Source organism: Thamnophis elegans, chromosome 1 (genome assembly GCF_009769535.1).
Source record: "Thamnophis elegans isolate rThaEle1 chromosome 1, rThaEle1.pri, whole genome shotgun sequence".
Lineage (NCBI taxonomy): Eukaryota > Metazoa > Chordata > Lepidosauria > Squamata > Colubridae > Thamnophis > Thamnophis elegans.
The window spans coordinates 169,389,156-169,533,334 of NC_045541.1; the positions used below are offsets into that span (position 1 = coordinate 169,389,156).

The 144,179-nt window shown below is 43.6% G+C and overlaps 2 protein-coding genes across 2 annotated transcripts; both read left to right on the plus strand.

Annotated features, from left to right (window-relative positions):
- The first annotated feature begins 26,471 nt into the window (after positions 1-26,471).
- On the plus strand, positions 26,472-47,467 carry KLF16 (Kruppel like factor 16). Its single transcript, XM_032233788.1, has 2 exons — positions 26,472-27,030; positions 45,138-47,467. The coding sequence occupies exons 1-2, from the start codon at positions 26,649-26,651 to the stop codon at positions 45,434-45,436; spliced, it is 681 nt and encodes a 226-aa protein (XP_032089679.1). The 5' UTR covers positions 26,472-26,648; the 3' UTR covers positions 45,437-47,467.
- A 4,566-nt stretch (positions 47,468-52,033) lies between these two features.
- On the plus strand, positions 52,034-97,396 carry REXO1 (RNA exonuclease 1 homolog). The gene is given in 18 exon segments (XM_032234893.1): positions 52,034-52,349; positions 62,442-64,174; positions 68,783-68,887; positions 71,692-71,941; positions 74,362-74,519; positions 75,661-75,798; positions 76,669-76,792; positions 77,358-77,471; positions 78,846-78,983; positions 84,196-84,309; positions 85,810-85,883; positions 88,986-89,000; positions 89,002-89,097; positions 90,111-90,226; positions 91,695-91,800; positions 91,802-91,834; positions 92,075-92,195; positions 94,352-97,396. Coding segments are annotated over 18 exon segments (3,792 nt in total). The 5' UTR covers positions 52,034-52,171; the 3' UTR covers positions 94,531-97,396.
- Positions 97,397-144,179: the final 46,783 nt, after the last annotated feature.

Consider the following 144,179-nt stretch of genomic DNA (forward strand, 5'->3'; position numbering starts at 1 on the left):
CACACGCGAGAGCAAATCACATGCGCGGAAGGCCGGGTGCATGCACGGAAGGTGCGCATGCACGCAAAGCAAGCGTCTGCACGCGGGGCGAACCGGTGGTCAAAATAAGTGAAACCCACCACTGGTTCTAACCCATATGCAGAATTATTATTCTGATGGTGATTATTCTTTCTTTTGTTTCTGGACAGGATATGAACCTAGGGAGTTCTATTTTTATTATTTAATTAATTGGAGGGGGGCAGGGCTCCTGTGGGAAGGATAAGTAGAGAGAGGGGAGCGCTCTGCCACAAAGAAAAGAGTCTTTGAGCATTACAGCTGCATACTTGAGTCATGGGACCCCTTGTAGGCTGATCATGGGATCTGTAAAAAAAAAAAAACACCCAAAAAAACCTCAGCACCAAACCCACCATGAATTAAATCCTCTTAAGTGGAATTAAAAAAACAAAACTTCTCCCCAACTGCTACTCCTTCCATCACTTGGGATTTTCACGTGCTCATCATATGAAGGGCAATGGTATAAAAGGATCACGCACGAATCCATCTTCCACTGTCCCGAAGGAAGAAGAGCAGAGAGGAAGAGGGGAAGGGGGCTCCAAGCATCCAAGGCGGACAAGAAGTGCCCAGGTGTTGCCAGGAGGAACTTTCCTTGAATTCAGAGGCTTGATAAAAGTGGTAAGCTGTTCCTGATCAGAGACCCTTCCCCACCTCACCCTTAGTTTTAGAATGAGGAAGCAGAATGGAGCCACTCACTGAAAAGCCCAACATTTTCTGTGGTGTGTAAACAAGAAATTGTAGCGCCTTCTTTATTTGTGCTCCTGGGTGGATTACTTATTAATTTATCTGCTAGATTAACAGCCTGCCTTTCCTCCAGTGTGGCTTACATGGAAATTATCTTCTATTTTTTATCTCTCTAACCCAGCTAGAACATAGAATAATAGTTGGAAGGGACCTCGGAGGTCTTCTAACCCAACCCTTGCTTGAGCAGGAGACCCTATAATACCATTTCAGATAAATGGTGGTGCAGTCTCTTTTTGCTTCAGTGATGGAGCACCCACAGCTTCTGAAGGCAAGCTGTTCCATTGGTTAATTGCTCTCACGGTTAGGAAATTTCTCCTTAGTTCTAGCTTGCTTCTCTCCTCGATTAGTTTCCAACCATTGTTTCTTGTTTTGCCTTTTGGTGCTTTGAAAAATAGTTTGACACCCACCCCCCCCGGTCTTTGTAGGAGCCCCTCAAATATTGAAACCGTGCTATCATGTCTCCCCTGGTCTTTCTTTTCATCAGACTAGAAAGCCTTAAGTAGGCTAAATTGCTAGGTAGGCTAAACTGTGAATAGCAGGCCCAAAGTCTCCCAGGGTTGAAGGGCAAGGATCTTTCTTATTCTTAGACCTGATCCTTCGCCACCCTGGCTCTTGGGCTGAGAGAGAGGGGCTGACCCAAGTCCTCCAGGGAACGTCAGTAATTGAGGAGGGTTCACCGACAAATGCACACTCGACAAAAGTGCGCCAACGAAACCGCAGTGAGAAAACCCTGAGTTCGAAATCGCGCCGCCGAATGAGAGCAGAAGCGTGCCGACAACAGCGCACTCTAAACCTAACCCTGAACCTAACCCTAACCCTAACCCTAACCCTAACCCTTACCCTTACCCTTACCTTAACCCTAATCGCGCTTCTGTCGGTGCTCTTTTGTTGGCGCGCCTTTGCGGGCGCGCTGTCGACGTTGCGGTTTTATCACCGCGGTTTTGTTGGCGCGCTGTTGTCGGGCGCGCATTTGTTGGGTCACGATTGAGGAGGGATTCACTTGGGTCTCCCGACTGCTGAACATTAATCAGCTCAGCACACTTGCTTTGCCTCCTTACTAAATGGACACATCCATCTTGTTTTCCTTGACTGCCATTGCCTTTTTGGAGAGAATAAGGAAGACAAAATGGATGGAACTATGCAAGCTCCATTGCCAAAGCAAGAGAAGGCAAAACATGTCCCTAACAGCCAGGTAACATTCAGAAGCAGCTCTCTAGTCAAATACCTCTCCAATTCACTCTAACAAGGAGGAGAAAATATAGTACAATCAGACTTGCAAGATTCGGTTTCTTAGAGCCAATCGCAATCAAAGTAATGGTAGCCTTCTTGTGGTGTTGATTTCCTGGTCTGGTCTACCTAATGGGGCTGACAATTTTCCCAAAATGTTCTTTTGATTTCCCAATCCAGCTTAGTTCCTGGCATTTCCTTAATACAATCCAGAAATCTAGCATCCAGGTTTTATGTCCAACCCTGCTTATCTTTTTCAAGGTAGTCCGGTAGGCGAAATGCTGCCACCCTCTGTGATGATTAAGGCACTAGAGAAGACCTTTGAATTGCAAAGTCCCCTCTAGTCACATGTTCAGGCACCTGAAAATCAGGGCAAGTGCTGTGAGAGGTAGAGAGACATTTGCATCATTCTAATCCAATCCCCAAGTTTCCTTCCACTTTTAGAATGGCAAAGAAGAGGCAGGAAACAAAAGATCTAGAATGGGGAGACTATTCCGAATAACAGAGTTGGAAGGGACCTTAGAAGTCTTCTAATCCAACCCCCTGCTCAGGCAGGAAACCCTATACTGTTTCAGACAAATGGTTGTCCAATCTCTTCTTAGGACCTATCGAGCAGCATTCCTTCCATCTCTTGAAATCAATCTGTATCTGGCTGCATTTTTCCAGCCCTCTTTTCTATTTATGTTCAGTCTCAATTATATTAATTATATTAGAAGAATAAGATAACAGAGTTGGAAGGGATCTTGGAGGTCTTCTAGTCCAACTCCTTGCGTAGGCAGGAAACCCTATACCATTTCAGACAAAGGGCTATCCAACATCTTCTTAAAGACTTCCAGTGTTGAGGCATTCACAACTTCTGGAGGCAAGTTGTTCCACTGATTAATTGTTCTAACAGTCAGGAAATTTCTCCTCATTTCTAAGTTGTTTCTCTCCTTGATTAGTTTCCACCCATTGCTTCTTGTCCTACCCTCAGGTGCTTTGGAGAATAGCTTGACTCCCTCTTCTTTGTGGAAACTCCTGAGATATTGGAAGACTGCTATCATGTCTCCCCTAGTCCTTCTTTTCATTGAACTAGACATACCCAGTTCCTGCAACAGTTCTTCATATGTTTTAACCTCCAGTCCTCTAATCGTCTTTGTTGTTCTTCTCTGCATTCTTTATCTAGAGTCTCCATATGTTTTATTACATCATATTGTCTATTAACATCTCGGGCGGACTAGATAGAGAAAGAGAGAGGCTCTTTCATAGATAAAACACTGTTTACGGTCTCCCTACAAACTGAGCCACCAATTAACCAAGTGCAAATCTTATGATCAGTTAATGTGTTATGTAAATCCAGAAAAGTGGGTTAGTTTCATCAATCATGGTTAAACAATTCACAGGGAGGCATGTTAGGAAAATATATCCACAGAACATCTACAAACACAAGATATTGCTTTAGTTAAAAAGGGGCTGGGGAAAAGAGGCTAAAATTCTACATGCTAGAAAAATTAAAGTTCTGAGCACCCAGACAATCTGCAGCTGGTCCTCAACTTACAACCACAATTGAGCCCAAAATGTATGTTGCTAAATGAGAAATGTGTTAAGCGAGGTTTGCCCCATTTTACGACTTTTCTCACCGCGTTTAAGTGGATCACAGCAGTTCTTAAATTAGTAACATGGTTGTTACGAGAATCTGATTTCCCCATTGACTTTGCTCGTCAGAAGGTTGCAAAAGGGAATCATGTGATCCTGAGACGCTGCAACCATCACAATTGTGAGTCAGTTGCCAACCATCTGAATGTAAACCACATGACTACGGGGATGGTGCAATGTGAAAATTGGTTGTAAGTCACTTTCCCCAGTGCCATTGTAATTTTGAACGGTCACTAAATGAACTGTTGTAAGTTGAGGACTACTTGTGGTTCCTTATCAAAAATTCTGTAGTGGATTGAAATGGCAGCATAATGTATTCTGCAACAATCTATGAATATATTTAACATCTTTTTCTACATTTGGCAGGCACAAAAGATATGAAACCACGGATATGGAACTCACTCACATTTTATTCCGATGGCCCTTTGGGTTTTAAAGGAGTGGTCACCAATTGGTGGTCCGTGGACCACTGGTGGTCTACGAGAAAATTTTGGTGGTCTGCAGAAAAATCTTTGAATTTTTTATATTGCACTAAATCAAGGATCTTCAAACTACAGCCCCTGAGCCCAACGAAGCAATTAATCCCGCTCGCTGATGGGATGGGGTCCTTTAGGCACTTAGCTTGGCTGCCTGTTTAGTAGCTCCAGACCCCCCCTCCCTGGGAGTCCAGGCGCTTCAGTGAGCAGCGTGGGAAACTTGGGCTGGGCTCCTTGAAAGACAGAGTTTGCAGGGGGCCAATCTAGCACCCGGGCTGGCTACAAGACAAACATTAATTCTTGGCCGTATTTGAGATTCCTAGCTGCGATGGACAGCAAAGCTAGGGTTGACCCCGGGCGCTTCTCTCCGCCAACAGACAGCCAAGCTAAGTGCCTGAAGGACTCCATCCAGAGGTGGTATTTTGCCGATTCACCCCAGTTCGGGCGAACTGGTAGCAGCAGCGGCGGGAGGTTCACCCAGACATCATCACGGACGCTCTGTGCATGTGTAGAAGGTTCTGCGCATGTGCAGAAGCGCCCCGCGTGCGCTCCCAGTTCCGAACCGGTAGCGATGGTAAAAGGAAACCATTACTGATCCCATCTCCTTACTAATTCATATTAGTGGTCTAGGCCAGTGGTAGTCAACCTGGTCCCTACCGCCCACTAGTTGGTGTTCCAGCTTTCATGGTAGGTGGTAGGGGCACTTTCCTTTTTTTAAAAAATTAATTGACTTTAAAAAAAAAATTTCATAGCATTATTTAAAAACATTTTCATGAGGTTTTCATGAAATCACCATTACTGTGGAACTGGTGGGCGGTTAGAAAATCTTACTACAAGGAGGGAAGGAAGGGGAGAAGGAGAAAAGGAAGGAGGGAAGGAAGGAGGGAAGGAAGGAGAGAAGGAGAGAAGAAAGGAGAGAAGGAAGGAGGGAATGTAGGAGAGAAGGAAGGGGGGAAGGAAGGAGGAAAGGAAGGGGGAAAGGAAGGAGAGAAGGAGAGAAGAAAGGAGGGAGGGAAGGGGGAAGGAGGGAGGGAAGGAAGGAGGGAAGGAAGGAGAGTAGGAGAGAAGAAACGAGGGAAGGAAAGAGGAAGGGAGGGAAGAAGAAGTAGGACCGTTGTAAGATAAGATGGATCTATGGGATGGTAAGAAAGCAATTTTCAAGTATATTGTCAACTGTAGGGAAAAAAATGTTATAAAAAAAAAGAAAAAAGAAAATCTTACTACTAACAGAGATACAAAAGTGGGCAGTATGTATAAAAAGGTTGACTACCCCTGGTCTAGGCAGTGGTGAAATTCAATTTTTTTTTTACTACTGGTTCTGTGAGCGTGGCTTAGTAGGCATGGGGTGGCTTGGTGCATGTGGCTTGGTGAGCGTGGCAGGGGAAGGATACTGCAAAGTCTCCATTCCCACTCCACTCCAGGGGAAGGATTCTGCAACATCCCCATTCCCACCCCACTCTGGGGCCAGCCAGAGGTGGTATTTGCCGGTTCTCCAAACTACTCAAAATTTCTGCTACCGGTTCTCCAGAACCTGTCAGAACCTGCTGGATTTCACCCCTGGGTCCAGGGGATTTAAAATTATGAATTTAGTGGTCCCTGGGGTCCAAAAGGTTGGTGACCCCTGCTTTAAAGGCTTCAGGCACCGTTGGTCACCTTGAAGCAAATGCTTTCAGCCAAATGTGGACTAGCAGCTTAATGAACAGGGGAATAAAAAGGAAAGCTCTAGGATCTCCGGCCCTCTCAGGTCACATGTTTGTAAAACAGTATTAGCATCACCTACCACTGGCTGAAATCCCTTTATCTTTCCTTTCCTTTGCAAGGCACTGAATTCTCACCGACATTATTATCGTAGCTCAGGATGAAAGCCGAGCACGAGGGGGGCAGCTCCTAGGAGAGAGAAGCCACAGAAGGACCTTTGATCCGCAGAAGAAGAAGAAGAAAGAGATGCCACAAAGCGCTTGGGGAGATTAAAGGGGGCACCGCAAAAATTTAAAAGACTCTTTTTTTATAAAATGGGTCTGGAAGGCCTGCGAGGAGCATTCCTGAGGTAAATGTAGTTCAGTCTATGGAACAAAATGCAAACGGAGTAAGCTGCTACAGCTGGGGCCGAAAATCCGTTGCTATGCTTTACTAATTGTTTTATTGATTATTTATTTTATGAAACAAATTTATACGGCCTCTGTATGCTGACTCTGGGCAGCCTTATCTGGGAGGCTGAGATTGCATTACTATCCCTGTAATAAGCCAATGAATTAAGTTGGGTTGATGGATAGTAATTGATCCAAAATCATTGGACGCGCTTAGTGGAGGAAGAGAGATATGAGACTTTCCATTCTGAGCTGTTTTTTTCCCATCCTGGACATAAGTGGATGTAACTGGGAAAGAGATTGAGTGAAAGTGGAGAATAATTACATGAAAAAGTAATTTCAGCCTGTAGCAGTTGTGAAAAAGGCCAATTCCACTCGGGGAATTCTTAGAAAGGGCATAAATTAGTTATGAAATTTAAGAAATCAATCTAACAATACTGTAATATATTTGTCAGTGGGACTAATATTGCTCATACTCGACTTACAACCACAATTGGTACCGGAGTTTCCGTTGCTAAATGGTGTGTTTGATAAACAAGTCACCCTATGGCTGGAATTAGAGTTTATTTACCACTTTTTATTATCTTCCTTAAGCAAATTACAGCATTTGTTAAATGAATCCTATGGCCATTAAATGAATCTGGCTTCCCCAATTCACTTTGCTTTTCGGAAGTCGGAATGTCTCAGATCACAATCGTGTGTAAAGGTCATGAATGTAAGCTAAGATCAAGGTCATAAAATCATGTAAGATTAAGGTCATAAAGTTGGACATAACTCAGGGATGGAGGTTCAGGTCCCAATTGTGGTCGTAAATCAAGGATTACCTATAAGAAGATATTTGATTTTCTCTGGCCCAGATCTATTCTAATGCTCTTACACAGGAGAAAGGTACCATTTGCAATGCATCAAAGTTCCTACAATTAGAGTTTGTTGTTCTTTAGCAAACCTTGTTTGAAAAAGTCACAGTGTTACACTGTAAGTGTCCTTGGCCACTTTCAACAAAATGAAGATTTATATTCATCAAGATCAGACAGGTGTTAGAATAGAATAGAATAACAGAGTTGGAAGGGATCTTGGAGGCCTTCTAGTCCAACCCCTTGCTTAAGCAGGAAACCCTACACCACTGTCGAATGCAGGATGTCAAACCCTGCAGACTTTGCTCAGCCATGCCAAGTTCTTGTCTGCATCTCTTGTTTATTTAGAAAAGTTGCTGCCCATCTTAAATACATAATATTGGCTAGCTAACTGCAAGAAAACCAATACAAAAACAGCTATCATAACCAAACATGGGGGGGGGGGAACCAATGGAAAATAAGAGCAAGGCATCATAGAACTAACTCACAAAACAGACCTACAGGCAGTTCTTGACTTACAACTACAATTGAATCCAAAATTTCTGTCGCTAAGCGAGACAGTTGTTAAGTGAGCTTTGGCCCATTTTATGACCTTTTTTGGCATAGTTGTTAAGTGAATCATTGCAGGTGTTACATTAGGGCAGTGGTGGCTGGAGAATTCTGGAAGTTGAAGTCCACAAGTCTTAAAGTTGCCAAGTTTGGGAACCACTGAGTTAGGGTGTTATATAAGTACTCCTGGTCTTACAACAATTCACTTGGGGACTGTTCAAAGTTACAATGGTACTAAAAAAAAGCAACCTACAACCATTTTTCACACTTACGACCGTGGCCACATCCCCATGATCACGATCAAAATTGAGGTGCTTGGTAATTGGTTCACATTTATGACGGTTGCATTGTCCCTGGGTCATGTGATCGCCTTTTTTGACCTTCGGACAAAGTCAATGGGGTAGCCAGATTCACCTTACAACCGTGTTACTAACTTATCAATTGCAGTGATTCGCTTAGCGGCTGTGGGGAAAAAAGGTTGTAAAATGGGGCAAAACTCACTTAATAAACGTCTTGCTCAGCAACAGAAATTTTGGGCTCAATTGTGGTCATAAGTCGAGGACTACCTGTAATTGTATGGATTAAATGTTATGATTTTTCTCCTTTTCTCCTCCCCGCCCAATACATGGGATCCTGAAAACTCTCTTTCCTTATCTTCTACGTCCTTCATTAAAGCCAAAGTTTCACTTTGCACATATGTGCTAGTCGTTCCTGACTGTAGGTGGCGGTGGTCACCTCTGTTTCAAAGCTGAAGAGCCAGCGCTGTCCGAAGACGTCTCTGTGATCATGTAGCTGGCATGACTAAATGCCAAAGGCACAAGGAACCCCTTCCCACCAAAGGTGGTCCCTATTTTTCTGCTTGCATTTTTGCATGCTTTCAAACTTCTAGGTTGGCAGAAGTTGGGACAAGTAACGGGAGCTCATTCCATTACATGGGATTCAAACCGCCAAACTGCCAACCTTTCTGATCAACAAGCTCAGCATCTTAGCCACTGAGCCACTGCGTCCGTAATTACCCCACTGCTTTTCCCACTCTCTTTTCGGTGAGCAGTCATTCCCCGTTTCTCTTCCCTTCTCGACACAGATCTTCCAGGGAGATCCGGTTCCTGTGAATTATGTCCCTGAAGGACGCCCACCCACTACCCTGCTTGGCTCTGTAGCTTTCCCTTTGTCATCCTATGCCTGGGAAATTCAGGGAGGCTGGGACGGTGAAGGGAAGCCCACAGCGCTATAGTTCCAGCTGGAGGAGCACAATGGCGGAGCCAGCCCTGCATCTGATCGACACGCCGTGCTATGAAAAGCCGCCATCTTGTCTTGCACAGTGTTGGGGGCATGCCCAAACAATCGAACTTTCTCAGTTTGCACTAGCTTCTTACTTACTTACTGACAGGGTTGACTCAGCCTTCCATCCTTCTGAGGTGGGTAAAATGAGAACCCAGATTGTTGGGGGCAATAGGCTGACTTTGTAAACCGCTTAGAGAGGGCTGTAAAAGCATAGGTCTAATGCTATTGCTACTTGTAAAAAGTTACACATATTATCAATGCCATACCAATTAACACCTGAGCCTTCAGCAGCCAGTAACCAGTACTTCATCGTATTTCATCATACTACGTAATGTGACTGGGTATATAAGTGTGTGTGTGTGTTTGATATTCATCTGATTCACTTTCTATTTTGGTTTTTTTTATTGAATTTGTATATGTTCCAGTTCCTCCTTGGATTGGGGTGAGTCATAAGAAGGCTAGATAAACAAACAAACAAATATAAGCCAGTCTCACTAGAGCTGAGAAAAAGACAAAATTAAACTGATAAACATGACAGTGATTGTGAACATTTACAATCACCTCGGAGAGATCCAGATAATGTGGAAAGGCCATGTCTGTGATTGAGTTTGTACAACTTCTAGGCCATAATGAAGTTTCCTTACTTATGGTTTACTACGCGGCGGTTCAGTGACTAAGATGCTGAGATTGTCAATCAGAAAGGTTGGCGGTTCGGCGGCTCGAATCCCTAGCACCACGTAACGGAGTGAGCTCCTGTTACTTGTCCCAGCTTCTGCCAACCTAGCAGTTTGAAAGCATGTAAACATGCAAGTAGAAAAATAGGGACCACCTTTGGTGGGAAGGAAACAGCGTTCCGTGCATCTTTGGCGTTTAGTCGTGCCAGCCACATGACCACAGAGACGTCTTCGGACAGTGCTGGCTCTTCAGCTTTGAAATGGAGATGAGCACTGCCCCCTAGAGTCGGGAACGACTAGCACATATGTGTGAAGGGAACCTTTACAATGGTTCGCAACCCTTTCTTCATACAGGCCCCCTTTTTAATGCATTTTGTGGCCATGGATCATGGCCACGGACACCCAAGACTTAATTCAAGATTTAATAACATTTCTTTGAGCCGGGGTGACAGGGATTCGTGGACCACAAGTTGAGAACCACTGGTTTAGTGTGTTGTGTGAATTTGCCATTATGGTTTGTAAACCATGCTTTCTGGTTTAAACTTGTCTTGTTTAAACTTTCCAATTGTGGTTTATTAAATAAAGCCTGTTTAATTATACTATGACTTAGCCCATCAGAGTTCCTTTGGACAGTAAAATGGACAGCATGTAAATTTAATAAATAGTGTGAAGCCAGCCAACGTACTTCTCCAATCCTTTGGGTTATTGGACATATTGGAATTCTGAATACGTATTGTTGACACTCTCAAAAAACAGTTGTCCTGCGAAGTGTGGCTAATCACAAAAATGCATAGTAAAAGATAAGCAAGCACTGGATATAGCAATAGCAATAGCAATAGCAGTTAGACTTATATACCGCTTCATAGGGCTTTCAGCCCTCTCTAAGCGGTTTACAGAGTCAGCATATTGCCCCCAACAACAATCCGGGTCCTCATTTTACCCACCTCGGAAGGATGGAAGGCTGAGTCAACCCTGAGCTGGTGAGATTTGAACAGCCGAACTGCAGAACTACAGTCAGCTGAAGTAGCCTGCAGTGCTGCATTTAACCACTGCGCCACCTCGGCTCTTATAGATACCCTCCACGTTTCATGTTCTCAAAATGGCTACATCTTCTTGCTCTTTTTGTTTGTTTGTTTTTGAGACTTTATATTATCTGCATCAGGGGTGGGTTCCGGATTCTTCTACTGCTGTTTCACTCAGGGACACGCTGGGCTATGCGCGCATGTGCACTAGGTAAAAAATGCTTCTGTGCATAAGCAAAAAACAAGATGGTGCCGCTGATAGAATTGGTTGGGGGGGCATGGTCGGCCGAGTTACTACCTACTTGGCCAAACTGGTTGTGGGTGGGGGTGGGAATCAGATACTGGAGTAGTATGTGCCCTCAACTTACAGCTGGTCACAATGTGATCGACAATTTGATGTGGGACTCCACAATCACACTGAGGAAAGGATACAATCCCCCATTTTTACATGGAGTCCTGGCAGATGCTGGGCTGACGTGTAAATCCTATTCAGGATTTACCATTACCAGTGTGGTGGTTCAAAGCCGGTAGTTCATCTTTTCATGGGGTCATTTTTATGTCTTCCTATGCCTGTTAATCTTTGGTGTGTTGGAAGAAACGTCCATCTCCAAGTGGGGAGAAAGACACTGGAAACATGGTGGCTGTTTGGAAAGATGGTTTAATGGTGGACAGGATCACACGGTTTGAGGTCCTGGGCAAAAATAAAAGCACATAGGTGATATCTTTTGGGTGATCACACACACACACACACGGGGAGAGAGAGAGAGAGAGAGAGAGAGAGAGAGAGAGACAGACAGACAGACACACACACACACACACACACACACACTCACACACCTTTCTTGGGCTCCGCCATGGAGCTTCCTGTTCCTGTGTAAGAAATGTATTCTGATTGGTTGTCAGACTCCCATGGGGCCATGCAGGGGAAACTTTATAGTGTCTTGAGTCCCAAGTTTGGTTAAATCTTGCTGGGTGATACAATCTTCCCAGGTGCCATATGGTGAGTTCTGTTGCTAGATGGGCAGAGGGCTAATCCTACCTTTGTTGGAACTTGGGTGAGGGCATTTGCTTATGAATAGACCTAGCTATCTCTTTATCTCTTAAGTGCTGATAACTGCTGTGGGTTATTGAGTGGGGTGGAGGCCATTAAGAGTAAGTCTGCTTCCTGCCTGAAAAAAAAACACATTTCTCCATTTCTCATTCAGGGAAATATAATGTTCTGCATTTTTAATATTTCCTAGAATCTTTCATTCTTCTAGGAGAGCCAAGGTGGCGCAGTGGTTAAATGCAGCACTGCAGGCTACTGCTAGCTCAGCAGGTCAGCGGTTCAAATCTCACTGGCTCAGGGTTGACTCAGCCTTCCATCCTTCCGAGGTGGGTAAAATGAGGACCCAGATTGTTGGGGGCAATATGCTGACTCTCTGTAAACCGCTTAGAGAGGCCTGAAAGGCCTATGAAGCAGTATATAAGTCTACTGCTATTGCTAGGAGAGGGGTGGGTGGTAACTTCCTACAGGCAAAAGTGTATTTCCTTCTTCTCCAGCCAGGGTCCCCTTCTCCACTCGAGGGTGGGGCATTTTATGTTGCCTAAAACGGTGGGAAACTATTTCATTGGTTTATACAGGAGAGTTCCAGCTTTTCTTTTCACAAGAGATGAGCAAAGCGGGGGAGACATTTGTTTGGCTTGCATAAGGTTTCCACCACCACCTAGTGGAAAAACTGTTCAGCTCTTCGGTTTTAAAGAAGCGTGGAGCAATTTCCTGTCTGTCTACACACACACACACACACACACACACACACGTTTCATACTAGCAAGGACAAACAGCAGGGGAACGAGAAGTATGGGCCACCCGTTATTTTATTTATCAGGTTCAGACTTCAGTGAGATTCTGTCTCTTTAGCCATTTATATTCCAGACATATTTATCAAATTTTTACACCGTTTCTCCCCTGAAGTGTCTCTGGATGGTTTACAAAGAAAGCTCATACAGGGGACATAGTTAAAAACAATATTAAAAACAATTTGGTTAGTGAAGGAGAAACCAGCCATTTCTTCTTAAAGCAGAAGTACAGATAGTCCTTGACTTAAAATCAGGTGGGATTCAGCCGGTTAGGGTTAGGCTTGTTTCTGGCCTCCGGAGGGGCTCCGGAGCCTTGGGGAGGCCGTTTTCGCCCTCCCAGAGGCTTCAGGAAAGCCTTTAGAGCCTGGAGAGGTCGAAAACACCGCCCCCCCCTCCATGGTGCAGGAGGCAGAGTAGCCCCCCCCCCGGCCACGCCCACCCAGCAACCGAGCAGAGAACCGGTTGATAAAAGTTTTTCAATCCCACCCCTACTTACAACGATAAGTAATCATTCAGTGAAACAGCACGGGAAAAAGTGACTTATGATTGGTTCTCACACTTACGACCATTGCAGCATCTCCATGGTTACAAGCAGCAGGAATTTATGATGGCTGTAACATCCTGGATGATGATGTAATCGCCATTTGTGATCTTCTTAGCCAGTTTCGAACAAGCAAAGACAGATTCACTTAATGACTGTGATTTATTTAACAATGGCAGTGGTTTACTTAACAGTGACAAAAAAAGGCCACAAAATTGAGCATGACTCACTTAACAATTGCTATGCTTAGCACTAGAAATTCTGATGGTGATTGTAATTCAAGGACTACTTATATCTACTTTTCCTAGGCTGGAAATCATGTTTAGTCATTGAATGCCATGATAGAGATTACACTCCAGAAGTAGTAGACAATTCTAAGACAAAAACTAAATTCAGTTTTATTTCATTTTATTTAATTAAAATCAAAAGAGCTACAAGTAATAGGCTTCTTTACCATGTATTTTCTTCTATCACATTAAAAATGACAACTTGGTAAGAACTTTGGAAGTATTTTGTGGCTATACCCGAAGCTTTCACAGCTTACAATAACGAATATCTTCCCAACTCCATTTCATGTTTTCTTTCTCAGTCTGACAGCCAAACTACCAATTAATCTGATTCACTCAATATGGTAGATTCACCTATAATAGTTAGGTTACAATTCATAGAAGTTACAATTAATAGAAGAGAATATTTGTAGCTCAGGGTTGAAGTATGGGGTCCTTGGTGCTCTCTGAGCTGGGTTATTTGGGGTTTTTGCCGGCATTTCATTAACCCAACTAGGTAATATCACCAATGCTAGGAGGAGTAGGGTTAGAGCAAACCCCACTTCCTTCTAGCATTGACGATGTTACCTACCCTGTTTCCCTGAAAATACGACCTACCCCGAAAGTAAGTCCTAGCTTGATTTTCATATGTGCACCCAATGTAAGCCCTATGTCAGTGTTCCAAGTATCATGCAGAATTAAATCAGAGTCCAAGGCAAAACGATCCTTAAAGTTCCAATTTAATAAATCAGACATCTTAGCACATCTGTGGAATCCCAATTCTGGAAGTTACATCGGATTCCCACCCAGTTGAAAGTTCATGATATTGTTCCCACATCCACAAATCCATCACATGGTCCAATCTTCTTCTTCCACGCTGGCATCTTCACCCAGCTGGTTCCGGTCAGGTGCAGAAGTGCGGAGGCAAAAGACGGGCTTCTAGAAAAGAATGACAACAACACATTCCACAATTCTACTCCTTTCTATTCCCGCCTCCCAACTACTACACTAATGAAACAGCATAATGAAATAAGAGAGACTGTGGCAGGCCAAAGATCCTAAAAGGGATATAACTGCAGGCCTGACACCCTACCCCAAAATAAGCCCTAATTAAGACCCCATCTGCTCCAGGGTGTATGGGTAAAAATTAAGATAGGGTGGGGGTAGGGTGGCGGAGCTGCCCTAATACTTACTTTCCAGCAGTTGCAGTCAGGCGTCGCACATCCAGGCACCTGCCTTGCCGGCCATTTCTTTTGCAGCCAGCAAGGCCGACAAGCAGGTTCTGAAGGTTCTGGAGAATCGGTAGCGGAAAATTTGTGAGCCGAGGTGGCACAGTGGTTAGAGTGCAGCACTGCAGGCTACTTCAGCTGACTGCAGTTCTGCAGTTCGGCTGTTCAAATCTCACCGGCTCAAGGTTGACTCAGCCTTCCATCCTTCCGAGGTGGGTGAAATGAGGACCCGGATTGTTGGGGGCGATATGCTGACTCTGTAAACCGCTTAGAGAGGGCTGAAAGCCCTATGAAGCGGTATATAAGTCTAACTGCTATTGCTATAAAATTTGAGTAGTTCGAAGAACTGGCAAATACCACCTCTGGCTGGCCCCAGAGTGGGGTGGGAATGGAGATTTTGCAGTATCCTTCCCCTGCCATGCTCACGAAGCCACGCCCACCAAGCCCCGCCCACAGAACCAGTAGTAAAAAAAATTGCATTTCACCACTGCCGGCAAGGGTTTTTAAAAGGTCTCTGTAGCCGATAACAGAGCTCTGGATCTATCAGGAAATCCTTTCCGGCTGCAGAAGAAGTTCCCGAAGGCCTCTGACAGCAAAAAGGAGGCCAGGGGTGACGCACACAAGTGAGGTGAGTCAGTGAGTGACATCCCTCCACACACCCTCCCAAATAAGACTTGGTGCCTTTCTTGGTGGCAAAAATATATATAAGACAGGGTCTTATTTTTGGAGAACCACAGTAGTTGAGTAATACAATGCCTGCAAGAAAACAACCAAGCCCGAAGAGCACCAAAGTCCCCAACATAAACCCAACTGTTATCTCAGTATGTTGTGCGACACGGGCCAACATCCAGTGGGGTTTTAACATCACACACTGCCCTGTTTCCCCTGAAAATAAGACCTCCCTGGATAATAAGCCCAATCGGGATTTTGAGCGCATTCGCTAAAATAAACCCTCCTCTGAAAATGTTGCAACACAGCAGCAGCCATGAGGTGACCACACTCGCCGCCTCCTGCACCTCAAAAATAATAAGACCTCCCTGCAAATAAGGCCGAGTGCTTATTGGGGGGGTGGTGTTATCGGGGAAACACAGTATGTGTACATGGAAATAGTTAACTCACTTTTATAGCTACAAGCAGGCGGTACAAACCCACTCTTACCACTGGGAGTGGTTTTGACAAAGTGGGCAGGATGTAGCAAGTCCTCCTGTCCCACAACTGATATCGCTTTGCAAGCCCCTCCCTTGTTTGCCAACCTTATGAAGCCACTGCAGGTGGGGTGAGCACAGTGACATCACTGAACATTCTCGGTCACTGTGAAAGCATCTTTGTTTTCTTGCCTGCTGGCAAAAACCAGGCCAGCTTGTTTTCTGCTGGCAATCAGCAATTTCCAACTAAGAAAGCAATGCAACCAGCTGTCTTCTGCCTGGGTTTTGCTAGCAAGGAATAACTAACATGTCAATTTGCGTGAGGGTTTTTTTGTTTGTTTGTTTGTTTGCAGTTTTCTGCTTGGATTATTTAGATTTTTCTAGGAATCCGGTTTTGTCAACTGATTTAATGGCCTATAGAAGTGATGGTGAACCTTTTAGACACCCGAGTGCCCAAACTGCGCATGCATAGGCCCAAACTGAAAGCCGTGTGTCCGTGCATGAACACGGGCATGCATGAACATGAGTGAATATGTGCATGCACAGCAGAGGTGGGTTCCTACCAGTTCACACCTATTTGGTAGAACCGGTTCATCAAATCTACCGAACCGGTTAGAAAAGGTTCTACCAGTGGACCCGGAAAACAGGCCACACCTACAGAAGAGGTTCCAAAATTTTTTGAAACCCACCACTGATGCACAGACATGCGCGCATGCACAGCAGAGATCCGAAGACCAGCTGGCTGAAGGGAGGTGGGGGGGTCCCAATACCGGCAGACTGGCTTTCTTTTGTGAGCTTCTGTTTCGTCATTTGTAGGGAAACAGAAGCTCACAAAAGAAACACCGCGGAGATCTGACCTGGGGTGACGGCACATGTGCCAGCAGAGAGGGCTCTGCGTGCCACCTCTGGCACGCGTGCCATAGGTTCACCATCACGGGCCTATAGTATAGATTCCTCTGCTTTTCATAGAACAGAACAGGACAGAATGGGCTTAGGGTAAAGCAGGGGTGTCCAACTTTAAGACTTATGGACTTCAACTCCTAGAATTCTCCAGCAAGCGTGACTGGCTGAGGAATCCTGGGAGTTGAAGTCCACAGGTCTTAATGTTGCCAAGGTTGGACACCCCTATGGTAAAGCATCCATGAATCTAGGTGGATTTTGCGCAAGGTTCTTCATCTCTGATAGGATCACAGCCCACTGTCAGCTCCAACAGCACAAGCAGCAAGGAACTCAATAGAGCTAGACCCCATGTATGACTCTACGTCCTTTTATCCTATTTGCAAATATGATTTTGAAGACTAGATAAAGGTAAAGGTTCCCCTCGCACATATATGCTAGTCATTCCCGACTCTAGGAGGCGGTGCTCATCTCCGTTTCAAAGCCGAAGAGTCAGCGCTGTGTCAAAAATGTCTCCTTGGTCACGTGGCCAGCATGACTAACTGCCGAAGGCGCATGGAACGCTGTTTCCTTCCCACCAAAGGTGGTCCCTATTTTTCTACTTGCAGTTTTACATGCTTTCGAATTGCTAGGTTGGCAGAAGCTGGGACAAGTAACAGGAGCTCACTCTGTTACGCCGTGCTAGGGATTCGAACCGCCGAACTGCCAACCTTTCTGATCAACAAGCTCAGCGTCTTAGCCACTGAGCCACTGCGTCCCTTTTTTTGAAGCCTAGCATATCCAAAATTGACAACAACAGGGATTATGTATAGTCTCCTCAATAAGAGGGTCTTTCTGAAGAGGCACATGAGCCTCTAGGTACAAGGTTTCAAACCCCCCTCCCCATACTTGGAGGGCACATTTTTTTTTTTCTTGTCAAGGAACCCAAATCAGAGAAGGTGAGCACCTAAAGACTTTAAAATATTCCACTCACCAATCAGGGAGCAATGGGGACGTACTGATCTTTCTCTTACCTGCAGACCAGATGAACAGGGTTCCCTTAGGGTCAACAGCTGATGGGAGGCCAATGGGATGCTTGGGACCTGCAGCAACAGGAAAAAAGTCCACCCACCATCTGCCAAATCCCGAGAATCAACATGCAGATTCTACTTAAGAGAAGTTTCCTTTATTGTTCTTCGTCTACAGACAGAATCTTGACAGACTAAAGCAAACATTTGCATAACTACAGCTGTACTCAAACTACTTTCCAAAGAACCAGAAGGCAAGGCAAGACAAGAAACAGTGGTTGGAAATTAATCAAGGAGAGAACCAATCTAGAACTAAGGAGAAATGTTCTAATGGTGACAGCAATCAACCAATGGAATAGTTTGCCTTTAGACGTCGTGGGTGCTCCATCACTGGAAGCTTTTAAGAAGAGACTGGATAACCATTTGTCTGAAATGGTATAGGGTCTCCTGCTCGAGCAGGGGGTTGGACTAGAAGACCTCCAAGGTACCTTCCAACTCTATTATTCTGTGTTCTACTCTGGGAAAAGCTAGGGAGGAGCCGTTTAACTCTCTTTCTGCCAATCAAACTTTCCAAGCTCCGCTACCTCTTTGCTCTGGAAAGTAGCCCCTCCCCTCTGGGAATCCAGACTACATTCCACCACATCACCGTAGTCGCTTCCCAATCAGACTACTGCAATATGCTCTACATGAGGCTATCCTTGAGGACTACCATGTAGCCACAATTGACCTGGATAATGAAGGGCATTTCTTCATATGCAATGTGACGCCACACTCTTGTGAGCTTCATTGGCTCCCAGTTTCAGCCTCCAAGTGCAATTTAAGATTATCACCTTTATAGAAAGCTAGCACACATCCCTCTTAGGAGAATGAAATATTTTAGGAAATATTAAAAAGGCAGAATATTATATTTTTCCTAAAGGAGAAACATGTTTCCAAAGACAGAAACTCAGAGCTTCAGCTTCCTGCCCCCAACAGGTATTTGGTGCCCATTGAGAAGGACTGGGCCAGTCTATCTACAAAACAAAAGTTCTAAAGATGGCATCAACCACCACCTAGATTAGCAAAAATGTTTCCAAACAGATCACCAGAATGCTGGAAATGCAAACAGACACAGGGAACATATTATCACATGTAGTGGACCTGTCCTTTGGCAAAAATATATTGGATAAGGACAGAAAATGATTAGAAGAAATGATAAAACAGCAAATAGAGTTAAAACTGGAGCTATTTCTACTAGCCATATTAACAGGGAAATATAACAAAAAAAACACCCCAATACTTAATGCTACATGTAATAGTGGCGGCTAGAATAGTATACACCCAAAATGAGAAAAATGGAAATATCCCCTCTGAGGAAATGGTAATAAAGAAAATATTAGACTGTGCTGAGATGGATAGGTTGACAATGGAAATCAAAGACAAAGGAGAGACACAATGCTACTTAATTTGGGATATATGGTATAATTGGATTGATAGTAGATGCAAAGATTAGAAAACTAATAATGAAAGATGATTAATGCATTATAAATTATAAATAAGTGTAAATATAATAAAAGACAAAGAATTATTATATATAATAGTATATAATGATAAGATGTTAGAAAAATGTAAAATATAAATATTTAAAATGATAACTATATAATGTATACAGAATAGTATATATAAATATAAAAAAAAACTGTGGATATAAACCGGTATAGAATTGTTGCAAAACTAGAACTGTGATGTAAAAAGAAGAAAATTGTATTAAAAAAAGAGGAAAAAAACATACAAACCTAAAGACCTTCAGCTCTAGGATGATGGGATTATCCTTCAGGACAAAGCCATTTAGCCACAATAGAAACTGCACAACAAATCCTTTACACTGCATCAGCTCAAGCTTCAACCAAGCCTGGGACTCAGACAGACTACAAAGTTAGCAGTGATTCTTACAACAACCAAAAAAACACATTTCTTGCAAAGGAACAGGAAGCTCAAGGGCAAGACCCAAGAGAGGGTATAACTTGTACTTGTACTTGACGCCTCTTCACCCATCATGGGTATAGGCGACTTCCATGGAAATTTGACGCCACTGTTTACGGCGATCCATGGAAGCTGTTTCGGCTGGATATACCCAAGGGGACGCCAGTCCCAAGGGTCGCCAGAGCCCAATTGGTGGAAACGGGGGGCACCACGTGAAGGCCGGGTTGTCATTTGATAGTTGAGAGGCTTTGCAATAAGCGTTGCAATGTATATTTTGCGCATCAACTATCCTTGCCCGACCAATAATAACCCTAAGTCTCCACTCCATGTGGCCAGCTACCCAGAATCACATGTGCTTGGTGGTTCTGCTTCACCATTAAACCATTTTTCCAATCAGCCTCCATGTTTCCAGTGTCTTTCCCCCCACTTGGAACTGAACCAGATGGATAATTCTTCCAACAAGCGCATAGAAGGAGGGTGGGGGGAGAATGCAGGATGTTGCCTGCTCCAAATATTCTGAGAGGGAAAGAGTCCTCTGGGTCCCTTCATTGAAAACAATGGCATTTTGTAGGACCCAAGAGCCCTGCCTTTTTGGTGGTGGCCCCTATTATACAGAATGACCTTGGCTGACCTTGGCCTTGCTAGTCTTTAGAAAGTCAGTCAAGATCTGGCTCTTTTTTCAGGCCTTTGGGGAAAAGTTCACACCTTGATTGGATTATGTTGTTATTTATTCATTTAATTTTTATCCAGCCTTTATTTTTTTTATACAAATAACAAGGTGGCAAACACCTAATATAGGTAGTCCTCAACTTGCAACTATTCCTTTAGTGACTCGTCAAAGTTACTACCGCACTGAAAAAAGTGACATGACTATTTCCCCCACTTACGACTGTCCCTATGATCATGTGACCAAAATTTGGACGCTTGGCAATTGGCATGTATTTATGAGAGTTGCAGTATCCCAAGGGCAATTTTTTAAGAGATCTTCTGAAAAGCAAAGTCAACTAACAACCAAGTTACTAACAACAGTTGCAGTGATTTAACTTAACACTGGCAAAAATGATGGGACAAAATTCACTGAAAAATGGTCTTCAACAGAAATCTCGGGCTCATTTGCGGTTGTAACTGTACTTCTTCCCTCTATTTTCTGCACAACAGCCACTTAAGTTTCGATTCTTGCACTATTGTTTGGAGGTTTTTTGTATTGTGGTTTTATATTCCCCTCCTTTGCTTTTGTTGAATGTATCTTGTAAACTGCTCAAATCAAATCAATTCTCTTGCTTAGCTTTTTAAAAAATATGTCTTGTAAGCTGCTCAAGATCGATTTGGTTTGAGTTGGGTGGCCATATACATATTTTAAGGGACGCCATGGCTCAGTGGTTAAGACACTGAGCTTGTCGATCAGAAAGGTCAGCAGTTTGGCGGTTCGAATCCCTAGCACCGTGTAATGGAGTGAGCTCCTGTTACTTGCCCCAGCTTCTGCCAACCTAGCAGTTCGAAAGCTTGTAAAAATGCAAATAGAAAAAATATGAACCAACTTTGGTGGAAAGATAACAGCGTTCCATGCGCCTTCGGCGTTTAGTCCTGCCGGCTACATGACCATGGGTACATCGGTTCCACCACAAAACCGCGTTTGACTAAAGGGCGCTCGACGAAACCGCGTAGCTGACATCATCACAGCGTGACAACAGCGCAGAGAAAAAAGCACACTGTAAACGCTAAACCTAAAATTAACCCCTAAACCTAAACCTAACCCCCCTAAACCTAATCCTAAACCTAACCCTTAACCTAACCCTTAACCTAACCCTAAACCTAACCCTAACCCTTAACCTAACCCTAACCCTAACCCTAATAGCAATAGCAATAGCAATAGCAATAGCAGTAGACTTATATACCGCTTCATAGGCCTTTCAGGCCTCTCTAAGCGGTTTACAGAGAGTCAGCATATTGCCCCCAACAATCCGGGTCCTCATTTTACCCACCTCGGAAGGATGGAAGGCTGAGTCAACCCTGAGCCGGTGAGATTTGAACCGCTGACCTGCTGATCTAGCAGTAGCCTGCAGTGCTGCATTTAACCACTGCGCCACCTTGGCTCTAACCCTAACCCTAACCCTAACCCTAACCCTAACCCTTAACCTAACCCTAAACCTAACCCTAACCCTAACCCTAACCCTTACCTTAAGTTGAATCGGCTTGCTTTCAAAGCGCTATTTAAAGCACCCTTCTTTCTCCGCGCTGGCTGTTGCCGCCCTGTTGATGATGTCAGCGACGCGGTTTAATCGGGCGCGCTTTAGTCGAGCGCGGTTTTGTCGTGCCACGGGGTACATCTCCGGACAGTGCTGGCTCTTTGGCTTTGAAATGGAGATGAGCACCGCCCCCTAGAGTTGGGAACGACTAGCACGTATGTGCGAAGGGAACCGTTACAATGATTCACAACCCTTTCTTCATCCAGGCTCCCTTTTAATGCATTTTGTGGAAGTGGATCATACATGCTAGCTAGGGGAACCTTTACCTTTACCTATACATACTTTAAGTAAATAAATAACCCAGAGAAATCATTGGGGAGGATTCTCAGAATCTACAAATGAATGGGTGTTACTGAGTTCTCTAGTTCCAGAAATATTGTGCTCTTATTTCATTACTTACAGTACACACCTTGTTTTCTCAGAAAGGAATTCAACCTTTCCATCTTCTGTAAGCACCTTACTTCAAAACAAACAGCTAAGTTGAACACCCAACTGCAACAGCATGTTTAGAATTGCAACTAATATTGCCAGGTTCTATCAAATAAGAGATAATCCTCTAGGTCAGTGTTTCTCAACCTTGGCAACTTGAAGATGTCCGGACTTCAACTCCCAGAATTCCCCAGCCAGCTGGGGAATTCTGGGAGTTGAAGTCCGGACATCTTCAAGTTGCCAAGGTTGAGGAACACTGCTCTAGGTCATGCAATATTTTTCAAACCTGGCAACTTTAAGATGGGTGACCTTCAACTCCCAAAATTCCCAGCCAAGCATGCTGGCTGGAGAATTCTGAGAGTTTAAAATCCACCCATCTGAAAGTTGTCAAGGTGAACAAATACACTTGTACTGTAGTTCATTTCTAATTAATTTCTCTCTCTCAGGTGATCTCCGAAGTACCTCCCAACTCACTTTTTGATAACCCCACACCGAGATAGGCAACAAACAAATTTAATAAATGCATTCTATGACATTCGCCCAGAGGTGGTATTCAGCAGGTTCTGACCGGTTCTGGAGAACCGGTAGCAGAAATTTTGAGTAGTTGGGAGAACCAGTAAATACCACCTCTTCCTGGTCCTGCCCCCATCTATTCTCTGCCTCCCGAGTCCCAGCTGATTGGGAGGAAAAGGGGATTTTGCAGTATCCTTCCCCTGGAGTGAGGAGAGAATGGAGATTTTGCAGTATACTTTCCCTGGAGTGGGGAGGGAATGGGGATTTTGCAGTATCCTTCCCCTGGAGTGGGGAGGGAATGGGGATTTTGCAGTATCCTTCCCCTGGAGTGGGGAGGGAATGGGGATTTTGCAGTATCCTTCCCCTGGAGTGGGGAGGAAATGGGGATTTTGCAGTATCCTTCCCCTGGAGTGGGGAGGGAATGGGGATTTTGCAGTATCCTTCCCCTGGAGTAAGGAGGGAATGGAGATTTTGCAGTAACCTTCCCCTGGAGTGGGGAGGGAATGGAGATTTTGCAGTAACCTTCCCCTGGAGTAAGGAGGGAATGGAGATTTTGCAGTATCCTTTCCCTGGAGTGGGGAGGGAATGGGGATTTTGAAGTATCCTTTCCCTGGAGTGGGGAGGGAATGGGGATTTTGCAGCAACCTTCCCCTGGAGTGGGGAGGGAATGGGGGTTTTGCAGTATCCTTCCCCTGGAGTGGGGAGGGAATGGGGTTTTTGCAGTATCCTTCCCCTGGAGTGGGGAGGGAATGGGGATTTTGCAGTATCCTTTCCCTGGAGTGGGGAGGGAATGGGGTTTTTGCAGTATCCTTCCCCTGGAGTGGGGAGGGAATGGGGTTTTTGCAGTATCCTTCCCCTGGAGTGGGGAGGGAATGGGGATTTTGCAGTATCCTTCCCCTGGAGTAAGGAGGGAATGGAGATTTTGCAGTATCCTTTCACTGGAGTGGGGAAGAAATGGAGATTTTGCAGTATCCTTTCCCTGGAGTGGGGTGAGAATGGAGATTTTGCAGTATCCTTTCCCTGGAGTGGGGCGAGAATGGAGATTTTGCAGTATCCTTCCCCTGGAGTGGGGCGGGAATGGGGATTTTGCAGTATCCTTCCCCTGGAGTGGGGAGGGAATGGGAATTTTGCAGTATCCTTTCCCTGGAGTGGGGAGGGAATGGGAATTTTGCAGTATCCTTGGAGTGGGGAGGGAATGGGAATTTTGCAGTATCCTTCCCCTGGAGTGGGGAGGGAATGGGGATTTTGCAGTATCCTTCCCCTGGAGTGGGGAGGGAATGGGGATTTTGCAGTATCCTTCCCCTGGAGTGGGGCGGGAATGGGGATTTTGCAGTATCCTTCCCCTGGAGTGGGGAGGGAATGGGAATTTTGCAGTATCCTTTCCCTGGAGTGGGGAGGGAATGGGAATTTTGCAGTATCCTTGGAGTGGGGAGGGAATGGGGATTTTGCAGTATCCTTCCCCTGGAGTGGGGAGGGAATGGGGATTTTGCAGTATCCTTCCCCTGGAGTGGGGAGGGAATGGGGATTTTGCAGTATCCTTCCCCTGGAGTGGGGCGGGAATGGAGATTTTGCAGTAACCTTCCCCTGGAGTAAGGAGGGAATGGAGATTTTGCAGTAACCTTCCCCTGGAGTGGGGAGGGAATGGAGATTTTGCAGTAACCTTCCCCTGGAGTAAGGAGGGAATGGAGATTTTGCAGTATCCTTTCCCTGGAGTGGGGAGGGAATGGGGATTTTGCAGTATCCTTCCCCTGGAGTGGGGAGGGAATGGGGATTTTGAAGTATCCTTTCCCTGGAGTGGGGAGGGAATGGGGATTTTGCAGCAACCTTCCCCTGGAGTGGGGAGGGAATGGGGGTTTTGCAGTATCCTTCCCCTGGAGTGGGGAGGGAATGGGGTTTTTGCAGTATCCTTCCCCTGGAGTGGGGAGGGAATGGGGATTTTGCAGTATCCTTTCCCTGGAGTGGGGAGGGAATGGGGTTTTTGCAGTATCCTTCCCCTGGAGTGGGGAGGGAATGGGGTTTTTGCAGTATCCTTCCCCTGGAGTGGGGAGGGAATGGGGATTTTGCAGTATCCTTCCCCTGGAGTAAGGAGGGAATGGAGATTTTGCAGTATCCTTTCACTGGAGTGGGGAAGAAATGGAGATTTTGCAGTATCCTTTCCCTGGAGTGGGGGAGAAATGGAGATTTTGCAGTATCCTTTCCCTGGAGTGGGGTGAGAATGGAGATTTTGCAGTATCCTTTCCCTGGAGTGGGGCGAGAATGGAGATTTTGCAGTATCCTTCCCCTGGAGTGGGGCGGGAATGGGGATTTTGCAGTATCCTTCCCCTGGAGTGGGGAGGGAATGGGAATTTTGCAGTATCCTTTCCCTGGAGTGGGGAGGGAATGGGGATTTTGCAGTATCCTTCCCCTGGAGTGGGGCGGGAATGGGGATTTTGCAGTATCCTTCCCCTGGAGTGGGGAGGGAATGGGAATTTTGCAGTATCCTTTCCCTGGAGTGGGGAGGGAATGGGAATTTTGCAGTATCCTTGGAGTGGGGAGGGAATGGGGATTTTGCAGTATCCTTCCCCTGGAGTGGGGAGGGAATGGGAATTTTGCAGTATCCTTTCCCTGGAGTGGGGAGGGAATGGGAATTTTGCAGTATCCTTGGAGTGGGGAGGGAATGGGGATTTTGCAGTATCCTTCCCCTGGAGTGGGGAGGGAATGGGGATTTTGCAGTATCCTTCCCCTGGAGTGGGGAGGGAATGGGGATTTTGCAGTATCCTTCCCCTGGAGTGGGGCGGGAATGGGGATTTTGCAGTATCCTTCCCCTGGAGTGGGGAGGGAATGGGAATTTTGCAGTATCCTTTCCCTGGAGTGGGGAGGGAATGGGAATTTTGCAGTATCCTTGGAGTGGGTAGGGAATGGGGATTTTGCAGTATCCTTCCCCTGGAGTGGGGAGGGAATGGGAATTTTGCAGTATCCTTTCCCTGGAGTGGGGAGGGAATGGGAATTTTGCAGTATCCTTGGAGTGGGGAGGGAATGGGGATTTTGCAGTATCCTTCCCCTGGAGTGGGGAGGGAATGGGAATTTTGCAGTATCCTTTCCCTGGAGTGGGGAGGGAATGGGAATTTTGCAGTATCCTTGGAGTGGGGAGGGAATGGGGATTTTGCAGTATCCTTCCCCTGGAGTGGGGAGGGAATGGGAATTTTGCAGTATCCTTTCCCTGGAGTGGGGAGGGAATGGGAATTTTGCAGTATCCTTGGAGTGGGGAGGGAATGGGGATTTTGCAGTATCCTTGGAGTGGGGAGGGAATGGGGATTTTGCAGTATCCTTCCCCTCCCAAGCCACGCTCACAGAACCGGTAGTAAAAAATTCAATTTCCCCACTGCTCCAAGGTCCCTTCTGGGCGGCTCTGCAGTATTCTATTCTAATCTCAGGCTGGCTGGAGCCCTTAATATGTTTCGTAACAACGCCACCAGTCGCATTTTGAAAACCACCTGCAGCTTTCAAGAGGAATTATTTTAGCTAATTGGGTAAATAGAACAGCCTTGACTCCGATGGGGGACTTTCGCATCCGCCAAGCAACCAGGGCGCATCCCCAGCAGCGCCCTCCTGCGCTCGTCCGGATTTATTTATTTTTGCAGTTCAAGCTGGGTAGCTCTAAACCGGCGTTCTCCTCCCCCGAAGCCACCCGCCCTGCTCTTTCCCCCTCGCCTGGGAAGGTGGAGACTGGGCGGGGAGGAGGGTCACAGCCTCGGCTGCCCTCCAACCTGACGCTCCCTGGCTGGGCGGAGACCAGGCAGGCGTCTCTTCCCCCCACCCTTCCTTCCGTCTCCACGTTGCGCCAGGGCGAGGCAGTCGCGTCCGTGTAGCCAGCCGCGGTATCGGGAGGCCGGGCGTCCGATCTTGGCTTAGGGAAGCCGGGCGAGCCGTTTTTGCCAAGCAGGCGCCTCCGACAGACGACGGCTCCCGGCTCTCTGGAGAGAGGCGTCATGTCAGGCTTGGATTATCTGGCCGCCGAGTGCCTGATGTCCATCTCCAGCGGGGCCTTGATCCACCCGGCCTCCAGCCTCATCAGCGCCAAAGAGGACCGAGGCGGGCGTCCTCCTTCCCTCCCCGGCGCCCGGCGCCCCGGCTCTGCCCTTTCGGACTGCAGCGGGAGCTGCTCCTCTTCGCCCGGTGGAGAGAGCGAGCTGAGAAGCAGCGTCCCGGTCCTGCCGCAGGCGGGGGAGCTGCCCCGAAGAGCCGGCGCTGACAGCCCCGCCAGCCTCTCCGCCATCTCCCCGGCCAAAAGGCACCCGTGCCCTTTCCAAGGCTGCGTTAAGGTCTACGGCAAATCCTCGCATCTGAAGGCGCATCTCAGGACGCACACCGGTAAGAGCCCCTGGCCAAGCCAACCCGCGACCCTCCCCTGTTGCTCCCGGCTGAGACCCCCAACAAGGGTGCCCTGAAGCCCTGCAGGACCTACTCCACCCCCTCCCTCCGCATCCTTCGGTCCCCGCTTCCTCCCCCACTTCGGTCTCCACCCACGTGGAGACCGCGCCTCTCTCGGCTTTGGCGCACGGATTTCCTCTCGGTCAGGGAGGGAGGCGTTTCGGAGGGCTGGTCTCTTTCCTACCCACCCTTGTTTCTCAGGCTCGGGAGGGTGTGTGTGTGTGTCTGTGTGTGTTTGAGGGGGGGGAACCTGCAAGGCTTAATCTCCTCCCACCCTCTCTTGATCCCCCCCACCCCCATCCCTAAGGAAAGAAAGATGCCTCTCCCCGCCCCATGGGATCCTCCTGGCCCCACGTGCTTGGCCGGGCAGCTCGAAAGCGAAAGTGGATTGGAGGAGGGAGGCGCGGGGGGGGGGCGGAGAGGGAAGACTTTGGCGATCCCTCCTAATCGGTGCGGGTCTTTAGCCTTTAGGGTGGTACTCGCAAGTGAGACGGCTCTGCCCATGGCTCAGGAGAGCCTCTGCTTTCCAAAAGCAGGCTACCGTAGAAGGAACTTACAGGCGAGCCAGGGGTGTGTGTGTGTGTGTGTGTGTTGCCTCTCAATGGAGCGCTTCCAATTGCAGACTCTGCCTTTCTGGCGCGTGGGGTCTCGTTCCCCTCCCCATAAGAAAAAAAGGGGGGAGGTCTTTCTGCCTCGCTTAGAGCCCCCCCCCGCCCCTTCCGAAAGGTTCCCTTGGAGATGGCTGCGCGTTTCAAATCTCGCCCACTCTTGTTGGCAGAGCCTGGTCTCTGCTGCCTACGCCGGACGGTCGGGGAGAGAGGTGTGGCCATCCGGGGTGGCCTGATGGGATGTGGGGGCCTCCCCGTTGGAACTTAATCCCAGGGCGGGGAGGGAGAGATCTAGCCCTGGATTGTTCCCCATGGATCCAGAGCCTCTTCTCCGTGCACGGCTCCCCCCCCACCTCCCAATTTAAGCCGGGGGGACAAGACGGGACACAAAAGGTGGCACAATAAAAATAAAAATAAAAAAGAGGGGCGTGCATAAGTGCACCAGCGTGCCTAATGTACCCATTTATTTGTACCCATTTCCTGTGTACTTATTCATGTTTTATTCTTATTCCTGTTATTTCATCCATGAGTGGCACACTAAAATAAATAAATAAAACAATTGTCGCTGCACCCTGTGTGGGTGCGTGGGTGGAGCAAGGCATGGGCACAGAAGCCGCGTGGGTGTGTCTGCAAAAGGATCCCCCTCTCCTCCTTGCCAACAGGGACGCAAAGCAGATAGCAGATTTTTAAAAAGCACACGCAAAAAAAGAGCTGAATTGTACCAAGAAGAGCCAGGGGTCTAATCAGCTAGATTATTACATGGAGCCGCCTCTTCTTGGCAACTCCACTCCCAAGAAAAATATTCATCTGGGCTAGCCCCGGCCTTGAATGAGATTCCTTGGAAAAAAAAGGACCATTTCTAATCTGAAGTGTGGATTTGGGACTGGGAAGAGGAGGAAGTGGGTTCAAATTACCCCTCAAGGTGGAAATCCACCGATGACCTTCAGAAGTCCTTGCTCAAAGTTGCCTTACTTTTGCAGGGGGGGAGGGAGCGGTGGGAGGGCCAGCCAATGAATGATTGCCATCTTGTGGAGGATGCTAACTCGGTGGGGATGGCTTCTCGGGGGCCACACCTTCCAAAACTGGGTACTGAGTCAGTGCAGAAGCGTTAAAGGTAGTGTGGCTTGGGTGAGTTCATGAGAGGCTATTTACTTGCTGCTTTGTTTTTCTCCACACCCACACTCCTGGGTTTGGCATAGGTCTACAAACTTGGCAATTTTAAGACTTGTGGACTTCAACTCCCAGAATTCTCTGGGATTAGAGTATTCTAAGAGTTGAAGTCCATAAGTCTTAAAGCTGGCTGGAGAATTCTGGGAGTTGAAGTCCATAAGTCTTAAAACTGGCTGGAGAATTCTGGGAGTTGAAGTCCATAAGTCTTAAAGCTGGTTGAAGAATTCTGGGAGTTGAAGTCCATAAGTCTTAAAGCTGGCTGGAGAATTCTGGGAGTTGAAGTCCACAAGTCTTAAAGCTGGCTGGAGAATTCTGGGAGTTGAAGTCCATAAGTCTTAAAGCTGGTTGAAGAATTCTGGGAGTTGAAGTCCATAAGTCTTAAAGCTGGCTGGAGAATTCTGGGAGTTGAAGTCCACAAGTCTTAAAGTTGCCAAGTTTGGAGACCCCTGCTCTAGGGCAATTCTTCCCAACCTGGCTTTGTTTGCCACCCTGCAACTACAACTCCCAAGATGCCTCACTGCGATCTTCCTCTATTTCTAATGCGGGCAGTGTTTATCCATCCATCTGTGTATGTAAAAGGAGATTGGGCTGGCGAGGGGGGGGGGGGGGAAGGATGAATTTTGATAGCAGGGATCCTTTGCGTGTGCCAGGGAGAAATCTACGCTGCTTGTTTTGTGTCAGCTATGTTTGGTGCCCTTAATCCTCTGGTGGGCGGATAGCTGGGTTAAGCAGCTGGCAGGTTTGTGTAGGCATAAAAGCTTGATTTAAAAAAAAAAAAAACCAGTGTGGGAGAGGCTTTCTTTGCCCAGATGCTATCGTGTTTTTAAAAGTTGGTGGTTTCTCTGAACTTGCTGAAGCTGGCACATGAATGCATTTACAAGCTGTTAAGCCCATAGAGTCTTGCAGGAGTCTGCCACTTGTGCAAACCTGTTCCGCATACAAAGATTTGGACATGAATTTTTTCCCCCTAGCTTTTAGAAGAAAGCCAAAGGACAATATTGCAGGGACATGAAGACCCTGGGCAGTGGGATACTGGATATATTATAAATGATAAGTGGGCAAAGTCAAATGCTCTGAGGATTGCAGTGGGCAGTAAATCCAGAAAAAAAATGTATTATTCCAGTTATTTCAAGGTTGCAGGCATGCAGTAGAACCATACTGTGTGCACATCTATCTATCTATCTATCTATCTATCTATCTATCTATCTATCTATCTCTATCCATCCATCCATCCATCCATCCATCCATCCATCAGTGCACCTGTCACACCTACATTGATTTGATTATTATCCCGCCTTTATTACCACAGAAGTAACTCAAGGCAGTGAACATACCTAACACTCCTTCCTCCTCTTATTTTCCCTTCAACAAGCCTGTGAAATGGATTGGGCTGAGAGGGATTGTCTGACTCAAAGTACCCATCCAGATGTCCATGCCTAAGGCAGGACTAGAACTCACAGACTCCTGGGTGATTGTCCCAAAGTCACCCAGCCAGCTTTTGTGGGCTAAGGTGAGCCTAGAACTAGAGAGCCAATTTGGGGGGGGGGACATGATAGCAGTTTTTCGGTATTTGAGGGGCTGCCATGAAGAAGAGGGGGGCAACCTATTCCCCAAAGCACCTGAAGGCAAAACAAGAAACAACAGATGGAAACTAATCAAGGAGAGAAACAACCTGAAATGAAGGAGAAACTTCCTAACAGTGATGACCATTTACCAGTGGAACAGCTTGCCACCAGAAGTTGTGGGTGCCTCATCACTGGAGATTTTCAAGAAGAAAATGAAAAGCCACTTGTCGGAAATAGTATAGGTTTTCCTGCTTGAGCAGGGGGCTGGACTAGACGACCTCCAAGTCCCTTCCAGCTCTATTCTGATTGATTGATCGATTGATTGGTATAATGGTTAAGGCACCATGCTAGAAAGTGAGACACTGAGAGTCATTTTAGGCATAAAAGCCAGCTGCGTGACTTTCGGCCTGTCAATCTCTCTCACAGGGTTGCCATTGTGGGAAAAATAGGAGGAGGAAGATGTGTGGGACATGCTTGCTGCCTTCGGTTGCTTGTAAAAAAATAATAAAGGTAGGATACAAATAAAAAAATAAATCAAATCAAATCACAGTCTACTGGGCCTAAAGTCACCCAGCCGTCTGTCTTTCATGGCTAAAACAGGACTAGAACTCTCAATCCTTACATCCAGCTGGTTTCTCATGTGACATAATTGAAGGCTGTGAAGTCATTCGGTGCTTTGGTCTTTGTAACTATATCCTGTTCTTCACATTTAAAACTGATCTTGTCCCCTAGTGAAATTGTCCTCAGTTGGAGATTGAAACGAGGTTCTTTGCAGATGTAATTTGGGCAGAAGGCAAAGGAGCAGGAACAAAATGTACTCCTTGTGATTTAATAACAGCAATCAGGAACAGGCAAAGAACTTTCTTACGTTAAAACTGCTGAGTTGCAGAAAGTTTGGTGGGAAAGTGGATTCGTGTGCATAAGAAATGGAAGTTTAGTTCCAGGACTGAAAGAATGCCAATTTCGTCTAGTGATTAAGGAACCAGGCTGGAAAACAGGAGACTCTGAGTTCAAGTCCTGCCTTAGCCATTAAAGCTGGCTGGGTGACTTTGAGCCAGTCACTGTCACACTCTCTCTCTTTCAGTCCAACCCACCTCATAGGGATTGTTGTTGTGGGGAAAATAGCATGAGGAACAGTGGTGGGTTTCAAAAATTGTTCGAACCTACTCTGTGGGTGTGGCCTCCTTTGTGGGAGTGGCTTGCTGCCCATGTGACCGGATGGGAGTGGCTTGCTGCCCATGTGACCGGATATGAAGATGCTGACAACACTTGTCAGAACCACCTTAAATTACCTCACACACAGCACTGGCATGCATAAGAATAGGATGTCAACTTGTTTTTTAAAAGGCATCTTTGGTTTGCGTTAAAACAACTTCAACACACGCAATGTTCTGATTGCACCACAAACGCAGTAGTCATCCTTACCTTTCACAGAGGCACTGAGTTTTATAAATATGAGCATGATAGGGTAGAATAATCATATCCAAGGACCAGTGGTGGGTTTCAAAAAGATTTGGAACCTCTTCTGTAGGTGTGGCCTGCTTTCCGGGTCCACTGGTGGAACCTCTTCTAACTGGTTCGGTAGATTTGACGAACCGGTTCTACCGAATAGGTGCGAACTGGTAGGAACCCACCTCTGATGAGGAAGATGTGTTGGATATGTTCAGGGCTTTGAGTTGTTTGTACAAAACAATAAGGGTGGGATAGAAACAAACAAACAAACAATAATAAAAAACTATTGGGGCCAAATGTGGGCTTCCTCCTTCATCCTCTGCTACTGATTTCCACAGCGTTTGTTTGCATCTGTAAAGTTAAAAAGCAGAATTTTCATGCTCTACCCACCAAAATCCTCTTCTCCTTCAAAAGAAAACTTCAAAAAGCAATTTTCTTTCGGTGGGTTGTACAATAAATGAAGGTTAACTTTTCTTCATGGTGCTGGCCTTTTTCTTAATCGTCCTAAAAACGACTTGCAATCCTACTTCTCAACTTTTTCCACATTGTGTTACATTATGAAACATGTTTTTGTTTTCCCAACTTACTTCCTTGTGCCAGGAAATTTCTATCTGATTGATGATAATCTGGGAGGTCCCCTCACTTTTTAAATTCATTATTTTATAAGAGGACATAATATAAGCAAAATAGCAACATACACCAGAATAACAAAGTTTCATTAAACAATTCTTTACAAATAAAAAACCAGAAAAAGAAAAGGGAGAGAGAAAGAAACAAAAAAGGTATGTCTTATATATTAAGCTTACAGTTACTGGTTTACTAAAGTACCACCTAATATTACAGTACTCAGATACAAAACATTACTTTAAAATCATCCCAAAATCTGTACCACAGAAGAATTTACTTAACCTTTTGATTAGTGGCAAATGCTACCTTCTTCAGAATGGATAAATTACGTATTTCCAAAAGCCAGTCTTTTAACATCTGGAATAATATTGGAATTTTCCCAACTTCTTAATATTATTATTTCAGCTCCACGCTGTGTGGTAAACCTTGATTTCTCACAGTTGAACTCCAGAGTTTTGTTATACCCTTCAACATCATTCTAACATCTTTAATCTTTAAAGATTTCTTCATAAATCTAGTTAGAGATGGATACTCCTTAACTTATGACCACAATTGGGACCAGAACTTCTATTGCTAAGCAAGGTGGTTGTTAAGTGAGTAACACCTATTTTATGATCTTATTTGCCACAGTTGTTAAGTGAATCACTTCAATTGTTAAGTGAATCATGTAGTTGTTAAGCAAATCCAGTTTCAGCCATTGAATTTGTCTGAAGCCGGCTGGGGATGGTTGCAAATAATGATAATTTGACACTGGAAATCTGCAACCATTGTGAGTACGTGCTGGTTACCAAGCACCTGAATTTTGATCAAATGATCATGGGGATGCTGCAAAGGTTATAAATGTGAGGACAAATCACTTTTTTCAATGCCGTTGTGCAGTGCCATAGTCCATTGTGCAGAGTGCAGAGAAGAGCAACAAAGATGATTAGGAGACTAGAGACTAAAACATATGAAGAACGGTTGCAGGAACTGGGTATGTCTAGTTTAATGAAAAGAAGGACCAGGGGAGACATGATAACAGTGATCCAATATCTCAGGGGTTGCCACAAAGAAGAGGGAGTCAAACTATTCTCCAAGGCACCTGAGGGTAGAACAAGAAGCAATGGGTGGAAACTAATCAAGGAGAGAAGCAACTTAGAACTGAGGAGAAATTTCCTGACAGTTAGAACAATTAATCAGTGGAACAGCTTGCCTCCAGAAGTTGTGAATGCCCCAACACTGGAAGTCTTGAAGAAGAGATTGGATAACCATTTGTCTGAAGAGGTGTAGGGTTTCCTGCCTAGGCAGGGGGTTGGACTAGAAGACCTCCAAGGTCCCTTCTGTTATTCTGTTATATTGTAATTTCAAATGGTTGTAAATTGAGGGATTACCTGCTATGCCTAAAAAGTGTCAGGTGTTTACTGGACGGGTCAATAAACCCTCTCTATATCTGAGAGCTTGTAATTTTATGCAATGCATGCTTTCTCCAATTGCCACTTATTAATATCTAGGCAAGGCAAACTGGTTGACTAGATTAATGGTGCCAACTGATGTTGAATATCTATACCCTTTGGCAAGTCAAACTCAACTAGAATTGCATTGTAGGCAACTTCTGATGTTGCAGCAACATTCAGAAGGTATGATAAGCCAGGAGAAACCATTGGTATAAAGCCAGTTTGGTGTAATGGCTAAGGCACCAAGATGGAAACCAAAAGATAGCAATTCCAAAGGTGCTTTTTCCAGGAGGCAACTGGACATTCTTGTTTTTTTTTCTTTTGAAGACTTTTCACTTCTCATCCAAGAAGCTTCTTCAGTTCTTGGATGAGAAGTGAAACGTCTTCAAAAGAAAAAAAAAAAAGAAAATCCAGTTGCGGCCTGAAAAAAGCACCTTTGGGACAATCATGATCTGGATGACTGAAAATCTCTACAGACAGAAGATAGCAAGTTTTAGTTTCTTAGACATAAAAGCCAGTTGGGTGACTTTGGACCAAACACCAGGAGACTGTGAGTTCTAGTCCCGCCTTAGGCATGAAAGCCAGCTGGTGACTTTAGGACAATCATTCTCTCGGTCCATATCGCCTCAACAGAGCTGCTATGAAGAAAATAGGACAAGGAAGGAGTGTTATGTACGTCTGCTGCCGAGGTATTTATAAAAATAATACAGGCTGTATAAAAAAAAATCTAAAATAGATAAATGATAGGCCAAAGAACTTCCACTTTCTTTCCATTTTTTTTCCTTGAAGCACAAGGACCATCAAACACGAATAACTATTAAAATTTTTAAAAACCCAAAGCTAGGAAGAGTCATTTTGATGGATGGGTGGCATATACATTTAATAAATAAATAAAAATAAACAAATATGGAAATGGAAGCCAGGAACTGCTTTTTGAAAGTGAAACTAAGGCATGTAATCAAAGGAATTCTAATCCCTAGTACAGGTCTCCTGCGTGAGCAGGGGGCAGGACTAGATGACCTCCAAGGCCCCTTCGAACCCTGTTACTACGGAGGGATCTCCTTGTTTAAGAACCCTTTTTTTTCCCTGAGAAAATTTTACTTACATTGCAATTCTACATTAGCAGACTTGGTTTTAAGCACATGCTTCTTTTTCCTCTTATCCTGGTCCTCCTCCTCCCTCTGTTATTCTTTTTCTTTTCTTTTTTGATGCTCAGATTAAAAAAAAAAGTCCTGTCTAGTCACATAAGATCCACCATCTGCTGCCTGAGGCCAGCCTTCTCCCATAGGGACCCCCTGCAAAAACTCCCACAAGCATAATTAAAGGGAACTGTGTCTCTTTATGTTCTCTTTATGTCCCTGCTTTTGGTGCCCATCAAATCTTTCATTAAAAGCTAGCATTAAGCCTTTAACAAGCACAGTGTTTCAAGCTACCCCCTATTTTTCTTAGGTTTGACTATTGACTACCACTACTTAACAAATCTAAAAGGAATAATAACCAGTTACTCAATCCGCTAAATCTTCCTGGGAGGGCTCCCTGGCTTCTCCTTGGATATCTTGAAGTCAGGAGTCTCCATTTTTCGGTGGTTTACAGCAGTGGTGGGATTCAATTTTTTTTTACTACCGGTTTGGTGGGCGTGGTTTGGTGGGCGTGGCTTGGTGGGCGTGGCAGGGGAAGGTTACTGCAAAATCCCCATTCCCCCCCCCCACTCCAGGGAAAGGTTACTGCAAAATCCCCATTTCCCTTCTCGATCATCTGGGACTCGGGAGGCAGAGAATAGATGGGGGCAGGGCCAGCCAAAGGTGATATTTACTAGTTCTTCAAACTACTCAAAATTTCCGCCACCAGTTCTCCAGAACTGGTCAGAACCTGCTGAATACCATCTCTGGTTTACAGTCTTTCTCAACCTTGGAAACTTTAAGAGATAGAGTTGTGGCCCAGCAGGAGCTGTTGGAGCTGCCACCAGACTCCGACAGCGAGGGGCCCTATGAGTCAGCTCTGGAGGATGTGGAAGACCCTGGACAGGGTTCCAACTCCGGGCAGGGTGCAGAGAAGCTGGTTGGCCACCAGGAGGCACCTGAGCCTTGGACCAGTGGGGAGGAGACAAGGGAGAGTGAGCTGGACACCAGCAGTGAGTTGTTCCTGGATGCCCGGCACCGAAGAGCTAATAGGCGTAAGGAACAGTTGCGCAGTTACAGGAGGTAATTGCACTCAACTGGTGGTCATTAGGCTCCTCTCCAGACTATAAAAAGACTGCTTGTGCACACACCCGTCTTGCAGAAGTCAACACAGGAACGAATGTCGGAGAACATTTCTGCCAAGCCTTATCTGTGCTGGATTGGTGCCTGAGCTTGTCTGTGCCGGTTTGCTGCCAAGGACCTGTCTGTCTGTTAATTAAATGCCGTAACTTATCTTTGGCTCAGAGTGTGTGTTGGTGTGGGACGAGGGGGGTCAGAACTGGTATGGACTTCAACTCAGGGCTGGGTTGCTACTCCTGAGTTACTGCCGGTTTGGCGCGCAAAAAAAATTGTGCGCATGCGCACAACGATAGACAAAGTAAAACACTTTTTTTGTGCACGCGCAGAACTGAAAGTGAAGATGGCACCGCGCCGATAGAACCGGCTTGGGGGCGTGGCAGGCCGAGTTATTACCTATTCAGCTGAACCGGTAGGAATCCACCTCTGCTTCAACTCCTCAAATCTCCAGGTATTACTATCAGGGGGTCCCCAATCCCCGGTCCGTGGACTATCACCAGTCCCCAGCATGCCAGCAACCGGCCCACAGAAACAAGCGAAGCCCCATCAGCAGGATGCAGGCAGCACCCGAAACCATGCCCCCTCCAGTCCATGGAAAAACCTTTTCTTGGTGCCCAAAAGATTGGGGGGCCACTGTATTCCATAGCATTGGTACATCATTTTATAAAAGTTCTCTTTTAAATTGTAGCACAACATAAATTTAATCCCAGTTCCCCATATTTTTTTTTGCCGCAGATCCATATTTATATTGAACCAAAATTTGCAGCCCATTTCATCATACAGCATTTCATATGTTCATCTGTTGTTGACAGTTTGTACACTGGCCATTATATAATCATCGTTCGTACATAAGCTCTATTTCAGATACAGTTCTTCTGTTCTCAAGTCTGATTTTTCCTTTATCCATAATATTCATTTTTGCAACAGTGGTGAATATCTGTTGCTCGGTTATAGCATGAGGGCAAAGGTTTGTTCCCCGAGCTTGTGGGTTGGTTTCCGAATGTTTCATTACCAGGCAGGCTAACGTCTTCAGCGGAGTTTAAGGGATGTTTATATTTATTTATTTTATTAAACTTGTTTGCTCTCCATCTTACCATAAGATAGCTTCATTTGATGTCAGCTTTACCAGCTTGACTGGCAGAGGTGGTATTCAGCAGGTTCTGACCAGTTCTGGAGAACCGGTAGCGGAAATTTTGAGTTGTCCAGAGAACCGGTAAATACCACCTGTGGCTGGCCCCGCCCCCATCTATTCTCTGCCTCCTGGGTCACAGCTGATTGGGAGGGAATGGAGATTTTGCAGTAACCTTCCCCTGCCACGCCCACCAAGCCACGCCCACAGAACTGGTAGTAAATTTTTTTGAATATCACCACTGATGACCATATAAGTTACCATGTTTCCCCGAAAATAAGACAGGGTCTTATTTTCTTTCGCCCCCCAAAATAAGCGCTTGGCCTTATTTTCGGGAAGGTCTTATTATTTTTGAGGAGCAGGAGGCGGCGAGTGTGGTCAGCTCATGGCTGCTGCTGTGTTGCAATATTTTCGGGGAGGGATTATTTTCAGGGGAGGGATTATTTTAGCGCATGCGTTCAAAAGCCCGATTGGGTTTATTATCCGGGGAGAGCTTATTTTCGGGGAAACAGGGTAATTCTACTTTATTGTAAGGCTATATTAATGGAATCTTTTAAATCTGAAGGTACATACCTTTCCCATCTTCTTTACACCCTGAGAAACTAGGGCGGGATTCTTCTTAGTTCTTTTTCCACCCATTATGCGGCTGTGGGCTATTCCATCTCTTATCTCACTATTCTCTAAGCAGCTTCTATTCCTGCCTCCCAGAGTCTGCCATATACTATTACATCTGATTATAAGAAAACCATTGAAGAGTGTCCATCTGTTGCTAACAGTTCCCTTGTTTTTATCTTAATTTCTTCCTTATCTTGTATTAATAAATCCCCATATGTTAGCCATAGTTCTTCATCTGCTGTTTCTCTTCTGTGGAGAGCTTCTTGGATGTCAGCAATGTTATCTCTGGACAAAGTCTAGCTTAAATAGGTAGTCCTCGACTTACAGCAGTTTGTTTTAGTGACCGTTCAAAGTAACAATGAAAAAAGTGACTTATGACCATTTTTACACTTAAGGACCGTTCAGCATCCCCTTGGACACGTGATCAAAATTCAGATGCTTGGCTACTGACTCACATTTATGACGGTTGCAGTGTCCCTGGATCATGTGATCCTCTTTTTCCGACCTTCTGACAAGCAAATTCAATGGGGAAGCCAGATTCACTTTACAGCTGTACTACTAATTTAATAACTGCAGTGATTCACTTAACAAATGTGTTAAAGTCCTAAAATGGGGCAAAACTCACTCAACAAATTTCTCACTTAACAACATACCATGTTTTTCGGAGTATAAGACGCACTTCCCCCACACCCCTAAAAGGCTGAAAATTGGAGTGTGTCTTATACTCTGAATGTAGCTTTTTTGAACCTTTTTTCCAGCCCTAATAAGGTGCTAATAATGAGTTAAGCTATTTGCTTTAGAAGCTGTTTTTTATCCCCAACCAGGGAATAAAAAGCATGCACGCTTGTGCTCAAAACCAGCAAAATTATGTGCTGATGAAGTTGACCAGACTAAGGACGCTAGCAAGATGAGTACCTGGTAGGCAAAAAGTTTTTTTTCCCTATTTTCCTCCCCTAAAAACTAAGGTTTTTACACTACAAAAAATAAGGTACATTTTGGCTCAATTGTAGTCATAATTTGAGGGCCCCCTGTACTTGCTCCATATTTTTAATAATAGATAATAATTATTCAAACCTAAATTTGCTTTTATTTTAGCAGTCCGTTTAAAAAAAAACACAACTCAAAGCTGTTTTCTTCTTTCAAAGTTCAGATCTCTGCCATTAAAATAGAAATCATTCTCATTTAGTTCAGTGCAGTTTCCAGTGATCCTGGCATTGTTAATTCATTGCATGCGTGATCTACATTCTTAACCATATTGTGTGATTGCTTTCTTGTCTTTGGTATGTGTAATAATACTGGGAATAATATGTCTGTATGTATATGCTACTGAATTCTTATGATAATATACGAATAAAGGGGTCATTATCAGCCTGACGACATGGAAGAGCATCTTAATGGAAATTGTAGCTTGATTTGATGGATTTGGGAGCACTTTAGTTTCTTGGGCCTTTGATTATAAATAATCATTCTGAGTCTGTTGATTAGCATCAGAAATAATTTTCCTTTTTGGTCCCTCTCCCTTGCATCCAATGGCAACAAAAAGAAATATTTATCTCAGGAAGGAAACTCCCTATAAGTATGCATCTTGTGTCTCATCCATGGAGCCTAAAATTGATTTAGAGCAGGAGTGGAGAACTCTGCCCCCCTTATGACCTGTGGACTTCAACTCCCAGAATTCCTGAGCCAGGTCATAAAGGGGCCATAGAGTCCCACCCCTGGTTTAGAGGAAGAAGAAAATTTAGCATCGCTACCATCAAAATCATATCCAGTATTCCAGGTATCTGTTTGCCTTTGGGGCTGTGGCCCATGAATTGTGCAAACTTCTCTCTACCAGTATGGATCCCTATAAATAGAGATTTCAAATCCATTGAAAATCCATGGTGAATTTCACTCTATGAACATTGAATGTAGAATATCAGAGTTGGAAGGGATGTTGGAGGTCATCTGGTCCAGCCTATATCTCTGATGGCAAACCTGTGGCATGCGTGCCACAGGTGGCACGTGGAGCCATTTATCAGAGCATGCAAAGTGTTGCCCTATTAGCCGGCCAACACACATGTGCACGCTGGCCAGCTGACTTCAGCCTTCTTTTGAGGCTGTTTTTCACCCTCCGGAGGTTTTCCTGAAGCCTCCAGAGCGTGAAAAACCAGCCCTACTGGCAAACCAGAAGTTCAGGAATGGACTTCTGGTTTGCTCATAGGACCGTTTTTTGCCCTCCGGAGCATTCAGGGAAGCCTCCTGAAGGCTTCAGAGGTCAAAAATCGGCCCTATGGACAAACCAGAAGTCACCATTCCTGAACTTCCGGGTTCTCCGTAGGTCCGTTTTTTGCCCTCTGGATGCTTCAGGGACGCCCCTAAGGCCTCCGGAGGGCACCCATGGAGGGGGAGACTGTTTTCACCCTCCTCAGGCTCCTAGAAAGCCTCTGGAGCCTGGGAAAGGCGAAAAACTGTGGCAAAAGCGGGGTATGTGTGTGTCGCACACATAGCATGGGTGTGGCACACCGCCGCATGACCACCCCCCCCGGTACTCCCCCCGCTTTTGACACGGGAGCCAAAAAAGGTTCGCCATCACTGCCCTGTATCATTTCAAACAGGTGGCTGCCAAACCAGAAAGGCTGTGGATCTAGCAAAGCTGCAATCAATGTCTTCCAAACTGAACCAACCATATACAGTAGAAGGAAACCTGTAGAAATATTTTGGGTATCTCATTAAAGATGGGAACCAGAAGTGGAAGACTAGATGGCCTCAAGCAAGACACTGTTGTGGACATTCTGAAAGAACATTTCACTAGACAAGCCAGATGCAATCAGATTCCATTTTCTATAAAGTTCAACCCCCCCCACCCCTCCCTGGAGATTTTATTAAATGCCTAAAATGACAAAATTATGTATATATGAAATTAAAGGATCCATGGCTCTGTGTCAAGTTTTGCTTACAGCTTTAAAAATATTTATTATGGCTCGTCGCCTAGCTAACTAGATGTTCAAACTGGATTTGGCATTTTTGTCCACCTAACAAGGCCTTTCCCAAGGACGTGGGATAGGCACAGAGGTGGATTCCTATCGTTTCAGTCCAGTTCGACTAAATAGGTAGTAACTTGGCGGCCTGGGTCACTGGAACCGGTAGTGACCCAGGCCTGCTACGCCACCCAAATTTTTGCCAAAATTCATCTGCTCCAGTTGCAAAAACATAAATTGCCAATTCACATTGTCAAAGGCTTTCTGCGCATCGAGGAACATCAGTGCCATTTGCTTTTCAGGATGGGTCTCATAGTATTCCAAAGTATTCAAAATCATTCTCATATTGTCTTTAATTTGTCTTTTAGGTAAGAAGCCACTTTGATCTGAGTGGATGAAGCCATTTAAATATTTTTTAAGTCTCTCAGCTAGTATAGATGCAAATAGCTTGTAGTCTGAATTTAATAAGGAGATTGGTCTATAATTCTTGATTTGTGTTAGATCGGTCCCTTCCTTGGGTACCCAAATTTTTACGTGCACCGAACCAGCAGTCATGCTGGCAGCAACCCACTCATAGATAGGCAGGTGTGGATGTGAAAGATGAAAGATATTGTGGCAGAATGCGAGCCTATCCGAGTAAAGCTGCCAATTGCAATTGATGGCAATTTTGTCAATGCCGATGGTCTTCAAGTAGTGCTGCAGGTGTTTTGGGATTGCACCTAAGGCACCTGTGACTGTTGGTACCACCTTTGCTTTCTTTTGCCACTGTCTTTCTACTTCTATTTGCAGATCCTTGTATTTTATTATCTTCTCCAGATCTTTCTTACTATTATCAATTATTATTATCAAGTTGAGAGTGGTAGGCAGGCCCATGCAAGTTCACGCAGCTCCATTTGTGCGAGGGAAGCACAAAATGGCAGCTGCTCGCACGAGGGGAGTTTCACGCATTAGTGCAAGCAGCTGCCACTCGCACGAGGGGAGCTTCGCACGCAAACGCTCACCTGCCGCCTGCGCGGCCTACTTCCAAATAGGCCATGGCCTGGCAGTGGGCCGCAGCTCAGGGATTAGGGACCCATCCTGTACATTTCTCCTTCTTGTGAGAGCAGCACTAGGCTCTCGATTTTTGATGCCACTTTTTAGCAAGTTTCTTCTAAGCATCTCAAGTTCCTTTTGCAATTCATCCATTGTATCCTGGTTGTGGGCACTTATAAAGAAATCCAGCAATCTCTTTCCTTAAGAGCCAGATTTTTGGGATTGAGAAATGAAATAATTCCCACATGTAGCCTTTGCTTCAGTGCTGTTTAATGTTTAGTGCTCAAAAAATGGTCCCGATATTAATCATCAATAATTAACTAGCTTTTTTTTTCATCAACTAGCATTATTAACCAGCGTCTTTCCAGTAACAAAATGGTAGAGATTTTAGTACTTTATAGACGGTTCTAGACTACCATTAAATGTTTATTCGTTAACATATAATTTACTATGACACCAATAGTGAAATGATAACCTTAGTTAGGATAAATAACCGGGCCATAGAAATGCTAATGTATACTTTTGGTGATTGTTAAGTAAAAATGTTAACATCTCTTAGATTGTCTTAGATGTTTAATGTTTATTTTCTTAGCACGTAATTAACTAATTTGGGATCGAGGGAAAAGACCTATAAATCTTATTAATAAATCATTCCTTAAAGATGGCTATAAAGCTATAATATTGTGTGGGCCTGTGGAGAGGAGAGGTGAGATAAACAGAAAATAATTTTTAGTCAACTACAATTGTAACAAAAAATGTTAATGGATAATATTTAATGATACATACAGGTGTGTTATGGGGGGGGATGCTTAGATATTTTACTTAACTGAATTTGTTTTAGAATATGTCATAAAGATGTAATGTTATTGGAGATCTATTGAAACTGCAAATGAATGCCAGTAGGTGGTTGTGTCTTTAAATATAAATGATTCTAGATAAAAACATGTTCAAATAATGGTAATTAAATGAGAATTGTGGTACAAGGATAGTAAAATACATAATTTTTCTTTCTTGACTTAAAATGTACAACTCGATTTGAATGAAGTATAAGTAAGGATCATGGAAGAAATGCACGGAATATATTTGTAACCAATCAATACACTTTCTACAAGATGTAACAAAAGATGATTCTTTTTTGTGTGTTTTTGTTTAATTAAAACAGTAAAAAAAATCCTTTAAAAAAATGGTCCTGATAAAAGATCCACCAGGTCTTTCTGGGGATCTTTCTGCAAAACCAAACATAACTAAAGGGATAATGCTTGTATTTGCTTGTTTGTTTACTAGATTTTTATCCCATATTTATTACTTTTTAAGTAACTCGAGGCGGTGAACTTACTTAATATTCCTTATTCAGCCTATTTTCTGTACAACAACCTTGTGAGGTTGGTTGGGCTGAGAGAGAATGGCTGCCAAACGTCACCCAGCTGGCTTTCATGCCTAACATGGAACTAGAATTCAGTCTCCCAGTAATTGGCCCAAAGTCATTCAGCTGGCTTTCATACCTATAGTGGGACTAGAACTCACCATTACCTAGTGATTTGCGAAAAATCACCCAGCTGGCTTTCAAGCAGGATTAGAACACACAGTCTCATGTTCTAGGTCAGTGCCTTAATCAGTATATAAAAGTATCTTTTTCACACCTACACATACACAAACGTATTTTTTTTTTAAAAAAATATTTTTATTGCTTTTTAATTCATAAGAAAGATTTTAAGGAAAAATGCAAACTTTTTAGCATTCATACTCGGCAGTACTTATCTGAAAAATACTTAGATGTTGTTAGTACATTATTAAGACATGACAGTGTTGTAAAGCTAACACCGGGGGGCAGATTTGAAAGGATGATTTGTTCTCCATTTTTCAAAACACACACGGACCCTTTTAAGCTCATGGAATTTGCTTTATTTCCCCCCTGGAAACAGCTTGAGCCCGGTGGATGACTCATGATGGAACCACTTGGGATGAGATAAGCCCGTGTAAACCCCATTGTGGGTGTTGGGTGTACAACACAGGGCTGTGGAAGAATCGATTATCTACATCGGTGCAATCTACCACAACAGAAGCTGATGAAAATGTGGCAAAAAAAAATGGAGAAAGGCTTGCAAAGAGCCGGTTTTTGATGTAGCAGCTAAACTCCTGGGGCTAGAAACCAGGCGACTGTGAACTCTAGTCCTGCCTTAGACAAGGAAACCAGCTGGATGCCTTTGGGTCGGTCCTTCTCTCTCTTGGTTCTGCCCACTTCACAGGGCTGTTGTTTTATAGAGCCGTATTTCTCAACTTCAGCAATCTTAAAACAACTGGGCTTCAACTCCCAGAATTTCCCTAGCTAGTTGGGGAATTCTGGGAATTGAAGTCCATACGTCTTAAATTGCCAAAGTTGAAAAACACTGTTTAGAGAAATGGAAGATGACACCATTTAGCTACACCGCTTTCAATTGTACAAATAAAGGTGTGATACAAAGCTTATAATATATAGGAATAAGCTCCGCTGCAGTGCTTTAGGGCTCAAGGAACATCTTCTTTTAAAGGGCTAAGATTAGGGGGAGGCAATGGAAGGTTGTGCAGAATTACTGCCAGCATCTCTTTTAAGCATGTTAATACTGTAACAGGAAGAGTAACAAAGCTGTTTGTGCCATGGATAATTGGACTCGTTTCTTTTTTATCCTGGATCCTCCAGAGATCTGAAGGAGGGCAAACAGAGACTTAGATAAGTTAATGCTGATTTGCAGGTTATTATTGGAACAGTGATGCGCCACTGATAGCAATGAAAGATCAGCGCACGCACGCTGGAAAGAGATCTATGCATTTAAATAAATCCGTGTCTCCCCATTACAACAAGTTCTCGAGTTACAACTGTTCATTTAGGGACTGTTCAAAGTTTTTACAACAGCACTGGAAAAAGTTACAGCTAATCCTCGTATTTATGACCATTGCAGCATCCTCAAAGAACAGGATCAAAATTTGGGAAATTCGCTTTCGGCAATGCAGTGGCAAAAAGGTTAGCCATTACTGCCTTAGGGGATTTCTTCTAGCGTCTTGTTTCCAGCTGCAGCTAGCCAGAGGCATCGGGGACTATTGCCTATTTAAAATCTGATAGATTGCTTCTGCACATGGAGGCTCTATTAATACCTGCTCTTGAGAGTGACCAAAATAACCATCTCTCTCTCTCTCTACCTCCCTCCCTGCCTTCCTTTCTCCTTGCAGGCGAGCGTCCATTCCCGTGCAATTGGCCCGGCTGCCAGAAGAGGTTTGCACGCTCCGATGAGTTAGCCCGCCACTTCCGCACCCATACCGGCGAGAAGCGCTTTGCCTGCCCACTCTGCGAGAAGCGGTTTATGCGGAGCGACCACCTGACCAAGCATGCCCGCCGCCACCCAGCTTTCCAGCCTGGCATGGTCCGACGATCTGACTGCTACATAGCCTCCCCTACTGACTCAGCTGGCAGCAGCTTGGCTGGAAGCCCCTCCCCTGGCAGCCCTGCCTCTGATAGCCCCGCCCCTTAAAGCGGGCATGCCACCGTGTTTTTTGCCCTTCCCAGACCTGGCCTTTAGGGTGAGGCCAGGTCCTATTTTAGAGGCATTTTTTTTAAATTCAGAAACTTGGTTTCCCTGTCACTTCCGGTTATGATTTAATATGCCTTATTTCAGAAAAAAAAAGCTTCTTCTTGTGCTTGGTGGGCATTTTGATTACTGTACCGATCCCTCTCCCTGCTTGCTTCCAAGCTGTAGCCTCTATGCACATTCCCATCCCACCCAGGCTGAGGGTGGCAGGATTTGTGGAAACCAATCCAGCAAACTTGATTACACTTTGTTGATGTTCCTTTGGAAAAAGGCTCCCTTGTGGCCCCCAGTCACAAGGCAGTCAGAGATGATTTCCTAGCCCTTGGTCAAAGAGATAGTCCAACCATCATTTTGCCTCAGTTTCCCAGCTGCAAAGAGACTTTATTCCAGGGGTGTGCAAACTTGGCAACTTTAAAAACCTGTGTGTCAGTTTCCCCAGCCTGGGGAAATCTGGGAGTTGAAGTCCACAGGTCTTAAAATTGCCCTGATTGGACACCTCTGTTTTATTCCAAGGTCTGTGTTTGATATTGTTGGAAGTGTTCAGCCCAGCTCTTCCCTATCCTGGCTGATCTTCACATTCATTGTAGCCCTCAGGAAAAGAAAGTACTTTGTTCAAGTTTCACTTAGCTTTAAGTCTCTCTTTCTGGCCAACCATAAAGGAGAACCTATCGACTCTTTGCATTTAGAAAGAGAGTAGATGGCGGAAACTGCTCTCTATGCGTTTGGCCTCCTTGCATTTGATAATCAGAATTAACTTGCCTCTGAATAAGGAGGACCCCTCCTTAGCTACCAAGGCTAACAACAAGACATACGAAATCATGGCTTTCCATCTTGCCTCCCCATCCTAAATTGATTGTTTGCAAACTATTTTTTTGGGAGGGGAAATGTTCAAGTTGGCATAGGCCCTTTGACACTAGAATCGCAGCAACAGTGGGAGATGATTTTCCCTCCCCCCACAGGGAAATTGGATGTTGGTAACTAACTTTTTGACCTGATACTGTATGTAAATATATATCCCTCTCCCCAGGTCAACTTTACTTAAGGTTACAAAAAAAAAAAAAAGATGAGGACCTGTTTCTACGGGTGTATCTGTTTCAGGGTGTGTGAGCGTGTGTGCGTGCGTGCGTGTTTATGGTTTTTTTTAAAAATAAAAATAAAAATATGTATTTATTCCTTTTAAGAATGTAGGAGACCAGTGGTAAAGTTTTATTGTCTGACTGGTTGGCACATGGATGAACTAAAGCTGAAAAAGGAATGGGATTTTTAGTACGACTCAGGACACCTAAAAGCACTTTTTCTCACTTTTATGGGGCTGTGGCGGCTGCTCTGCCCAGTTGCACACCAGGCAAGAGAGAGTGTGTGTGTGCGCGCGTGTTCCTTGTTTAAAAAATGGATGCTTTGATGCTTTTGGTGATGATGATGGTTCTTTCCAAGCTGTCAGGTGTCTCTCAGCAATGCTAGACAGGAAGCAGGCCCCAGCAGGCATTTGAGGACGCAAAGCTCCAGATTTATGGTTGGGAAAAAAGGAATGCAGCCATTATGAAAGAATTTCAGTGATTGCTCTGTAGTCAATGCAAAGCACGTGTATTGTGAAATCAGGGTTTTATTTTCTGGTGGCTTCTGGTGCCCATAAGGCGTGGCTGGTGTGAAGCTGCTGTATCAGGCTGTTTGCTTTTGACTGGGTGAGAATTGGCTCTTATATACATTAAAAGCATCTTTGATTTCCTTCGGTGCTCTGCTTCTGAAAATGTAAATCCATTTATGTAGAAACGGCTGTCTTTACACTTGCATTTTGAGAACGAGCCATGCTGTCACCATTCTCTGCCTTGCAAATAAGGCGCAGTAGAATAATGAGATCTAGGGAGAGGTACCATTTAGATCGGGGGCGTCCAAACTTGGGAACTTTAAGACTTGTGGACTTCAACTCCCAGAATTCCCCAGCCAGCCATGCTTAGATGTTTCAAGGGATAGCGATAGAAGGAACTGGGAACACAAGATGTTGCTATATTAGTTCTCAACTTACAACAGTTCGTTTAGTGACTGTTCAAAGTTAAAACGGCCCTGAAAGAAGTGACTTATGACCGCTTTTCACACTTACAACTGTGGCAGCATCCCCAGGGCCGCGTGATCAAAATTCAGGCGCTTGGCAACTGAATCATATTTGTGATGGTTGCAGATGGTTGCAATGGGGAACCCAGATTAAATTACCAGTCGTGTGACTAACTTAAGAACTGCAGCAATTCACTTAACAACTGCGGAAAGAAAGGTTGTAAAATGGACCAAAATTTGCTTAATAACCATCTCATTTAGCAACATAAATTTTGGGCTGAATTGTCAAGGACTGTACTGTATAGATGGGCCTCAACTTACAGCCACAATTGGAACTGAAAAATCCTTTGTTGAGCAGTGTGGTCGTTTTAAGCGAGGCATCCTTTAAATAGGCCATTTTTTTTACCACCTTTCTTGCCATGGTTATTAAGTGAATCATTGTGGATGTTCAGCGAGACATCACATGACTGCTTGTGAACATGCCTACTGGCTTCGCCATTGACTTTGCTCATCAGAAGCCAGCTAGGAAGGTGACAAAGGCATGTGGCAATGCGCATAAATGCAAACCAGTTGCCAGGCACCCAGATTGCGATTATGTGACCGCCTGGAATGCGGCAGTGGCTGTAACTGTGAGGACTGATCATAAGTCATTTTTGTAAACTTAAAACAGTTGCCAGAGAAGTGGTTGTAAATTGAGGACTACTTGTAACTTAGGCCAGGGCTCTCCAACCTTGGCAACTTTAAGACTGGCGGACTTCAACACCCAGAATTCCTCAGTTGGCTGAGGAATTCTGGGAGTTGAAGTCCACAAGTCTTAAAACTTGCCAAGGTTGGAGAGCCCTGACTTAGGCTACTTGTGACAGCAATCTTTTACTTGGCTTGGACTCCAGCTTCTAAACTTCCCAGTCTAGGAATGGAGGGAGTGGTTGAGAATTGTTGGATTGGGACCGATTCGGGAACAAAGCAACTGAGTTAAGTGGAATGGTAACTGGGGAAGGAAGAATGTACACAAAGTAATCTAGGAAATAACATCCAACTGGTTTAACTTGTAATAGGAATCCACCTGGAGGAGCATTAAATCTTGTGTCTTCAAATGCAGCCCCGAGGACTGATTCCAGGATGCACTGCCCGCGTCCTTATTTATTTGAACTCAGGACCCCACTGATCCTAGGCCTTATAGATTTCCAGTGGTCAAAAGCAATGGCAGAATTTATAGTATTGGAAAGAGGTAGCCAATGAGTTAATCCAACTGTCCATTGCAAGAAACCAAATGAAAGCAATCTGGATATCCAGTAGAGAGTTCACCAATGTGTTTGATCGTTGGTCCCAGATTGCTCTTGATATGCAGAAGGCTTTCTTATTATTGAAGAAGTATATGCTTTTGCATAACTTTAACAACACATTGTTTTGTGTCCTGGTACCGTAGGAAAATGGAAACGAGGTTAGATGTCTTCTTTTGCTTGAATAACTTCTTCTGTAGAAGTTTTGGGTGCCTATATAGATTTCTGATGTGCTCTAGGAGTGAAGTGGAGTAAATACCTTATCCCGTACATGTCACTAGACAATTGATTTTTTTTTTTTTTATAGAGAAATGGATATATTTAAAAAGGATCCAACCTTCCTCTTTTACAATATATAATCAAACTGGTATTTTATTAAAGGAAAGTACAGTATATTTTCTTTCTTTTGAAATAATAATGAAAGCTTGCGCTTACTGCTGGAACATGGGTATTTTTGTAGGAAGAAATCAAGTCATGTTGCACTTCCAAAGTTTTAGAGGAGAATTCTGATTTTGGTGGAGATGCTACAGTATTTTTTATTAGAACAAAAGACACCCCTCTTTATCCTTTCCCCAAGCATTTACAATTGATAAGACTCCTCTGCTGAGCTACTGGCTACAGGAAGAAGGAAAAATAATATATGCAGGAAATAAAATTCTTACCAAGGACCCCCACCTCTGCCAGAATGCCATGATTTTTAAAGGTTTATAATCCCAGAACCTCTTATGGCGATTGCTAATGGAAAAGTGATGAAAACGGTTTTTCAGATGCATTTATTTTACATGATTATGTACATATGTTTATGCTCTCGTGGCCCCTCTGCTTTAAAACCCATCTCTGTATTTTGATCAGTGTACCTGTTGCATGCTGTTGTGTGCTGTGTTTGAGTTGAGAAGGAGTTATTTTCATTTTCTCCAAATCTGTATTTTTAATAATATGCACTGAAATTTGGTGCACCAGTTTTGCGTGTATTTTCTCTGTTCTATTTTTAAATAAAACGAACAAAAACAGGCTCCACTCTTTAACCTGTGTGTGTGAAGAGATTTAACATGTTTGTGTGTTTGAAGAAATTTAATCTTTATAGAGGTGACTTACTTGCTGAGTGGCGTGGTGGCCTAATTGGTGAAGATGCTGTCCTCCCACTTGGAAGCTGAGAGTTCAATCCCAGGTAGTGGCAAATGTTTCTCTCTCAGGATAGAAAGAGAAAATTGCTGCAGTGAACTCCATGTAGACATCAGGAAGGGCATCCGGCCAGTAAATGCTCAGCTCCATCCAGTCATCACCAACTCTGACCTGAATTAAGGGTAGAAGATTGTAAAAAAAAGAGTTTTATATTTGAATCCAGTCACTGCCTCAATCCTAGGGGATTGCTAATAAAATAATAAATATATTACATCGAAACATTACAATGGACATTTTCAAATTATAGAGGTATTTGTAGGGGAGTTTTTGCTTATAAGGCGAGGGGCACTTTACCATAAATTCACTTCTAATTGTTATTTTTTTATTATTTACTAAAATGGGCCAACGAGCATCATTTTAAAGAGCCCTGCTTATCCATCAGAATTGGCATGTCTCAACCTTCTCTAATCTGGTGTCTTCCAGATACTTTGGGATCATATCCTAGAATTCAAAAGTAACAATCCTGTTGGAATTTCCATGTTATCCTAGAAGCTGTATCTGAACAATCTGGAAGATGCCAGATCTAGAAAAGGCTGGACAAATCACAGCCTTCAGCCTCTGTGGTTATCTGCAGTATTTTTAAAATATTGTTATCCTGGGCACAGATTCCACTGGGCAAAATTCCTGTTGGGGTGGGGGAGGATTCTCATGCAAATAAGGATGTCTGAAGGGGTCAGAAAAGTTAAGATGGCATCCACAACTATGTGGTCAAAGTTTTGTCTTTAATATAGTATGCATCATATATTACTGCATATCTTGACTTTTTTGAACATATCCTATGTACAAGTTACATTTTAAAAGATTGTCCAGTGAGTTAAAGAAGACAAATCAAGTGTTTGTCACCTTTAGCTCACTGGAGAATCTTAAACAAAATACAAGAGTTCTTTTTTTACAATTATTTTTTTAATGACTCCTAGGCTTGATGGCTTTACACAACTTGCAGCTAAATGTTAATTTAGGCTTCGCAGAACACACTATACACTATACAAAGCAAACAACATCACAGCTCAGCATATTGCATGAAAATGTGTATTTAAATCCATTTTATTTAAATTTACTGCCCATCCAATTTCAGCGGACTATGTACAATGTAATACTGCAAGATGTTCCTTTTGCAATAATAAAAGCAGGAGAACCAGTCTTGATAATTCTCAAGGGGCTTTTAGCTTTTGCTGCCAGTTCTGAGGACCAAATGAAAGGCTGGTATCCAGTTTCCATGTCTTCCTCACATGCTTAGCAGCATCTGTCTACTTTTCATAATTGCTTGTGGGTTGGCCTGTCTCCTGGGCTGACTTTCTCCTGGGGGGAAAAAAAGCCCATTTAACAATGCACAACCATGGCAGTTTTAAAACAGGTGAACTCTCAGGATTCCCCAGCCAGCATCGGTGCTTAACTGCTCTAAGGATGCAAATTCGGCTTTGGCAACTTTATTATTTGGGCCTTTTGTCTTGAATGTAGGGGAAAGTGCTAACTTTTGATTTCTTGCTCTATTCTAAAATCTGTATTGATGCATTTCTTTTCGTAGTCTACAGCCAGGGGTCTCCAACCTTGGCAACTTTAAGACATGTGGACTTCAACGCCCACAATTCCTCAGCCAGTGAAAAGCTGGCTGAGGAATTCTGGGAGTTGAAGTCCACAAGTCTTAAAGTTGCCAAGGTTGGAGACCTCTGGTCCCTCTACACAAGTCATTTTTGAGCAGGCACCATCGTAGCCACCTTAAAGCAAGGCAGCTGTGTTGCCATGCGAAACCCGGAAAAGACCTGCCCTTTTTTAATCCAATGGCGAACGCGCATTCCTTCTGTTGTCCTCAACTAAGATGGCGGCGAATCTTTCAGCGTCAATCCCGTGGCGCATACCCTTTGACCTCTTGCCTTAAAGTCACCGCCGACGTCTTCGCGGAGCATGCGTCCTTGGGACTCGGCTTCTTTTCCTTTAAGTAAGATGGCTACCTTGTTTCCTTTCTTCCTACGCCTTGCCCTTAGCGGCGGCGGCAATGCCGGCTTCTTTCGTCGCTCTGACTCTGCGCATGCGCCCATAACTATGGACTGATACTCTCTTGCCCGAAAGGAAGATGGCCGCAGCCTGAAGCTGCGAAAAATCAGCTGAGGGGAAGCGACGGTTGGGGGTACTCCGCGACCTGCTTTTCTTCTCCTCATGCGACACCGGGATGCTCTGCTCGAGCGGCTTCTTCCGCGGCATCGAATGCCCCTACGGGCAGGCCTGCGGGAGGCCCTACTGCCACTTCAGGCACCCGCCCGGGGCCCAACACACCACCGATGGCCCTATACCGCCTCGACGCCTTTTGGCCCTGTCTGGTCCCAGCAGACGCCCCGCCACAGTCGGAGGTAAATCGGACGGCAGGGTGACCTCCTCCAACCGCGCCCTGGAGGGAAAGGCCCCACTATCCGTGCTCCGTGGCGCTGTTTGAACGCGGGGACGAAAAGCACCGGCGCCCCTGTCTCGCGTGGGATAAAGGCGGCGTGTAAAAGCGTGGACGTGACTGGCTTTTTTTTTGTACATTAAAAAAAAACCCTGTTCTCTCTAATATTCCCATCCTGCTCCCCCCCCCACCGGTTTTATTAACCCACCCTATCTCGTGGGACGAGGTGCGGTCGTGGGGTGGGTATCCCTGATCTGGAGAAGGAGAAGAAACCTTGTTTAAGGGTGAGAGGGGATTTCCCGAGGGGGTTTGGGATGGGAGGAAAGCAACGGAGAGCCTCCCCCCGCAGCAGAGTCGCTCATACCTCATTAAAGGGGGTAGGGGGTGGTCGGGAGGTCTTTTGCTTGGGGGGGGGTGTTGGACTAGATGACCTATAAGGTCCCTTCCAACTCTGTTAATGAGGCGTGAAACAACTCTCCAGAAGGGAGGTGGGCAGAACTAAGCCTCTCCCAAGAGAATTACGCCTCCTCTTCCTTCTCTCCTCCTCCTCCCTGACTCCCATATCGCATCTGCGGGAAGAAGAAGGAAAAAAAACAATGTGTACGTTCGTAAGTTATTGTAACCAATTCAAGAGATTTTCTTTTTAAAAAACTTGTCCTGGAGTGTGTGTGTGTGTATATATGTGTTTGTGTGTGTGTGTGAGTTCTGTGTGTGTGTGTAAACTTGCCGGCTATGGCAAGTGCCTTCTGGATCCACGATTGCTTTTGTTATACCAGGCTGTTTCCTGGCAAGGCCTTCATTTGTGGGAATCGGTGTAGCCAAGTGGGTGGGTGTGGCCATTTATGTACAGTTAAAATCTCAAAAGGGCCTGGATTTTGGTCATGTGAATTTTACAAATTTACAAAGGGTGCAACATGCGGGATGTTGCACCCGTTGTTAAATGTGAAAAACGGCCACACATTTAAATTTGAGTTAAATTTAAAATCCTCCGCATTTCTGGGAAAGGTTCAGCCCTGGCTGTGTGCGTTGGTGATGCAGATGGGCAAAAGTTTAGAAAAAAAAAAGGCCACTCTCCTTCCCTGGCCTGCTTCAGTTTAAGCCAGTGAAGGTGCAAGATTTTGAAAATTTGACTAGTCTAGAGAAAAGAAGAATAAGGGGCGATGTGGTAGCAGTCTTCCAGTATTTGAGGGGCTGCCACAAAGAAGGGAGTAAAATTATTCTCCAGTGCACCAGAAAGCAAGACAAGAAACAATGGATGGAAACTAATCAAAGAGAGAAGCAACCTGGAATTAAGGAGAAACTTCCTAATAGTGAGGAAAATAGTGAAGTCAGCTTGCCTTCAGAAATTTTGGGCGCTCCATCCCTGGAGATTTTTAAGAAGAGACTAGATCAGTGATGGCGAATTTATGGCACGTATGCCAGCGGCGGCACACAGAGCCCTCTGTGGGCACGCATGTTGTTGCCAGCTGCTCTTTGGTTTCACAGAAAGATGCATATGCATCTTCGTGCGTGCTGGAGTGCTGGAAACCCGAAGACCAGGTTGACCAGGGCAGATATGTGCACCGTCCAGCTGTTCTTTGGGTTTCTGGGGCTCTGGCGCAAGTGAAGACCAGCTGGCTGGCGCATATGCACGGGCTGGAAACCCGAAGACCAGCTGGTCTTCATGTTTCTGGGGCTCTGGTGTACGCACATGCATATTCCAGTTTGGGCACTTGGTGCTGAAAAGGTTCACCATCACTGGACTAGACAGCCACTTATCTGAAGTGGTATAGGTTCTGCTTGAGCAGGGGGCTGGACTAGAAGACCTCCAAGGTCCCTTCCAGCTCTATTCTAAAACAAGTTGCCAGCTTGTTTGCTGGATAGCTGTCACAGAGGCTTGATTTTTCCATGAAGTCACTGCTGGGCTATGCGTGGCCAGTTATCAAAAATCGGTTTCCAAGAAGGTAAATTGATAAGATATTCTCGCACCTTTGGTTTTAGTTTAAACAGTTTTTAAAATTAAATTGGGGGGAGGAGAACCTGGGAGGTAATACATATGGGCAGTGTAGAGTGTATATCATATTTGTTCCTCCAAACTATACAGATGTAATCTGGCTATAAGATTCTTCCTGCGAGATTGTACAGGAAATCCTCGAATTATGACCACAATTGAGCCCAAACTCTCCGCTGCTAAGCAAGATAGTTAAGTGAGTCACACTCCATTTTACAACATTTTTTGGCACAGTAGGTAAGCAAATTACTTCAATTGTTAAGTGAATCCTGTGGTTAAGTAAATGAAGAGCCGTAGTGGCGCAGTGGTTGGAATGCAGTACTGCAGGCTAACTCGCTGCTCACTCCAGGAGTTTGATTCTGAGTGGCTCAAGGTTGACTCAGCCTTCCATCATTCCAAGATCGGTAAAATGAGAACCTAGATTTGTTGAGGAGCAATATACTGACTCTTTAAACCACAGAGCTGTAAAGCACTGTGAAGCGGTATATAAGTATAAGCTAAATCTGGATTCCCTTATTGACTTTGCTTGTTGAAAACCAGCTGGGAAGGTTACAAATTGTGATCATAGGACTTTAGGACAACATAAATATATATGGTACCAGTTGCCAAGTGTCTGGATTTTGGTCATGTGACCATGGGGATGTTGCACCACTTGTAAGTGTGAAAATGGTCATAAACCACTTTTTTGAGTGACATTGTAAATTTGAATAACTAAACAAATAACATATTTGGTGATATTGTACGTTCCCATTAAGTACTTTATATCCTCAAAGATTTATTTAAAAAATGTTAGAGAAGAGGAAGAAGCTTTACGGGACAAGACTGAGACTAAGCTGAAAGAGTATTTAAAAATGACAGACTCCAAGAATGATATGAAAAAATGTTGCATTGAATCTACCAGTGAAAATGGCTGATGCCTTAAAAGGGATATACAAATAACAAACCAAAAAAGCAACCTAGATGACTCCCCTCTGTTGGACTTAAAAAGGGACTTGTTAAAGTTTGAAGAATTTTGTGAGAAGGGAGAAAGAAAAATGAAATCAAGTTCTAGGACAGTACTGTATTTGCAAAGATTATAGATCAAATTTGTTGAAAATGAAAGAATATAAAATAGTTATATTTGATCAAGGTTAAATATTAAAACTAGAGAGTTTGATATAGTGCACATACCAAACTGACATCAGGCTAGAAACTGGGAGACCATTAGTTCTAGGCCCAGCTTAGACCAAATACCAAATGGGTGACCTTGGGCCACTCATTTTCTCTCAGCCCTTGAAAGGAGGTAATGGCAGACTGCTTCTGAATAACCTTGCTAAGAGAACTGCAGGGGCTTGTCCAGATAGTCTCCAAGAATCAATCCAATTGAACAGAAGAAAACAAAAGGTCTATTTATTTCTGGTAAACTTTGATGGATTTTGCTGACCAGCACTGAACAATGAGGTTGTAAGGATTTCTTTATAGATAAGAGAGGATATATAGGAGGAAGAGTTGGTTTGTTGTATTTTAAGAGAAGGTGATATGTTACTAAAATGGTTTATACTTGTTATGATGAAAGGAAAAGTAATTTCTTTATACATGTATTTTCTTTTTCTTTAGTATATATTTTTATTTTTTCTGCACATTTCCCTTTTCATAGTTTGTATTAGTTTATATCTTTTAATTGTATTTTAAAAAAACATTAAAAGATTTATAAAATGGATTTTTAAGGTATTCCTATCTTATACAAGGCATCATTTTGCTAGCTGGTGGCTGATCCAAACTTAAGGTTTATATACAGATTAGAAGTCTCTCATGCCTTATATAATACCATACACAAATGTATTTTATCATAAAACAATGTGTTAGCACATCGGCATAATGCAATCAGAGACCACTGATTGGTCTATCAATATTGATCATTCAATATCAATATTGATATTGAATCAATATCAATAATTCTTAAAAACTGTTTCTTCTTGGCTGCCATAGCAGAAAGTCTAGTCAAAAACTGCTTTGGTGCGTGTGTGTGTGTGTGTGTGTGTGTATGTATGTATGAATGAATGTATGTATGTATGTAATTTGGGGCTAGATTGTAAATTGGGTATACCGATTTTTCCACTAGTTTTCCATTATGCTGTAAGAATTGAGGAAAAGAAGTGGAAATTGTTATCATTGTATTTCCAAAGCCAGTGACAGCCCTTGCTAGGGGACAATCGTTTGGACCTTTTGCCTCTGCAGCAGAGTAAGCAAAGCCTCAACTGATGCAGATCTCAGGGGTTGAGCTGGTGTTGTTTGAAAGGCCAGCTCTTTTGCTTCTCCTCAGCTTTCATCTAGCTGGTAGCCATTTTGTGAAGCTATTTGAGTGGTTTCTATTTCCAATTGATCACTTTATGATCTATTCTTCAGTTGTCCTGGGTATCAGTATCAGACTGACTGCTGATGTCTGGTGCTTTCCCCTTTCCAAAGATGTGTACAGTGGTCACCATCTTGTAGTTGGGTAATTCATAAATACCATACATGCTAACCCAAGGTATACTCGGTGAATCTTGCTATTCCATTTATATGCCGCTGCAATTCAAATATAACTCTCAGTGGTTAAAAAAGAAATACCCATGGTAAATTATATAAAATGACCATGGTAAACTCAATTAAAACAATGCAGATAAGCCAGCAACAGCACATAAATGCCTTCAGTTAATTATCCCCAACGAATCAGCTCAATGCATTTAACGCACATGATGCCATCTTAAAGCACAAACACACTTAAAAAGAATTCAGTTTTCAGCATTTTCCTAAGTGAAAACAAGGAGGGTAGCATTTCAAAGAATGGATGATGTCATCGAGAAATAGCACTTTCTATCTTCAGCCAACTCCCTTCCTGGGAAATTGGGGCTATTTGTTTGTCCTGAAAGGGCAGCATTGGCTGGAGCAATGTTGGAGTATGCAGTTATGGAGATATCTAGGTGCAATGCCACACAGGTCTTTTAAAATCACCCAACACTTTAAATTGTTTCTATAAGCCTATAAGGATCTAATGTAGGACCTTTCATAAAGGTGTAATGTGCTTCTGATAGCAGGTACTAGGAAACATATGGTTGCTGCGTTATGAATCAGATGCAACGTCCAAGTAGTTTAAACTATATAGTTTATAATGTGGAAATTTATCTACCGTACGTTTGGAGATTTGATGTATGTGCGGTGCTTGTTCTGAATGTGAGCTATTTAAAAAAAAAACACTGGAGCCGTTTAAGAGGGAAGTACCTCTTTAACAGCAGTGTATGTGAAGGTGGGACTAACAAGTTTCCTGTCTGCTATCCTGCCTTGAACAATCTTTGCTGTCCATGAGTTGGCAGTTGTACAGTAGGACGTGTTTTGATAGCTTGGTGTGTCAGGGTGGCTGTAGAGTGCAAAGAAGACATTTAAAAGGCAAAGGACCTTTGGATGAAAGTATGAACAAGTACCTCCATTGTCTGTCTGTGCACGAGAGCCCAGGTAAAAAGAGAAAAGAAAACTTTTGTCCAGTGATTATTTTGCCTCCGTTATGTCAGCAAGAAATAACATTGTGGCAGTCTTTTTACATACTGGTGGTACCATTGAAACTTACCAAAGAGCTGCTTAGTTTTATACATTAGTGGGGTATTTAGCTCTTCTTTGCCACCTGTGTCCAAAACATTGGTTAATGAATTTTCTTTTAAGTCATTCTCGATTTATATATTAAAACATAGACTAGAAAAAGTTTAGAAATCATTTAAATAGCATCATCTACTGAGTTTCCCTGAAAATAAGACAGGATCTTATTTTCTTTTGACCCCCCCCAAAATAAGTGCTTGGCTTTATTTTCGGAGAGGTCTTATTTTTGAGGTGCAGGAGGTGGCGAGTGTGGCCACCTCATGGCTGCTCGTGTGTTGCAATATTTTCAGGGAGGGCTTATTTTCAGGGGAGGAATTATTTTAGCGCATGCGCTCAAAAGCCTGATTGGGCTTATTATCCAGGGAGGTCTTATTTTCAGGGAAACAGTGTAGTATGCAGTGCTAGGTAGAAGATAAAATATTACTTACATTTTTACGTCTTCCCCTTTCAGCTTTTAATAGCAGAACTGTATTTATTGTCTGAGCAATTGAAATTACATTAAGATTGTGGTTAAAATGTTGCATGAACAAGAATATGATATGGAAGGAAAGGATCTGAGTTATGAAATGCTTATGCATTTTGGGTCTTGTACACTTCCTCGTAAACTTAAAATCCTTGGTAGGTATTTATTCAATGAATGTATCCAGAATTTAAAGTGACATTTGTACAGATAGTATTATTTTCCTGAACTTTTCCCGATGACAGTGACTAACTTTAGGAACATGAAAAGCTTCCTTATACGAAGTCTGACTTATTCTTATAGATTTGATCTACTGTCAGTGATGGCAGTTTTTCAGAAATTCAGACAGAAAATTGACTTTTACAATACTTGTTATTCTGAAACATTTAACTGCTTAAGAAATGATGATGATTATTATTTTTAAAGGCTACTAAAATAACCCCTTTGTGGGGTTTGGGAGCTGATTTGACCAACATTCAAGTACTCTACTATAAAAGTCTTTCCTTACTAATTATAGACATGTTGATTTTTGAACTGCAGATGTTCAAGAAAGATTCAAACCCTTGCCCTGCGTTTACCGGTAAATGCAGATTTTTGGAGGAATGAAACTTGCAAGGGTTTCTAAAATAATTTTTGAGTTGTAGTTTCGGTAAAATCTTCCTGAGGTGCTACAGAGCACTAGGTAGCAATAAATGTATTTCTGTGTGCGTTTCAGTCTGTTTTTGACTCCTGCCAACTGCCTGAAAAAGGCCGTGCTGTTTTCCTGGGGCAGGTGTTTGCCATTGTCTTCTTCCCAGGGCTGAGAGATAGTGATCGGCACAGGGTCACCCGGCTGGCTTCATGCCTAAAGCAGGACTAGAACTCACAGTCTCCTGGCTTCTAACCTGGTACCTTAACCATTTAAACTGTCTCTCACAAATGCTTTGTAGACCTGCTCAAAAGAACATTTCAGGCATATTTAAGTTTTGAAGTTTGGATAGCTTACACTTGTAGATTTATTCATAAATGTGGTATAGAGTGAAAAGTAGAAGAAGATTGTACTTTTGGGTGTGGAGGTACATTTCCACATGGGGTGGTTTGGATAAACCACTCCTTTGTCTACAGTGGTCTTATCTTTAGTTTTCAAGAGGGGAAGAAAAAGTGACAAACAAGAAGCTGATTTTTTTTTTAAAAAAAGGAGTTGGAGGTGGCTTTTTTTAAGCAATAGTTTTTTCCCTAAATTTTTTCTTGTAATAGGTGTCCTATTTCAGCTTGTTCTGAGGAGTCTTTGCTGCTATCTCCAAAGACATTTGTTAGATGAGGTGGGGGCTCAATTCCTATTGCTAAGCTATTCCTTTCTCACAACGTGAGGTCGATTTGTTCCTGTCTCCTGGAGTTCTGAACGTTTTTAAACGACCATAGCAACAGTGCTCATATAGTGGTAGCATGTATCAGTAGGCGTTGTGCAACTTTCTTCCAAGTCTTATCTTTTCTCTTTGCATAAGTGGCTAAGGAGGAGGGTCTGAGATGATAGTGAGGCTTCCAAACTATCATGGCTAATGGCTGTTAGGTGAACTTTCTCCATGAATGTTTATGAAACCCCTTTTAACTCCTGCATAACAGTATGTTACGCTGGTTCAACAGCTGCGGACAGGAAGGCCCTACAGAGAGTGATTAACTCGGCACAAGAAACCATTGGTTGAACCTTAACACCACTGAATGACATCGCCAGGTCTCGTTGTTTCAGTAGAGTAAGGAAGATAGGGATGATTCACATCCTGATCAGTGTCTCTTCTCACTTTTACCATCGGGCAGGAGACCCATAAATAGAGCCAGCCAAACGAACAGATTTAAAAGCATCTTTTGCATTGGGCCTTCAGGCCTGCCACATTTAATGCTGTGGGAAATTGGGAGGGGGATTATATGGAGTGGGGTAGATATAGTCAAAATAACATTCCTTTCTCAGAGAGTCAAGGACATCTTGCCCTGCACCTGGAGTGGTGTGACTGGGAGGAATCTCCAGTTGGTACGGTGGCTGATTGGACCATGTGATGGACATGTAGGTTCTGGGCAGGGGCTTGGACTTTCCTTTGAGTGGGGGAAACTGGAAGCTTTCAGATTTGGGTTTTCCCAGATGTGCCAATATGACATCTCTAATAAAATGGAACTTTGTGGAAACTCAAACCTCGGAGTCTTCTTTCGTTGGGGGTGTTACTTGGAAGCCTGACACATGGGCTGTCACTCCTCAATGCAACTACAACCACTCCATGCATACATGGAAACATACGACTGTTTTCTCCCTAATTACTTGTATAAGGACCCTTTTCTATATTATTCATGTTGTCTTGTGTTTTTGATATGGATTACACCAGTATAGGCTAAACCAATTTCATTGTGTATATGTACAATGACAATAAAGGATATTGTTATTATTTTAAAGCAGCCTCCCTAATCTCAGTTAAGAACTCATCTGCACTGTGTGAATCTTCATTTTTCTTTCTACGATAAAATGTTGGGATTATCAGGTAGAAATGTGGTGTGAAAGAGATGGTGGAACTCTCCTATATTTCTCCCACATCGGGTACTCATTTAGAAATTAAAAGCACATTTCTCCTTAAAAAAAAAGTTAATGACACTCCTTCACCATGAACTGGAAGTGAAAATGGCTTGTGTGTGTCTCCTTTTCGTTTGTGCTCGTTTGTGCTCCAAATGAAATATGCCCCTGTAGTTCTTATCTGCTGGCTGTTTTTGTTGGCTAAGGTTCCTTCACCTTTCTTGCAACAGTCCTGTGGTTTTCTCTCTCATTTTGGACCACAGTCTCATTGCACATGGTGTGTGCTAGTCCATGTGTTGCTTTTGAGTGCAGTTCTCCTGAATATTTGGAGGACTAGTTTCTCCATAATAGATTTAACTTCTATCACTGTTAGTTACTGTATGCTTTGCAGTATAAGACGCAGCAAGATTTTAAAGAGGTAAATTTTTTTTAAAAAGTCTTTGCATTCTGTGGACCTCCCAAACCCTCTATATGACTCATTTTTTGTGGAAAACAGGGCATGCAGAGAGTTTGAGAACCCTGCAAAATGCTCCTGGTGGGCGGGGGCAGGGGGAAGCAAAAAATGACCCTTGTAGAGGAGCCTTGTAGAGTGCTCCTGGGGGCTGGGGGGGGGAATGAGCAAAAACAGCCAGTTTTTTGCCCATTTTTGCCCTCCCCAGCCCCCAGGAGCACTTTGCAGGCCTCCCAACACCTCTGCACGTCCATTTTTGCGAAGGTGGCAAGGTTTTGGGAGGCCAAAAATGCTGTATTCAGTGTATAAGACGCACCCAGATTTTCATCCTATTTTTTTGGGGGAAAAGGTGAGTCTTATACTCCGAAAAATATGGTATGTTAGTATTAGGATAACTCCCATAGGAACATGATAATCCAATTAGCTGAGATTTACTCCCTATCCAGTCAGAAACAAGGTATACCTAGTTAAAATTCCTCACTTTCTTCAGGACCAAGCAATTGAAAAATCTCCATTATTTTTACAAGCCAATGTGAAATACTAGGCAGTGCTAACCTATCTGAAGTTCTTTGCTTGAGACCAGAAAAGTATTACTTTGTCATGGATAGGTCTCCTATATGTGGGGTGTTGAACGTGCACATTATCAATTCTAGATAGGAGGAAAGATCTGGGAAGTTGTTTATTTATAAAATTTATGTGCCACCCACCTCACTGTTGAAGCGACTTCAAATTTAGATAAGAAATTCCAGCATATTCATGTTACAGCAGGGATTTGTGTCCCAAGTCTAAAGAAAAGAGGGAGAAAACACAAACGTTTCTTTGGCCATACTTTTATGCAGTGAGGTTGGATGACATAACGGGAATGATTGCTGATGCAGACTGTTCTGAGGGCCATGTGGGAGTTGGTTCCTTGCCTTCTCATCTTTTATAATCGAATGAATTTTTATAATTGGGATTTGATGGGTGTTCTGAGAATGGTTGATACTCATATTCTCATTTTCCTTCCTTTTCCAGGGTGTGGTTATGACCCCTACAACCCAGAACTTCCCAAACCTGTGGCACAAGACAGCAATGGCACTTTGGAAAATATCGTCTCATCAGCTTCTGGGATTCTGGAGCTTGAGCTGTTTGACAAGGCAATTGAAGCCGCCAAGAATGAAGTTGAACGTGAGCAAAAGAAGTACGAAGAGCTGCTGGAGACAACTAAAGAGTACGGCTCCTCTGAACCCCCTTTACTTGCTTCTAAGGCTGCTGGATTAACAACATCCAACCCGTTCAGTTCTCTGGAGTATAACCCAGGTGGTTACAATGCAAACAGTGGTAATGACTACAACCCTACTCCTCTTGCAGTGGTTGCTTCTAGTCAGTCCAGCAAATATACTTTGGACTCCTTCAACAACACAAAATGCAAAGGCAGCTCACTGGAATACGTTCCCACTGTGGTCACTCAGCCGAAGAAGTACAGCAGCTCTGCTGTCAACAGCAAATACATAATCGACAACTCCAAGCCTTCAACAGATTTAGAATATGATCCTCTTTCAAATTATTCTGCCAGGCTGATGAGCAAAGCTAAAGAACAGAAGGGGACCAAGCGGAAGAGAGAAGTTGATTGTGAGGACGCATATTCTCCTTCATTCAAGAAATATTGTGACGAAACTAGCAATGATGAGCCCATTGCCCGGTTCTCTGACTCGGAGGATGAATGCCGTGAAGCTTCTGCCATCCCCCTTAAATCTAAAGGAGGCTCAGAAAGCAAATTGGGCACAGCCAAAGAAAAGGGAGCCCCACCAATAGATACCAGTTCCCGGCAAATGAAAGAGACTGCTGTGCAGTATGACATGGGGGACATCGAGAGCCCGCAGGGAAACGCTGTCAAAGATTTAGTGGAGAAAAATGCCAAGTTGGTCAAAGCGCCTTCTAACCGAGATGCGAAAGCCAAGGAAAAGAACAAAGTGGCCTCAAAGGATAAGTTGAAAAAGAAAAAGGAGGATGACCACAAGGGTAAGCAGGCGAAGAAAAATCAAGTTAAAATAGGAGACAAGGAGAAGACGGGTGTGAAGGCACAGCACAAAAACGGGGAAAGGAGTAAGGAGAAACCAAGCAAGTCTCACGTTGATAGGCAGGCACTGAAGCTCCATAAGCCCAAATCTGAGATCACACCTGGAATTAAGGAAGAGAACTCTGGCAAGAACAAAGATGTTGGCAAAGCTGCTGCTACTGAAAAATCAGGGACTAGTAGGAAAGAGAGCAAGTTCCAGCCTGTAGAGTTGAAAAGGAAGCCCCAAATCCCTAGTGGAACTGAACAGAATAAGAGAAAAGACAAGCAACCAGCCTTGAAAAAGTCTAAGGAAACCTTGACCAACTCCCAGGCCAAGGAGAATTCGGAGGCCAAACGCAAGATTAAACAGCGGTCCCTGAGCCACGTTGATCTCTTTGGGGATGAGAGTGGAGAGGAGGAGCTGGTGGGCCAGCCTCTTCTTCGGTTCCCTGATGTGAGTTCGGACTCAGTCAGAGGGGATGCTGGCTTCTCTTTGCCCTACGACAATGGGAGGGCAAATGTTAAGAAACGTAAGTTAGCCCAGGCTCCTCCTGCTTCCTCCTCCTCCTCTGATGATGATGATGAGGTTGATTATTCTCACCTAGAGAACGATTTGGACTTTGAGTCTGACCCAATGGAAGAGTGCCTTCGGATTTTTAATGAATCCACTGATGTCAAAACAGAAGACAAAGGCAGAATGGGAAAACAGGTAAAATGCTAAGAATGCCGGGACGGGCTGATGAGTTAACAGGCTCCGCAACCTGTTCAATTAAAAACATACCTCTCTTGACTGAATAATTTCTGAACGGGATGTCCCTGTGCCTACCCTTGAGTTTAAGGAGATCTGACATATTGAGTGTGTTATGAAAAGAACAACTAAAGGTCGAATCAAGATGACGCGAAGTGTTAATATCACTTTATAATGCCTTGGTAAGGCCACACTTGGAATACTGCATTCAGTTTTGGTCACCACGATGTAAAAAATATGTGGAGACTCTTAAGGAAGTTTGCAGAGAAGAGCAACAAAGATGATTAGGAGACTGGAGGCTAAAACATATGAAGAACGGTTGCAGAAACTGGGTTTGTCTAGTTTAATGAAAAGAAGGACTAGGGGAGACATGATAGCAGAGTTCCGATATCTCAGGGGTTGCCACAAAGAAGAGGGAGTCAAACTATTTCTCCAAGGCACCTGAGAGCAGGACAAGAAGCATTGGGTGGAAACTGATCAAGGAGAGAAGCAACCTAGAACTATGGAGAAATTTCCTGACAGTTAGAGCAATTACCATATTTTTCGGAATATAAGACACACTTTTTTTCCTCAAAAAAGAGGCTGGAAATCTGGGTGCATACACTGAATACAGCATTTTTCGCCTCCAGAAGCCCCATCCCTTCACCAAAATGGTCGTGCATATCCTTGAGGAGGCTTTCAGAGAGCTGCTGGGGGCTGGGGAGGGCAGAAATGAGCAAAAAACGGCCCGTTTTTTGCTCCCCAGCCCCCGGCAGCACTCTATAAGCCTCCATAAGGCTATGCATGCAATTTTTACCAAAAACAGGGCCATTTTTGCAAAAAATGGGCCATTTTTTGCTCGCTTTTTACGCCCCCCCCCCAGGAGCACTGCAAGCCTCCCAAGGCTATTTATGCCTTTTTTTAAAAAATAAAACAAAAACGGGCCCGTTTTTGTGAAAAATGGGCCGTTTTTGGGAGATTTGCAGAGTGCAAATCTCCATCTCTCTCTCCTTCTACTTACCTACCTACCTACTCACTCTCTGTCCCTCTATCTACCTATCTACCAATTCTCTCTCTCTCTCTCTCTCTCTCTCTCTCTCTCTCTCTCTCTCTCCCTCTATCTATTGTATTTCTCTCTATCCCTCTACCTACTTACACTTTCGCTTCCTACCTACCTACTGTTTTTTTCTCTATTTCTATCCTTTTATCTACCTACCTACCTACTTACCTACCTACTTAACTGTTCTCACTCTCTCCCTACCTACCTACTGTATTTCTCTCTCTTTCTCTCCCTCTCTATGCCTCTATCTACCCACCTACTTTTTTTAAAAAAATTGTCTCTTCAAAACCTTAGTGCGTCTTATACTCTGAAAAATATGGCAATCAGTGGACAACTTGCCTCCAGAAGTTGTGAATACTTCAACACTGGAAGTTTTTAAGATGATGTTGGATAACCATTTGTCTGAAGTGGTGTAGGGTTTTCCTGCCTAGGCAGGGGGTTGTACTAGAAGACCTCCAAGGTCCCTTCCAACTCTGTTATTCTATTCTATTTATAGTCCTCAACTTACATCAATTCACTTAGTGATCTTTCGAAGTTACAAGGGCACTGAGAAATGTGGCTTATGACCATTTTTCACACTGATGGCCATTGCAGCATTCCCATGGTCACGCGATCAAAATTCATAACTTGGCAACTGACTCTCATGATGGTTGCAGTGTCCTGGGGTCACGTGATCCCCTTTTGAAACCTTCAGACAAGCAAAGTCAATGGGGAAGCCAGATTTGTTTAATAACCGTTTTACTAACTTAACAGCTGCATTGATTCAATTAACAATTGTGGCAAGAAAGGTTGTAAAATGAGGCAAAACTCACTTAACAAATGTCTCACTGAACAGTAGAAATTTTGGGCTCAATTGTGCTCGTAGGTCAAGGACTAACTATAGAACACTATCAGGGATGGTAGTTTCTTTAGACTAGGTGATGATCACGACCTTTTCCATTCCGTCCATTCTGTGAGTTTGCATTTTCCGGCAGTAATGTGTTATAGGTTACCAGAGGGGAAAAAAGGTAGCCAAAGCTGTCATTAAAGGAATCGTAATATACAGAAATATATATTTAATATACAAAATGTTGATCTCAGAAATCCAACACAGCAGGTGTCCAAAATGTCTGTCTGCCTTACGCAGAGTTTATTTGGCTTTTATACAGTTTCAACAAGCAAAGCAAGAGCATAGGTAGCAACAGCATCTTATTGGTACATCCTCCTTGTCAATCTCTAAGACCATCCCAGCCAGGGTTGAATTTCACATAACCCCATGGTACTGCCTGGTTCTGCTAATTAGGTGAGCTCATAAACAGTTGAGATAATCGGTTACTAAGATATGGGAGTTTGCTGCGCATGTTGTACATAACCTTTGTATAACCTCTACAACAAAAACAGTAGAAATTGGGTCATAAAGCACCTTTGTATTTCAAGGATGGTTGTCCCTCCTTGTCTTGCAAAGTCATTTGCAGTAAGCAGGATATTGACTAAATTAAAGATACATTTTCAAAGAGCCTTGGAATTGCTTAGTGATTTGGAGCAGTTTTGTTGCCTGATGCCCTAGTAGACCTCATGCTTTAGGACTTATATTTTCACTGCAGTGGTGGGTTTCAAAATTTTTTAGAACCTCTTCTGTAGATGTGGCCTGCTTTGTGGGAGTGGCTTGCCGGCCGTGTGACTGGGAGTGGCTTGCCAGCCATGTGACCCTGTGGGAGTGGCTTGCCTGACATGTGACTGGGTGGGCGTGGCCAACTTGTAAAATGTGGCGAAACTCACTTAACAACACTCTTGCTTAGCAACCAAAATGTTGGCTCAGAAACGCTGGCATTTGAAGCACGCAAGTCTTAAAGCTGTCAAGTTACAAGATCCTCGCACTCCTAACTCTTCAGAAAAAAAAACCCCAGGGGTGTTCAAACTTGACAGCTTTAAGACTTGTGGACTTCAACTCCCAGAATTCCTCCTCTTGCTCTTCATCTTGATGATGTGCGGACGGACGGGGGAGGGAGCTGGTACCGGTTCTAAACAGCACTGTAGATTTGTGGAACCTCTTCTATAGAAGAGGTTAGAACTGGCAGGAACCCTCCCCTGTTTCACTGCATAATTCTAGAGGAAGACATTGAGTGAGGGAAGCCTGTTGCCTCAAGCAATAGAGCGTCTTCACTGTTTTCTTTCCTGGAAAAGCCTGTAGCTCAGACGGTAGAGAACTTCATGTTCCTTGTGGAAGGACTTAGATTCAGATCACAACATGTTTAAAAAGGTCTAATTAGCAGTTGTTGGAATAAGACCTTTCTCTGCTGGAGGTTCTGGGAAATCACTGCCAGTGAGAATAAAAACGGGGCCAGACTGTTGAATCACCCAGGGAAGTCATTTCCTGAGTTCATGTGGCTTCTGTAATCTCTTCCATTGTGTGATACAGGTAATCCTCAATTTACAACCACTTGTTTACTGAATGCTCGAACTTAACAATGGTACTGAAAAAAGTGACATGACCATTTTGCAGCCTCCCCATGTTGACGTGGTCAGAATTCAGGCACTTGGCATATTTATGATAGCTGCAGTCTCCCAGAATCATGGGATCACCTTTTTGTGAAGTCAGTGGTCCCGATCCAGATTCACTCTACAACTGCAGCTGTTAACAACTGCAGTGATTCACTTAACAACTGTGGCAAGATCGGTTGTTAAATGGGGGCAAAACATAACAAATGTCTCACTTAACAATGGAAATTTGGGGCTCAATTATGGTCGTTAGTTGAGAAGTACCCTGTTTCCCTGAAAATGAGACCTCCCCGGACAATAAGCGCAATTGGGCTTTTGAGCGCAGGTGCTAAAATAAGCCCTTCCCCAAAATATTGCAGCATAGCAGCAGCCATGAGGTGACCACGTCACCGCCTCCTGCACCTCAAAAATAATAAGACCTCTCCGAAAATAAGGCCAAGCGCTTATTTTTGGGGGGGGGTGTGTCAAAAGAAAATAAGACCCTGTCTTATTTTCAGGGAAACACGGTACCTGTATTGGTGAAATTATGGATGTATCAATTACGTACAGTACATATTCAAGTACAGTGGGCCAAACATGAATTGTTTTTAAAAAGTATCATCCTTTAAAAAATTGCTATCTTACAGTAGCAATTCTTTTAAAAAATGTGCAGTTTCTTGGTTTTAGAAGTTACAGGTCAATAAGGTGCAAGGCAAGACCAAATAAAATTATTTGCTTGTCTGCAAAATTACTGTAGCAAATTCAGCAATAAATTTTTCTCAGTCGTGCAGATGTGTTCACAGCAGCTGCAAAAGTCCCTTCCAGTTTCAATCTCAATATATCTGGAAGGTGGTTATCAAAGAATGTAAGAGATTGTTTCCTCTTCTTTGCCCTGTGAGAATGAGGATATCTCCCCGCCCCACTTCCCAGAACTAAGCTGTTACAGGCTCCGCTGACCCTATTCTGCTTTTCAAAACGAGCTTTGTGATTTTGTTATTTTGAAAGATGCACAAATATCAAATCTATTACTACTTTGGAAATTTACTTTCTTCTCTCTCACTCCTTCTCTTTAGGTGTCAAAAGAAGAAGGGAGTGAAGAAAAGTTGACAGAAGATAGTTTAACCACACTCTTTCCTGGACAAAAAAAGAGGATTTCTCACGTAACAAAGCAAGGGCATGTAAGTAGATCTTGAAATGGCATCTGAAGCTTGTCTCTGATGCTGTCTTGCCAATCTCTATTCTTGTTGATGACTTTTGGGGGCATATGCCCATGTCCAGCCGAGTAATGTGAGGTTGTGAGTGTAGTGCTGAAACCTAACACCCGTGGATTCCCAGAGGCCTTGAAAATGTACACTTCTGCGTTTGTGGTTTTTAGATACGTGGTACAATAGCACTCGTGACATTTTGAGCTGTCTAACATATACTGTGTCTAGTATGTAAGATTCTAGATATAGCTTTGCAATTTTCAGGATGATCTTAAAGACGTAGCCTTTCATTTTCTTTGTATTCCTGTTGCTGTAAGATATGAAGAACATTAAAGAGAATCTAAGGTTTTGTATGTAACATTTGCATATATATATAAATATTGAGGATCCAGCTAATCTAGGAGCGGGGAATTCCCTTCCTCCTTAATAACTGCTTCACCCATGCAGTTCAGCTTTGGAGCAGAGGTGGGCTCCTATCGGTTTGCATTGGTTGGGGTGAACCGGTAGTGGAATGTTGGCCTGGGTTGCAGAACCTGCAGCGACCCAGGCTGGCCACACTTCCAAACCGATTCCCCAGTCGCCAGGGCATGATTTTTTTGGCATTTTTGAATGTTCTGCACGTGTGCAGACCTATTTACAGGCAACTATGCACGTGCGCAGAGCACAAAGTGTACACACATCGAACCGGCAGTAATGCCAGCAGCAACCCACTCCTGCTTTGGAGGCCTTGCTGTATGTTTCTCTACCATCAGCTGTTTAAGAAGCAGGGCCTTCTTTACTGTGGCAGGTAACAATTAAGAAAGGCAGTAAAGCCACGTATAAAACAACAGATCTTTCCCTAGGCTTTGTTTTTTTAAAGACAGCTGTTTTTAAAGAAAAAAATGTTGTTATGCTGTTACCCAGTTAACATTTTGACTGTGGCTGTTTGTCTATTTGAGTTATTTGTATTGTACGTGACAGATTTTAATTTTCCCTGTTTGTTTATTTGAAGCACATTCTCTCTGATTTGGCACTCTATTGGCTGAATTCAATTACCCTGTAAAATTGAAGGATTTAGATGTGTTCTAAAACAAAAAAGCACCCCTTTTCAATTAAGTGAATTCAGAAGAAATCAGTCATTTGTTTTCTTCTGTTGAGATGAAATAATATCAAAGAAGAGTAGTTTAGGCAGCCACCAGTATTTTTCAGAGCATTTACCTCATTTCTGAGATTGTTAATGTGACCTGTAGATGTTCCATTTGCTGTAAGTACTTAAACTATTTTTTTCTTTGCAGAAATTATTTCTAGCTTCCTTCCCCTTGAAAATGTGTTCTTTATATTTTTTCGGTTTGCGGGTTGAAAACAAACCTTTTAAAAAAAGTGAATTAAGGAGATTCTAGCTGCTGGATCTTTAGGGATTTTTGTCTGTGTGTGTGCATGCAGACCTTGATTAGTCTCTCTTCTGGAACATCAATGGGCTCTTTGTTTTCACAAATCAGGCTTTTGGTCGCCACACACAACATTCCGGCCGATTGTACATGTTCCTTCCATTTGTCCATTAAGCACTGTTGCAGAGCAAGAGGGGAAAAAAGGACTCTTGTGAAATGGATTGGAAATTCTGAAACTCAAATATTTGCAAGTTCTTAGCACATCTGTTGTTCCCAAACCCTTTTGCAAAGGTGTATGAGGTTCAGCACCTGTCTTCAGTATGAAAACATCATGGGTGGACAAATATGTCCTGAAATGTGTAGATGGAACATTGTTTGCACTCTCTTCTCTTCTCCTCCTTGTTTCTGTTCTGTCTCATATGGGTGAATCATATATTCATGATTGGTAAGGCCAATCTGTCAGGGTTCCAAGAAATAACTCCATGGAAAGCAGAACTCCGAAGCATACAAGTTCCTCAAACAACAGTTTTATTGGAGATATCATGTTGGCACAAACTGGTGAAAACCAACTCTGAAAGTTTCCGTGGTTTTCACCTAATTAAAAAGTGAAAGTTTCCCTTTTCCTCAAACCATCAGTCACATTGTCCATTCGAGGTGCTGGCTGGTCTCCGGACACGCTTCAAGGTGCTAGTCGTTACTTTTAAAGCCCTACATGGTACAGGACCTGGCTACCTGAGAGACCGCCTCCTGCCATTTACCTCCCAGAGACCCATAAGATCTCACAGACTAGGCCTCCTCCGGATTCCATCTGCCGGTCAATGTTGGCTGGCGACTCCCCGGGGGAGGGCCTTCTCTGTAGCTCCTCCGGCCCTATGGAACGATCTTCCCGTCGAGATCCGGACCCTTACTACCCTTTCGGCCTTCCGCAAAGCGACCAAGACCTGGCTGTTCCGGCCCCATCCTAAGTTATGAATGTTGTGGTATTTTAATGTTGTCTTTAATTTTTGTATCCCCTTTTCCCTTTTTATCTGTAAGCCGCCCTGAGTCTCTTGAGGGTGGGTGGCATACAAACCCAATAAATGATGATGATGATGATGATGATGATGATGATGATGATGATGATGGTTGCCTGGATACTATGCTCCTCCTTTCTCCAGCCACCTGTTGGAATGTCCTTGGTTCCCACAAGAAACTGTTTTGTTTTGACTACAAGCTGCTATCTTACTATGTTCCCCCTCCCTATCCCTTCTTCACACTGTGGCAACCCTGAAACCTCCAAAATGGCCCCAGCCAACACATCAGAGTTGACACAATCCTTCTCATCCAAGTCAAAATACGTGGCTTCAGATTCCATACGTGGCAAGCTTCTTCTTTATCACACAAACCAATGTCCCTACATTTCCTTTTCAGGTTGAAGTCCCAAGCAAGCCAGTGGTCCGGCCTTACCGACCCCCAACTGCCCAAGAGGTCTGTTACCAGAGGATTCAGCTAGCGCAGAAGCAGGCGGCGCAGCTGGCCCAGCAGCGGCCAAAGCAGCCCCTGCCGCCGCCCGTAAAGATTCCTGTGGCACCCCAAAGAACCTCCATTGTTATGCACAAAGGAGAAAGGAAGCGAGTTGCTCATGTGCCCAGTGCGGCTCTTTCGACAGTCTCCAAGTTGGGCAAGTGAATGTTTCCAGGTTTTTATTTTCCTTGCGGAAGAATTCTTCATTCTTTGAGGAGAAGCAAACCAGAGTATCCTCATCTTCTGACCCGCTGAAGGGGATCTTGAGCCAACTGAGCAGTTTGTGGGGAAAGAGGAAGAAGCAGGGATGGGATTCAGTCGGTTCGGGCGAACCGGTAGTTCTGGCGATCAGTTGGCCCCGCCCGCCCACCCCTGCGCTAGTCTGTCTTATATCTCCTTTGTTTGAAGCCCAGCTGATAGGCGCAGCAGAGTGGATTGCTGCGCCTCAGCTGTTTTTTACCCACCAGGCCTGCAGTAGAAGGTACGTTTTAGAGCTGTTTTCAAACGCACTGCGCGTGTGCAGAGTGCTTGTTTGGCGTGCGCACGCTCAGTAAACCGGTGGTTACACTGGTTGAATCCCACCACTGGGAGGAAGGCCATGCAGATGGCCACACCCTTCTCCATAAAGACTCCCCAAAGACATGTTGCTCACATAATCAGAGTTTTGCAGCTCAGTCATGAAAAAGGAACGAAGCCAACCTACTCCTGTGCTGTCCGTGGATGTCTCTGTCTATTTGTATATTTTAATTCTGTTTTGAGTGCAGTCTGTAGTCATAGGTTCCCCAGGTAGCAAGACCCTTGTAGGGAAACCAGGTTCTTAGTATCAGTTGGGCAAGAATATTATAGCAATAGCAATAGCAGTTAGACTTATATACCGCTTCATAGGGCTTTCAGCCCTCTAAGCGGTTTACAGAGTCAGCATATTGCCCCCAACAACAATCCGGGTCCTCATTTCACCCACCTCGGAAGGATGGAAGGCTGAGTCAACCCTGAGCCGGTGAGATTTGAACAGCTGAACTGCAGAACTGCAGTCAGCTGAAGTAGCCTGCAGTGCTGCATTTAACCACTGCGCCATCTCAGCTCCTTTAACTCATGGCTAGATAATTACGCCTTTTATCATTCCATTCGTGCCTTTAGTCTGGAGTATGCTTTTTTGTTTTGTCTCTCTTTCCCCCCACTCTCTGTAATCCAGCAATAAGTAGCAAATGTGCAAGCTAGGAACTTTTTATTTATTTACATTTTTATCTGTTCACACCTTATCAACACTGAGACCTTTTTTGGACTTCGTACATTTCACTAAACAGAGTGAAATGATAACAAGAACATGTAAAACAGGAAGTGAAGTAATAGCCAACCTGGGATACCTGAAGAGCTAGAGCAGAACAAATCTGCACTAAATGGTGATGATTATTGTACCCTTGATTGAGTGGCAGCTGTATCTGAATAAGGCGTGACCAGTTCAGTTGACATTAACATGGCCCCTTCCAGATGACTTAGAACTTCATTCACAGATTTAGTTGCAAAGATGAGCAAAGGCTGAGAGAAAATTCTGGGAGATTCAGGAGATGGTGTCAGGGTTCTAAGCAGTGGTGGGTTCTGGATCCCATTCCAACTGGTAGAATTGGAATAGGCCGGCGGTGTCCACATGGATGTGCGCAGCATGCACACACGTCTTAGCATGTCCCTGAGCCTCCGTGACGCTCCAGCTGCTCAGCGGAGCGTCGTGCAGGTGCTGTACGCGCTGCGCGTGGAAGAGCTGAAGACTTGGAGCTCGGGCAGCCAGGTGGGCCCTCCGGAGCACCGTACTGGAACGGTATCCGGTGCTCCGGGCAGGCTCCGGTACGCCCATACTGGGGCGTACCGCCTGCAACCCATCACTGCTTCTAAGTAATAGGCCCAACAGCATCAAAACTCCAAGGCAGGCAAGTTCCTCAAAGAATAGATTTATTAGGCACGTCATATTGGCACATTTGGGGAAACCCGACTCTGAGCCCCCCTTGGGTTTCCCCTTAATTAAAAGTAATGTTTTCCCTCCCCCGCCCAGGCAGCTCAACACATGGTCTAGTCAGGTCACAATCCATGGTCACTCAGTCTCAGACCCTACCTCCTTGCACCTAGTGGGAAAACTCTTGGTTCTGAAGAGAAAGAATTTTATCCCCCAGTTATCTCTTCCTCCCCCCTCCCGTTCCCACAGCGTGACTTTCTTCGCTGTGGCAACCCTCAAATGCCAAGGGGGAAAAAGACTCCAGGGCTGACAGAGGGTTTGGGGCATTTGTTCCACTCTTCTTCTCAACTCTCCCTAAATCAGGTGTACCCAACCTTGGCAACTCTAACACCTGTAGACTGCAACTCCCAGAATTCTCCAGACATCATAACTGGCTGGGGAATTCTGGGAGTTGAAGGCTTCAAGCCTTAAAATCACCAAGGTTGGACACCTCCGCCCTAAATGGTCTACCAGACGTGGGCAGGTCAGTCCTCATCACTTCCATGACTTACATAATTCTAAGATTTTGTACCGCATTTCAGAGTTCCGCCCTGCTTCTGAATATTGTCCTTTTTTTGCCCACACCCTTTCAGCTCCTGGAAATCTTAAGAAGACCATTCCACCTGCACGTGTGGCATCTTCCAATGGTGTTGATGCTCCAGCATTGAAAGCTCGAACGCTGATGGGGATGGCATCTAAAACAACTACCACAGGACTCCCAAAAAGGATAGCACACACTCCCACTCTGCAGGTGATAAATTGCCAGAATAGGCTTCATAGGTTTTTTTTTTAATTGAACACATGAAACATTTTAGCCTTTAACTATTTTAGCCTTTAATTTTAACGTTTGGAAGACTGTTGAAGATAAATGCTTGAGGAAGATTGTGCTTCCTTTTGTTTTCTTCTAGGATTTATCATCCAGCTTTGCATATTAAAAATATTTGAGTCAGTCTTAGAAAGAATTTTGGATTACTTATTTTTCAGAGTATAAGACGCACCAGAGTATAAGATGCACCAAGGGTTTGAAGAGGCAATTTTTTAAAAAAAATGTTTTTGCACTCTGCAAACCTCCCAAAAATGGCCTGTTTTGGGGGAAAACGGCCCTGTTTTTTTTCAAAAAAGGGCATGAATAACCCTTAAGAGGCTTATAGAGTGTTCTGGGGGGAGGGAGCAAAAAATGGCCCATTTTTCTGCAAAAATGGGTCCGTTTTTTGTTTAAAAAGGGCATTAGGAAGCTTATAGAGTGCTCGGGGGGGGGACAAAATTGAGCAAAAATGGGCCATTTTTTGCTCATTTCTGCCCTCCCCAGCCCCCAGGACCTCGCTGAAAGCCTCCTACAAGCTATGCATGGCCATTTTGGTGAAGGGGGCGGGGTTTCAGGAGGCAAAAAATGCTGTATTCAGTGTATAAGACGCACCCAGATTTTCAGCCTCTTTTGTGTCTTATACTCTGAAAAGTATATTATTTGGAATGTCCCAATGAAGGAGAGAACATTTATAGCTCAGGGTTGAAATGAGAGGGTCCTTGGTGCGCTCTGAGTTTGGTTGTTTTCTTGCAGAAGTTTCATTACCCAAACTAGGTAACATCGGCAGTGCTGGCAGATGTAATAAAACATTTGTAAGAAAAAACTAAGCTCAGAGAGCACAAAAGGAGAAGTTTTATTCCGATCACATCAAACAAATTTGATTGACTCGCCGATGAAAGAGTCAGTCAACTATGATCTTGTGGGATGTTGGATACCGCAGAAAGTTGACCATTAGACCACATGTGCTTAGCTCATAGCTCATATATAGCTTAGTAGAAGAACCAATCAGAGGCAGGGAAGGTATTGTAGTGACCCGTGCTATCAAAATAGCTTATTTCCTCCACCCCCTCTTTTCCCTATTCTCTAGAGCACCACCTTGAAAAGGCCAGTTATTCCCACAGAATACGGTGCCAAAGTTCCCACCAACATCCGTCAGAGGTACCTCAACCTCTTCATCGATGAATGCTCGAAGGTCTGCCCCTCCCAGCAGGCAGCATTTGACAAGGTTTGTGTGTTTTTGCAACGGTAACGATAAGAGGGATGCTTGAGCATCTTTCAATTCTTACGGTTTGCCCTTCTTTAACGGTAGGCCCAAATGAGAGAGGGATTGAATCACTTAAAAAATTTGGAAATTCATTGATCAAACATATTTGCAAGTTCAAAGTTAGGACAGCCAACCCAATGTTGACCTTCCTATTTGAATAGTAAGAGGATCACAGGTCTACATTTCTTACCTTATTTTTAGAAGTACTGTTCCCTGTGTTATGAATGCAAGTAGTCCTCAAGTTACGACTGCAAGCGAACCCAAAACCTCCATTGCTAAGCAAGATAGTTGTTAAGTTTTGCCCCATTGTATGAAATTTCTTTCCCAGTTGTTCAGTGAATCGCTGCCGTTGTTAAGTTAATAACACAGTTGTTAAGTGAATCTGGCTTCCCCGTTGATTTTGTCAGAAGGTTACAAAAGGTGATCACATAACCCCGGGACGCTGCAACCGTCATAAATATGAGTCAATTGCCAGGTGGCTGAATTTGGACCACCTGACCATGGCCATGCTGTAATGATCTTAAGTGTGAAGAATGGTCATAAGCCACTCTCTTCAGTGCCATGGTAACTTTGAACGGTTGCTAAACGAATGGATGTAAGTCGAGGACTACTTGTAGAAACACTGTCCTTTTTCTTCCTGCTTATCCTTGTATATGAATATTTGACCATTCTCCTGGTGGCATTGGAAGCCACCTTATATATATATACATAATATATATAATATATACATAATAGTTCTCCCTAGCCTGGGAACTGCTCCTTCCTGCCTTAGCAACTTCATTTTGTATTTTAAAAACTCAAAAATGCTGATGGTGGGAATGCTGTTCACAGGCTCTTGCTGAGGAGAAGGTGGTGTATGAGCGCAGCACCAGCCGCAACATCTACCTGAATGTGGCAGTGAACACTTTGAAGAAGCTGAGGACTCTGTTGCCCAGCCCTTCTCAGGAAGTTCAGAGTATGTACTTAGACTTTACTTCTTACTTACAGACTGAAGCTTCCCTGCTACTTTACTACTTTCGTTTTATTCTTTCCTTATACTCTCAAACCTCCCATTTCTAGACACTTGGAGCTTCTTAACAAAACCCACTTCAGGTTTGCACAATAGACCGGGTAAAAAGACTGCCTACCAATCCAACAGGGCATAATTCTGTGGGCAAAACTTTCATAATACATCTCTTGGCCAGCTCCTTAACATCTGTACCAATAGAGACAGTTAGCTGGTTGCACTGTAGTATTATGCCATACCTCGGTCCCAGTCCCTGCCCACCAACTGCTGCTATTACAAAGGATATTTAGCATATTGGCGAAGCGGGGGATTATATGATGTTAACCCTGAAATAATTATGGTACCTATTATATCACTTCTTTCTGAGCTTAATTGGTAGCATGCGGGCCTTGACTTTTAAAGCAGTCAGCGAGTGGAGACCTGTGTGGCACTTTCATTGACTCAGAAATTTTATTTGTGGTTGACCCAGGATGTTTGCTGACGTTCTAGTTTGACATCTGCCTTTTTCTTCCAGAGTTCAGCAATAGGAAAGTGGTTTCTCACGAAGCTATGCTAGGAGGGAAACTGGCAGCCAGGACCAGTTATACACTTAATCGTTCTACAAGCTTACGGCTAGAAGATCTGACAGGTAGGTTTCTCCCTTTTTTGTCATGGTACACAGTGACTGTGGTGTCTGTGTGTGTGTGTGTGTATGTGTGTGTATGTGTGTGTGTGTGGTGTGGTGTGTGTGTGTGTGTGTAATTCTATTCCTTTCTGTCTGTTTTAAAGACCTTCAGATTGATTTTAGAAGTAGCCTGATTGTTTTTCAGCATCAGAGAACTGATAGGATCAGTGTTGAAAGCCAATTCAGAGCTATTTAAAATGATAAAGAGCACAGAAAAGCTGTGGAGGAGAATGGGCTGAGGTCACTTTTTAGAGGCTCGTTGATGCATAGTGCATGCAAATTCTGCTAAACGTCCCCCTTCAGTTTGACCCACATTTTACCCTGTAAGGCAGGGCATTTCATGATAAAAGTGCAATTATCCTGAAGTAAGACTGTTATCCAGTTAACAACTTCCACAATCCATTGCAGAAATTGCAGATGATCTAACCTGTGTCAGTTTTGCATATGGATAAAGCATTAGCTTTGAAGCAAAACAAGTTGCTTTTTTATCAGTTACATAAATGGTTGATAGATATTCCAGGTCTGTGTGTGTGTGTGTGGGGGGGGGGGAATAATCCTTCAAGTTGCATGGTCCTAAGTTGTGAACGGGATGTCTTTGCAAATGCATTTTGTCCCGTTGAGAGAGAAGAGGAGTTTCAGGGTTCCAAGTAACACCCCCAATGAAAGGAGACTCTGAGGCTTGGGTTTCCTCAAAGTTCCATTTTATTAGAGATGTCATATTGATACATCTGGGAGAACCTGAATCTGAAAACTTCCAGGTTTTCCCCACCCAAGTGAAAGTCCAAGACCCTGGCCAGCACCCACATGTCCATCACATGGCCCAATCAAGTACTGTCCCAACTGGAGATGTCAGGAGGAGACTCAATGGCAAGGGGCAGGTTTTCCAGTCAGTTACACAACTGATAGGGCTTTCGGTTAGGACAGATAGAGGAAAAAAGACGCCATGCTAGGAGGAGACACTATGGTGGGGAAACCGGACTTCTGGTCGGCTCCAGAACTGAACGGGGGGCTTCCGGTTAGGACCTTTGTGGGTCTTTGAGGGTTTAAGGTTGCCGATTCCTGGCCTAGTCCAACTGGATTGCTCTTATAATGATCTCTGTAGAAAGAACAGCCTGCTGTTTCTTCTCAGCATTTCCCCCCTACTTCTCCCTCTCCCCCCGCCCCCCAGTGCTTAGATCTGCCTTTGCTTTGGTTTTATGCTGCTTCAACTGCAATCACCATTTTGTTGCTGCGTAAGCTGTCCTGAATATTTCCGTGTGTGTGTGTGTGTGTGGTATTGGTCTGAGAATAGCTAGAAAAAAATGGCTAGATAAACATTTCTTAACCTTTGTCATTCAGGGGCTACCTTGTACCGAAGGCTCAAAGAGTATGTGCTGACAGAGGATGACTTGAAGGAGCATGGCTACCCATTACCTTGTCCCGAGAGACCTGGACGGGCTGTTGTCTTTGCTGCCGAAGAGAAGAAACTGGCTGATGGTGAGTTCTGCTGGACCGGAGAATTTCTGACTCTTGAGAACCATTCAGACGTTCTGTTTAATGGGGTGGGGGGACGGGAACGGGGGGAGGCCAGGAAAGGAACCCCCCTCAGCCAGTTTATTCCCTTCAAGACAGACATCTACCCTGACTGCTTGTGGATGGGGATTCTTTAGTGAGCTTTTAAACCTATTGTGAAGTTTCTGACTAATGCAGGGGTCTCCAGCCTTGGCAACTTTAAGCCTTGGCGGACTTCAAGAGCCGAGGTGGCGCAGTGGTTAGAGTGCAGTACTGCAGCCACTTCAGCTGATTGTTATCTGCAGTTCGGTGGTTCAAATCTCAACGGCTCAGGGTTGACTCAGCCTTCCATCCTTCCGAGGTGGGTAAAATGAGGACCCGGATTGTTGTTGGGGGCAATATGCTGACTCTGTAAACCTCTTAGAGAGGGCTGAAAGCCCTATGAAGCGGTATATAAGTCTAACTGCTATTGCTAACTCCCAGAATTCCCTAGCCAGCTTTGCTTCTGGGAATTGAAGTCCGCCAGGCTTCAAGCTGCCACGGTTGAAGACCCTGGACTAATGAACCCAAGCAAATCAGTTGACACATATTTTGAAGCTACCTATTGTAGATGATATTGTTGTTGTTATTTGCATGTAGGCCTCTCTTCCTGGGCTAAACCTGAGTTTATTTTAATCCTTTGTCATTTGTGACTTGTATAATGGCAGGTCATATATAAATAGGTTCATGCAGAACTCTGTACCTGCTGTCTGCAGCCCCAAACTGGGATGAGCAGTGTGTTCTCCTTTGCACCAATTTTGATTGAAAAATGCAGAGTAATGCCACTGAGGAACATGTCGTGGTGTCCATTGTGATCCCCTGGATCCTTGTCTCGAGTGTTGTGTGTCCCCCCCCCCCTTCCCGTTCAATTCTGGAGCCGACAGGAAGTCTGATTCCCCCACCATAGAGTCTCCTCCTAGCACGGTGTCCTTTTTCCTTTACTTGCCCTAACCAAAAGCCCTAACCCTATCAATTGTGGAGCCAATTGGTGACAGGGAGCTGCAGCAGAGGGATGAAAGAGCCACATGCAGCTCCAGAGCCGCGGGTTGCTGACCTCTGCCCTGGACTTAATGAGGAGTATGGTGGTTGGAATACAAGGAGGGAAAAGGCAGGAGGAGATTACAGAAGGCCTTCCCGTTTGTAAGTTTGCTTCCCTGGCTAGGCTTCAAGGTGTTCGGACTAGTCATGCAATTCTTCTCTTAAATTGCTAAGCAACTCCAGAGGTGCAGTCAAAGGAACGACAAGAAGTCCTCAATTACAACCATAACTGAGCCTAGAATTACGGTTGTAAGTTGTTGTAGTCAAAAGTCAAAATTATTGTGTGACCACTGGATTTAATATTTTTGTACAGGTAGTCCTTGGCTTATGAACATAATTGAACCCAAAATTTCTGTTGCTAAGCAAGACATTTGTTAACTGCATTTTGCCCCATTTTATAACCTTTCTTGCTACAGTTGTTAAGGGAATCACTGCAGTTGTTAAGTTAATAACATGCTTGTTAAGGGAATCTGGCTTCCCCATTGACTTTATTTATCAGAAGATCTCAAAAGATGATCGTGTAACTCTGGGACACTTCAACCATCAGAAGTACATGCTAGTTGTCAAGTGGTCAGATTTTGATCACATGACCGTGGGGATGCTGCAACAGTCACAAGTGTGAAAACTGGTCACAAGTCACTTTTTCCAGTGCCATAGTACCGTATTTTTCGAACTATAAGATGCATCAGTAATTTTAAAAAGTTTTTGTCCTCCCTGGCTCCCAGGAGCACTCTGCAGGCTTCAGCAGGGCTGGGGGAAGGCAAAAAGGCTCCCGTTTTTGTGAAAACTGACCCATTTTTCGACCATTTTTCACAAAAATGGGATGCCGGGGTTTCGGGAGGCCAAAAATGGCTGTATTCAGTGTATAAGACTCACCAACATTTCTGCGCTCTTTTAAGGGGGAAAAAGGTGTGTCTTATACTCCAAAAAGTCCGGTAACTTTGAACGATCACTAAATGAATGGTTGTAAGTCGAGACCTATGTGTATAGTTTCTGCTGTGGGCATTAAGTGAATGCTACAGTCATTAAGCAAATCGATTTCCCCCAATGAGTGTTTTTCCCCCAGAAACCGGCAAAAATATCACAAATCACAGTTATTGTAAATAGTCATATAGGGGAGCACCCAAAATGCAGTCATGTGAATGTAGGGATGTATGCAGCTGCTCTATTGGTCGTAAATAGCTTTGTGGGAGTCCGTTGTAACTTTGAGCAATTGTTAAGCCATAGGTCCCTGTAGTGAAGAAGAGATGGGTGATCTATGGTGCCCTTTGTCCGAGGTAGTGTGTGTCTTTCTGTCTGTTTAACAATAATAAATGCTACCTCAAAGTCCAGTAGTATGTGATTCACTCTGATACATGATAATTAAACTAAGTTGCTAATTGATTGAATATGACAATGGGAAGACAACTAAGTATAGGTTAAAATATACATAATATGGATGCATATAAAATTTTTAAGAAGAGGAACAAAGTGTGGTGTGTACTGCTTGTTATTCAACATAGTAGATTCAGGGAATTGTAATGAACATTGAATAGCAAGGATTTAAAGACAATTAAAGGTAAGCTAAGTCAAGATATGGAAAAATGGAAAGGGAACATGAAACATACTTATAATGGAAAATTTTTGAGACCAGGTGAAGGGATTCTGTTCTGTTCCTAAATCTATAGCAGTTCCCTCTCTTCATGCCGTCAGATGGGTATTGAGTTGTCCAAGCTTGTGAAAAGCCAAACCGTAATTGGTGTGTGTGTGTGTGTGTGTGTGTGTAGTTTCAGCTCTGTTAGAAAGAATGTTCCAGTCATTGGGGAGCCTTTATGATAGGCATAGCTTTATAGCACAGATTCCTAATTTAGGGAAGGGGATAATGTTGGAGTGATAAGCTGGCAAACAGTCTTAAGAGAGTAACCATGGTTAGAACAAGGATGGGGTCTGAAAGCCCGGGGTGAATTGATGAAATACAGCGATGTGATTACTAGTTGGGTATTTAACAATCTTCCCCCTCTTTTGTGTTAAAACTCATGCTATTGAGGCAGTTTAAAATTACCCTAGGGGCCATAGCCAAGGCTTATGGGGCCATATGCAGCTCTGAGGCTTCAGTTTGTATGTCCTGCAGGGGACAAAACAGAACTGTCTTGTTTTCATAGATTTCAGTCTTTTGGGTTGAGCTTTTTATATTTATATTAGGGATATCCTGATTGAGGTGATACCCGCTTAGATCTTCCAAAGCTGAATTACTGCAAATTCTTTCTGCCAAGAGAAACAAAACTTTTCTTCAGAATAAAAGTTGTTGTTGTTAGTTGCAAAGTCGTGTCTTCTTTCGCCTTCAGTTATTCCCAGCATTAGGCTCTTCTCCAGTGAGTCCTTCCTTCTCATCAGGTGGCCAAAGTATTTGAGTTTCCTCTTCAGGATCTGGCCTTCTAAAGAGCAGTCAGGGTTGATCTCCTCCAGGATTGACTGGTTTGATTGCCTTGCAGTCCAAGGTACTCACAGGAGCCTTCTCCAGCACCAGAGTTCAAAGGTCTCAACTACAAGAGTACTGAAACACGTGACTTATTAAGACCAGGCGTCATACTTACAACTTTCTCAGCATCCCCACAGTCACGTGAAGTAGATTCAGGCGCTTAGCAAAAGGCATGTATTTATGACGATTGCCGCATCCTGGGATCATTTGTAACTTTCTTAGTTGGCTTCCAACAAGTGGTCAGAGGGTGGGAGGAGCTGATTGTTTAATGGCCACATGATTCACTTAACTGCAGTCATTTGCTTAACATGGTAAAAAAAAGGTAGGAAAATGATTTGCTCAGCAGTGGAAATTCAGTCCCAATTGTAGTTGCAGATCAAGGTCTACCTGTACTTGATGTCTTTCGTTATTTCTCAGTCCTTGATACAATTTGTTCCTCATACCACAAGGTGGCGAGCGGCTGAATCTCTTTAACAGCTTGTCTAATAGGAGTCTTGCGTTTTTCGTTGAGTTGAGAAAAATAACAACCAATGCAATGTTTGAATATTGCTTAGAAACAGTTCATAGATGAGAAAAAAAATGGCCATTGGCCCTTCAGATGTCACTTCATACAATCAAGTACAGTCATCCTTGCAGATGAGTTCAAGAAATACTGCATTCAGTTTTGGTCGCCACGATGTAGAAAAGATGCAGAGACTCTAGAAAGAGTGCAGAGAAGAGCAACAAAGATGATTAGGGGACTGGATGCTAAAACATATGAAGAATGGTTGCAGGAACCGGGTATGTCTAATGAAAAGAAGGACTAGGGGAGACATGATAGCTGTGTTCCAATATCTCAGGGGTTGCCACAAAGAAGAGGGAGTCAAACTATTCTCCAAAGCCCCCGAGGGTAGAACAAGAAGCAATGGGTGGAAACTAATCAAGGAGAGAAGCAACTTTGAACTGAGGAGAAATTTCCTGACAGAACAATTAATCAGTGGAACAACTTCCCTCCAGAAGTTGTGAATGCTCCAACACAGGAAGTCTTTAAGATGTTGGATAGCCATTTGTCTGAAACGGTATAAGGTTTCCTGCCTAGGCAGGGGGTTGGACTAGAACAGTGTTTTTCAACCACTGTGCCGCGGCACACTAGTGTGCCGTGACATAGTGTAAGGTGTGCCGTGGGAAAATTACTTTATATATAGTCAATATAGGCACAGTTAAATTTTTTTAACATTTTCTAATGGTGGTGTGCCTCGTGATTTTTTTCATGAAAAAAGTGTGCCTTTGCACAAAAAAGGTTGAAAAACACTGGACTAGAAGACCTCCAAGGTCCCTTCCAACTCTACTATTGTATTGTAAGGGCTCCTGTTCTGATGAACTCCCAAACTGTATGATCCGGTTATCTCATTGGGAGAAAATAGAAGATTTTTTTTTTTAAAAAAATAGTGCTTTAGGCTGATATATGAGAAAGGACTGAGAGCCAAAAATCTTTCTCTCTATATTTATTTTAAAATCGTATTTATTGAATTTTCCAATATTTAAAAGACAAAACACAAATGATGTTACTATATAATAACATGTTATTATAACTTAAATAAGGATACAACTTAGGATAGTGAAATCGAGATAGAAGTTTTGCAAAAAATTATATTTTTAACACACCCCTTTTTCTTCTGTAAGGTTCTTGCAGGATTTGTTGTCGTTGTGGCACAGAATACATGGTATCACCTTCTGGAAATTGTGTTCGTAAAGAAGAATGCATCCATCACTGGGGGAGATTACGCAAGCAAAGAGGTAATAGTTTTTTTAAAGTATATTCTTTCTCCAATGGAATTCAAAGTGCACCACATTGATTTTATTCTCACAAGAAACCTGTTGAGGCGATGCACAGGTGGCATTTTGCAAGCTGCTTTGAGAGCCCAGACAACTAGGTTTTAGATCTCTGCTCATGGCCATGAGTTTATCCCATTCTCTAGTAGTAATGGTCACGTAGTCAGGTTGCATGTTGGATATTGAAGGCCAATGAAAAAAAAAGAGAGAAGCATCACATTTTGGCCCAGAGGAGTTTTTTTTTTAAAGGCAGCTGGACTGTTTTTTGAGAAAGAAGATGACATTTCGCTTCTCATCCAAGAAGCTTCATCCATTGTGACTGGATGGTGGGGGAGATGGAAGGATAGGATCCACTCACAGTCCAGTCACAACTGATGAAGTTTCTTGGATCAGAAGTAAAAGGGCTTCTTCTTCCTCTCAGAATAGTCCAGTTACTTTTTGAAAAGCACCTTGAAACAACCATGACCTGGATGATGTGAATCTCCACAGACATCACATTTTGGCAGAATTTGTTCCCTCAGACTCTGTTTATATATCAAGAGGGCTTCCATGAAGCTCAAATAACATGCAATAGCAGAGTTGCAAACATTTAGGGAAAATATCATAAACAAGTAAATATTCATTCAGAGTACTTTTAACATGCAAGGTTATTGTTGTCTTAAGTAACAAGCAAGGGGACACAATTGAAAGACAATAAACCCAATTATGTTTGTGATGGAGGCAAAATGGGATCCATTTCATCAGAATCACCTTAAAGGTAAAGGTGTGCTAGTCGTTCTCGACACTAGGGGGTAGTGCTCATCTCTGTTTCAAAGCCAAAGAGCCAGCGCTGTTCGAAGATGTCTCTGTGGTCATGTGGCCGGCATGACTAAACACCGAAGGCACGCAGAACGCTGTTACCTTCCCACCAAAGGTGGTCCCTATTTTTCTACTTACATTTTTACATGCTTTCAAACTGCTAGGTTGGCAGAAGCTGAGACAAGTAACGGGAGCTCACTTGGTTACACGGTGCTAGGGATTCGAACTGCCGACCTTTCTGATCAACAAGCTCAGTTTCTTAGCCACTGAGCCACTGCGTCCCTTAACTTAGCTATGACCCTAGCTGTGACCAATTGTCATCAAACCCCACTCCTCCAAGAACTAGTCTGTAATCCTTTAGAGACACGTTTAAATGATATTTCAGACGTAAGTCTACTTTAGCTTTCTGTGTTCATTGTGTAGTTGTTCATACTGCTGTTTGCTTTCTTTTTCCCTTAGCATCATTTTCCTAGCCTGCATCTTCATTATAAGTAATGATTTTAAACATAACCACCCTCCCCAAGTAGTTTGATAGAAAGGAATTGTGTTAATATTAAAATCAAAATTATGTCAATCAGACTAGTTTTTGCTTAATCTTTGGTGGTTATGTGCGCAGTGAAGATTTCCCATTTAGCAGTTCTCTCTCTTTTCTATTCTTTTTTGCAGTGCCAGGTGGCTGGGAAACACATTATAGCTGTTGTTCGGGAGCCGTAGGTTCACTCGGATGCCAAGTTGCCAAAGTAGGTACTCATGTTAGGTCAAACCATTGAAGTACAAGGTGAAGTGGCCCACCTTCTGTCTGAGTATAGTCACAGCTTTGCCACTTTGATCTCTGGTTCATGGAAGATGCTTTGGAAATGCTTTTCAATCTTACTTTGGCTTGAAAAAAACAACCCCATGGCCCATTCTATTAGCCATTCTCTGTAGTAATAGGACAAAAATATTACGTTTATTATTAAATTTGTGATAGTGGTCGAATCCGTTAGACCAGGGATGTTCAACCTTGGCAATTTTGAAGACTTGTGGATTCACTCTTGCAGAATTCCTCAGCCAGCAGGGGAGTTTAAAGTCTTCAAGTCTTCAAACTTGTCAAGGTTGGATACCCCTGTATTAGATTTTGAATGGCCTGCAAAATCCAGCAAAGAGTAACCCCCCTCCCCCAAGTAAATGGCCCAAACTAAAACCATCAAAATGTCAACAGCTACAATGGGATCCCACAAATACATCAATACACACATTAAATCCAGGTCCATGAACAAATGCAGGTTTTAAGGGCTTTCCAGAACTCCAGGAGAAGGGGGTGCCATCTGTATCTCTCAGGGAATGCTGTTCCATAGGCAGAGACAGAGAAGGCACACTTCCTTAGACCCACAAGATGGCAGCATTTAATAGAGAGGAGCTGTTCAAACATGCTGGGTTGGGTTGTCAGAAACAGTTGGGAGATATGCAGTCCATCAGAAAATGAGGCTCTATGCTATGAAGCACATGGCCCATTATATCAAAAATACTTCCTGTTCTACTTCTAATTAATACTTCTTAGTATTAATTTCATCCAACTAGTCATTGCGACTTGTTACTCTTCAGCAGACTGATCACCCATGAATTTTCTATAAAAGCTTGAGATGGGAGCTCAGAACGGGGCTCTGGCTATTGAGGACAATGCTGCAGTCTCCATCAAGTTAATACTTTCTCCAGGTAGAAGGGGAGAGATCAAAGAATCACAGAATGTAAGATCTGGGAGGAATCTTTGTGGTCATCTAATCCAACCATGTGCTCAGTGCAAGAGTCTACTATTGTAGTATCTCCAACAGATGGCCTCTGTTCAGACACCTCCAGTGAAAGCTGCCCAAATCAACTTTCTAGTTATTTTAAATCCATTCTTTCTTGTGTCCCCCCCCCCCCCCGGCTCAGTTTTGTCCTATCTTATACACAGCAGCCCTCGAGATTTTTGAAGGCAGCTATCAATCTGGGCCGAGTTTTTTTCCTAATCTAGATAAGGCATACCCAATACCATCTCCTCACAAGTTTTTTTGTTCCAGGGCTGCTATCATCTCATTTCCTCTCCGCTGAACATATTCCAGTTTAACAAAGCCCTTCTTAAAATATCGAGGCTTGAGGTTCCCCAAAGTCCCATTTTATTAGAGATGTCACATTGGCACATCTGGGAAAACCGGAATCTGAAAGTTTCCAGGTTTTCCCCACTCAAACGAAAGTTCAAGTCCCTGCCCAGCACCCACATTTCCATCACATGACAGAGAAGCAACTTAGAACTGAGGAGAAATTTCCTGACAGTTACAACAATTAATCAGTGGAACAGCTTGCCTCCAGAAGTTGTGAATGCCCCAACACCGGAAGTCTTTAAGAAGATATTGGATAGCCATTTGTCTGAAACAGTACAGGGTTTCCTGCCTAGGCAGGGGGTTGGACTAGAAGACCTCCAAGGTCCCTTACAACTCTGCTGTTATATTATTGTATGGTCCAATCAAGCACCGTCCCAAGTGGAGATTCCTCCCAGTCACACTCCTCTAGGTGCAGGGCATGATGTCCTGGACTCACTGAGAAAGGAAAGTTATTTTGACTATATATCTCCCATACTCCATATTTTTCCCTCCCATTTTCCCACAGCATTGAATGTGGTAGGTCTGAAGGCCCCATGTAAAAGATAGCTTCCAGGCCTGACAGGGATGTTATGTGGGACCCTGACGCTGGTGCTTTAAGTGTGATCTAAACAGAGACTTATCTTGATCTGAATACCAGGCTTTGGTTCATGCAGCCTAGGACCATGTATATTTTTTTTCAGCTGGGTCATGCTGTTAGCAGATGTTCTTCCACCCCCATCCCAAAGCTATAATTCAGAGTATATTGTAATTACATAGTAACCCTGGTCACAGTACGATAACATCGACAGAGAAGTAAGGGAAACTGGTGGTGGGAGAGGGAAGAAATTCCGTTCAGGCCCAAGGCTGCTGCATTCCCTGAGGATATGGGCTTTTCCACCATCTGTGAGAAAGACTGTGGCTCAGTGCCTTTAGAGGGATATAGAAATTGAGCTCTGAGGAAAACTAAAGGAGATCAGATCATTTTCCCCTCCAGAGATTTTAGTCCACACCTCTCTAGGAATGTGTACAAATGTTTTTGTTCTCAAAACTGATGTTCCTGGGAGCTGTCCTGATACATCTCCATTTTCAAGATAGCCTTTTCCACTGTAAAGATGATGGAATATTAGGCCTGCCATCAAGGTTCCTTTTCTCCAGTATACAAATGAAACTAACAAAATGTTAAAAGGTTATGATATTTATGTAGTTACTTATCAAGCACATCTAAATTATATTAAAGTAACCAAAATATATTTACAATCCCCAAGGTTTGTCACAACTTTTGAGTAGCCCTAATGTTTGGAAATTGAAAGTTGAAAAATTTGACATGCCTTAAATTGTAGAAGACTTCCTATTCTCCCCATAGACATCGCAGTTTTGCTGTTTGAAAAGATTACTGTCCAGATACATTTTGTTATTCTCTGTGTTGTTCCCTTGGATGTTCTTGAGAACTTGTCAGTTTTTTTTTTAAAAAAACTGTAATAATGTGAGGGTGTTCTCTTTCACTCTTGCAATTGTTATTGATCTTTTGATTCTGTGTTATGGAGCAAGTCAGTTTTCAGTCTTCTCTCCAGCCCCCATAAAAAAGGGACCTTTACTTCCAATATTGTGTCTACTCAGGTTGGCATTTTGCAAGAGCAACAGCCTTCTAACTAAAAGTGGGCAAGATTGGAGACCTCCTGATCAAATTTGTCCAGGATAGTTTTTGGTAACACCTCTTTAATTCTCCCCCACTCTTACCTTAAGCAACATGTCCATGATGGGCCGGAAGGAAAGCCTGGAAGGTTTCGTGAAGACGTTTGAAAAGTTGACAAGGGCAGATGGGCATCCTGGCATCTACGCCTTGGATTGTGAAATGGTAGGTTGGCTGTGCCTATAGAATATGTTAAGGATTCCATCTTTCATCAGGAGTGTGTGTTTAAAATGTTGTACCCCAACATCCAGTATATTTGTATGGAAACAACTTTGATACTGTTAGCACACTTAATGAAGAGCTTGGGTAATGTAGAATGGGTTTTCCAAGTAAAACAAAGCTGTTGAGATTCAAGAGGAGGCAATCAGCAAGGACATAAACCAGGATACGGTTAAAGAAGCCAGGATGGTTTGCATTGTAGAAGTAGAAACACACACACACACACCTGAAAAAATGATGAGAAGGCAATCCCAGAAGAATACAGTTAGGAAAACTGATTCAGAGTCCACAAATATTGCCTGCCTCGGGTTCATGGAAAGGTTTCCGGGGACGTGGAATACCCTGGTGCGTTCTGGAAGAGGGAGGAATTTAGAAGCCTGAACCAAAATTTCATCACATTTTCCATAATGTGTTTGTTTGCAGAATTGAACTTTTTTAAAAATTCTAGTTTGAGCATCATTGAGAAAGGGCTAAGGCACAGATGTACCTGTTACGTCCCTTCCCCAAGCTGGTGCCCTTTAGGTTTGTTGACGCTATATCCCTTAATATTCCCACCAATCTAGCTCTGCTGGTTGGAATTTTGGGAGTTGCAGAATCCATGCGTCTGGAGAACAGGTGGCGGTGGGGGGCTATCAGAGCAGAAGGATCATTGATAATAGACTTAACCCTAGCTCACAAAGTTACTGTAGAGATAAAATATAGAGTTGGAAGGTACCAATTACAATTTCTGAACTCCTCAGAAAGAAGGCAGAATAGAAATGTGGTTAAAGCAAGGCATTCCTAAATGACTAGAAACATTTCTGAATCCTTTTTCCCCTGATTTTTTTTCACACCTTTCTATTTGATTGCAAAATTCGCCAGCGTCTGATGAGCGAATGGCTGCCGTTGTCCAACAGCTGGTGGGAACCCTTCCTAAAACCTGCTTTCTTTTGTGTCCTCTCCTATCTCATCTTCTGCAGTGTTACACTAAGCAAGGTTTAGAGCTGACGCGCATCACTGTGATCAACTCAGACCTGAGAGTGGTCTACGATACCTTTGTCAAACCAGACTCCAAAGTTGTGGATTACAACACTCGGTGAGGGCCCACAAGTGTGAAAGAGATGAGTATCATAAAGAAAAGGCTGTGTTTGGTGACAGCAGTTGAGAAGCCAGAGTACCAGCTAAGCATCTGCATCTTTAGAGTTTATTTTATTTATGTTATTTATTTATTTTAGGAAATTTATATTGCTGCTTATTTGCACATAGCGACTCAAGGCGGCTTACAGGAATATAAAAAGCTCAAATGTAAAACAATAAAATTAATAGAAGAGAATAACACATCATAAAATATATAATAACCTGCCACCCCAGTGACACCACATCACACAAGCCGTTTAATGGGCTCCATCCCGCTCTGGGTTCCCCAGGCCCGCTGGCAGAACCGGTTCTTCAGCGCTTTCCGGAAGAGTATTATAGAAGGGGCCATTCTAATCTCTGGGGGAATGATATTCCGGAGAGAGGAGCCCACCACAGAGAAAGTCCTTCTGGGTCTCACCAGGTGTATCTCCCTAGGGGATGGGACCTGCAACATTCCTTGCCTCTGGTGGATTGGGTAGATGTACAGTAAGAGATGGTCCCTCAGATAATCTGCTCCCAAGTCATAAAGTACTTTAAAGATGAGAACCAGCACCTTGAATTGCACCCAGAAGCAAATTGGCAACCAATGCTACTCTTGCAGGAGAGGAGATAACATGTGCACCCGAGGTCTGCACGAAACCATGTGGGGTCACTGCATTTTTCTGCCAACGGGAGCTTGCATGCTGAAACTCCGAAACTCTGGAGGAAGTTAGGCCCACAGCAGGTGCCAGTCCCTCCCACCCATCTAGGCTAACTTCTTAACCTCCTCCATGTGGCTTTCTTTTCAGAGTTTTAGCAGGTGACCTTTATTTTTGAGTTTCAGATTCACTGCCTTGTTCTCTACTTGTCCTGCTTTGTGAATCAGGGAAAGAATAAATTCAGAAGATTCGCACTCCCAGACAAATTGCCGATCTGTCTAAATCACATTGCCCCAAGAAATGCGAGCCGAGTGTTTTTCCTATGGAGGAACCTGCTTTTCGTGATTCTTTCCGATTTACTGCTCTGAACTTTGTTCTTTTCCAATAAGGCAACACTTTGTATGGCGATATTTGCAAATGTACCACATTGAGGAGATGCCAGAGGGCCCTGTGGCACATGCGGGTCGTGTAGTGCTGGATTTCAGGGAGAAGTTGATCTTGTGTTGTTTCTACATTCCTGCCCCGTGTTACAATTTTTATCTATTTCCCAGAACAAAATGGTGGGGAAGCATGGCTTTTGCTTTCAGCCATCATCCCCAGAGTGCTGTCAAAAAGAAACCAGGATCCATTTCCCTCAAGAGATTTTGTGAAAGAGAAGGGAGGAGGTTCTCTGAGCAGGAGTTAGGCTACAATTGCACCTGTGAGGGGTGGTAACTATATGTCTGAAAAGCCGCAGAATTTTTTTAAAAAAAACAAATCCACCTTTTGATACCAACCTTTCCTTGGCAGATTTTCGGGTGTGACGGAGGCAGATCTGGAAAACGCATCAATAACTCTTCGGGATGTCCAGGCGGTTCTCTTGAGTATGTTCAGCACAGACACTATCCTGATAGGCCCACAGTTTAGAAAGTGACTTGTTTGCACTAAAGGTAAATGTTGCACGGAAACACACACAGTTTTACGTTACAACCCTTCCCCTGAAATGATGGCCGTGGCTAGTTTATGGGCAAATCCCCCTTCAAACCCATTGCCTTCTCTGGCCAATGTTTTAAGATGCACTTCTTTAAAACGTATATCCTTGTACTTAAGCAGTCTTAATCAAAAGTCCAAAAGGAAAGAAAGAATGTAAAGACGAATCCCATAGATTATCTTCTTCCTTCCCTTCCTAGCTTATCCACTCTATGGTGGTGGACACAGCTGTCGTCTTCCCTCACCGCCTCGGTTTGCCTTACAAGCGGGCACTGCGTACTTTGATGGCGGATTACCTCAAGCGCATCATCCAGGACAGTGGTAAGATTTTTTGGTGGGGAGGGGGGAGTTTTGACCCAGATTGTTGGCTGCTGTATGGTGATTCCAATGCTCCCTCTAATTTTTTTCATGTGTGCGGAAAAGTATAGTGTTTGAGCGACACAATTTCATGCCTGAGCACCAGAATTTTTTTCACAGATGTTTCACAGAGCAATTGATTTATAGGATCCGAATTGGAATGGAGAGAAATGGTTTTGTGCGTGCGTGAGTGTGTGTGTTTGAGTGAGCGAGGGATTTGGTAAGGGAACTGCACCTATTTAGAAAAGAAGGTAAATTATTGCAAACATGATCAGTCGAAGATAAGTATGGGGACAGGTTGGGGCGGTAGAGAGAAAGTGATAAAAGAGTGGGAGAGAGGAAGAGAGGAAGAAAAAAGAGGGAAGAGAACAGAAAGAGACAGAAGGAGAGAGAAAATGACAGAAAAGTGGGAAAGAAGGAGAGAGAAAGAGAGACAAAGAGTAAGAGGATGAGAGAGACAGAAAGAGACAAAGAGGAGAGAGAAGGGAGGAGAGACAAAGTGACAGAAGAATGGAAAAGAAGGAGAAAGAAAGAGAAGAGAGACAAAGAGAAAGAGGATGAGAGAGACAGAGAGAGAAGAGAGGAAGAGGAAAGAGTAAGAGAGAACATCTCATTTCAACCCTGAGGTGCAATATTCTCTTTGATTGGTAATTTTATTTGTCCATTTACTATCCAATACCCTCATTTCTTCTTAAGTTCATCAAGAATTCCCTTCTTTTATTGAATTATCACAATACCTTGAAAACAACTTTTTCAGCATAGAGAGAGTTATGAAGCACTTGTCAGGGTTCCAAGTAATATACCTGTGATGGCAAACCTATGGAGCCATATCTGCCAGCATGCAAGCTGTCAGCTGTCAATTCCAACACACATACCTGTGCCAGACAGAGGGCTTTCCTGGAGCCTGGGGAGTGAAAATGGCGTTCCCCAGCCCCCCCCCCCCCCCGAAGGCAATAGCAAGCTCAGATTGGAGGCGAGCAGTGCAGTGCACATGGGGGAGGGATCGTGAGGGGTGGTGTTGTGCATGCATGCACATGTGGGGGTGTGCTTTGCATTATGGGTGCTTGCCCCTCGCATTTTTGGCACCCAACAACAAAAAGGTTTGCCATTGCAATGTAATATTCCCATAGCAAACAAACTCCAAGGCAGGCTAATTCCTCAAAGAATACATTTATTGGATATATCATATTGGCACAGGCTAGTGAAAACCGAGACTGAATGTTCTCGTGGTTTCACCTAATTAAAAGTAAATGTTTTCTCCCATCCCCAAACAATCAATCACATGGTCCATCGTTGCAGTCCGGTTGCCTGGTAACTTCATTCCTCCTCTTTCCTGTACCTGTGGAATGTCCTTGGTTCCCAGGAGAAAGTATTTTGTTTTGACTACAAAACCCCAGTTGTCTCTATTCCCCCCTCTCTATTCCTCAGCTCCAGTGTGGCCACACTGAAGCCTCAAATGGCCTCAATCAGGCCAGCTTCAGGGTTGACAACACTGTGGTATATAAGTCTATGTGCTATTGCCATTGATGCAGTGTCCTGCGATCACCTGATTGCAACTTACAGTATTTTTGCTGAAAACCAGGGTTTGTTTCCAGTTTCCAGCAAAAAATGCCCATTGTGGACAATGGATTCGCTTAACAATCCCTGTGTTCTCTACCTACTGTATTGTTCAGTTACAAGGTCAGTGATTTCACTTAACCATTGCCGCAATTTGCTGCATTTTGGAAAACAATTAAGAGATTTTTAAAGTCTACCTAATATGTTAGTCTTCTTAACTTGGGAGCCAGTTGGGCAACCCCAGTGTAATAGCTAATTCCCCCTCCCTCCCATATGGCAGAGACTCAAAGACCTCGCCCTTTCAGAAAAGCTGTTAAAATATGTCCCCCCCTCGTCCCAGGTATTTGAGTCTGGTTGAATGGAGTTCCCCTTTGCTCCTTTTACTATTGTGTTTGGTGCCATTTTCCATATCAGGCATGCTGTTTTAATGTTACATGTTTATTTTGGGGTTTTGCTGGTTTTCTGCTGTACCCTACCCGGAGTGCCACCGTTCAAGTTAGGTGGACCTATAAACCCACAAAACAAGTAAATGAATGGCTTCTTATTTTTCTGGTTGCTCACAGTGGAAGGTCATGACTCCAGTGAGGATGCCCGAGCCTGCATGGAGCTGATGATCTGGAAGATCAAAGAAGATGCTAAAAGTGAAGCGATGATCCGCCTGCACACTGCTGCTGGCTACCGCTGTTCTCCTTTGCATGTTTGTCACAGGGCAATAATGAAGCCTGCAGAGACACACCTGTAGCCAACAGCAGACCCTTCCCAGACTTTTCCCCCTCTCGGCCCACAGGTGTCCCCGAGGAACTGGGAGCAAGTAGCTCTTCCGCTGGCAAAGGACGGGCCGTGTCTGCATGCCGGGCGTTGTAGTTGAGGCAAAACGCATTGTGGCCCAAAGGAAGGTCAGCCATCCCCATGGTGGGGAAAGATTTGGAAATCGTCTCGTAGAAGAAGATGGGAGTGATTTCAAGAGGCACTGAGTTCCACTATACCCTCTTCCTATTTATGGACTTTAAAAAGCTAGCTTTAATTTACGTTTTTTTAATTTAATTTTGGGGTCTGGCGATTGGTCTTGGGCTATACAGGAATGACAGAGAAGACGGTCACGGACCCTGGTCTGTCAAGATAGTAAGGCGAAGAGATGATGACACCATGCTGGCTTCAGTCGAGGGAGGGAAGCTAGGAGCAGAGTTGCCCAGGTGGAAGGAGCCTGGCTGAGAGACGGTTAGTAGTGAAACACAGGAAAAGGGAGAGATCTGCATTGCGGAGGAGATCATTGGCAGAGAAATAAAGCTATATAGGAAGTTAGGGATTTCGGCCCTGGCTCCAGCAGCCTTTCCTGCTCAGGTTCTCGACTGTAAGCGGCCAGACTCTCCCAAGTGAAAAGCTGCTACCCAACTGCAGGAGACGGTCTAGATGGCTTGGTCTGGGCTGCTGGTGCATTTCATTGATACTACTGAGGGGGCCAAGCTCCCCTCTGACCCTCTATCCTTCCCTGCTCAGGAGTTATTCAAACTAGCTGCTTCTGCCTTTGGCCTGGGGTAGGATTTTAGCCTTTCTGGCTTGAAAGCTGTTCGGTTCTGTTTTCTGCAAACGAGGAGAAAGAGAGGCAGAATCGTGTTTGGCATTGATCCCGTTTTCAAAGGGCTGTTACTCAAATTAGGAGGGAGAGGTGATGGGGGGGAAAATTCATAACTTTCCTCCCACTGGTTAAACTTGAATATTTTGTAGTAGGACCTTCCAGGGGCTTTCTCTCTCTCTCTCTCTCTCTCCATCTCAATGGCTTTTTGTAATTGCCAGTTGAGCAATTGTGTACAAAGTTTCTCGCTCTGGCCACCGAGTTGTTAAAATATAATATGTGGAATAAATTCTGTTGTCCTGCGGAGAGCTCTCCCACCTGCCTCACCTGTTTTTCACAAGCAATGGGGATGTGAGAGGACCCTGCTAATACAGGGCAGGCTTTTCTCTGCCTCTCAGCATTGGAAGCAGCCCCCCTCTCACCAGTTATCCCCCCCCCCCCAAAAAAAAATAGATAAGGGTCATTTGCTGGGATTGCTGTTCAGCTTTGTAAACAGCTTTTTCTACAGGCGGGCTTAGGCAACTGGTTGTGAAGGAAGTGTGCCAGCAATGGACAGTTCCATTAAACAACGGCTAGTAACACGGTTCCTTTGTTTTGTCAAAGGCCTTCTCTTTCCATCCAGTGGGCACCTAAGAAGCCCTCTTTACTAACCTTGTTCCAAGAGTCCAAAGCCTATTGATGGAGGTTGTGAAAAACATCCCTTGGGAGGGATTTGGCTCATTCCTCTGTATTGTACTGTGTACTTGTGTTGGTGGCCTAGTTAGGGCTATTGGGTGCTGTGTGAGTAGCCAATTCTCAACAGTGACCTATCTACTGGCCTCTAGAAGGCTGTGGGTTTCAGGCACGTCTGCGCAAAGGCTCTGTGGGCCTCAGCTGTCAATTTTTACCTCAGTCTAATCTTTTCTGACGCGACAGTCAGTGAAAATGAGGTGCCTCACAGCAGCAGGACGCAACCCGTTGATTGGTGGCGTATGGCTCCTGCCTTGATGGAAGGCAGGAAAGTACACATTTCTCTCTTGACGGCACTGATGCATTTTAAGCCCCAGGCAGTTTTGGAAAGCGATAGGTGTACAAACCTGTCAGAACATTTCCTGGGAAAAAGTAGGCAAGGTTTTCCCCGCAGAGTATATCTCACTCTGAAGCCCAGCGGGGAGCATTTTTAAATGCCAGGGAATTCATGTTCCCATTAGAGCCGGGCCAGTGTTTTTCCAACCTGACGGCTTTAAGACTTGTGGATTTCAACTCCCAGAATTCCCCAGTTGCCACAGTTGAAGTCCACAAGTCTTAAAAGTAACCAAGATTGGACAACCCTGGTCCAGGCTGTGAATCCTGCCTTGGATCTGGATGAACACTGCCAGAGTTTCCCGTAACACACAGAGAAGCTGCACAGCTGACTGGTTTTTCAGCGAACCTGTTTTATAGATGTGACAGATCCATAAATCTGACAAATGTATGGGAAAAGCAGAACTGCTAACATCCGTGCTTTGGTACTTTAAAAGATGGTGGTTGAATCCACGTCTCCTTTGCCTCAGATATGCATGTGTTTACTTGGCATAAGAGTTAAAAGTAATGGTTTAAGGAAAGGGAGACCCTGGGGTGAGTGGCATGATCTATTTAACCAAAGGAACGTCTTTGCACTACAAGCTTGTACCAGGATTAATACCGATTCATCCATCATATTAGAGAGCTCAAGGAAGCTTCCCTAACCTCCAAGAATGGAAGTTCCCTTGACACTAACATGATGGTTAATCTCCTTCTCTCCACCCCCCCACTTTTCTGCTATCATTTTGATGTTTGCTGCTCATCAACCAGAGCCTGCCCTTTGCTCTTCCTTCGCAGGCAAGGTTTGAAATGTAGTTTAGACTTAAGAAAAACAGGAACCCCCACCCTCCACCCCAATGCCAATCTGGGGCTGCAACTCTTCTCTGATGTAACACTGTACAGTAATAAAACTCTAGACTTTATATACGTACAACGTATACCTGTTAATACTGTTTTGTATTTTTTTTAAATAAAGCAAAATACGACATCCCTACATAGTGTGATTGTAAGGGTGCAGGGCTAGGATTTGGGTGGACTGTTTCAAAAGGGTAACTTTTAAAATTACCGTTAAGAAGAAGCTTGTGCTCCAAACCCAATTAGTTACAGTATTTTCACTGAATGTTTGGGACTTGTTCATCTACTGAAGCTGCTTCTCTCTCCGTTGAGTGTTAAGTCACAGTGAATTATGAGTTGGGCAAAGCAACTCCAAGTATGATTTGAAATTTAATGTGGCTTTGTTTGATGGGGAAACAGAGTGGACAAGGGCAATTTGCATCTATCTATCTATCTATCTATCTATCTATCTATCTATCTATCTATCTATCTATCTATCTATCTATCTATCTATCTATCTCTATGTCTGTCTGTCTATATCTATTTATCTCTATATCTATCTATCTATCTATCTATCTATCTATCTATCTATCTATCTATCTATCTATCTATCATCTATCTATCTATCTATCTATCTATCTATCTATCTATCTATCTATCTATCTATATCTATCTATCTATCTATCTATCTATTTATCTATCTATCTATCCATCCCACCCACCCCTCCCTCACTCCCTCCATCCATCATCCATCCATCCATCCATCCATCCATCTATTTGTCTGTCTGTCTGTCTATCTATCTATCTATCTATCTATCTATCTATCTATCTATCTATCTATCTATCTATCTATCTATCTATCTATCTATCTATCATCTATCTATCTATCTATCGGTAGTCCTTGACTTACAACAGTTCATTTAGTGACCTTTTAAAGTTACAACAGCACTGAAAAAATGGACTTACAACTATTTTTCACACTTACGAACTTTGAAGCATCCCCATGATTATGTGAGCAAAATTCAGAAGCAATGGTTCATACCTATGACCGTTGCTGCATCCCAAGGTCACTTGATCATCTTTGCAAACCTTTTGACAAACAAAGTCAATGGTGGGAGCCAGATTCACTCAACAGCCGTGTTACTAACTTTATCAACTGCAGTGATTCACTTTATAATGGTGGCAAGGAAGGTTTGTAAAATGGGGCACAGCTCTCTTAGCAACCAGCTCCCTTAACAACAGAAATTTTGAGAAACGACCTCATTTGTAGTTGTACGTCGAGTACTGCCTGTATATAGATAAAAAATCTAGCAACTGCTAGATTTGTGTATCTGGAGAGAATGTTAAAACAAAAAAGATTTTGTGCAAAACTATATAAAGTGTCTATATAAAGTGTGTGTGTGGTGTGTGTGGTTGTGTGTGTGTGTTCCAGCATAACTCTGGAATGCCTCAAGCAATTTCAACTAAACATTGGTACACAGATGACTTACTCTCTGGAAAAAAATATGTGGGGGTAAGACATCCCTAAGACCCCTCAGTGTGCGTGTTCTGTTAAGATACAGTCTGTTGTGCCTTAAAATGGCTTCTATTGTACTGCTGCAAAATGGCTTCTTCTGTACAGCGCAGTAAAGTTGCCATGGTGAACGGCTTCACAGTACTCCACAAGGGGGTTCTCTGGTAAGGGGGGGAACAATCCAACCATTAAGAAATTACATTGGTCTGGTCATTCCCCCCCCCCCTATAAATAAATAACCCGGGCAATGCGGGTTATCAACTAATATAGATATAAAGTAGCAGGCGATGTTTGTCCTGTTGCAAATGAATGTTGAAAGAAGCAAAACTGGCTGTGTGCATGCATAAGTTTTCTGTGGCTACATGAAAATGAAATTTGGGAACATCAGAGATACAGAAAAGTCGATGCATTGAACGAGTGGATCAAACAAGAAAGAGGGAGGATCAACATGAAGAGGGAGCTGAATGGTTGTGCATTGAATAGAAGAAAGCAAGTGCCCAGCATGAAAGAGACACCGTGGAGTTCTTTGATCTTATTGAGAGAATGATGAAATTTAACTCTCAAAACCCAAGTGTGAAGAAAGAGTGAATGGGTAAGTGCGGCGTTGTCGCCACACTGGTGGGCTGCTCATGTGTCCTTGCCTAATCAAAAGGAAAACACCAGACAAAATTCCTCGGATGAGCAAAAGCTTCGAATGATCAATCGAAGGGGCCTCTTTTATTAGAAAAAGTTAGTTACAGCGTCATCAAAAAGGAGCGTATCAAAGGCATATATAATCACACATGGCACAAGAAAACTAATGAAAAGTTCACAGCATTCTACAAATAAACCAATAGAAAATCACATCATGGCAAAGGGTGGGCAAAGGGGAACAGAAGATTACAAGCTGCATGGCATTGGGAGGGGGAGGAGAGGGAATAGAAAGTTACAGCACAGCAGAGGGGGGAGAAAGGGCATGTGGTGGAGTAGCTGGCTCACATAGTTCTTGTTACATGGGGCTGCATAGTGAGTTATGACCGTTAGGCCAGAAAGATGTTTCGGTGCGATGTTTTTGCATCCCTGTGTATGTGTGTTTCAGACAGCAGAAACTGCCGCTGCACACAAACACCCGAATGAATTCCAACAGTAAAGAAGTATGGCAAGATGGAGGAAGTTGTGATTGGATGGATTGGATGTAACATTTTTTTGATTAAGTCCCTTAAACCACAACTTCCTCCGTCTTCCTGCCAAGACGAGACGTTAGTGAACAAATGGCAGTGTGTGAAGTGGTATTTGGATGTGATGGAAACATTGAAGTTGTGAGAACAAAGATACTTGGACATACACGGGTAGTCCTTGACTTAAAACCACTCGATTAGTGACAGTTCAGAGTTACAGGGGCACTGAAGGAAATGAACTTATGATTGTTTTCATACTTGCCACCATTGCAGCTTATCGCCCCATGGTTACGTGCTGAAAATTCAGATGCTTGGCAACTGGTTCATATTTACAATGTTTGCAGCATCCCAGAATCATGTGGTTACTTTTTAATGACCATCTGACAAGCAAAGTCTACGGAGAAGCCAGATTCATTAACAAACCTTACAATGGCAGCAACTCATGTAACAACTATGACACAGAAGGTCATAACATGGGGCAAAACTCATTTAACAACTGTGTCACTTAGCAACAGAAATTTGGGTTCAGTCGTGGTTATAAGTCAAGGACTACCTGTATGGAATGGGGTGTCTTCTCTTACCTTCTGCCTTTAGAAGTATGATGGTTTATTTTTTGTTTACTCTTTTCTATGGTGCATGTGAGGGAACCTCCATTTCACTCAGGTTTGGAGAAAACATGATTATAATAATATACCTTGCACAGTGATGGCTAATCTTTTTCTTGTCACGTGTCGAAAGCGCCTGCACCCACGCAACAGTACAAAAACATGTGGCCACACCAGTGGTGGGTTTCAATTTTTTTTAGAACCTCTTCTGTAGGTGTGGTCTACTTTGTGGGAGCGGCTTGCCGGTCATGTGACTGGGTGGGAGTGGCTTGCCGGCCATGTGACTGGGTGGGAGTGGCTTGCCGGCCATGTGACCGTGTGGGAGTAGCTTGCTGGCCGTGTGACCGGGTTGGAGTAGCTTGGCAGTCATGTGATTGGGTGGGCGTGGCCAACTTGTGAAATGTGGTGAAACTCACTTAACAATACTCTTGCTTAGCAACCAAAATGTTGGCTCAGAAACTCTGGCGTTCATAACACACAAGTCTTAAAGCTGTCAAGTTACAAGATCCTTGTACCCCTAACCTTTTAGGAAAAAAAAAAACCCCAGGGGTGTTCAAACTTGAGAGCTTTAAGACTTGTGGACTTCAACTCCCAGAATTCCTCCTCTCGCTCTTCATCTTGATGATGTGCGGATGGGCGGGGGGGAGGGAGCTGGAACCGGTTCTAAACGGCACTGTAGATTTGTGGAACCTCTTCTATAGAAAAGGTTAGAACTGGCAGGAACCCACTCCTGGCCCACACCAATAATGCAATGCGTATGTGACTCCCCTGTGTCTCCCACCCCATGCGCATGTGTGCATGATCCCCCACGCATGCGTGCACAACCCCCCCACCTCATTTTGGGCCTAGCACACCTGCCTGCAACCTCTTGGGACCAAAAATGGGCTGCAGGGGCATGCGGGGTGCCACACACCCCTGTCCCCCATTTTGGGCCTAGCAAGTCTCCCTGCAGCCTCCTGGAACCAAAAACGGGGTACAGGAGAGTATGCCGCACACTTCCACGCTCCCCCACCCCCTGTGCATCCATGACAGAGACCCGAAAATCAGCTGGCTGGTGGGAGGCGTGTACACATGCACAATGGAGCTGAGCTGGGACGATGGCTTGTGTGCCCGCAGAGAGGGCTCCGCATGCTGCCATCATGGACTTAGCATTTCAAGTACAGGTAGTCTTTGATTTACTTTGTGACCAAAGTTGCGATGGCAGTGAAAAATGTGACTGATGACTATTTGTCACAGTTAACAACCTTTGAAGCATCCCCATGATCATGCAATCAAAATTCAGAGGCTTGGCAACTGATTCGTACTTATGACCATTGCGTGTCCCGGGTCATGTGATCCCTTTAGCAACCTTTCAACGAGCAAAGTCAATGGGGTAACCGGATTCCTTTGATCACTGTATTACTAACTTGTCAACTGCAGGGATTTACTTAACAAACTGTGGCAGGAAGGTCATAAAATGGGGGGGGGGAACTCACCTAATAAATGCCTCGCTTAACAAATGTCTCACTTAACAACAGAAATTTTGGTCTTAATGGTGGTCGTAAGTCAAGGACTACCTTTACCTGAACAGCGGTACAGAACTGACTCCCTCATTCACACTGAGATCTTGAACAAGAGGCTGAAACCGTCTCTACTGCAGCCACCTGGAAGATAGATTGGGTTTGAATGGGAAAGCCATCCAGTGGCTGATGTTTCTGTAATATTCTCCTAATCCTCTTCTAGTACATCTTTTTGAAATAAACCTTGGGATGATCTTGCTTTCTATTGGCAAGAGCTTGACAGTGGTGTTTGGGAAGTGGTTGTATAGGGGTGAGCTCCTTGCCAGTTCTAACCTCTTCTGTAGAAGAGGTTCTACAAATTACAGTGCCGTTTAAAACCGGTTCCGCTCCCTCCCCCGCCCATCCACACATCATCAAGATGAAGAGCGAGAGGAGGAATTCTGGGAGTTGAAGTCCACAGTCTTAAAGCTGTCAAGTTTTGAACACCCTGGGGTTTTTTTTTTCTAAGGGTTAGGGGTGCAAGGGTCTTGTAACTTGACAGCTTTAAGACTTGCGTCCTTCAATGCCAGAGGTTTCTAAGCAACATTTGGTTGCTAAGTAAGAGCGTTGTTAAGTGAGTTTCACCACATTGTACAAGTTGGCTCAGTGGCTAAGACGGTGAGCTTGTCAATCAGAAAGTTTGACAATTCGGCAGTTCGAATCCCAGCGCCGCATAACTGAATCAGCTCGCTTTACTTGTCCCAAACTTCTGCCAACCCAGCAGTTCGAAAACATTAAAAAAATGCAAGTAGAAAATAGCGGACCACCTTTGGTGGAAAAGTAACAGCATTCATACACGTTTAGTCATGCCGGCCACATGACCATGTAGATGTCTTCGGACAGCGCTGGCTCTCGGCTTTGAAACGGAGATGAGCATCGCTTTTTAGAGTTCGGAATGACTAGCACATATGTGTGGGGGAACCTTTACCTGATTTCAAAATAAATTGGTGGCTATTGCCATATTTGGTAGCTGGTGAATTCTGAAGCAGTGACAATGGTAGTGTTTATAGAATGAGCTAAACTCTGATAGCTGGATCAGTGTTTTTCATTTATGTTTACCTAATTTATGTTTACTCGCTGTCCAAGTGGGCCATTTACAGATAACAAAACTATAAATCATACAAAAAGACAGAATGAAAAATGAATTTAAACAAGTGCAGAATAAAATAAGAATCAAAGACGCAGTTTTGAAAGCTGGAGAGAGTCTACCGAGTCATCCCAACCTAAATAAAAGAGGTTTTTATTGGGATGAGGAGTCTGTTTCATGGTCTTAGGAAGCCTAGGTCAGAACACTAGAACTCAGCCATCTCCTGGTTTCTGGGCCCATACCTACACCGTTACGCAAAACTAAATTAGTGAACAGTCCTGGGTTCTGATGTGTGTGTTGTGTGTGTGTGTGGGGATTGCCGTTATTCACCCTGTCCATGGTCTCCATCCTGCTTCCCCTAATTGCCACGAAGCTAACATTCAAGGCTGGTGTGCTACTTGGGTGACAGTTGTTGCCTGCACTGACTTCGTGGGGGAAGGTCAGAGTTGAGGCAACACTGCTTGATCCCCACAACGAAGAAGCTGTTGCTTTAACTTGCTTTAAAGCGGGGTGGGGGTGGGGGGTTTGGGTCCAAGTGCCTTCTCGGTTCACTGCAGGGGTCATGGCCTGATTGCCCCCCTGACCCCAAATCTTATTGTCTCAGTTATTGATCAAGGTGCTGAGCTTCATTCGGGACAAATTTGAGAAGGGTGAAGGATGCACGACTGTTGGGTGTCCTGCTGAGCTATTGACAGATGTGTCAAAAGCAATTTGTACTTTGTGATGTCCGTGATGTTGCTAGGCCTTGTCCCAGAGTGAAAAGCTTAACTACTCAATAGACAGAAGGTGCTTATTTTATCCGTAGAGTATATTGTTCCACCTTGCCTCCATGAAGTTGCAAGGGCTTGTCATGGGATTACCAAGAAAGGACAACGAGTCCCATTTTTTTCTGGTCTTTATAACTGCATTAAAGTTTGGTTTCAGTCACTCTCATCAGGCAAAATTGAAATCTCGGACTTGTGTTGTGAAAGGCTTCCTGTTCTGGTTATACAGCCGAAAAATGGAGGGTGTGAGGGCAAGATAGTCCTGACACTTGTGATTGGCAACTTCAATTACAGTTTGTGAACCCTTTTCAATTGTCAATATTAAATGCATAAATATGATCTTGTCAGGCCTGCAGTCCTTTTTCTTTTGGACATTAGGCCTGCCACACTTTCTATTATTCTACTATGCATTTTCTATTGTGGGAAAATGGGAGGGAGGATATTACGGAATTGGATGGTATGTAGCCATAACAAAATTCTTTCTAGATAAGCCAAGGTCATCCTTTGTCTCTGCACCTGGCCAGAACTGGATGGGTGGAAGCTGCCAGCATGGCAGTGGAAGATTGGACCATGCGATGGACTTGTGGGTGTGGGGACAAGATCTTGAACTTTCTATTGGGTGGGAAAACTGGAAGCTTTCAGATTTGGGTTTTCCCAGATGTGCCAACATGGCTCTCTTAATAAATTGGAACTTTGAGGAATCCTTTGCCTCGGACTCTGATTTAATTTTGGATGCTAATTGGCACTCTGACAGATCTAACATGTGATGTTTTCTCCACACAAGTCCTAAAACTAGATGAAACCCCAATTAAATGAGTCACAGGGGTTATACTTGTTTATTTATTGAGGAAAATCATTCAAAGCTACATACTTCTGTATGGCCATATAGTCAAACCTCTTGGAATATCAGTTTCAATCAATAGGTCTCTGCTGAGAGAGGCAGCCCATAATATTAGGCCTCCGGATGAGTTCCTGCTTTACACTCAGTTATCTGAACTGCCACTTCACGTTTGCGCTTTGCTTGATGCCAATCTGCCAGGAACTTTGGGGAGAAGGAGCTGGATGGGAGGGGAAAGTTCACTACACCCCATACCTCCTGGAGACACAATGTAAAAGTTAGATAGCTGGGAATGGCAGGCAGCTGCATGTCCATGGTTGAAGAGACCATTCCCAAAACCTTTCATCTGAATATGATTGGACAATGGGAGACCAGCAGTGGGAAATGACTTAGGGGGAAAAGTTAAACTTAGGACATTTTGGTGTGCGAACTTCAGATCTGGCTTTGCTTTATTGTATTTTGCTTGATCTTTAGTAAACTATACTTTTCTTACTAAATGGAGTCAAGGATCTTTCTACTTAAAGGCTCCAGCTGAGGCAGGGCTGACACTCATCCATTTTGCTGAGGTAAATCGCATCCCTGCACTATTCATATTGGAGAACAACTTCCTTTATTTTGATGTTGAGTAGCCCACAAACATTGGATAAGGTTGGTTGAATTCGAGCTGACTCCAGATAGCCAGAAGTATACAAAGAGTCCTTGACTTGTGACTGGTTGAATTTATGATGGACCCCGAAAAAGGGACTTACAATCCTTTTACAGACCCCCCCCCTTCATGACTATATATTTTGGGCGCTTGGCAATTGACCCAAATTTATGGTTATAAGCAGTTGCCCCATGGTCACATGATGCCGATTTATTTTTCCTGCAAAAATTACCCCATAGCGAACAATGTATTTGCTTTACGGCCACTGCATTTGCTTAATAACTGCTGCAAAAACAGCGTTCACGTGGGGATAAGCTTCATGACTGCCATATCTTATGACCAAAATTGTGGGTTTAATTCCATTTCAATTTTCAATTTTAATGGATTTGTATGCCGCCCAATCCCGAAGGACTCCGGGCGGCTTACATAAAAACAGTTAAAAAATATTAAAAGAATTTTAAAAATACAAAACAAAGCGGATTAAAAAAGACACACCATGCACTCAATCTTAATGGGGCTGAAGCTCAATCAGAGATCAGCAGCCCAGGCCTGCCGGAACAGCCAGGTCTTAACAGACTTTCGGAAGGCCGAGAGAGTGGGGAGGATCCGGATCTCAGGGGGTAGATCGTTCCATAGGGCCGGGGCAGCTACAGAGAAGGCTCTCCCCCGAGGAGCCGCCAGTCGACATTGTGTAGCCGACGGCACCCGGAGAAGGCCCAACCTGTGCGATCTTATTGGGCGCTGGGAGGTATGTTGCAGGAGGCGGTCACGGAGATATCCAGGTCCTAGGCCATGTAGGGCTTTAAAGGTAATAACCAGCACCTTGAAGCGTGTTCGGAGACCAATAGGGAGCCAGTGCAGCTCACGGAGGATAGGTTGTAACATGGGTGTATCTAGGTACACCCAGTATCGCTCGCGCGGCTGCATTCTGGACCAATTGTAGTCTCTGAATACTTTTCAAGGGCAGCCCCATGTAGAGCGTGTTGTGGTCATAAAATGAGGAATACTGTACCTGATTAACTATCCTTATCAGCAATGCGGATGAAACAACGTACAGGTTGGTTTAACAAATGCTAACTTGTCAGGTAGTTTGGCTCGATTGTCTGGATCTGATGTGTGAAGCTGGCCATTAAGATTTGTGAACTGGGAGCACTGAGGCCATTGTGGCTGGCTCAATAACCTCTGATTAAGCAAGCCATGGCTTTTTTCCTGTCACTAATCTGATCTCCTAATTCTGTTGGTCCTTGCTTTGTGTCCAATAAAGATATTTGGTCACACGTCACCGACTTTGACTTTGTTCTTCCAACGAAGAGGCGTTTTGTTGACTTAATCTTTTTTTTCCCTGAGAGTGGGGATCAAGTAAGAAAGGAGGGGTAAAAAGATTTGGGTGACATCTCTCAAAACCCCAACCCCCAATGCTCATCCCCGATATTGTGTACAAAGAAAAGAATGCTGTCCATCGCCAGAGTCTGCTTAGCATTGCCTGTCCAGCAGCTCCCCAATTCCTGATCAATACTTGGGCCACAAAGCCCCCATTCCTTTGACTGTCCATTATCCCCCCCCTCGTTTGCTGCGGCTGTTAAAAGGTTGGGACTCAATGGAGTTGAAGTGACCTTTCAAAAGGCTGCATCGATCATCTCCCGTCACCTCTGACCCCCAAGGGTCTAGAGCTCTTGGGAGAGCAGTAAACCGCACAGCCGTCCCATGAATGCTGCTCGGCAGGGGCCCTTCAGCCCCACACTGGGGTGAGTCTCCTGGACAGGAGGAGGAGGAGGATGGGGAGCAAAGCCAGAGCTGATGAGCCCTGGGTGATGCTTCTGATCTAATAGCGTCTCCCAGTCATGGATCAAATGAGAGGGGAATCAAGGAAGATGTTGACTTGGTAAAATGTGGCAGGCAGGAGGTCAGTTCTGATACCCTCCAAAGATGGAAATGAACATTACAGGTAGTCCTCAACTTCTGACCACAATTGAGCCAGTGGTGAATTTTTTTTACTACCGGTTCTGTGGGCGTGGCTTGGTGGGCGTGGCAGGAGAAGGATATCACAAAATCCCCATTCCCTCCGCACTCCGGGGCAGCCAGAGGTGGTATTTGCCGGTTCTCTGAACTACTCAAAAATCCCGCTACCGGTTCTGCAGAACGCGTCAGAACCTGCTGGATTTCACCTCTGAATCGAGCCCAAAATTTATGTTGCTAAGTGAGAGAATCTGTTTTGCCCCATTTTACAACTTTTCTTGCTATGTTTGTTAAGTGAATCATGGCGGTTGTTAAATTAGTAATCTGGTTGTTAAGTGAATCTGTTTTCCTGTTGACTTTGCATGTCAGAAAGTCGCCAAAAGGTGATTATGTGATCCTGGGACATTGCAACTGTCATCAATATGAGTTAAGCATGTTGAGCATCCGAATATAAATCCTGTGACCATGGGATGCTGCAACGGTCATATGTGAGAGAAAAAAGTCGTAAGTCACTTTTTTTCAGTGCTGTTGTAACTTTGAGCGGTCACTAAGAGAACTGTTGTAAGTCAAGGACCACCTGTATTTACCTTCAAAAACAGATACATTGCCAGACCTTCAACTATCGGACATACAGTGTAGGAACTGCAAAGAGAAAGCCTCTGAGTATCTGCAGTCTGTTTCCCCCCAGCCCCACTTTTCTATATATGCAAATTTGCACCCAGGTTTTACATTTCTCTTTCCATTAGTTACCCAAAACTGGATGTTTCCTGGGTGGCAGATACAACTGGGCTAATTGTATATATACTGTCTTTTTTGAGTATAAGACGCACCAAGATTTTGAAGAGGCAAATTAAAAAAAAAAGTTTTTGCACTCTGCAGACCTCCCAAAAAGGCCCCTTTTTTCGCAAAAATGGGAGGCGTTTTTTTTCAAAGAAAAGGCATGTATAGCCTTTATGTAGAGTGCTCCTGGGGACTGCCCCCCCCAAAAGAACGAGCAAAAAAAGGCCAATTTTTCCACAAAAACAGGGCCATTTTTGTCAAAAAGGTCATGCATAGCCTTAGGAGGCTTCCTAAAGGCTAGGGGGGGGGGGCAAAACGAGCAACAAACTAGTCCATTTTTCGCTCATTTTGCCCTCCCCAGCCCCCAGGTAGCACTCTGGATGCCTCCTAAAGGCTATGCAGGGCCATTTTGCAAAGGGAGGAGGGTTTCACGAGGCCAAAATACTGTATTCAGCGTATAAGATGCCACCCAGATTTTCACCCTCTTTTTTGAGGGAAAATACTCTGAAAAAATATGGTAGGTTGTCCTCAACTTACAATCACAATTGGGCCTAGAATTTTGGTTGCTAAATAAGACGGCTGTTATGTGAAATGCCTGTGTTTTTTTTTACCATGATGGGTAAGCAAATAATTGGCCATGATAGGTAAGCCAATAATTGCAACGCGTATAGTGAATCATTTGGTTGTATGTGACTCTGGCTTCCCCATTGACTTTGCCTGTTGGAAGCTAACATGGAAACTCGCAATGAGATAACCCTATGATACTACAACTGCAGGTCCTCAACTTATGACTACAATTAAACCCCAAATTTCTGCTGCTAAGTGAGACAGTCGTGAAGTGAGTCCCCCCCCCCCGTTTTACGACATTTCTTGCCACCATTGTTAAGTGAATGAGTGTAATTGCTAAATTAACATGATTGTTAAGTGAATTGGGCTTCCCCATTGACTTGGCTTATCTGAGGATCGCAAAAGTGGATGCACACAGGAGACACTGCAACCGTCACAAATATGTCCATTGCAAAAGGGCCTGAATTTTGATCATGTGACCATGGGGACGCTGCAAAGTTTGTATGTGTGAAAAACAGTTGCAAGTCACTTTTTACCCCCAGTGCTGTTGTAACTTTGAAAGGTCATTAAATGAACTCTTGTAAGTCGAGGATAACCTGTACATGCCAGTTGCCAGCCGATTGGATCGCAATTATGTGACCTTGGGGTTGCTGCGATGGCTGTAAGTGTGAGGAAGGGTCAGAAGTCACTTTGTGTGTGTGTGTGTGTGGTGTGTGTGTGTGTGTGACACATTGTAACTTCAATGATTGGGGTTTTTAAATTTTTTATAATATTCGATTAGATTACAGAATAAAAAACAAAAACACAAAAGCAAATTGTAGGACATATTGTAACTTCAAATGATTGTGTTTTTTAAAAATACTGTATTTTTCAGAGTATAAGAAGCACCCTTTTCCCTCAAAAAAGAGGTTGAAAATCTGGGTGCGTCTTATTATACACTGAATACAGCATTTTTGGCCTCCCAAAAACCTGCCTCCTTTGCAAAAATGGCTGTGCATAGCCTTTACGACGGCTCCAGAGCGCTCCTGGGGGCTGCGGATGGCAAAAAATGAGTGAAAAACGGCTGTTTTTTGCCCCCCAGCTCCCTGGAACCCTCTATAAGCCTCCTAAAGGCTATGTGTGGCCATTTTCACGAAAAAACGGGCCGTTTTTGGGAGGTCTGCAGAGTGCAAAAACTTTTTTTTAAATTTGCCTCTTTAAAATCTTGGTGCGTCTTATACTCTGAAAATATGATAATATTTCATTAGATTATAGAATAAAATACAAAAATACAAAGCAAATGGTAGTAGGACACAGTGGAGAGCGGGAAGGAGAAGAAAAGCGAGGAGGAGAAGGGGTTGTAAATCGAGAACTACGTGCACACTACATATATCCCAAGCCCGCAGGCTTCTATTACTTGTGGGTTACAAACTTGAAATTGAGTGTTTCTTGACTCTTTTACACCCTGGGAGTGGATTTACATGGATGCCCTTATGTAAAGCCTCCGATTGAAGCATTCTTCAATCTTGCAGCTATTTTTGTCTTGAAAACAAGGAGACTTCCGTTCCACTCACTCATCCTTTCCTAAGCGAACGGCTTCCAGATCAATTGGAACTATCATTTCCATCATCCCAGCTATACACACAGAGGGCATCTGCTTGTAAAGGCTTAGATAATTAATAGTTTCGGTCTCCAGATCTCAGATGGGACTTCACAGCTGTGTGTGTCATCTGGTGTGGAGAGGGGGAGTGGGCGGGAACTCTCCCCCCAAAAAGGTTTGCAGTTGGATCATTCCAGCTCAGCTCAAGTCTTCTCCTTAAACCCTTTGTCTGCTTGTCGCATCCTCTTAACACCAGCAAACAACTCATTTTTTCCCTCCGTAACCATCCCTTGAAATGCAATATTCCATGGCCAATGGAGTAAGGAAGATAAGGACCTGAGGGAATGAGTAGAAAAAAAAATTGCTTCTAACTTGGGAAAAACTGAATATGTTGGGGTTATAAATTCAGGTATCAAATATTTGGACATATTCATTCAACTTGCAACTTTAAGGAGTATGGGATTCTGGTATTTCACCATATAGATTGGGTTGAGTGGCCGAAACTCACCCAGCCAGTTTCATTCCGAAGATTGATGTTATGTTAGGTGCGAGTCATGTCGATCCATCGTGACCCCCATGGACAAACGTTCCTCCAAGCCTTCCTTCCTCTACCATACTCTGGAGTCAATTTAAGCTCACGCACTACTGCTTCAATGACTCCATCTAGGCACCTCATTCTCTGTCGTTCCCTTCTTCTTTTGCCCTCCATCTTTCCCAGCATCAGGCTCTTCTCCAGTGAGTCCTTCCTCACTGGCCAAGTATTTGATGTTTCATGTTCAGGATCTGGCCTTCTGAAGACCAGTCAAGGTTGATCTCCTCTAGGACTGACCAGTTTGAATCCCTTGCAGTCCAAGGGACTCGCAGGAGTCTTCTCCAGCACCATAGTTCAAAGGCCTCAGTTCGTTTGGCACTCAGCCTTTCTTATGGTCAACTGGGACACTATTGCAACTATACGTATTTTGATGTCAGGGAGATGTCTCTGCTTTTTGTATGCTGTCTAGATAGCTTTCATCTGCAAAGCAAGCGTCTTTAATTTTTTGGCTGCAGTCCCATCTGCGGTGATCTTGGAGCCCAGGAAAATAAAATGTCATTATCTCCATTTCTTCCCCATCTTTTTGCTAGGAATTGAGAGAGTCAGAGGCCATGATCTTCATTCTCTTAATGTTGAGTTTTCAAGACAACTTTTGCTTGAAGAGAGGATTAGAACTCACAATCTCCTGTCTATGGAGGATCTCAGTCATGTCCAAGGCGGAACTAGAATTCACAATTTCCTGGTTTCTAACCTGGTGCCCTACCAACTAGACCATTAGTGTTTAATACCATGAATACATTATCAGAATAACAGAGTGTGAAGAAATGATAGCTAGAAAAAAAAACCATGAGGTCCTAACATTGTCAGTTTGAGATAGATGTTTTGACAGATTAACAAGAGTTAGAAGCGACGTTGGAGGTCATCTAATTCAACCCCCCATCCAAGCAGGAGACCCTACAAACTTTCTGACAAATGGCGGTCCAATCTCTTCTTGAAGGCCTTCAATGATGAAACTCCCACTTCTTCTGAAACTTCTGAAGGCAACTTCTGTTCCATTGGTTGATTGTTCTCACTGTCAGAAAAATTCTCCTTATTTCTAGGTTGGATCTCTCCTTGAACAGTTTCCATCCATTATACTTTGTCTGGCCTTCAGGTGCTTTGGAAAATACCTTCCTCTCTATGGCAGCCTCTCAAATATTGGAAGACGCTATCACGTCTTCCTTGGTCCTTCCTCTATTCATTAGACTAGATGTTAGATTGTGCTAGATAAAGTGAAAGACCTAGAAGAACTTATTTGGAAGTAAAGATGAAAAGTGAAACTTTGGGTTTATGTTAACCATTACAAAGGTAACATAATCCACCGTTAACAAAGAGTAAGATGTTTACAGCATTCTCACATTAGCTCTCAGCATCCAAGTATCATGTAGAAGTAAATCAGAGTCAAAGGCAAAACGATCCTTAAAGTTCCATTATAAAATCAGACATCTTAGCACATCTGTGGAATCCCAATTCTGGAAGTTACCTAGGATTCCACCCAGTTGAAAGTTCATGATCTGTCTCCACACCAACAAATCCATCACATGGTCCAATCTTCTTCTTCCACGCTGGCATCTCCACCCAGCGGTTCCGGTCAGGTGCAGAGGTACGGAGACAACAGCTGACCTTGGCTTCTAGAAAAGAATGACAACAACACATTCCACAATTCTACATCCTTTCTATCCCCCCCACCAACTACTACACTAATGAAACAGCATAATGAAATAAGAGAGAGGGGTGGCAGGCCAAAGATCCTAAAGGGATATAACTGCAGGCCTGACAGTAGCCACATTGGGACCAGAATTTCCATTGCTAAGCAAGGCAGTCGTGAAATGAGTCTGCCGAATTTTACAACCATTTTTGCCATGGTTACCAAGCAAATAACTGCTGTTAAGTGAAACATTGACCATTAACTAAATCTGGCTTCCCACACAGACTTTGCTTTTCGGAAACTGAGAAGGTACCAGTTGGTAATCACCATGATCCAGGATGCTGCCCTGTCATAAATACATGCCAGTTGCCAAGCACCCAAATTCGGATCAGTGACTAAAGGGGATGCTGCAATGGTCATACGTGTGAGGATTGGTTCTAAGGTTCTTTTTCACTGCTGTTGTAACTTTTAATGGACATGGTGGTTCAGTGGCTAAGATGCGCGCTTGTCGATCAGAAAGGTCGGGAGTTTCGGTGGTTCGAATCCCAGTGTCATGTAACAAGTGAGCTCCCGTTACTTGTCCAGCTTCTGCCAACCTAGCAGTTCTAAAGCACGTAAAAAATGCAAGTAGAAAAATAGGGACCACCTTTGGTGGGAAGATAACAGTGTTCCGTGCACCTTTGGAGTTTAGTCAGGCTGGCACATGACCACGGAGACGTCTTCGGACAGCGCTGGTCTTCGGCTTTGAAATGGAGATGAGCAGTGCCCCCTGGAGTTGGGAACCGACTAGCACTTATGTGCAAGGAGAACCTTTCCCTTATCGAAACAACTGTGTTAAGTTGAGAACTAATCTTTACCATGACAGATACATGTCTATGGAGATTCTCCATCATCCAGGTCAGGGTTGCACCAAAGGTGCTTTTTCAAGAGACAACTGGACTTTCTTGTTTTTCTTTGAAGACCTTTCCCTTCTTATCAAGAAGCTTTCTTCAGCTTGAAGAGCTGAAACCAGAGCTGAAGAAGCTTCTTGGATGAGAAGCGAAACATCTTCAAAGAAAAAAACTGAAAGTCCATTGACCTTTTGAAAAAGCACCTTTGGACAATGGCCATACCGTAGTCCTGACTTACAAACCATTCTATTAGGGACTGTTCAAAGTTACAGTGGCACTGAAGAGAGTGACTTATGACCATTTTTCACACTTACATCCTTGCAGCATCCCCCTGGGCATGTGATCAAAATTCAGATGCTTGGCAACCAACTTACGTATATTTATGAAGGTTGCAGTGTCCCGGGGTCATACGATCACTTTCTGCAACCTTCCGACAAGCAAAGTCAACGAGGAAGCAGAGTTCAATTAACCAACCATATTCTAACTTAACCATTCGCAGTGATTTATTTAACAATCGTGGGCAAGAAATGGTCATAAAATGGGGCAAAACTCTCTTAAAACACTGTCTTCTTAGCAACAGAAATTCTGGACCCAGCTGTGGTTGTAAGTTGAGGACTACCTGTAGTTTAATTTTCTTGTGCTGAAGAATGAAGACGGATGGCGTCCTGGAGAAATAATAGGAGATTAGCGCTATTGAGGAAGGCAATAACAACACAGAGTTAAAGCAATGCCTTTCCGATAGTAACTCCGGCTGTGAAAATTGGTCATTGAAAAACAGCAAGAGAAAGAAGATAAACCCCTTCCGATTATGGATTTGGAGGTGGTTACTAAGAATTCCATGGACTGCAGAATCAATCAGTCAGCCCTGAACCAAATAAAAATTGACCAATCCCTCAAAGCGATGATCAGCAAGCAAAAACTCACAGAATGGTGCCATTTGTTGTGAGTAAATGGCATTGTAATGGCAAGGCTTAGGGAAATAGAACAAGACCACCAATAGCAATAGCAATAGCAGTAGACTTATATACCGCTTCATAGGGCTTTCAGCCCTCTCTAAGCGGTTTACAGAGAGTCAGCATATTGCCCCCAACAATCCGGGTCCTCATTTTACCCACCTCGGAAGGATGGAAGGCTGAGTCAACCCTGAGCCGGTGAGATTTGAACCGCTGAACTGCTGATCTAGCAGTAGCCTGCAGTGCTGCATTTAACCACTGCGCCACCTCGGCTCTGATGATCAGTTTATGATCATCCTTATCACCAGAGATAAGGATGATCATAAACTGGTTAATTGAATGGCGGTGGAGGAAATAGCGTTGTTGCTCGATTGATGAATGGCTGACCTGAAAATTAACTGGATAACAGAGTTGGAAGGGACCTTGGAGGTCTTCTAGTCCAGCCCCCTGTTCAAGCAGGAGATCTTATACTATTTCAGACAAATGGTTGTTCAATATCTTCTTAAATCCTCCAAAGTTGGAGCCACCCACAACTTCTGGAGGCAAGTCGTTCTGTGGATGTATGTTCTAACTGTCAGAAAATTTCATCCTTAGTTCTAGGTTGGGTCTCACTTGAGTAGTTTCCACCCATTGCTTCTCATCCTGCCCTCAGATGCTTTGGAGAATAGCTTGACTCCTTCTTCTTTGTGGCAGATCTTTGTGGCATCTTTGTTGCTCTTCTCTGCACTCTTTTCTAGAGTCTCAACATCTTTTTATATCGTGGCAACAAACTGATGAATGAAGGAACGACTGAATGAGGAAGGAAGGAAAGAAGATCATTTTCTGTGCAGTCACTTGGAGTGACTCACAACTCGTAGGTTCTTAAGAAAGGTGAATTGGCTGTGGAGAGTTGGTTTGCCATGATGCAGGGCCAGAGGTGGGCTCCTTCCGGTTCAGACCGGTTGGCCGAGTAGGTATTAACTTGGCTGGCCACGCCCCTGAACTGGTTCTATTTTTTTTTTGCTTCTGCGCATGCACAGAAGCAATTTTTTACTACTGTGCATGCGCGCACGTGCGCCGAAGCCGTTCCTGAGCAAACCAGCAGTAACAGAAGCCGGAGCCCACCCCTGCGCAGGGCTGTCTTACTGTGGGCCCACAAAGCATAGGGGCCCCATACTAATCTGTGTATGTTAACTCTTCAGTGCACCTTGTATCATATAAATACAGCAACTGTAAGGCTTACTGAGTATTGTGTTTTTTCAACACCGATTTATTGGAAGTGGCCAATAAAATAAATATATGTTTAATTTTATTGACCATTTAGATTTTATTCCTGTGAGTAGTTATCGAAAGGGTCCAGTACACTGCTTGGTCCGGGGCCCCAAAATCCTGTTAAGACGGCCCTGGCTGTGCGTGTCTCATTCCGCTTAAAAGAGGGCCTCCTTGGTCGTTTCAGTACTCCAACCTCTGGCTCTCTTAATTGGTTGGCTACCATTCTGTAAACGTTTTTCCAGCTTTGTCTTCAAAATGTTAAAAGTTACGGGTTAGGCAAATTAAAGTTTCAACCTTGAGGACTCTTTTTTTTTTAATTGAAATTTTGAAAAAAATAACTTTTACAAATATTTTACTTACCTCCCCCCCTCCCCCCAACCCCCCCAACCTTCGCCCCCCCGTGACTTCCCAGAACCAATACAGGGTATAAATCTTTAACAAAAACATTCTAAAATAAACTTAAAAAAGTTAATATCATCTTTCATTTGAGCTTTAACTCCTCCTTGCTAGGCTTGCTCCTAAACAACTTATATCATTCCTAATTTCTTTAGTATAAGCTATCTGAAATTTCTTAGTCCCATATTTATTCTGATGGATTTATTCAATCCATCTTCTCCACTCCAGTTTATATCTCTCGTTGAATGGTCCTTGAGATATGCAGATATTTTAGCCATCTCAGCTAGGTTTGTTACTTTCAGTGTCCATTCTTGAATAGTAGGCAAATCTTCCTTCTTCCAGTATTGCACCACCAACAATCTAGCTGCGGTTATTAAATGCAAAATCAGGTTAATTTCTACAAACTGTACAATCAGTAATTATACCTAACAAAAATAACTGAGGGGTAAACTTTATCCTTTTTTAAGAACATTTTGCATAAACCACCAATTTTTTATCCAAAATGCTTTAACTTTTTATAAGTCCACTATATATGAAAGTAAGTAGCATCAGCACAATCACATCTCCAGCATTTAGGTTGTAATTCGGATACATAGAGGCCCTTGAGGATATTTTTTGCATGTAATTGAACGGCACCTTGATTTTTCCATTCAATTCTGTTGGAAATTATTGACCGCTTAGTTAAAAAAAACCCAGAAGCCGAGGCCCATTTGGAGGGTCAAAGAAAGCAGGGAAGCCTCAGCCTTTCAACTCCTGACATTCTTTTACCCCCCTGAAAATTAATCCACATTTTGAATGGTGAACAAAATGGACCCATGGACACATGCACACATGTCCCTGACCTCCACTTAAGCCTCTCAAATCCCCCCAGCCCCTGCACCACTCCCAGAGAGGGGGGAAATAGACTTTTTAATCCGGCTTTGGTTATGTTCCTCTTGGATGTGGCCTGAGCAGGTGGAGAATGAGTTTGTAGAGAGAGGTGGGGGGTGGGCAGTGGATGGACATATATTGTTTCCCCCCCATCCCAAAGTGGTTAAATAGCAGAAGGGAAGAGGAGTGAACACCAGGTCCACAAAACCGAAAGAGTAAAGAAGAGATCTTGGAGCTGGTAAGTTCCCTCTCAATTCCTGGCACATAGATGGGGAAGAAATGGAGGTAGTGACAGATTTTATTTTCCTGGGCTCCAAGATCACCGCAGATGGGGACTGCAGTCAAGAAATTAAAAGATGCTTGCTCCTGGGGAGGAAAGCTATGGCAAATCTAGACAGCATACTAAAAAGCAGAGACATCACCCTGACAACAAAAGTGTGTCTAGTCAAGGCTGTGGTTTCCCCAGTTGCAATGTATGGCTGTGAAAGTTGGACCATAAGAAAGGCTGACAGCCAAAGAATGGAGGCCTTTGAACTCTGGTGCTGGAGAAGACTCCTGTGAGTCCCTTGGACTGCAAGGCGATCAAAACAGTCAATCCTAGAGGAGATCAACCCTGACTGCTCTTTAGAAGGCCAGATCCTGAAGAGGAAACTCAAATTCTTTGGCCACCTAAGGAGAAGGGAGGACTCACTGGAGAAGAGCCTAATGCTGGGAAAGATTGAGGGCAAAAGAAGAAGGGGACGTCAGAGAATGAGGTGGCTGGATGGAGTCACAGAAGCAGTAGGCATGAGCTTAAATGGACTCCAGAGGATGGTAGAGGATAGGAAGGCCTGGAGGAATGCTGTCCGTGGTCGCGATGGGTCAGACACAACTTCGCAATTAACAACAAATGAGTTTGACAAGGGTCACATCTCTGAATTAGGGATAAGCGCAATGTGCCAAATTCAGAGAAATTTGATTTTGTGTCGTGGTGTGGTTTGGTGATTTTAGACTCTAGACTTTTGCAGATGGGCTTGAGGCTGTCCGAAGACGTCTCCTTGGTCATGTGGCCGGCATGACTAAATGCCGAAGGCGCACGGAACGCTATTACCTTCCCACCAAAGGTGGTGCCTATTTTTCTACTTGCATTTTTACATACTTTGGAACTGCTAGGTTGGCAGAAGCTGGACAAGTAACGGGAGCTCCCTCCGTTACACAACTCTAGGGATTCGAACTGCCAATCTTCTGATCGACAAGCTCGGCATCTTAGCCACTGAATCACTGCGTCCCTCCTATTACATCCACAGGATGAGAAGGCAGAATAAGTTGTGAATTCTGTCAGTTAGGGGTCATAAGCTGAAGAATGTCCCCATTTTGCAAATGCTGAAATCAAATTGATTGTGACAAGGTCCAAAGGAAATCAGTCAATAACTTATGGAGTTGATTCCAACACAGCAAGGGAAGCTTCAGATTTGATAATGCTGATACGGTGACCTGTGATCAAATAACCTGCCATCATTTGTCCCTAGGCCTGAGTAAGACAGGTTTAAGTTTGCTCTCAGTGGTAGCAGTATAAAAGTGATGTTGCTTCCCGGATTCCAATATCATCTAAAGCAGTGTTTCTCAACCTTGGCGACTTTAAGTCCTATGGATTTCAACTCCCAGAATTCCCCAGCCAGCTGTGCTGAATGCAAAATTGATTTGGCTTGCATTGATGTGCGCGACAGCTGATTGAATGCTGGGACGGTTTTCTGACAGTCTAAAGGGAGAGTTGCAATGCAGAAGACCAGTTCAGCCTGGCCTTCGAGAAAGGCCCACAGCCAGGGCTTTCTCAACGCTTGGGACTGATGAGCAGTTGCCTGTGGGGGCCCCATGAGCATAGCGGCGCCATACTAATCTGTGTATGTATGATACAATGCACCTTGTATCATATAAATCAGGACACGATGACTCAGTAGTTAAGACCCTGAGCTTGTTGATTAGAAAGGTTGGCAGTTCGGCAGTTCGAATCCCTAGCACCACGTAACTGAGTGAGCTCCTGATAGTTGTCCCAACTTCTGCCAACCTAGCAGTTCGAAAGCATGTAAATATGCAAGTAGAAAAATAGGAACCACCATTGGTGGGAAGGTAACAGTGTTCTGGGTGCCTTCGGCATTTAGTTATGCTGGCCACATGACCATGGAGACGTCTTCAGACAGTGCTGGCTCTTGGGCTTTGAAACGGAGATGAGCACCGGCCCCTAGAGTTGGGAACGACGAGCATGTATGTGCGAGGGGAACCTTTACCTTCACCTTCACCTTATCATATAAATACAGCAACATGTTTATTACATTTTACTGCATTTTTAAAATCAATACTAAGATTCCTGTGAGTAGTTGTCGTAGGGGCCTAAGTACACTGCTTTGCCCAGGTTCCCATAATGCTATTAAGACGGCGCGCACAGCAGAAAGATCTGGAAAAGGATTTTAAAAAAAAGATCACACAGAAATAACCCAGTGTAATTTTAAAAAGGTGCCATAGAAACATAAATAATTGATGGCAGAAAATTTCTAGTGGTCCACCGAGTCTGCCTTTTGAGAGTTTTTTTTTTAATTTTCTGTTTAATTTATTAATTTATTATTTTTAATTATTATTTTATATTTTATTATTTATATATTTATTTTTAATTTTTTTGTCGGATGATGGACATGTGTTTATCCCAAGAATGATTAAGTTTAATTACTGGTGATTGACGAAGTGTCTCGGCTGGTAGCTGGTTCCTAGCTTCCGCTACTTTTTCTGTGAAGAAATACTTTCTAACGTTACTTTTGAACCTCCTTCCTGTCAGTTTGAGGTTACGTCCTTGGGGTCTTGATTTTTGCTTAACCTTGAAAATGCTGCTTTCTAGAACTTTATTTACACCATTAATATATTCAAATATTTTAATCATATATCAAGGGTGGGATTCAAAATTTTTAGCAAGAGGTTCTCTGCCCGGTTGCTGGGTGGCCGTGGCCATGATGGGTGTAGCCTACTTGGCCTTCTGCACCGCGACAGCGTGGGGGCGTTTTCGACCTCCCCAGGCTCCAGAGGCTTTCCCCAAGCCTCTAGGAGGGTGAAAACGGCCTCCCCTGGGCTCCGGAGGCCCTCTGGAGGCTGGAAACAGGCCTATTTCTGGACTTTCGGGAGGCCCATTTTTCACCTTCCCAGAGTCTCTGTGTGGGCCCTGCACTTACCTGGCATGTTGAATGGGCTGTGTAGAGCAGTGGTGGGATTCAAATAATTTAACCACCGGTTCTCTGCCCTAATGACCAGCTGGGTAGGCGTGGCTCAGTGGTCATGTGACCATGTGGGCGTAGCCAACTCAACGTCACTCACGTCGATGGGCTCTTCGTCTTAGCTGTGACAATGTACTAAGGGTTAACCGAAGAGGCAGTTTCTCTAATCAGGGCAATAAAGATTAGGCTAGAAACAACAGCAGAATGTTTCCTTCCTGCCTTCCTTACAGGATTAGCCCTGCAAAGTGGAAAAAAAACAAACAAAGGAGGTTTCTTCCAACAACCGGTTCTCTGAACTGCTTAGAAAGTTAACAACCGGTTGTCCTGAATAGGTGCGAACTGGCTGAATCCCACCACTGTTGTGGAGAACTCCTGGGTGGCGGTGTGTGTGTGTGGCAGAGGGTCCTTGCAACAACCGGTTCGGTGAACCAGATGCAAAATTAACATCCAATTCGCCCAAACTGGTGCCAACCGGCTGAATCCCACCCCTGAACATGTTCCCCCCTTCCCCTTCTGTCCTCCAGGTTTTACATATTCAGTTCTCCTGATACATTTTGTCCCTCAGATCTTGCATCGTTTCCTTGTCTGTGGACCTTTTTAAAATGTACAGTATATTCCAATGCACACACAAAAAAAAAGGTGCAGAGCTTTGATTGTCTAGTTGTGTCCCCCATCTTGAATTTTTCAACCTCCTCTCTCCAGACCTCCTCTGGTGCCCAAGGCTTGAAAATGATATTAAAAAGTAGGTCGATCAACTCGTAAGAATATATTTTCATGTATTTTACGGAGATTCTCAGTCATCCGGGTCATGGTTGTCCCAAAGGTTCTTTTCAAAAGGCAGCTGGACTCCCTTGGTTTTTCCTTGAAGACGTTTCGCTTCTCATCCAAGAAGCTTCTTCAGTTCTGAAGAACATCTGAAGAACTGAAGAAGCTTCTTGGATGAGGAGCGAAGGGTCTTCAAGGAAAAAAAACAAAGAAAGTCCAGTTGCCTTTTGGAAAAAGCAGCTTTCGGACAATATATTTTCACCTCTTTCTCCTCTTCTCTTTTCACCTCCTCTAGGAAAGAGAGCAGACATGATATACTACTTTCGTGGAGCCATTGCTCATCCGCTTCTTGCCTTCCCATCCCTGGGATACAGCCTGCAGCCCCCTCAGCCGACACCAGAGGGTTATGCCTGGTCAGCTGAGACTCAGCCCTCTGCGTTCCGCCAGCTCCTCACCTCAGACGATTTGGCAGGTGAGAGATTCTGTCTGTCAGGCTGGCAATGAGAGAGTCCCTCGGCTACTGTCAAATTGCTGCCACCACTGTCCTTATCTATAATTTAAACTTCATTTCCAACCTCTTTTTATCAATAGCAATAGCAATAGCAGTTAGACTTATATACCGCTTCATAGGGCTTTCAGCCCTCTCTAAGCGGTTTACAGAGTCAGCATATCGCCCCCACAGTCCGGGTCCTCATTTCACCCACCTCAGAAGGGTGGAAGGCTGAGTCAACCTTGAGCTGGTGAGATTAGAACCGCTGAACTGCAGATAACAGTCAGCTGAAGTGGCCTGCAGTATTGCACCCTAACCACTGCGCCACCTCGGCTCTACATATGAGTGATGCCCATGACAGACATCAAAAAGGTGCAGCGCTTTTTTTAAAAATTTTTTTTATTTTCCAAACAAACCTACAAATCCTCCTTCTTTACATACTGTAGAAAGGGCATCAGTTGATTAAAAAAGGCTTTTGAGCATCTCCTCCACCGTCATCAAATATAATTCATATTAATTCTAATATCTTAACTCGGATATTTATTATATTACCATCATCATACCTCCACTTTTATTTGACTATGATTATTTAAACGTCCTTCATCATGAAATATACCAAGATTTAATACATAACCACATACTGGCATTTCATTTACTTATTTATAAAATCCTCCATTAACATTAAATCCTCATATCCTATTCTAGCTAAACATCCATAATATTTAATACCAAAATTTACTAATCCTCCTTTTCAAATCCTTGTTTACCATTTACATCCAATTCCCTTATATTATACTCATAGCATGTATATAATTTATTATCATTATCCTTTCTTTATTTAACTATATCCTATATCGTAACATTTTCCCCATAATAATTAAAACTTTTCAACTTTCAACTTTTAATAGATTTTTATGCCGCCCAATTCCGAAGGACTCCGGGTGGCTTACATAAAAGCAGTTTAAAAATATTTTTTAAAAAAGATTAAAAACACAAGACAAAACAGCTTAAGAACAGAAACACAACATGCACTCAGTTTTCAAAGGGGCTGAAGTTCAATCAAGTTCAACAGCCCCAGGCCTGCCGGAACAGCCAGGTCTTAACAGACTTATGGAAGGCCAGAAGAGTGGGGAGGGTCCGGATCTCGGGGGGTAGATTGTTCCAAAGGGCCGGAGCAGCAACAGAGAAGGCTCTCCTCCGAGGAGCCGCCAGCCGGCACTGCGTAGCCGACGGCATCTGGAGCAGGCCCGCCCTGTGCGATCTTATTGGGCGCTGGGAGGTATGTTGCAGGAGGCGGTCACGGAGATATCCAGGTCCTAGGCCATGTGGGGCTTTAAAGGTAATAACCAGCACCTTGAAGCGTGTCCGGAGACCGATGGGAAACCAGTGCAGCTCGCAAAGGATAGGTGTAACATGGGTGTACCTAGGTACACCCAATATCGCTTGCGCGGCTGCATTCTGGACCAAAACTTAGCTGTGTCTAATTTTATTCTTTTTTAAAATTGTTATTGTTATTAAATAACCTTTATATATAGTCCAAAAATATTTCTAGCCTTCCCTTCACGGGTAACATTCAATATTCATATCCAATTATTACTTATCATAACACTAGACATTGTAATCATTACTATTATTATCAATTTTTATTTAACTATACCTACTGTCACTAAATTTAACTAAGTTTAGCTAGTTTTAAATTATACTCTTCCATCTATCAACCTGTATCTTTCCAATAGTAAAACAATCTAAGGTCTTCTGCAATATGTGGATCCAGGTGCAGCACTTTTCTTGTTCAGTTATATCTGCTATTTTGATGTCTTTGACCCCTTGGTAGATGCCTCTTTGGTGGCGGGGTATGAGCAGAAAAAGGGTGGCTGTCCATCGAATCTTATCTTGCTCTTATTTGGCACTGACAGAATAAGGGTGAAGGTTCGTTCTCTGAGCTTGTGGGCTGGGTTCCGAATATTTTGTTACCAGGCTAGGTAATATCTTCAGCGGAGTTTAAACTAAATTCTGTTGAAGATGTTACCTAGACTGGTAATGAAATGTTCGGAAACCAACCGACAAGCTCAGAGAACAAACCTTCACCCTCGTCCTACACCAGAGCTACAGGTCTTTGCCAACAAAACTGACAAAATACTTACAGATCTGAAGACAGCATTCTCCACTTTGGCTTTGGGTTGACCTTGAATGAATTGGGGAGATAAAAGTGTTAGAAATTCTGTTTCTAGCACCTCAGATCAAACGAAGTGTACAGTCACCATGTGCTTTACTGCTTAACCTTTTGGATTAATGGGAAATAGGAAACTCTTCTTAGAAGAAAAGAAATAATAGATCCTAACTTGGAAACACTGCCATCTACTGACTGAATATTACTGTAGCTGTTGCACAAAAATCACCTATGATGACCCTTCCCTTCCTCCATTCTCCAAACACACAGTCCTGTTGCTGGACCTGCCCTATGGACTCTCCCAGAAACGGCGGAGGAGCCGTACAGCTTTCACCAAAGAACAGTTGGAGGCGCTGGAGAACACTTTCAAAGAGACCCATTACCCAGATGTGAACACTAGGGAGCGCCTGGCCATGTTTGCCAATCTATCGGAAGCACGGGTTCAGGTGAGCCTTCGTAATCCTTCCAGATGGATGTTGCAGATTTGCCATCAGAAACTCTCAACATTAGGTACAAGTGGAGAAACTAGTGATTAGTTTCTGGAATTACATCAAAAATTCCCATTTCTGATTTCTCTCCAGCATTTACAGCAGTGGTTTTCAACCTTGGCAGCTTGAAGCTGGGACAGCCTTGAATTCTGGGAGTTGAAGTCCATCCATCTTCAAACTGCCATGGTTGAGCAACACTGCTATACCATACAGCCTCTGTTTCTAGTCACCATAAGTTTTTCAAGGTAACAAGTTTCGAGTTTAATAAAATTTGTATGCCGCCCACTCCCATTGGGACTCTGGGCGGCTCACAACAAGACAAACGAAACATTTAAAATTTAAAAATAGAAAATACAATATTAAAATTCCACATCATCCATTCCATCTAAGCAGGGCTGGATATCAATCAACAGCCCCAGGCCTACCAGAACAGCCAGGTCTTGACGGCTGTACAGAAGGCCGGGAGAGTGGTAAGGGTCCGGATCTCTATGGGTAGATCGTTCCACAGGGCCGGCGCAGCAACAGAGAAGGCCCTCCCCCGGGGGGCCGCCAGCCGGCATTGTCCGGTTGACGGCACCCGGAGGAGGCCCAACTTGTACGATCTTGTTGATCATTGGGAGGTAAGTGGCAGGAGGCAGTCTCTCAGGTAGCCAGGTCCTAAACCATGTAGGGCTTTAAAAGTAACGACTAGCATCTTGAAGCGCGTCTGGAGACCAATGGGGAGCCAGTGCAGCTCGCGGAGGATAGGTGTAACATGGGTGTATCTAGATACACCCCATATCGCTCGCGCGGCTGCGTTCTGGACCAGCTGTAGTCTTCGAACACTCTTCAGGGGCAGCCCCATGTAGAGCGCATTACAGTAATCCAGTCTTGAGGTAACGAGGGCATGAGTGACTATTCGAAGTGCCTCCCGGTCCAGGTAGGGCCGCACCTGGTGCACCAGGCGAACCTGGGCAAAAGCCCCCCTGGTCACAGCCGACAGATGATGCTCTAACGTCAGCTGTGGATCCAGGAGGACACCCAAATTGCGGGCCCTCTCTGAGGGGTGTATAATTTCACCCCCCAGGCTAAGAGGTGGAATGTCTGGACAGATTGTATTGCAAACGGTTTCTTTGGTTTCGTTGTGTTATTGCTGTGTCAAACCTCCCTTGCAAAGATTCTGCTGTCAAGCATAGATCTCCTGGTAATCTGTGCTCAGATGGATTACAATCTGCAAAGCATCTGAAGGCAGGACAAGCAATGGATGGAAATTAATCAAGGGGAGAGCTAACCTGGAACTAAGGAGGAATTTCCTGACAATTAGGACAGTGGAACGACTTGCCCCCAGAAGTTGTGGGAGCTCCAACACTGGAGGTTTTTAAGGAGAGATTACACAATTATTTGTCTGAATTAGTATAGGGTTTCCTTTCTGAACAAGGGATTGGATTAGAATCGTGATGGCAAACCTATGGCATGTGTGCCAGAGGTGGCACGCAGAGCCCTCTCTGCTGACACGCAGAGGTCGCCCCAGGTCAGATCTCCATGGCATTTCTTTCGTGAGCTTCTGTTTCCCTGCAAACTACGAAATAGAAGTTCACGGAAGAAAAAGATCTTACCTCTTGCCGCGCTGCCGTTGTTGGGATGCTCCACCTCTCACCGGCCAGCTAGGGTTGGAGTCTCTGCTGCACATGCATGCATGTCCACGCATGTCTGCGTATGTGCATGCTTGCACATGTACACATTTGTGCACACACACACATTTTCCAGTCTGTGCATGCACAAGCACACAGTTTGGGCACTCGGTGTCTAAAAGGTTCACCATCACTGGATTAAAAGACCTCCAAAATGCCTTCCAACTCTGTTATTCTGCAGGATACAATCTGGGTTGGTAACCAAGATCAGAGGTTCTGTCTTCCTAGCTCCATTATTCTTAATTTCCAATAATTATAAAGTTGTATAAAACAGCAGATTGCCTAGTAAGAGGAGCAAACTAACTGTGATACACATGTTGTTTTGCCTCTTGCCCTTCCCATGAGTTAAATAATAATTTTTGGCGAAGGCTTACTTTAATTTTGGGGGCAGAAGTTTCCCAAAAATACGTTACCTTTTGATTGTATAACAAATTGTATAACAACATAACTTCAACAGGTAACTCAGTTTCAGTCCTTGTTTGCCCCAAAACTACAGAATTCAAATCTTGGCAGCTGAATGTGAATTTAAGTCAAATGCCTCCTGCACCCCCAATGAGAAATGGTCCTGATTTCAAATGGAGCTTATCCATTCCATTCCATTATTTTGAAATACCTTCGTCGCAATGTGGGCACCAGTTTTGCAGGAGACCGAGTGGATTTTCCCACCCTCATAAATGGAAATGCAGAAACCGCTTAATTAATGGTTTGACTTTTTACAGCTCTCTTTGAACAGGGCATACTTTCCAAATTTTTTACAGCTCTCTTTGAACAGGGCATACTTTCCAAATTTTTTACAGCTCTCTTTGAACAGGGCATACTTCCCAAATTTTCACAATTTATTACAGAGACCGTTCTTTGATGTTTCGTAATACCCTTATCTTTCCATGGGCGTTCTATGTATCCTTATCTTACTACCTGCAATTTTGCTCTTCTTTATGGTGTAATACATTTTCTAGTACCTAGGGAAGAGAATGTTGGAATAAATGTCCATCTGGGTTCAGTTCCAAATGGGAGAGGGGGGGGGAAGACACTGGAAACATGGAGACTGCTTGGAAAGATGGTTTAATGGTGGGCAGGAACACGTGGTTTGAGGTCCTGGGCAAAAAAAAGGGAAGAGATGCTGAGAGTGCCTGGGTTTCATGCCCTCTGTTGGGCTTTGAATTTGAGCTTGTATTCTGATTGGTTGTCAGACTCCCATGGGACTATGCAGGGCAACTCTGTAGGCTGTCCTGAGTCCCAGGCAGGGGTGGGTTCCTGCCAGTTCTAACCTCTTCTATAGAAGAGGTTCCACAAATCTACTGTGCCGTTTAGAACCGGTTCCAGCTCCCCTCCACCCACCCACCCACCCGCCTGCACATCATCAAGATGAAGAGCGAGAGGAGGAATTCTGGGAGTTGAAGTCCACAAGTCTTAAAGCTGTCAAGTTTGAACACCCCTGGTTTTTTTTCTAAAGGGTTAGGGGTGCAAGGGTCTTGTAACTTGACAGCTTTAAGACTTGCGTGCTTCAAATGCCAGAGTTTCTGAGCTAATCTTTTGGTTGCTAAGCATCAGTGTTGTTAAGTGAGTTTCACCACATTTTACAAGTTGGCCACGCCCACCCAGTTGCATGGCTGGTAAGCCACTCCCACCCAGTCACATGGCCAGCAAACCACTCCCACAAAGCAGACCAAACCTACAGAAGAGGTTCTAAAAAAATTTGAAACCCACCACTGGTCTCAGGGTTGGTTGAGCCTTGCTGGATGATGTAATCTTCCCAGGTGCCATCTGATGAGATGGGTAGAGGACTTTGGGCAATTCCTCCTATGGCTGTGCCTGAAGGAGGTAGATCTTTGTTATGTAGAATAGACTGCCCCAGACCTTAATAGCCCATTGACAAAGGTTGGGGTTGGGGGTGAGTTTCTTCCTCCCCTTTAGGGGTAATATTCTGTCCTTTTAATATTTCCTAAAATATCTCATTTTCCTAGGAGAGGGGTGGGTGCTAACTTCCTACAAGCGTTTAACAACTGGCTGTTCAGTTTAACAACTGGAGGGTTTAACAACTTTCCCGAGCGTGTTAATATTCCTTGCACACCCAAGAAAAGTTTAATCTCGATTAATTTGATTGCATTCTAGCGCCAATGCAAAACCACTTGGCTGCACTTTCCTCTTCTGCATGCATGATTAGCAATGGACACATACTGTCCCATATAACCATGTATGTATTTACATGCACATGCACTAGAACAGTGATCCACCTTTGGTCACGTTTTAATTATGAATTCAGAAAAGAAGCCTATGAATCAGTGATGGGTCGCAGGCGGTACGCCCCGGTATAGGTATACTGGAGCCTGTCCGGAGCACTGGGTACCGTTCTGGTATGGTGCTCCGGAGGACTCACCCGCCTGCCCGAACTCCTTACCTGTCTTTTAAGACTTTGGCGCTTCTGCGCACGGCCATGGGTGCATACAGCGCCTGCGCGACGTTCTGCCGAGCAGCTGGTATGATTCATGTGCGTGCCGCTCGTATCCATGTGGGCGATGCTGAGCCCATTCCAACCGTACCGGTTGGAACGGGATTCGGAACCCACCACTGCTACAAATGCTCTTTAAATGATGACATAACGACATCTGCCAAGACAGTGTTGTAGATACTAATAAAGGAGAATATCTGGAGCTCAGTGTTGAAATGAGGGGGTCCTTGGGGGCTCTTTGAGCTTGATTGTTTTCTTGCAGATGTTGCATTACCCAAAATGCAACATCTGCAAGAAAACAGTCAAAACCCTGAATGTTTTTAGGTAGAGGTCTGCAACGCACAGCGCCCCCTAGTATCTATTTTCCTATCTTCAAACTTTCATACAGAGTGAGTACTGTAGTATAAATAAGGTTTCACAACCTTAATAACTTGGAGAGCTGTGGACTTCAGTTCCTCGAATTCTGGGTGGGGAATTCTGGAAGTTGAAGTCCACACCTCTGAAAGTTGCTGAAGTTGAGAAATATTAGGTGATGAAACATGACTATTTGCTAAAAGTGAGTGTTAGCAACTGTCCATTATGGGTAACTGCATTTGAAGTGTAGCTTTGATAAAGAGTTGTGCATTAGAAAGCGTATTTTTTTAAGTGTAATTAAAAGCAGTGAGCATGTTGGAGACATGCTTTCTTAATAAGAGAGGGAAAAAAATACACTATTGCATTAAGACTAACCTTGTTTTCCAAAGTCCTACACTAGCATTTCCTAACCTTTGCAAATTTAAGATGTGTGGACTGCTACTCCCAGATTTCTCATCAATGGCTCTGCTGGCTGTGGCTGTGGAATTCTGGGATTTGAGGTTTACACATCTGGAAGTGGCCGAGGTTGGGAAACACTGTCCTACACCACCCATTTACCACCATAAGGTGTGTGTAAACATGTTGCATCTGTCCCTGGGTTTATTTCTGCTTTCCTGGCATGTTTTAATTATTTGATGATGTGCAGGGGTGTCAAACTGGCGCCCATGAGTCGGATGCATCATGTGTAGGCCACGCCCACCCCAGCTCCGCAAAGGGGAAAAAAACGACACAAAACGCGACAGCAATGTGAGGCTGTGAGTTTGACACCCTTGATTATGTGGGTAGTGCGGGGCAAGCATCTTGTGTTCTCATGTGAGTCAAAGAGAAGAGAAAGAGGCTCTGCAGCCATCTTCTCTTTTGGATCTTTGGCCTGCCACGCTTTCTATTATTTTACTATGCATGTTCTATTGTGGGAAAATGGGAGAGGGGGAATTGTATGGAGTGAGATGCGATGTAGTCATAACAAAATTCTTTCTAGAAAACCAAGGTCATCCTTTGTCTCTGCACCTCTGCACCTGACTGGAACTGGATGGGTGGAACTGCCAGCATGGCAGTGGGAGATTGGACCATGTGATGGACTTGTGGGTGTGGGGGTAAGATCTTCAACTTTCAACTACCGTATTTTTCGGAGTATAAGACACACCTTTTTTTCCTCAAAAAAGAGGCTGAAAATCTGGGTGCGTCTTACACACTGAATACAGCATTTTTTGCTCCTGAAGCCCCGCCCCTTCACCAAAATGGCCATGCATACCCTTATGGAGGCTTTCAGAGAGCTCCTGGGGGCTGGGGAGGGCAGAAATGAGCAAAAAACGGGCCGCTTCTCCCCCAGCAGCACTCTATAAGCCTCCATAAGGCTATGCATGCAATTTGTTTGACAAAAAACAAACAAACTGTTTTCACGAGTAACGGGTCATTTTTTGCTCGTTTGTGCCCCCCACCCCCCCCAGGAGCACTCTGCAAGCCCCCCCAGGCTATTCATGCCTTTAAAAAATGGACCCGTTTGCGTGAAAAATGGGCTGTTTTGGGGAGGTTTGCAGAGTTCAAAAACTCTTTTTTCCCCCTTTTGGAAAGCTCTTTAACTGATTTATGAGAATTACATTGATCAAGTGCTGTCCCAGCAGAAACAAAATCTTAGGTGCTGCAGATTGTCAGTGATTTCCTTCTCCAGCACATGGATAAATACATCTGGAAACATCTACCTACCTACCTACTCTTTCTCTCTCTCTCTCTCCCTACCTATCTACTGTATTTCTCTCTCTCCCCCCCTTCTACCTACGTACCTACCTACACTCTCTCTCCCTACCTATCTACTGTATTTCTCTCTCTCTCTCTCTCTCTCTCTCTCTCTCCCTCTTCTACCTACGTACCTACCTACACTCTCTCTCCCTACCTATCTACTGTATTTCTCTCCCTCTCCATTTCTCTCTTTCTATCCCTCTATCTACCTACCTACCTACTCTCTGTCTCTCTCCCATTTATCTACCTACCTACCTACCTACTCTCTCTCCCCCCTACCTACCTACTGTATTTCTCTCTCCCTCTCTATCCCTCTATCTACCTACCTACTTTTTTTTAAAAGAAAAAGCCTCTTCAAAACCTTGGTGCGTCTTATACTCCAGTGCGTTGTATACTCCAAAAAATACGGTAGGTGGGGAAAACCAAGAAGCTTTCAGATTCGGGTTTTCCCAGATGTGCCCACATGGCTCTTTTAATAAATTGGAACTTTGAGCAATACTTTGCCTTGGACTCTGATTTACTTTTGGATGCTAATTGGAACCCTGACAGAAGTACTTTGAACAGTCATCAAGACAAATTCTTATAGATGACAGCAATAAACTAGTAGTCCCTGATGTACAACCATTTGTTTAGGGACCATTCAAAGTTAGAACAGCATGGAAAAAATGACTAGCAACCAGTCCTCACACTTATGACTGTCACCACATAGTTATATGATCGAAATTGAGCTCTTGGCAGTTGGCATGTACTTATGAAGGTTGCAATGTTCTGGTGTTATAGGATCACCGTTTGTGACCTTCCCTGTTGGCTTCCAAAAAGTAAAATCAATGGGGGAGGCTGAATTTAATTAATGACCAAATAATTCACTTAACAACTGAAGTGATTCACTTAATAACTATGGCCAAAAGGTTGTAGAGTCGGGCAAGGCTCACTTAACCACTTTGCTTAGCAATGGAGATTCTGGTTCAAGTGTGGTTGTATGTTGAAGACTATCTATATATACTGAATATTATTATTGAAAAATAATAATAAAATAGCTGATCCAGAATGTTTTCCCTTGTGTTGCTAAGTTTTTGCAAGGCAGGAATTTCCTTTGACTGAATTCCACTTTCCGCCTTCAGACTTTACATTTCCACAACTGCAAAGAACTTTTTTCATACAATAGAGAATTTCCATAATCCTTAACCCAAGTATCATTTCCCCCCCTCAACCCTTCTTGGCTCCATCACAGGTATGGTTCAAAAATCGCCGAGCAAAATTCCGTAAGGGCCAACCTAGCTCGGCAAAGAAACCAAGGTCAACTGCGTTCCTAGAGTCCACTGGAGGAGGCCGAAGACAAGATGCAGAAGAATGGTGCCGTGTGAAGATGTCTTGGATCCAACCGGCCTCGGTGACCAGCGTGCTGGGAAGTAAACAGTGTGTGCTGTCCATTACAAAAGAGAGCATGACTACCTTTCCATGCAATTTCCCAGGGGACAGTTCAACATCTCTTGGCAGTTCTTCTCCCCTTCTTGACCCAATATCATTCCACAAAGAGCTCCAGAAATGTCAGGATTTAGGGTTGTGCTATGGATCCCCCTGTCCCTTGCCAGCTTATTGGCTAACTGCATATAGCCAACACCTGTTTTCCAAGATGTCTGTAGAGGTGGCTTAATCCCTTAATCCCTCCCTATCAACACTCTTAGGTTAGCTCTTATATAATAGATGAAACTCATCACACCCACAGAGCAATATGAGAAAGGCAGATTAAAAAGACTTGAAGAGGGTAGTTTGGAAAGGCCATCTGGGCATGGAAAAGCAACAGTGGTGATGACAACCTATATACATGCATGCATGCATGCATGCATGCATACATACATACATACATACATACATACATACATACATATATATATATATATATATATATATATATATATATATATATATATGAGTATAAGGAAACTAGATGAAAATTGCTAACAGCGATTTGGAAAGGAGGATTAGAAAAGTCTGTTATTAAATATTATGGATGTTTAGCTAGAACAGGACATAAGGATTCAGCGTTATTGGAGGATTTTAGAAATATGAAATGAAATGCCAGTTCGTGGTTATGTATTAAATTTCGGTATATTTTATGATGAAGGACGTTTAAATAATTATAGTCAAATATAAATGGAGGTACAAGGGTAACATGTATAAATATTTGAGTTAAAATACTTGAGTTAATATGAATTATGTTTGATGACTGTGGAAGAGATACACGAAAACCTTTTGTAAACAACTGATACACTTTGTACAGTATGTAAGGAAGGAAAATTTTATGTGTTGTGTTTGTTTTGAAAAAATAAATAAATTAAAAAAAAAAAAAGCAACAGTGGTCTTCCCTAACTTGAAGTCATCCAGATGTGTGGGCCAGAAAATAGGTTGGAATTGCTGTCCCATTATGTCTGAATCCAGAAGCCCAAGTATATGCACCAGCCAACTTGGGAGAGTCTCTTCTTGATGGTAATAATGTCCATTAACCAGTGGTGAAATCTAATCCACCCCCCCCCCCCGGTTCTGTGGGTGTGGCTTGTTTGGGGGAGTCATGTGACTGGGTGGGCGTGGCCATTTTTTTTCACTTTCAGCTTTTTAAAAAAGCTTTTTAAAGCATTATTTTCCCTGCCTTTTGGGGCAAACCGGCAGAGGAAAAATGCTTTAAAAGGCTTTAAAAAACCCTTCCGATGACCGCGCAGCTCAGCTGGGAGCTGTGCAATTATCGGAAGCTATATTTTTAGATTTTTAAAGCATTTTTTCCCTGCTGTTTCACCTGAACTAGCAAGGGAAAAATTCTTTTAAAAGCTTAAAAAAAAGCTGAAAGTGAAAAAAAAGTTGGCCATGCCCACCCAGTCACATGACACCCCTCACCAAGCCACACCCACTGAGCCCGAGAGATCCTCAGAAGCTTTTTATTTTTTTAACTACCGAACAGGACCTAACCGGGAGGATTTCACCCTTGCCATTAACCCTCTGATCAGTCAACTAACTCATCATGAGTCCCTCCGGGGAATAGGCCGGCATACAAGTCTAATAAATGGTAAATGGAATGGAATCAGCCCATAAAACAGAGGTGTCCAACATTGACAACTTTAAGACCTGTGGACTTCGACTCCCAGAATTCCCAATTTCGCAGAATTGAATCCACAGATCTTAAAGTTCCCACGGTTGGAGATCCCTGCAAAAAAATTGTTTTGAGAGAAACCTAGTAGTTTCTCTAGATCTAGAAAGACAAACACCCTGAAAGACTTTAAGTCACAGGTCTAAGGCAAGAACCTAATGACAGTATAAAGCCATTTATTTACATTTATTTACACTTGCGTATCTAAGCATCTGGTTTCTTGATTTCATGAGTCACATTCAGGTAAGTGAGGGAGGATTATTTTTATCTTAATGATTCCTTGATTCAGAGATATCTTTGTAATTGCCTAACTCTATTTTTGAGCATCGTTACAAGAATACTTAAAGTTGGGGAGCAATATAATCTTAAATCAATTATATGGGTGGCTAGTTAACATTTTTTTTTATTGTTATGATCTTGGGACGATGTGCCTTTATTATAAAGTACAGTCCTTTATTTCAGAAAGCTCCCTTTTATTAGAACATACTTTTTTGCGAAGTTTTTCTCTTAATGTTTTCTCTGTAAAGCAAAGTCAGAAATAAAAACAACTGGGGTCACCCAAACATCAGGAATTTCCCACCTTTCTCTTAAATAATTTTCCAAAACAAACAGCCAGGGGAGATTGGCGCAGTGGTTAAATGCAGCACTGCAGGCTGACTGCTAGATCAGCAGTTCACCGGTTCAAATCTCACCGGCTCAGGGTTGACTCAGCCTTCCATCCTTCCGAGGTGGGTAAAATGAGGACCCGGATTGTTGTTGGGGGCAATATGCTGACTCTGTAAACCTCTTAGAGAGGCCTGAAAGGCCTATGAAGCGGTATATAAGTCTACTGTTATTATTATATGCCAGGAGACAAAAAGTTCAATTAACATCGCCAATTGCATTAGCCAATGTATCTATCTATCTTCTACATCTTGTTTTGCCAAATTTGTCACCAGATGTTGGCAATTATGTTGACAATCCTATTTTTATCAACAGCCGGCTGAAAAAGTACAGTTGAGTTTTGTCCAAACCAGTCCCTTAGATTTTGAAGCCATGATGTTCTTCTTCTGCCTGTACCTCGTTTGCCTTCAATCCTTCCTTGGAAGGATTAAGTGAAGTATGGAGTATTTTTCTGAATGTCACATCACAGGTCCAAAATATTCTAACTTTCGCTTTTTTATGGTTTTGATGATTTCCCTTGGCTTTCCCATGTGGCTTATCACCTCCTTATTTCTGATTTTGTCAACCCAACTTATACGTAACAGCAGCCTTTAAATCCATATTTCAAATAATGTGTCTATAGCATCCTATAATTAGAATCATAGCCCTATGAGCAGCTTGCTATACTACTTCCCTTAATTCTTGTACTGTGGTTTTATGCTGAAATACCGTCTATAGTAATTATATAGAAAGCGTTTTTCTGTTGTATCTCTGCTTGATCTCTATTCTTGCTCCTCCAAATATACCTTTACTAGAATGGCTTCCTGAACCCAGTTCAGTAGAAGATTTTTGCAGTGTAAGAAATTAATTTAGTTTGACTGTTTAGCTTGTTGCCAGATTAACTGTAGGAGAATAATGAAAAATGCAAGTATATTTTCCTTTGGATCGATACTATTTAAAAGTGTGCAAAACATTTTTGGTTGGGAAAAAAAAACCTACAGCACAGCGGTGTCTTGAAGAACTTTTTTGAGCAAATAATTGCTTAACTTGCCTGTGATTATTATTTATTTAAATGTAATGGATTGGCCACCAACTCCAGTGGGCTCTAATTACTGCAGTATATAAAATTAGAGAAAGCATAAAAATAATGAAGAATGTTAAATCAAGCAGACAGCCCAGACTAAAATAATCTAATAGACAGCAAAATGAGCAAAACAAAACAAGGGATATTGATCAAATAATAAACATGACCACATATTCAAATATTACCAAGTAATGCCAAATGGAATGATTCCTGCTTATGCAATACATATATTATACAGAAATATGTCAACACTTCAGGATAGACAAGGTTGGGAAATGGAAGCCATAAGGATTAGTGTAACACTATTGTTATAGGGTATAATAACAGAAATCCTTCATTCCTTCCTCTTATACCCCAGATAGTTGAGATGGGGAATATTGAATCTCTTCCTTATCTTCTCCTTTCATCATAAGATGGTCGTGGGATGAGTTTCTTCCTTCTCCTTTCATCATAAGATGGTTTTGTTTTTCATAACAGCTGCTACATAGCATTTTCTTGTTGGATGGCTCAGTGGCTAAGACACTGAGCTTGTCGATCAGAAAGGTTGGAAGTTCAGCGGTTCGAATCCCTAGCACCATGTAATGGAGTGAGCTCCCGTTACTTGTCCCAGCTTCTGCCAACCTAGCAGTTTGGAACGTGGCACGACAAAACCGCGGTCCACTAAAGTGCGCCCGATTAAAGCGCGTACCTGACGTCATCAGCAGCGCGACAAATAAAATTAAAAATAAATTAAATTAAAATTAAAATAAAATTAAAGCAAGCCGATTCATGTAAAGGTAAGGGTTAGGTTTAGGGTTAGGGTTAGGTTAAGGGTTAGGGTTAGGTTTAGGGTTACGTTAAGCGTTAGGGTTAGGTTTAGGGTTAGGTTTAGGGTTAGCATTAGGTTTAGCGTTAGGTTAAGGGTTAGGCTTAGGGTTAGGTTTAGGGTTAGGTTTGCGGGGGTTAGGTTTAGATTTACGCGTTATTTTTAAGTTTACCGCTCACAGTGTGCTGTTTTCGTCGCGCTGTGATGACGTCACGTACGCGCTTTCGTCGAGCGCGCTTTAGTCTACCACGATTTTGTGGTGGAACCGTTTGGAAGCATATAAAAAATACAAGTAGAAAAATAGGAACCACCTTTGGTGAGAAAGCGCTCCGATCGCCTTCGCGTTTAGTCATGCTGGCCACATGACCACAAAGACGTCTTTGGACAGCGCTGGCTCTTTGGCTTTGTAATGGAGATTGGCACTGCCCCCTAGAGTCGGGAACGACTAGCACATATGTGCGATGGGAATCTTTACCTTTACCATCTTCAAGGTGCTATCTAGACTTCTCTGACATATGGAATATGAACATCAAAGATTATTAGGGGACTGGAGGCTAAGACATATGAAGAACGGTTGCAGGAATTGGGTATGTCAAGTCTAGTAAGAAGAACAACTAGGGGTGACATGACAGCACTTTTCCAATATTTAAGGGGCTGCCACAAAGAAGAGGAAGTCAAGCTGTTCTCCAAAGCACTTGAAGCAGTGGTGGGATTCAGCCAGTTTGCACCTATTCAGGAGAACCGGTTGGTAACTTTCTAAGCAGTTCAGAGAACCGGTTGTTGGAAGAAATCTTTTATTTTTTTCCCACTTTATAGGGCTAATCCTTTAAGGAAGGCAGGAAGGAAACATTCTGGTGTTGCTTCTAGCCTAATCTTTATTGCCCTGCTTACAGAAACTGCCTCTCCGGTTAACCCTTATTACTATTGTAACAACTAAGGCAAAGTGCCCATCGACCTGAGTGACATTGACTTGGCCACGCCCACATGATCACATGACCACCGAGTCCCGCCCACACAGCTGGTCGTTAGGGCAGAGAACTGTTTGGTAAATTATTTGAATCCCACCACTGACTTGAAGGCAGAACAAGAAGCATGGATGGAAACTAATCAAGGAAAGAACCAACCTAGAACTAAGGCAAAATTTCCTGACAGAATAATTAATCAGTAAAATGACTTGCCTTCAGAAGTTGTGGACATATGTATTACCAAAATTTTTGTTTCTGTTTCAAACGGCACCAACTAAATTGGACAAATTTTTTTTTAAATCTTTGGAGACAATAGTGGCTCGATTTATATGGCAAGGCAAGAAAGCACGAATTAAAGCCCAAATATTGCAAAAACGTAGAGAACTGGGAGGCTTCGGAGTACCCAACTGGGAAGCATATTATAATGCAGCAATTATGACATGGGTGAAGGATTGGGTGATGTTGAGTAGAAGGCGCCTATTGGCTATAGAGGGACATGACCTCTCTCAGGGATGGCATGCCTCCCTCTGGCAAGAAAGAGACACCCCCCATAGGTACTTCATGGGACATTATATTCGGAAGATTTTGATGCGGGTCTGGGAAAAAATGAGGAAAAAATACTATCTTAGGGTTCCGAGCTGGTTGGCACCATTAGAGGCCTTAACGCATCCCAGTGTATTTAATTGGACAAGAAACATAACATATAAAGACATCATGACAGAAGATGGCAACATGAAAACAAAGATGAAATTAGAGCTGCAGGGCAGGAATCTGGAATGGTGGGAATATTTACAGGTTAGAAACAGGTTTAAAAGTGATAAGGTACAGTTTGGGATCTACCCAAACCCTCAGGGGCTAGATAAGATTTTGTTTGGCGGAGACAAGAAAATGTTATCGAAGATTTATCAATTTTTGACCTGCCAAGATGCTAAAGAAGAGATGGATAAAAGCCTTCTAATAGCATGGGAGAGAAACTTTGGCTATGAGATTGAAATGGGCAAATGGTGGGATCTATGGAGTAAGACCATTAAACTTATAATATCTACAGCATTCAAAGAAAACATATACAAGATGGTTTATAGGTGGCACTTCCCCCCAACGAGGTTAGCCAAGATGTTCCCTGGGTTATCTTCATTGTGTTGGAAATGTGGAAGAAAGGATGGCACATTCTACCATATTTGGTGGTCCTGTACTGAGGCCACAAAATACTGGAAAAGGATTAAAAAATGGCTAAAAGAGATTACCGGGGCAAACATGGAATGGAGACCCGAGAACCTTCTACTAAGCATTAAACCAGAAAACATGAGCAAATCTATATGGCATTTGAGCCTACATATAATTGTGGCCGCAAGAATAACTTATGCACAATTTTGGAAATCCACTACCATACCGTCGGAAGATGCTATAATTAAAAAGATCTATGAATGTGCAGAAATGGACAGAATGACGGGTTGGCTGAGGGACAAAGGAGAAACGGAACATTACCTTAGCTGGAACTTATGGCATATGTGGGCAACAAGGAGAACAGCAGGGACTTAAAATGGGGAAAGTTAAAAGTGAACATGGGTATTGTAATAGATCCCTGAATTTGGTAATGAGAAGATGTGGCTTAGAGACCTAACAATGAGGAAGGAAAGAAAAAAGTTGGGCTGTGAATGACTGTCACCGCGGGGGGGGGGGGGGAGGGAGGGTTGTATGTTTAAAATTGTATTTGTATTTGTATGTTTTACTCTTTAAAAAATGTATAACTAATAAAGATTACTTAAAAAAAAAGAAGTTGTGGGTGTTGTTCCCTCACTGGAAGCTTTTAAGAAGAGACTGGACAAACACTTGTCTGAAATGGTATAAGGGTCTCCTACTTGTACAGGGGGTTGGACTAGAAGACCTTCAAGGTCCCTTCCAGCTCTGCTATTGGGCTACTCTGTCCAAAATGTTGTATCTCTTTTTAAGATTGCAAGTGTATTTACTCTGCTCTCAATGTGAACATGTGGAAGAAATGGATCAAAACAAGCCAAGAGTTGCAGATTAAAATCCCACCTTCTTTTTTCAGGCAAAAGACATTTTAAAAAGTGTGTGTGTGTGTTTGTGAGGGGAAACTTCAGTGTCGTAATCATGGTCACCATCTTGCCTAATTTGACATCTACCTCACTGTCCCTAATCCCAATCTATGGGGTTTGATTTACAAAAAAAAAAAAAAAATTCTTCCTAAATTTCATTCCTTATTTAATTTCTGTCTTTAAAGATTTCTTGATGTGTTGTTCAAATAAAAATAATTTAAAAGATAAGACTTTCTAAAGTTCTTAAGTGTTATAAGGCACAACTGAAGGAGCTGGATATTTGTCTGAAGAAGAGAAAATTAACTTACCATATTTTCCGGACTGTAAGAAGCACTGGAGTATAAGACACACCAAGATGTTGAAGAGGTAAATTTTTAAAAAACGTTTTTGCCCTCCCCGGCCCCCAGGACCACTTCGCAGGCCTCCCAAACCCTCTGCATGTCCCGTTTTTTTTTCCAGTTCTAAGTTGCTTCTCTCCTTGATTAGTTTCCACCTATTGCTTCTTGTCCTGCCTTCAGGTGCTTTGGAGAATAGCTTGACTCCCTCTTCTTTGTGGCAGCCCCTGAGATATTGGAACACTGCTATCATGTCTCCCCTAGTCCTTCTTTTCATTAAACTAGACATACCCAGTTCCTGCAACCGTTCTTCATATGTGTTAGCCTCCAGTCCCCTAATCATCTTTCTTGTTCTTCTCTGCACTCTTTCCAGAGTCTCCACATCTTTTCTACATTGTGGCAAACAAAACTGAATGCAGTATTCCAAGTGTGGTCTTACCAAGGGCTTATAAAGTGGTATTAACACTTTACGTGATCTTGATTCTATCCCTCTATTTATGCAGCCTAGAACTGTGTTGGCTTTTTGGGCAGCTGCTGCACACGGCTGGCTCCTATTTAAATGGTTGTCCACTAGGACTCCAAGATCCCTCTCACAGTTACTACTACTGAGCAAGGTTCCACCTATACTGTACCTTTGCATTTCGTCTTTCTTGCCTAAATGTAGAACCTTACTCTTTTCACTATTGAATTTCATTGTTATATTGAACTATTTCAGAGGAATAGACTATCTCGGAAATGAACAAATCATTTACACTATAGGTATTTAACAGGAGCTGAATAATTTTTTAAAAAATAAACCTCATTTCCAGTCAGCATACACATAGTCTTCTTTTACTTATAATCATTCTTTTAGTGACTGTCCGAAGTTAGCGTGGCACTGAAAAAAGTGACCTATGACCATATTTCACACTTATGACCATTACAGCATCCCCGTGGTCATGGGATCAAAATTTGGACCCTTGGCAAGTGGAGTGTGTTCATGACATCAACAGCATCCCAGGGTCACGTGCAGTGGTGGGTTTCACATTTTGTAACCTCTGGTTCACCGCACATGTGCGCTCCCCTTTCACGGATGCACTAACACTTTCCATGCATGTGCCTGGCCTTCCGTGCATGCACTTTGTTTGCACGTGTGCCTACTGAGCATGTGCCAGGCCTAAACAATGTGTCTAAATAGGATGGCATAGAGCAGGGGCAGGCAGACGGGCCCACCCACGATTCCTGCTAGCAGTTTGGATGAACCAGTCCAAACCGGCTGAATACACTTAACAACCTTGTTACTAACTGCTGTGATTCACTTAACAATTGTGGCAAGAAAGTTGTAAAATGGGGCAAATCTCACTTCACAATTGTATAGCGACATAAATTTTGGGCTCAATTGCGGTTGTAGGTCAGGGACTGCCTGTAATGCAAAAAAATAAATAAATCAGCATAGCTGTTTGTAATCAACATCCTTCGTGAATGCCAGCATCCATCTGTGGTGGCTGATTTTCTCGTGACCCGACAAAAGCGCGAACGTCATAAGCGCGCCGACAAAACCGCGGCGCTAAAACCGCGATGTCAAAAGCGCATCGACAACAGCACGCCAACAACAGCGCGCCGACAGAAGCGTGATTTAAGTTAAGGTAAGGTTTAGGGTTAGGTTTAGGGTTAGGTTTAGGGTTAGGGTTAGGTTTAGGGTTAGGTTACAGCACGCTTCTGTCGGCGCGCTTTTGTCGGCGCGCTTCAGGGCTCATTCGTCGCTCATTCATCGCACGGTTTTGTCGGCGCGGTTTTGTCACCACGCTTTAGTCAGGCGTGTTTTTGACGTTCGCGCATTTGTGGTGGAACCGATTTTCTACATTGTTAAAAGAGTTTGGACCAGGTTATTTGTGTCTTCCTTTTCCAGTTTAGAATATCTTGATTACAGTGTGATGGGTCTTTAGTGTATTACCCATTTTTGCAAGGATTAAATATGAAAGATGATATTGGAAAGATGGTATCGGAAGCTTCATCCAATTGCCAGGTCTGCAATTCTGCGCACGAAATGAAACTAATGAGAAGAAGAAAAAGAAAAAACACCGTGAAGGGGACATTCTGTATTAATTGCAGATCCCATTCTGTAATTAATGAGATGCCAGATGCCGGGAATAATTCAGAAGAAAAGAATCTTGGAAGCATTTTCTGATATGAATCATCAGACCTTCAGATAACACTGCTGTGGGTGGATGATGCAAATGGCTCATGCAAATTTTGAGTTTATGGGGGTTGAGTTATTAAAGATCAATTAACCTGAGCAGGTCTAGGAGAAACATATCCTGATTATCCAGTTACAGCCCAGATTCCAAAACATAGGGCAGGTCTCTATATAATTGTCCACGGTAGCTTTGCCTTCAGCATTGAGCTAACGAGATGCTATCGAAGAAGCAATATTCCTGAGCTGCGACTATCGTCCTTAGAACTGTTTTTATGTGCCAGAGAAAGAGCCGTCCGTTTTGCTCCACATTGGCGGGGGAAAAAGAAAACTATTTTGAACGGATAAGGAAAATAAACCCCAGGCCACTTGATTTGTTGTACAGAGCTGTGAGATGCAGAAAGACTCCAAGCAGCGGGAAGAAGATTTAAAAAATGGGAAACAGGCTAATCCAGGTAAACCCCATTCCCCATCTTTCAGAATTGATTGATTGCCTCAGAGCGGTTTTTGCATTTGGTGATGTTGTGTAGTTTTATTTTGTGCAGAAGATGCATGTCTGTAGGTGGTAGAAGTGTCCTTGGTAGGTATCTCAAGTGGTTCTTGATCTGGAAAACCTCTTAAATCTTTTCTGCTGAAAAAAAAATCACTTTTGGGTTAAGGGATCTTTAAACTTTTACCACAGAACAAACATGCCTGAGCATACCACTTTTTTCTACCGCATTACCATCTTTTTACCTTCATTTCACTCCGGCCTGTGAATTAGATACAGATAAAGCATCTTCCAGAGTCCCAAAGATGTTTTTTTTTTTCAAAAGGCAACTGGACTTTTTTCCTTGAAGATGTTTCGCTTCTCATCTAAGAAGCTTCTTCAGTTCTGATTTCTGGCATTTCCGTCATCTGATCTCTTCAAAGGGCAGCTAAAGTATATGAAATGAGAAGGCAGAAATAACAGAATGACAGAGTTGGAAGGGACCATGTAGGTCATCTAGTTCAACCCCCTTCCAAGCAGCAGATCATACACCATTTCTGACAGATGGCTGTCCAGTCTCTTCTTGAAAGCTTCCAGTGATGAAGCTCCCATAACTTCTGAAGGCAACTTCTGTTCCATGGGTTGATTGTTCTCACTGTCAGAAAATTTCTCCTTATTTCTAGGTTGAATCTCTCCTTGGTCAGTTTCCATCCATTATTCCTCGTCTGGCCTTCGGGTGCTTTGGAGAATAGCTTGCCCTACTCCTCTCTGGGACAGCCCCTTAAATACTAGAAGACTGCTATCATGTCTCCCCTGGTCCTTCTCTTCCCTAGACTAGCCATGTCCAGTTCCTGCAACCATTCTTCATATGTTTTAGCCTCCAGTTGTCCCCTAATCATCTTTATTTCCTTTTCTCTGCACTCTTTCTAGAGTAATACAATAATACAATTATACAATAGCAGAGTTGGAAGGGACCTTGGAGGTCTTCTAGTCCAACCCCCTGCCTAGGCATGAAACCCTATACAGTTTCAGACAAATGGCTATCCAACATCTTCTTAAAGACTTCCAGTGTTGGGGCATTCACAACTTCTGGAGGCAAGCTGTTCCACTGATTAATTGTTCTATCTGTCAGGAAATTTCTCCTCAGTTCTAAGTTGCTTCTCTCCTTGATTAGTTTCCACCCAGGTGGCTTGATTAGTTCTACCCTCAGGTGCCTTGGAAAATAGTTTGACTCCCTCTTCTTTGCGGCAGCCCCTGAGATATTGGAACACTGCTATCATGTCTCCCCTAGTTCTTCTTTTCCTTAAATTAGACATACCCAGTTCCTGCAACCGTTCTTCATATGTTTTAGCCTCCAGTTGTCCCCTAATCATTTTTATTTCCTCTTCGCTGCACTCTTTCCTGAGTAATACAATAATACAATTATACAATAGCAGAGTTGGAAGGGACCTTGGGGGTCTTCTAGTCCAACCCCCTGCCTGGACATGAAACCCTATACCGTTTCAGACAAATGGCTATCCAACATCTTCTTAAAGACTTCCAGTGTTGGGGCATTCACAACTTCTCGAGGCAAGCTGTTCCACTGATTAATTGTTCTAACTGTCAGGAAATTTCTCCTCAGTTCTAAGTTGCTTCTCTCCTTGATTAGTTTCCACCCATTGCTTCTTGTTCTACCCTCAGGTCCCTTGGAGAATAGTTTGATTCCCTCTTCTTTGTAGCCACCCCTGAGATATTGGAAGACTGCTATCATATCTCCCCTAGTCCTTCTTTTCATTAAACTAGACATACCCAGTTCCTGCAACCGTTCTTCCTATGTTTCAGCCTCCAGTCCCCTAATCATCTTTGTTGCTCTTCTCTGCACTCTTTCTAGAGTCTCCTCATATTTTTTATAGTGTGCTGTCCAAAACTGGATGCAGTATTCTAAGGGTGGTGTTACTCAGGGGTTAGGTCGCTGCTGGCATTACTGCCGGTTTGGTGCCCACCCACCCACCCCAGCTCTATGCCATCCTATTTAGCCACATTTTCTAAGCCGCATGCATGCGTGCAAGCTGCATGTGCATGAGCAAAGCGCATGCACAGAAGGTGCACATGTTCATGAAGCTAATGTGCGTGTGCGGGACAAACTGATGGTAAACCTATGTGAAACCCACCTCTGGTCATAAGTCCTCTCTTAGCAGAGCTATTGCAGCTTCAAATGGTCACTAAACAAATGGTTGTAAGTCGAGGACTAGCTGCTGTTCATTCCATGTCATGTTCTCTGAAAGGACGGAGAACAGAGTCTGCCGTTTTCCGGTTCACAGAATAAC

Coding starts and splice junctions, on each gene's coding strand:
- KLF16 (XM_032233788.1), top strand. CDS start 26,649: ATGTCAGGCTTGGATTATCTGGCCGCCGAGTGCCTGATGTCCATCTCC. Junction 27,031..45,137: donor GCATCTCAGGACGCACACCG/GTAAGAGCCCCT, acceptor TTCTCCTTGCAG/GCGAGCGTCCATTCCCGTGC.